Genomic DNA, 144,179 nt, shown 5'->3' with positions numbered 1-144,179 from the left:
GTGCTGCCTGCCGAGCAATCACACTTCTGAATATTTAAGTTTATTCAAAAGGGCTATTACTCGGCAACATTCTTTATCGCTATTGGAATTCAATAAACCTTCTCAATGATGCTGTCTTCCCAGCAAGGGCAACTGCAGCCACTGACTCCACACTGAGCACTGCAGATGCCTGTCACTTCGCTCTATATGGCAAGGATCTTTGAGCAGGCAGGGATAAGCCAGACAATCCTGGGTTTCCATATTCAATTTTGTGGAGGTCCTGGAGCCACATGACCCCTGAGCAAGCTTCAAAGCTGGGATGGAGGATCTCAGGAACCGGTTGCTTTCAGGCCTCCATATCTGAGGCTGTATGCACACCATACCTTATGACTTCCCCCAAAATTGTGGCTGATGTGTATGTGGGTTTCTGTGAGGCAAGACGCAGTGATAATAGCAAGGGACCTTACTGAGCCGATGGCTAACAGAACAGACAAACAGGGGCAAATCTTCTATGTATTTCTGAAGGCCTGGGCCACTCCCACTCTCAACGTGATTGGCTGTCTAAACACCGAAGCTGCGAATCGTCACCCAGAGCTTAAGAGCCAATGCCAATAGCCCAAACCCTGACCATTGAAAACATAACAGTGGCTTACCCCTCCCAGAGCTGAAGGAGCAAGCATATAGTTCAGGGATGTTCCTGGGTCCAGCTCTGTGCCTGGAGGTGCAGATATCCTCCTTGGCTAGGAGTGCCCTTTGCCAATTTCAGTTGGGAAGTCAGCTACCACCATTCCAGGGTTTCATAGCTTGACCACAGTTGGTACCCTCGAGGTTCAATTATTGCCATGCACTCTATGGAGCATTACCCTTGGAGATGGTCCAGAGGCTGCAGCTGGAGCAGAATGTAGTGGCCAGGTTCCTTGTGTGAAGAAACAGCCACCAAGCTATAACACCTTGCTTGTAGGATCTGCCATGGCTGCCAGTCTTATACTAAGCCAAGTTCAGTGTGTTGCTCTAACATATAAGGTCCTATACAGCTCAGGACCAGTTGCCTGCGAGACTACCCTCTCTCTTATATGCTCAGTAGATCGCTGAGGTCTGTGGGCCATTCTCTCCTGCAAGTTACAAGGATCTCAGAAGCCCAATCCACCGTAACTTGGAGCAGGGCTGCCCCTATTCTGTGGAAGAGTGTACCTGTCAAGATATGACAGGCATCCACTATCTGCACTTTTCAGAAGCAATCAAAGATATTTTTCTTCCAACAGGGTTTCCCAGCTGGATGAATAGGCCTTTACTGCTTGTTGGGGTTTTAGTCTTGTTTTAATTTTTTTGTGGTTTTATCTTTTGATTCAATTGCCTTGAGATGGTGGTTTAGAAGGTGATTAATAAATCAATGATGATGCTAATTCTCAGCATGCTTAACGGACAAGCGCTTACTGTGCTTTGAGAAGGCGCCTTTCTCAACGGCTTATCTAGTGCAACTGCGCCACACACACTGCCTTAAATCCTCCCTTGCATTTATTGACTTAATTTTTTAAAAAATGTGTATACTGCAATTTCATTTTTTAAAAACAGCAAAGTGGTTTACAACAATTATAATACAATAAAAAAAACCACACGCAAAATGAACACAATTCACCAGCTAACTATGATGGAAAGGGGTTTGTCAGCATAAGTCAGGCAGCAAAGAAAGTTTTCAGCAAACGTATGCAATTCGGTATAGAAGATGCCCGCTGGATCTCTGTTGGAAGAGCATTCCAGAGAAGTGGACCAATAGCTCTCAAGGCCCAGTTACACATCAATATGAAATGAGCCTCACCAACTTGGGGAACAACCCCAGGTGCTTCTACAGGTGATCTCAGTGATCCTGCTGAGATATAAGGGTTTAGGAGGTCCATCTGGGCTGCCTGATCTGGGAACATCCCTGTGCTCTGCCAGCAAATTTCTCTCTCTCTCTCTTCAGAATGCACACTAGTTGAAACTTCTGCAGCTGTTGGGCTGAGCAAATTGGGCTTTATTTGAGTCCAACTTAATTGCCTAACCTCAGTATCTTATTACAATAGCAGTATTTTTAATGGCATGGTAATAAATGTTCACAAATTACAGCACAAGCTCGTAAAGCTTTTTTCGGATATGGCAATGCAAGCAGCACCACAATGCAAGAGGTTCCCAAAGCAGACATTTTGTCATGCAGCAGGCTGTTTGTCACAGGCTGCCACCATAAAAAGAAAAAGAAAAAGTATGGAACCTCCAAAGACTTTAGCTGAAATCTGTTTTTCCTTACAGTGAGAAAATGCCTGTAAAGCAGAGATCAGGGAGACCTGCCATCTGTTACAGGTTAAATCCAAAACTGTTTTGTTTTTTTCAAAGAAACTAATGGTTGTTACATTTCTTAATCTTTCTAATCCATCAGTTACGCTTTTATTAAACAGAAATGTAATTGTTAACTCATTTAGGTTCTCATAGGCAACAACAACCACCAATGCCATGATTATCCGGGATAAAACTGTTCATTGAAGTCCCGTGGAATTTCATCTAATCTGAGGTGAATATGGCAGGTTCTGACTTGGGTAAAACACACTTGAGGGATTTGCAGAAAGCAAATGTTTTAATTAAGACCAGAGAATTTTCTCAGCAAGGTTCTGCACATCTCTCCTTGGGAAACGATAATAATAGAAAATACAAGTGAGAAGTGGAACGAAATACTCCAACTAGTCAGATATACCCACTTCCCGAACACTCCATTCCATTCCACCTTCCCCCCCAACACAGTTTTCCATTCTCCATTTTCTTGCTTAAGAGAAACACCTGAGGAGTTTCCTCAGAGGATATTGATGAAAACAGAAATGAGTTCCAGAAGATCCTGCAACCCCCTGGGACAGATTTTGGAGGCATGGAGGGTTGCAGGGGAAAGGATGGGGGTGTTATATTGCACAAACAGAAGTCTGCAGCACTAGCAGAACAGCAGCCTTGGGTATGACCCATCATCACAATTCTAATATATATTCCAGTCAGACAAAAAAAAAGCCCTCAAGTTGGATGTAGAGTAGGGCTGGGGACAAGTTAGGCCTGCAGAGGCAAGGCCTAGCAGTTCTGAGGTGTAGAGGGGTGTATTTGCCCCCAGGGCCTAAGGTTCCCCACCTCAGAATTCCATACCATTGAAGAGTATTCAAAATTTGAACAAATGGAGGAGACCCCAAAGATGCTCGCCCCCTGCATCTCCAAGCAACCTGAGATTGTACTGCTTCCTTCTCCACCACCTTTTTCAGAAACCTTTTTCAAAATTATGGACTCCCATATTCTCAGACGCATCACTCAGGGAATGCCTACCATGCGAGAAAGAAAGTGGAACAACCAACATGAAGCATTGTCGAGACGGCATATGCCGTTTTGTTCAGAAACTGCCAAGAGCTGTAAAGTGAGACTGAGAGGAATTCTCTCATTTTGGGAGCACTTCATGAAATTTGCAGTTGTTTGCTGGCAAAAGGGCCGAATGGCTTCTCTCGCTGCTCAGGCACCTGCAAAAGACCCCAATTTCACACTAGCTGGTCTGTGAAAACACAATTGCTGCTTGCTTTGAGCTGCATGTAAAGAGGAGAGCTTGCCCAGCTAAAATTAACCCTTGTTGCAAAGTTACATTTGTAGGGTGAAAAAGCTCCACTTTTCCAAATGTTCCACTCCCCTTAGATTTAATCCAATCCAGTAGGGTATAGTGCCAGGGACATGGCAATTTGAAGTATCAGCATCTTTCCACCACCACAAAGACACATCTGCACTTCATGGCATGACCTTATGACCCTCGACAGCTTCACCCTTGTCCTTTTAATTATCCCAGTGACCTGAAATGTTTTATGCTGTGATGCCAATAAAGGAATTTGATTTGATTTGATTTGACACATATGCACAATTCAGGTGGACACAGGAACAAGAGCACTTCTGGACTGGAGCGCTCCAGCATTCTGTTCCCCTAGTAGCCAGTCAGTTGTCTCTAAGAAGCTAGCAAGCCAGGCCCTCCCTTGTTTATGCATTATAATTAGTGTGTGGACATATTAACTCCCTTTCTAGAAAGTGTCGCAACATTGCTCCACTTATTGTCTTCCTCCAAAGGACCAGATGTTGTTGGACTACAGTTCATAGGAACATAGGAAGTTGCGTGGCGAGTTCCCACCTCCCCCCAGTGAAAATAAAGACACATGACACAGATATTTAAGGTTAATGGGCTAAATATGGCCACAACTTTATTGGTTACAGGTGATGAGCGGTATTGGCTCAGGCATTGGTCCTAACCGACTATCCGGCTTCAGCCCAATTGCTTGACGTCCGGGAAGGATTAACCACCAGTAGGGGGAGTCCTGCTGATGCACATCAACTAGGAACTTCCCTGGGGTCACCGCTCGGGGGCGTGCCTTAGGCCCTCACCTCCATAGGCTTCGGACAAGGCCACGCCCCTCGGAATCCTTTATCGGACTACCCTTCAATATGCGGGGGAGGTGATGGCGCTTCCTCCCCCCTTTCCATCTACATAACAATACCAATACCAATGCCTAACCGTCAATACCAAGGAAGTTGTGACAATTTGCTACGAGGTAAGCGAAAAACCAAGTGGCTGGTGCCAATTTGCCAAGTGGAAAAATTCCTACCAGGCCCCTTAACGGCGACCAACCGAGGTCCATAGCATGGTCAAAGACGAAAAAACCTTAAAGGGCAGGAGGGTGGGAAACTGGAGCAGCTGGAAGTGGCAAAGAGGGAGATCCCAGGCCGTCCTTGCGTTAAATGGAGCAGGCCACGCCCCCCAGGCCAGCTGATTGGCTGGCCAGGGGATGACACGATCAGGGATTCCCTCAATCATGCGGAGGCTGAGAGCCAGCCCCCGCACGCATAGTGGGAGGGTGAAGCCCCCAACCCCACCTCTTTTCTACGTCGGAAGTGGCTTTGCCTTATACCGAGTCAAACCATTGCTCCATCTAGCTCTGTACTGTTTACACTGACTGGCAGCAGCTCTCCGGGATTTGTGCTGGGGCTCATGGGAGCTGGAGTCCAACAGCATCTAGAAGGCCACAGGTTCTCAGTCCCTGGTCTGCTCAGACCACCAGCAGCTCTCCAAGGCTTCATAGAGAGGTTACCTGTCATGGATTGGTTGCATGCAGAAGAATGGTGGGAGGAACCAGCTGGGGAACTTCCAAGAGAAGAAGGCTGAGAGCCAGGAGATTGGTGGTGGAACAATGATGAATGGTCAGAGTGAGAAGACTGGGACAATGTGTTGGAAGCTGAAGAGGTAACAAGGCTTAGTGAGCTGGGAGAGTCTGTGGCAGAGAGAAGTCCGGAATCAGAGGGAGAAGCAGGAGAGGAGGGAGGGCAAGAGGCAGAGATGTGTCTGGCTGGTGAAGAGACACAGGTGTCTCCCAGAACCAGGAAAGGTATGAAGAGGATAGAGGAGAGCTTGACTGCATGCAGGCACAGTCTCAGATTGCTTCAGAAAAACCCTGGAGATGAGAGGACTTAGGCAGCTATGGAGAGGTGGGGATTTCATGAGGGCAAGACCTGCCGGAGATGAGTTGCTGTGCTCATGAGGTCTGACCCTCCTGTGCAGATCCTGTTTCTGCTGTTAAGAGTTAACTCCATCTTGCTCAGTGTAATTTACTGCTGGCTCGCTCCTGTCATTATCAGTGATCATTTGGGGGTACTGAGGGTGGCTCCTGGAACCTTATGCATGCAAAGTATGTTCTGCACTACTCAGCTGTAGGCTCTCTTGGTTTTGAGGATTACAGATGGTTGGTGCTGAGGCCCCTGAGCTACAGTCTGTATTGGTTCTCTGCCCATCCATGCAGCAGATTGCAACAGAGGTCCCCAGTGTTGATGTGCAAATGCTCTTGAGAAAAAGTTATTGTCTTTTCTACAGATATTTCCCATGCTTTCACCTGTGCACTGTAGCTCCACATTAAAACAGCAGGAAAGGGCCACGTCTTCTGTTCTGTGCCTAGCTAGCCAGTTGTATAGAGCTGTGGACCCTGGCCCAGAAACCAGAGTTATGAGGCGCAGCTTCCCCTCTCCCAGCCTAGCTCCACTGGAGGTTGACTCCACAGCCTATCACTATGCCACAAACTGTAGCATTGCCTCAGTGAAACGTCCTTCCTGTGTCCTAGCTCTTCGAACTGAATTTCCAATCTAATACCTCACCCCGTGCGCTGGAGTTAAACCTCTTTACTTCAACTCTGCAAACTCTGTGTCAAAGAACGGGTGACAATAATACAAATCATTCTGCTGTCTCGGTCCCAGGCATTCTGTTGCTGGGATGGAGTGGAGACAACTCTCTTAGAATCTACATTTCATTCCAAAGAACTGCATTTGATTGTCAGGGAATAAATCAAAGCAAAGGTTGAGGAGAGACCCCCCATATACCACAGCAGTGCCAGACTTCAAGGCCTTCCATTTGCAATTCTAATCCTTTATATTCCATTCTAGCCTTAAACTCTTTTGCTTTTGTCAGTGTGTTCCTGGCAATATTGTATCTCAGGGTGAAGCAAAAAAAGAATTCAGTAAAATTCAGAGATATTTGAAAGAAGACAGATAAGCATGAAGTATGAGTGAGAGATCCAATATGACTACTACTTCTTCTTCTTTTTTAGATAATTCAGTTGTTGGCTAATGAAGGCATTCACTCGCGAAAGACTTCTTAATGTTTAGGAAGGTGTGACTATTTTTAAACCTATTTCTGCCTTAGCAACTTAGCGCACTTTTTTCAAAACTTGTCAAATACAAAATCCATTTTCTTTTCTTTTTTATTAACACATTCTGTTTCGCCTCAGTAGGTAATAAGCATTTAGCATTAAGCAACGGTACAAAGAAATGACGTTTTATACTTAAAACGTAGGCATTATGTTCCTCACAAGAACAAGGACAGAAATCAAAGTTCCCATTTGTGAAAATATTTCTGTCCTCTGAAAGAAAGGCTAAAGACTTCAATTTAGAACATCCATTCTAAAATGACTGGACTGCTCGCTTGATGGACATTTCCAGAAATTATTTAGTGCCTCAGTTATTTTTAATGCTGCCCTAGACCTTGGCCTCCTTTCTTTATGTAAATGTGAAATAACCTGAAGCACTGATCCTGAAGGACAATCCACCTGCATTAATGGCTTTCATAAATACCCTCAACGGTGTGCAATTATAGACAAGCATATGTTGGTGGACTTGTTAAAAGTTGTGCTTTGTTATTTTACCATTGTGCTGTTTGCTGTTTTTCTCCCATCAACTGAAAACAGATGAAGATTGTATTTTTTTCCCCTAACCCTTCGAAAAAGTGCAAAACACATCAAGGAGTAGGCAATTTCCTTTCAGCTCAAAGTAAGCATTAATTTAGTAACCTGTCAGATAATATTCCTGAGGCCCTGAGTGATGTTATCATTTATTCATTTCCTGGTCCTTCTTGTGATTCCCCAAATTATCACTGATGGAGTTGCAAGTAGGAGTTTTGTCCTTCACTCATCCCTTTCCATCCTTATATGAGCTCTTATTACATTACTGGCACCGAAAGAAATGAATGTCACTTTCCTGGACACATTAGTAGGACTTTGAGGTGAGGTGACTTTTGAGTAACTTAGAACTTGACAGTCTGGTTCAGGAATTCTGATGCGCATGGGTTCTACACTGAGCACACAAACACATGTGGAGAGAGAAGCAGGGCATGATGGGAAAGTTCCAAAGATCTGACATCTTGTTCCGTGCTTCTTAACACTTGTTTAGTACAGCTTCTTCACAGCAAGAAGAGCTCTGAGGAACAGTGTAGGCTGGTGCCTAACTGGACTCATAGGGTGGAAGGCAGGGAAGTCAATAGTAGGTGGAGCCAGAGCAAATGACTGGTGAGGGCTGGCTGAAGCAGGAAGAGGTTAATGGGTTCAGCCTCTATGACTGATGCTGACATAGGATAAGACGACTGGGGAGAGCCACACCTTCACCCAATCTAATCCCCTCCAGTCTGTCACAAAGTTGTTTTGATAGCTCAGCCCATCTAGTTTGTGATTATTTGGACCAGAACCTGGAGGAATACATGCCTTAACATGGACCCTGCATCACACTGTCCAAGTTTGGGTTCTTCGCTGTAAAGATATATTCCTATTAAACTGAACCGAATTTCTCTCTCATCCCTACAAGTGAGTATACATACTGATAAGATAATTTAGGGAAGATATTAGGGGGTGGTACATAAAGGAACAAGAAATGGTCATGAAATTATCATCCAGATGGCCTGTTAAAAGCTCAAATGTAGGCGTAATCTTTTATGCATATTCAGAAAGGACACCAGGCTTATAATAAAACTAGGACTTTGGTAAAACTAGGACTTTAAAATGGTTTGAGATGTGACCTTTATGTGCATGTAAAGTCTCCCGAATGCCAATAATTAAATCTGCAGGAAGAGAAAATGATCAAATCCTGAGCTAGGCCTCACTGTCTTCCTGGAAATCGTTTCAAATACTGGGAATTGTAAGGCAGCAGGAGTTAAGAATTCTGCATCCAAATCCTTACTTGGCCAAGAAGCTCACTGGCTGGTCTCTTGGGGAAATGACTATATCCCCCAACCCACCTAATGGGCTAGTCGTAAGAAGAACTGAGAAGCAATTTACAAACTGAGAAGTACTCTAAAAATAACAATGAACTGCCTTTCTGTGCAAAAGTCAAGGCAGCCTTATTCAGATGTGATGTGCGGGTACACCAATGTAGGGATTGGGTGTGAAGGGGAACAGAATTACTCCCATTTCCAGATCCTTCTCCATATGAACAAATCTGGTGTGCACGTGAGCTGAGTGCTCCGATTTTATCTGCTCATGGCTGTGAGTTAATACTTGGATGAATCATAGAATTGTAGAGAGAAGTAGAGTTAGCAGGCATGATCTTGTTTCCACTCACACCTATCCATGTATAACGCAAATGTCATCTGAACAGAGCCATTATATCACTCTTTGAATCAATCAGTTTCCGTTTTAGATAAGACCATCACTAAACTTCCTGATGCCTAATAAAACATGTAAACGGCAACTGGCTTTGGTCACCCTATTCAAAATTATAGCGCATACATCCGACTCTTATTTCCTTGAAATCAGATCAGGTATCACAATAACTTCTACTACTTCTCAGGTAGGAACTAAGCTAGAGCTCACAGACAAGAGGCGTACTCTAGAGTTGCCACGATATAAAGCCTAAAGCTATATTTCATATGAACATGCAAAGCTGTCATAGTTCGAGCGAGGCTATTGATCCATCAGGTCCAGTACTGTTTATACAAGCAAGAGCTCTCCAGAGTGTTAGAGATTTCTATCCCCTTTGCCCTACAACTAAAGATCACTCAAACCAAAGATGCCAGAGGCTGAACCTGAAATGTTAGTGTATGCATACGTTCCAGCTTAGAGCTGCAGTATCTTCCTGTGAGTGAATTGGGAATTTCCTGCTCAGGAGAAACATCTGCGTAATCCTGAGGAAAGAAAGAAATAAGTTTGTAAAGACTAGCAACATTTCACAGGAGTGTACTTTACACATCTCTAGTATATTCAACCCCTTGCTGTTATTAAGGTGCCACTCTTAAATCTCTTTTCTTTAGGGGCTGATTTTGCATCTCAGTTTACCAGATAGTTTGCTTGAAGGCACTCTCTGGGATTTGAATTCTCAGAAAATATATGCATACCGAAATACAGTCAGCTTCTTCAGATTTTGCAATACTGCTCCTCAGCCAATTAATGTGTGCAAACAAGAATATACTTGGGTAAAGTGTGTACAGAAACACTTATATTACTAAAATGACATACAAAATGAATTCTATCAGTGGGACTGTTTTGCAAAAAAAAATGTACATTAGAAAAAAAATAATGTAATTTTTGCATTTGGGGGCATTAACTACGAACCCTGTTTTGGTGTATCAATTACTCCATTTGTGGGGTGCTACAAAACGTGAGGGTTTTGCTGCAAAATGATTGCAAAACCTTGGCACCAGTTTTGAGGGGATCCCAGATTTTGGGGTTCATAGTTAATTAAGCTGTAAATTTCCGCCTGCATCCTCCTCTGGACCCTTAGAATTAAATGTGCTTAGGGCCATGCTATTGCTATTGCTATTGCTATTGCTATTGCTATTGCTATTGCTATTGCTATTGCTATTGCATAGCAAGTGGGCATTAATTCATTTAGCCCTCCTGCTAAGTGGGAGAAAAGTGCCATCACTTGGCAGATCGACTTAGCAACTGAGCAAAGAAGGATATGAGCTGGTTGCTCTTCCTTCCCCTTTGTGACATGCAGCAACTTTCAGAAAGTCGGGTGGCATCAAGGTCACTTGTCATAGTGAGGTCACTCCCTAATGCATAACAGAAAAATATAGTTCAGGTAACTGGAGAGCCTCCTAATGGAACTGCTTATAGGAGGAGTGATTAAAAGCATCTGACATCCAAGCCTGCTTCCTTTTCTCTTCATAAGGTAAATTAAGTCCATTAAAAGCGAGACAAGGCAGCAAGGGTGCAATAGTTCTCTCAGATCCATTTGTTTGTTCTTAAGGAAATCAACAGGGGGGTCACTATATACTGCAGGCACACTGTTACCGAGAACCACCGTGATATCAAAACTACACAGCATTTGTGTAGCTCCTTGTGAGCAGGTCATTTCCCACCTGGCCTGGGAAGGTGGGGCCCTGACTGACTCCAGCTACAAAAGATGAGGCTGCTGAACAAACTCTTCTTTAGGGGTGTTTGTAGGGAGGGGGGGTTGTTGCTGTTATTGATATTAATTTTTGCATCTTTATTTTAGGTCTTACGTGAAAATTGCTCAGTTTGGTTGTGTACTTTTTGGTGTTTTATTTATTGTCTGTGACTACTTTTGTTAATGTTTGTAACAAAGGGGGGGGTTCATGTTGTGAGCCACCTTAAGCAAGGTTTTAGTCGTGGAAAGTTGGCATACAAATAAAATGAAGTATTTATGCTTTCATTTTTTTAAAAATAAATTTTTATTAAAGTTTTACAGAAAAGAAAAGTAGAGATTCTCAAAATAAAAAAAAAACCATAAGTTACAGAAAAAAGAAACACACAGAGATACAAGAAAAAAATCACAACTAATTAAGAAAAATTAAATTTAAACAAAGAACAAAAAATAAAAACAAATCCATTATTCCCAATGACCTCGAATTCATATGCTTATGTTCTTGACCTCCTCACACCTCCCCCCTTTTGTATTCCTGTTTAGATATTTAATTCAGCAAATTCTTACCCTTTTTCAAATATTTAAGCTTTATACCATAACACATTCTATATCAATATTTTCAGCCAATCATCAATGCCTTTTTTTGCATAATCTTATTAACTTTTATCACTAATTACCACTTATTACCAATCCAAGCACAGTTTTAGCATTCATTAATTTTATAGTATTTCTGAAGATAGTCTTTAAATTTCTTCCAGTCTTCTTCCACCAACTCTTCTCCCAGGTCTCGGATTCTGCCAGTCATTTCTGCCAATTCCATATAGTCCATCACCTTCATCTGCCACTCTTCCAGGGTGGGTAGCTCTTGTGTCTTCCAATACTTTCCGATAAGAATTCTTGCTGCTGTTGTTGCATACATAAAGAAAATTCTGTCCTTCTTTGGCACCAATTGGCCCACCAAGTATGTATGCTTTCAAGTATGTATGCTTTCAAAAGACATTATGCTTATGTATTAACATGCAAGTGTGTTAGCAAGCGATGGAGGACATCTGCCAATTGTGGTTCTTCTGAAGTTTCTCATTTTGCCAATCTTAAATTCAGTTCTTTATCTTTCTGCATTACTTTCTAATTCTCATGAAAATTCATCAGCATTCTACAGTGTGCTTCTCCTAATAGAGATCTTTTTCTTTGCAGTTTTCCCTAACATACATTTTTGTATGCTATTTTCGCACAGTAATGGATTCATTTCTGTCCACATTATTTGGAGTGTGAATCTTCAAAGATAGCTCTGCTTCAGTCTGCATAATGTTCCAGGCAGTGCCAGTTAGGTAGATTCACAATAAAATGCAAACTGAACTGAATTCCTTCCCATCCCTGGCCTTGGTGAGCCCATGTTGGAGTGCCTGTTCCTCATATGCACAAAGTGGAAATGCACAATGTGTGATGATAGTGAAGCATCCATGGAAAGGTGTCAACAACAAAAAAGGAGCCTCAAAAGATGCACTTAAAAGAGTTTTATTAAGGTACAGCTCATTTCAAGTTAGATAACTTGCTTTGGAGCAGATGAACTACTTTCATTGTTGTTGTTGTTTAGTTGTTTAGTCGTGTCCGACTCTTCATGACCCCATGGACCAGAGCACGCCAGACACTCCTGTCTTCCACTGCCTCCCACTGCTTGGTCAAACTCATGTTCGTAGCTTAGAGAACACTGTCCAGCCATATTGTCCTGTGTTGTCCCCTTCTCCTTGTGCCCTCAACCTTTCCCAACATCAGGGTCTTTTCCAGGGAGTCTTCTCTTCTCATGAGGTGGCCAAAGTATTGGAGTCTCAGCTTCAGGATCTGTCCTTCCAGTGAGCACTCAGTGAGACCATTTCCTTAAGAATGAATAGGTTTGATCTTCTTGCAGTCCACGGGACTCTCAAGAGTCTCCTCCAGCACCATAATTCAAAATCATCAATTCTTCGGTGATCAGCCTTCTTTATGGTCCAGCTCTCACTTCCATACATCACTACTGGGAAAACCATAGCTTTAACTATACAGGCTTTTGTCGGCAAGGTGATGTCTCTGCTTTTTAAGATGCTGTCTAGGTTTGTCATTGCTTTTCTCCCAAGAAGCAGGCGTCTTTTAATTTCATGACTGCTGTCACCATCTGCAGTGATCATGGAGCCCAAGAAAGTAAAATCTCTCACTGCCTCCATTTCTTCCCCTTCTATTTGCCAGGAGGTGGTGGGCCCAGTGGCCATGATCTTCGTTTTTTTGATGTTGAGCTTCAGACCATATTTTGTGCTCTCCTCTTTCACCCTCATTAAAAGGTTCTTTAATTCCTCCTCACTTTCTGCCATCAAGGTTGTGTCATCTGCATATCTGAGGTTGTTGACATTTCTTCTGGCAATCTTAATTCTGGTTTGGGATTCATCCAGCCCAGCCTTTCGCATGATTAATTCTGCATATAAGTTAAATAAGCAGGGAGACAATATACAGCCTTGCCGTACTCCTTTCCCAATTTTGAACCAATCAGTTGTTTCATATCCAGTTCTAACTGTAGCTTCTTGTCCCACATAGAGAGTTCTTGTCCCACATAGAGATTGTCTAAAATAACGATACAAAAAATAAAATCAACAGCAGCAACAACCTCCCCAACTAAACCCTCTTAAAAACACTCCAAAGAGTCTGTTCAGCAGCCTCAGCTTTTGTAGTTGGAGTCAGTCAGGATGCCACCTTCGCAGGCCAGGTGGGAAAGGCCTACAGGGTAGGGAGCAGATCTTCCAGGACTCACAGCCAAGATGGTGTTTAACTAAAGGAAGTGGATTGTGTGGCCCTCCAAATCTTGCTGAAATATTTCTCTCATCATACCTGATCACTGGCCATACTGGATGGGGCTGATGGAAGTTACAAGACAAAGAACATCTGGAAGGTCAAAGGCTCCCCATCCCCGTGTACCTTTTCAGGCTACTTGACCTCTTCTCATCGTACCTGATGGGATAGCATGCACATGCGCAGCATCAGCTGCAATGCGAAACAATACACCTTCATGACATCATATGCACACCATCTCATCCCACCAAACAGAAGATGGGAGAAATAAGCAACACATGCAGATGCCCCGGTCCTGTGCATCCAAGGAGAGAGGAGTAGCTCATTGTCAGTGCTAGCTGATGTACATTAGGTGAAAGGCAAGGAGGCCAACAGCAGGTGGCGCCAGAGCTGATGACAGACAGAATGAACCAACCAATCCCAGGCTGTGTTCACACTAGAACTTATTCCATTTTCAGGACATTTCCCTAACTGTTATTTTGTGCATTATATTGGAGCTTCCGCATGATGTGAAAACCACTAATGGTGTGGAATGGAATATAGCACAGATTTGCAGCTCATTTCTGTATTTTATGATTCCATAAATAATCCGTTTGTAGCTGCACAGAAAACCGTGGGAGTTTTGTGCTGCAGTTCTGCATGCTGTTCTCTCCAGCTCACTGTTGCTGTCAAACTTGAAATGTCCACAGAAAAGGCATCCAGCCTCACAGCGAACAAGCACCCTGACTCAGCCAGCCTTTGTTTCATCACACACACACACACACACACACACACACCCTGGTGTGTGTAAGGTGCAGAGCCTCAACTTTTCCCCACACATCCTGCTGGTGATGCTCCTATAGGAAAGCTGGTTGCAGAACCTGAGATTCCCCCCTGAGCCTTGTGGAGCCTTGGCACACCCATCCATCAGCAGGATTGCCCTCTCAACAACTGCTGAGCAGAGGGGATAATTATAATGATATTGCTTCTGTCCTGATTTCTAATGCTCATTTCACATTGCAGTACCTACTGGTATGAATGAAATTGAGTGTGACATGGTGGTATACCAGTACTGCAATGTGAAAGGAACAGAGGCACTAGCCTTGTAATCACTCCAACTGGATTCATTGTGGTAGGCAGAGGTTGGTAGAGCAGTGCCCCATTCATCTTAATGGGTCAGCCGCCACTTCTCATTGTCCCATCCCAAGCATCCGATGTACTGAAGGGAATCCCATTACAGACATGCCTAAATTTACTTATTTACAAGTTTCAGGAATCCCAGCACATTTCAAGGTGATGCTGGTCCACCAGAGGAAGCAACACAGCATGGATGCTGAAAATGTCTTGTGAATTATTCATAGGCTACAAATCAAAAAAGTAGGCTAAGAGTAAGCTGTAAATAAAAAACAAACCAAGACAATAACAATGTTAGGTTAAAGCTGGTTTATAGATTCGTGCTTACCTTGAATTGTCGCAGCCTATGAAAAATGGCAAAACGTATTTGTGATTGTCTACATTACAATGCTGTCAGTCATGGAGACTCACCAGCACATTTGTGACCAAACCCAAATCCAGTTTGCCGCCAACTCCTCTTGCAGGAGATGGGGTGAAGAAAGCCCCCTGAAGTCTGGGCCTATCACTCCACACAGGGTGCCTAAGATGGAAGAAAGCAGGGTCATTTCCTCTCCTCCATTTACCCTCTATGTGAAGAGGGTACCACAGTTGTACCTCAGAAGTTGAACAGAATCCGTTCCGGAAGTCTGTTCAACTTCCAGAACGTTCAGAAACCAAGCTGTGGCTTCCGATTGGCTGCAGGAAGCTCCTGCAGCCAATCGGAGGCTGCAGAAGCCATGTTGGACGTTCAGGTTCCAAAGAACATTCACAAACTGGAACACTCACTTTCAGGTTTGTGGCATTCGGGAGCCAAAATGTTCGAGTCGCAAGGCGTTTAACTTCCCATGTACGACTGTACATCCTCTTTCCAATCAACATTTTGCTTCTGTGGTATTAAATCATGTTTTCATCTAAAGCAGTGCCGGCAAAAAGGAGACTTCAAACTCAGCTACATGGGCAAAGAAAAAGGGCTTTAGATGCGTTGTTTATGCATTCTAACACTGTGGCACCAGATGGCGCTGTGGAGTTCTGTTTTTGCTAACCTGATTTCTCATACAACAAAGTTTGCAACGTGGTTAACTGAAATTGTGTCTAGATCCAGCCAAAGCCTGTGGAAGTACTTGTCAAGGCAAACCAGTGAAAACAACAAGGGTTAATCAATAGCTGGCCTTGCTGAGGTTCAGAGGGCTTCCAGTGATTATGTGGCATGGAGGAGGCAGGAATGGAAGGCAGGCATTGGTGCTCAGATAAGACAGAAAGGGGTGCCTGCAGACTGTCGGCATTCAAGTGCCTACTAGGAAATTTAGGTCTGTGCAATTAAAGTGGATTAAAACACCCTATTGACCTAGCACAACAAACCCACTTTCAATCCACTGTTAGGAAAGTGACAAGGAAGTACTGTACACAGAAAATGAGGAATTAACCAATGATTAACAAGAAAACATATGCACACACTGCAAGCAAATCAGGGTCATCATCACAAAACCATGCTATAAGCAAATCAAAAGGAATGTGCAATAAACACTGGCTACAATATATATATTTTTTTTTTATTAAATTTTCCAACATACATTTATAGTATCCAATCTAAATTTATCACATATTTTCTCTTTTAGACTTCCTTCAACCTCTCTGACAATCATCCGTTATTCTAATTTTTAAATACGCATTTCCTAATTTTATATTGCATTTTATAAACCTTCACACACTTGGTTTTCATCAATACAATAGTCCTCTATCATTTACAGAACTTCTTGAAATCCCACTAGCGTTATTTGCTCATCACATACACATTTCAGATAGTCTGAAATTTTTCCCCAGTCTTCAATGAACTTTTGATCTTGTATATATCTGATCTTTCCTGTTAGTTTGTCCAGTTCAGCATACTCCATCAGTTTCATTCTCCATTCTTCGAGCGTCGGCAGTTGTTCCTGTTTCCATCTTTGGGCCAATAATATTCTCGCTGCTGTTACTGCATATTGGAAAAGTTTACAGTCCATTCTATTTATTTCATTTCCTACTATTCCTAAAAGAAAAGCCTCTGGTTTCTTAACAAACGTATATTTCAACATCTTTTTCATCTCATTATATATCATTTCCCAGAAGCCCTTCACCTTCTTACAATCCCACCACATATGATAAAATGTTCCTTCTTTTTCTTTACATTTCCAACACTTATTACAAACACTGGCTACAATCTAGCCTCCCCATAAGTTGTGTGCACACAAATCAGGATGAACGCTCAACATATAGCTCATCTGGAGGAGATGTTTCAAAGTGCTGGCCCCTATGAAAGTGAGGAGGGGAGATGATCCAGAAAACCCGCTCCTTAAGTACAGTGGTACCTCTGGTTACGTACTTAATTCGTTCCAGAGGTCCGTTCTTAACCTGAAACTGTTCTTAACCTGAAGACTACTTTAGCTAATGGGGCCTCCCACTGCTGCCGCTCCACTGCTGTGTGATTTCTGTTCTCATCCTGAAGCAAAGTTCTTAACCCGGGGTACTATTTCTGGGTTAGTGGAGTCTGTAACCTGAAGTGTATGTAACCTGAAGCATATGTAACCTGAGGTACCACTGTAATTCTCTTTGTAATGCAGATTTGAGAAGACGTGTCTGTGAAGAAAATGTGTATTAGCATTGGGTCTTAGAAATCAATTCTCTGAACTTTCTTTCTTGCTTTTCCTATCTAAAGCTGCACTGCACCTGATTTCTTGAACATCCAGGAGCTCAGCATGTTGGATATCTTATTTAAATAGCAGATAAGAGGAAGACCCCATGATGGATGAAGTACTCCCAGAACTGGCTTCCCTAATAATTCACCAAACCCAAAACACAACAACTCATGATTCTTCGCATGTCACTGAGCAAATGGGGCATAATTCTAAGTTGCTTTCATTAGCACTTTGGGGACTGAACTATCAAAGGTAGCTTAGGAGGGGGGTTGAGGGAAGACACAACTTCAGCTGTGTTTTACAGTAACCCATACGATGAGCAAAAAAGTCATCCAGCCCTATTTCTGCCAGCAGATGACAGCAAGTTTATGTTTAGCAGGCGTTTCCCCTCCAACTAGTCAGATTGGATAGAGTTTGAAGGTATCAGGTTTGGCCCAGAGACCCTTTGGAGCTTCTTCTCTGGGCCTCTGCCAGCACACCTGGGCATTTGATGGTCTTTTCTTCCAAGTTATCTACACATACCTGTCTGGAGTATAGGGGAGGAAGGACACCAAACAGTAACAAGGGCATTGAATGTTGCTGTAAAATTTTAAAATCGGGAATTGGAAGGAGAGGACAAGCTGGAAGAAGGAATGACCCTCACAGCATTTCACATTAGGCTGGTTAGGCAATGAAGATGCTCATAGGCTACCTGCCCAGCTGAACCCAGATTTCCAGGAACTGCACAGCTTGGGGTGGCAACAGTTGTACAGCAGCAGCACAATGAAGCAACTTGGCCTCAGCCCAGGCTTCCAAGCCCAAGGCTGCAGTGGAGGAAGAGAAAGTCTAAGCAGCTGGTGTAGCCAGATTACTTTGAGACAGCATCCAGGGATGACAGAGAGAGATGAAAGGAGTTGTGTACAGTGCATGAGCGTGAGAGGGAATGAGAATCGGGTGAGGCTCATGGGTATCTGTGAGTGAGAGATTGAGGTGCTGCGCCTGTATGTGAAAGGGAGAGAATAAAAGAGAGGTAGAAGTGGGAGAGAAGGTGGCTGTGCATGTGCAGTGAAGAGAATGAGAAGAAATGGAGTACAGTGGTAAGTCGGGTTACATACGCTTCAGGTTACATTCGCTTCAGGTTACAGACTCCGCTAACCCAGAAAAAGTGCTTCAGGTTAAGAACTTTGCTTCAGGATGAGAACAGAAATTGGGCTCTGGCGGCACGGCAGCAGCAGGAGGCCCCATTAGCTAAAGTGGTGCTTCAGGTTAAGAACAGTTTCAAGTTAAGTACGGACCTCCGGAACGAATTAAGTACTTAACCCGAGGTACCACTGTACATGGATGTGCACCTGTGAGGAATATGACAGATGCATGCATGGCCCAGTATAATATTTGTGTAGACTGGAGGCAAGGGACATATAGCTGCATACCTGCGGTGAAGAATGCCTGCTATTGCTTTCCACCAGTTAACAGGGGATTAGACAAATTCATGGAGGATAGAGCTATCAATTGTTTTTCCATGATGCCTATATAGAGCAGTGGAGTACTGCTTGTTTACTATGCCTTTCCTAACAGAGCAGTAAATATGGGCTGGTTGGCAACTATCTATCTCTACCCTGGTCTGTAAGTATCTATCCCTTAACCATAGGAGAGAGGCTCGGGTTATTCGTCAAGCACAAATATGTTAATACTTCTGGTTGTTTTCAACATGCTGCCTAGGTAGCCTAACATTATCTTTTTGCTACTATTTGAACTGATGCTTTCTCGGAATAGCTTTCCTTACACCTACACACACGCACCGACTTTGCCTTTTATCACATTATAAAAGCTATCAGGTCTCTTAATTAGTGTCACTGAAACCATGCAAATTAGCTGAAAGCAGCTTTTCTGTCACCGATGGGCTGAGTCGATACCAGCTATTAGGCCCGACATTTTCTCCAGTTCTCTATTCCTTTGATTAATGCATCTGCTTGGTTTAAAATAAAAACAAAGACAAAAAGCCCCCTTACCCATCGCATAGTGCTCTTCCCTGACAGGAATTGATTTTTAAAAATAAATTTAAAAATTAAGACAATGACAAAGAAAGAAAGGTGTTCTCTGACAACAAAGGCGGAGCTTAATAATAAACTTCTGAAGGGGCACTTCCTCTACAGTCCTCAGACAGGGGTGCAAGCGAGGAAATCAGTGAGCCTAGCCGTTGTTGTTAATCATCACAGCCCTTTCAGAGTACGAAGGGTTTCATAAGCTGCGCATCAGCGTTTGGCTTGAAGCACCCCTGTCCCCATCTCACACTGCCTGGGAGTTAATGATTTGCTCAGGGGCACCCAGTCCTTTGACAGCTGAGCTTGGATTTAGGCCCAGATTCAAGTCAATGTCTCTCTGTCTCTCAGTGATTTCCAAACTGTGTGCCGAAGCACAATAGCGCTGAGCTGGAGCATGACTTGGCAAATTAAGGCACCAAAATGGCTGCATCCTTCCATGGCTAGACCAAATGCAGCACTGACCTCCCCTCTTCCTCCTAATAGACAGGCAATAATACCATCCAAGTAGGCAAAGATCTCGTCCCAAGATGGTATGGATGGTGGTAAAGATACAATAATTAGGGGTGGGCAGATGTGGTAATTTAAGGGGCTCTTTTTTCCAATCTTCGGTTCAGTTGTCTATGTTTCCACATCAGCTTGCATTTTTTTAAAAAATAAATCCTGAAAATTCATCAGCAATTTTTGAATTTGATTTTGCCTTCATTTTCAAAGCTATTTCCCCTGATACATTTTGTACATTATTTTCACTAATGATTCACTAACTATTTTCAATATCTTGCTCTACAAATCACTGTTAGCATTGACCCAGAGCCAAAGGTTTCTGATTCAAAGAGCCACAAAAAGAGAGAAATCACATGCAGGGCAGAGAATTCATACAGCATAACTGTCTTGTCATTTGTGCCAAGGATTGTGGAGTTTGTTACTGCAAACCCAAGAGGAGAGCAGATTGAGAAACAAGAGGAGGTTGACCCAAACAATACAACTCAGATCACCTGTTGTGCATGTTTCGACACAGCAATCAAAGCCTTACTTGACCCTCTTTGCAGGAGTTTCTGGGTACAAAATCCAGTGGTGCTGTCTCCAGACAGAAGACCCTCTAAATTGCTGAGAAAATGATAACTTGTGTGAAAGATATATGCCAAGGTAAGTATGGGCTTTTCCTAGACATTGCACATCCAAGTATCAGGAGCAAAACAAATTGTACAAAACAGTAACTACACAAAGCCTTGTCCCTGAGAAATGGAGGCAAGATGATACATTCAAAAGCCGTGGCTTAAAATTTAACCAAAATGCTTAAGGCCTTGTACACATCCCAGGAATTTTAAGACCTGTGGTGGATCTTTCAGGATTCTGTAGGGAGCACTGGTTTCTTGACTTGACTTTAGGCTTCAGATGAAAGCCTCAGAAATTTCTTTTCCTCCTCTCAGGCCCAGTTCCTTATCCCAACTTCCCCTAAAAGGTGTGTAATGTGTCGGTGGGTACTCTATATCTGTTGCAGGTTTGTATAAAGCCAGAACTTTGAAATGCACGGTCTCTTAGCAGTTTCCGTTGCAAGGCAGCCGCTAGAGTGTTTCTGTGCCATAAGCAACTACTCCCCCCTGGCTGCCTAGGAAGAACTTGCAGGAAGCAGCAGAGAGAAACCCACATTGGCATTGTAAAGGAGGGGTGGCCAATTGCTGTAGCTTTGCTTGGGGGCCACTTTTCTAGACAGTAATCTAGGAGCTCAAAGGGCATTTTGCAACATAAGCAGCTCCTTTCAGTAGCAGTCAGGCTCTCTTAATGCAGCTGGTGTTGTCTACCAAGAAGGGATTAGCTGTAAACTCATTTAAAGGCAAAACTACCCAACTTGCGCTTCCCAAAACAATACACAAACCAAACCCTTGGAAATTTGCATGTCTCTGAATTTTACAACCAAGTCATGTGTACAGAAATGTATATACTAGGGTAAGGTGTGCACAAAAAGTGAACATATTACCGAAATGGACTTTATAAGAGAAAATTCCTTTGCAATAATGTTCATATCAGGCAAAATTGCACACAAAAATGTGGATATTTGTACTAAAATGCTGGTGAAGTTATCAAGGGTTGGGATTTTCTGAACGAAATCCCTAAAGTTGCCTTAAATTGAAAACAGAGAGGGGGGTTTCGTGTGTGTTTGCTGCCATCTATCACTGCCTTTTCTCCCTTTTTCAGCTTCTCGGCTATCTTCTTTCCTCCTCGATGGCTATTTGTTTGCAACTGTTTCTCCTTGGCAGATTGGTATAAAAATAAATCAAGGCTTTGTCTAGAAAAAGGGATAAGCTCTTTCTTCATCACCGAGTTTTGCTCCTCTAAAGTACTGAAATATCATACGGCCAAATATATTCTTCAGGTAGCATCCATAATACCAAGATATGAATGAAAAGTTTGCATTTTTGTTAAAGTGATAGGATCATGAAAACAACGTAGTAAGGGGGGGGGGGTAATCTGGTGCCATGTCGGGTAGAGAGAACATAGCTTTACAGCTTAGACCTAACTTGATGCCCTCCATACATTTTGCACTACAATTCCCATCAGCCCTAGTGGCATAGCACATAGAGGAACTTGCTGTACAAGCATTGGCTCCAGTAGCAGATGGGGTGGTGGCAGTGGTGGATTTGGGTACTATGGTGCCCTGTGCAAGGCCAAAATCTGGTGCAAACCCCCACTCCACCCCAGTCCTCATGCTGCCTTTCCAAAGATGGGTGTGATGGCCTGGAACTCGGGCTCGGGCTCAGACTCGGAACCAAAAGAGTCTCAGTCTGCACCAGATCCTTTGCCTCAGGCATCATCTGAACCAAGTCGGGGGTCTGACCCTGAAGAGTTCCAGTCTGCACAGGTTCCCCTGCAACAAACACCAGCTGGGCCGAGTCAGGGGCCTGAGTCTGCCCTGGCTTCAGATGCGGGGATTACCTCGTTGCCTTCAGCTGGGCCATCACTTACAGCTGCTCCACTACTGGTTCGGTCAGGGGAGGCTGAGGCGGCCCCTGGGTCCAATAACCCACCGATGTCTCCCGAGCTGTATGCCAGAGATCCTGTACCTGTTCTTGCCTGGTTTCTTGCCTCATGTACTGCCTTGGCCCTGTCGGACTGACTCCTAGCAGAACCTTCAGACTCTGGACTGGTCCTGGACTGCGTTTCACGGGTTACCCCCGGGCCCAGCACAATGGGTAAGGAGGCACCTGGCTTTGGGAAGGAGGTGTGGGGGCTCTGTCTGGGTCCTATTGCCCTCTCAGCTCCTTCCCAAAACTGGGAAAATGCGAAGTACGCTTTGGGAAGGAGGTGGGAGGCCTCGAGGACTCTGCCAGAGGCTCACACCTCCTTCACAAAGCCCAGTGCCTCCCTTACTGGACTTTGAGATGCTGACCCCCTTGCACAGCCCTAATCTGCCACCTGCGTGGTGGGGCTGTGCCCCACACCTGGCCTCCCTCCAGCTGAGTTACTGCTGCATACTGCGATGAAGTGGGGGTGCTGATGAGTCAGCTTGGTTCAAGAGTACCAGCAGGGCCAATGCAGTTCTCCTGCTGACATGTTTACAATGCTTCCTGCCCCGGGCCTGTGCTGGCCACTTCGGGGCTCTGCCTCTACACTGCCCCACCTTCCCGGCCAGTTAATAAAACTTGCTGCTTAGATTTCACCACCATGTTTCCTCCAGAATTAGGGGGTACCACGCCTTTGAATGCCAGTTGCTTGATGATACCAGGAGAGAAAGATACTGCTCTCAGGCCCTGCTTATGGGCTTTACAAAGGCATCTGGTTGGCCACCATAGGAAACAGGATTCTATCTTATACATCTTAGCATCTTGCTAAGATGAATAAGACTGAATCTGATAAGTGCTGGAGATGCAATGAGGTCAAGGGTATGTTCTTTCATATGTGGTGGGCCTGTAAAAGGGTAAAAAAGTATTGGGAAATAAATTATAATGAATAGAAAAAAATGTTTAAAAGCACTTTTCCAAAATAAAAACCAGAGTCCTTTCTGTTGGGGATAATTCAGGTGGAAATTTCCAGGTGTCAAAAAAGGTTGTTTATGTATGCCACTACTGCAGCCCATGTTTTGCGAGCTCAAAAATGGAAAATGAGCAAGGTCCCAACCAAAGAAGAATGGCAACTTAAACTGATGGAATATGCACAGCCTGTGGACCTAACATAGAATAAGAGAACAAGAAGAACATACATTTAAAGAAGACTGGAAAATGATTATTGAGTCTATGGGGGGGAATTGTGTACATTTGAAAATGTTGGCAGCAGTAAGATGAATTCAACAGTGTAAATAAGTTTTGATGGATGTAATAATGGAATACTGAATGGTTTAGTTTATATAAAATATGCAGGGATTTATGCTATGCAAAATGAACCATGGAAAGAGAAGAAGGGAAGTCATTGATATTTTAAGGTTGTTTAAATGAATCTTTTAAATTGTAAAACAGAAAATCTAATTTTAAAAAAACAGGAGTCTGGGTAGTGTTTTGAACTCATCCAGCAGGCTTTTCTTATGTTCTCATGTTCCCACATCTCTGATGCACATGCTCAAATGCCCAGCTTTGTGAGAATTAAATTTATAATCCAAAAAGTGGTTCACAAAAAGTTCTTTCCTAGGACTTTTTTTGAATTGCCTAGTGAGAAGATTTTATAGTCCTCCTTGCTATAAGCAGCATTTGCTATTTCAAACCAGGTTCTTCCTTTTATTAAGGGGCAAAGGACGTAGGGCATTATCAGCCTTCTAAATATTTACCTGTTTGCTTTGTTAGAGTGCATGAAGGGTTAAATCATCCCCACACCACTGACTCTTACCTGCAGTATCTGCAATGGGAGAGTTTGCTGTGAAATGTCATTTAGTTAAGTAGTCCAGGCACATTTCCTACAAGAACCATAACAATTTTAATGTTCCTGGCAAACAAAGACACAATTACCCTTGCAGTCATTGAAAGTGTTGATGTGCAACAAGGGAGGGGGAATTCAGACCGAGGAAAAAGCATTGAGTTCAGCACTTCTGCTTAAGGAATTATCGTAACACCCAGACAGCCTCAGTGAGCAAACTAATCAATCCGGCAGCTTTCAGGTTTCGTATTTTTAGCTAAAGACTACATTTAACTTCTTTTAAACAAGGCGGCTGCTGTGAGCAAGTACAGGCTGTCAGATAAACCACTTCCTAGGAGAAATTTAAGATGGATGCATACGGAAGGATGCCATTTTTAAAAGTAAAGTAAATAGAAACATTAACAGAAGTCCTATTGATTCACAGGGCTTACTCCCAGGCAAGTGAGTATAGGGTTGCAACCTAAGTTTCATAGGGTCATCTGAAGTCTCCAATTCCTGTGAATCTACAACAAGGGTTTGGCATGGAGGAGTGGAAATGGATTTGGGGTCAAATAATTTTTTTAAAAAAGTAGAATTGAAGGATTAAAAAAAAACAAGATTCAGTATCAGTGGCATCTTACTCTCCATTGACTCAGAAGAATATACCCAGCAACATGGGAAATCTGTTGGAAGGTGTAGCAGGTTCCATATGTTCTGCAACTTTCCAGTAATTCACATACATTGATCTACATTACAATCTGTAATCTTATTTCAGAAATAACAGGATCCCAAATATAACATGATTTTTTTTAAATGACTACTAAATTCCCTCAAATATACTGTACTAGTAGCAGATGTGGAAGCATTGCTAAACTTATGGATCACAGCAAAAACAAATATTGCAAAATCATGGGGGTGGTAAGGTAAAGGGTAAAGGGACCCCTGACCATTAGGTCCAGTCGTGACCGACTCTGGGGTTGCGGCGCTCATCTCGCTTTATTGGCCGAGGGAGCCGGCGTACAGCTTCCGGGTCATGTGGCCAGCATGACTAAGCCGCTTCTGGCGAACCAGAGCAGTGCACAGAAATGCCATTTACCTTCCTGCTAGAGCGGTACCTATTTATCTACTTGCACTTGACGTGCTTTCGAACTGCTAGGTTGGCAGGAGCAGGGACCGAGCAATGGGAGCTCAACCCGTCGCAGGGATTCGAACCGCGACCTTCTGATTGGCAAGTCCTAGGCTCTGTGGTTTAACCCACAGCACCACCCGCGTCCCATGGGGGTGGGGAAGCCCCTAAATCTTACTCTAATGGCTCCATTGACTACAGCCATTGAGATTCAAGCTTGTTCCTAATCTGCATGGCCCCTCCTCTTCATTGGCATAGCCCAGCCCCTGGGCTTTGCTTCTGCATCATTCTAGAATGTGACAGACTCTTGAGAACAGGCTTTTATATATGTCAACATTGGATACATTTAAAATTATGCGCACACACAATCACACTGGTGTATGCCTGCAGTAGGACAAAATAAAATTCCATTTCCATTCCACTCCTTCCATTGGACTCCGTTGAAGCTTTGCCATTAATTTCAAAGGCCGCAGAGCCAGCCTCCTGATGTGCACATTGCTGGGTTTTTTCTTTGTGATGTTTCTTCAGAGAACAGGAATGTCAGTACAATTAAAACAAGAAGAATGAAAGAAGAATACTAAAGCGTTTTTGCTTGAGGTAGAGCTCAGGCTGGACTGACAAGTAATTACACAGCCTTTGCAAATAAGATATCAAAGGGAGTGGTACATCAATTACTTTGTCTCTTCATATCCCAATTTGAACCCGGTCCTGTTTCTGGAGGACACACAAATACAAATTAAGCTTGGCGGGTCTTTGATCATAGGTGAATGCCTACAGGATCCATTTGGCTGGTTTCTAATTGTTCCAGAGGTGCTTTAAACCACCTCTTAACTATGGAAATGGAATCACACCCAGGACGTAATTGAAAACCCCTTATCATGCCAATATCACTTATGTTTCTGGGGTGGAGTGGGGGTTATCGAAGGGCTCCTAAGACACACTGCTGAAGGCCCGGCAGTTATTGAATATTGTAATAGCGGCTTAGACTAATATTCTTCATTAGAGATCTACAGTTAAGCTGACAGCACAGGCCTCCAACACAGAACTGCCCTTTATGGAATGTTTCCAAGACAGCACAAAGGATAAGAGAGAAGAGCAACAAGGCAAGGCCAAGAACCTTATATGAGCACTAAAGAGATGGAGCAGCACTGGCTAGTGTTTGGCAGTGTGGCTTGCAGAATGTTGTAAACAAAAATTGACCTTTTCCCTTATGGGGTATCCAAGAGCCCATATAGAGTCCTTACATAGGTTCCCTATTGGTAGGAGAGAATAACAGAGGCCAACCAGAGAATATTGAGCAGCAAAGCAGCTAGTAAGCTTGATCTTTATTGATCTGTTGCTACAGGGTGCTCCCCTCACCTGCAGGAGAGAGGAGGAACCCAGAAAAATGGAGTGCAAAGGCCTTATAAAGACTTTTGAAATTGCCACCCTGTAGATCAAGACCACCCCCAGAAACATCATACATACATCACAGAAGGGGTGTAAGCTAATACCACCCCTCAGCTACATCACACCTACATCACAGAAAAGGCGGTCTAAACAGAAATTTGAATGTTGTTTTTCTCCTGTCGTTGTTTATTTCCTGTCTGGCAGGTTACTTGATTGGATTTCCTGGGGAGCCTGGCTAGTCTTTTGTAATGATAAATACTTAGTTCCTGGGCCAGGTCACAAGCTCACACCCTCCCTGTTCATATCTTAAATGTGCCCTTAAGACAGGATTTGTAAGGAAAGAGACAATGCGGAGGTTTCCCACTTTGACCTTGCAGAGAAAACATTTGCTCAGTTTAGGAATCAGAATGGTTCCAGGTTGGCCTTCCTGTGCTGATCTATGTACGTGCTTGGTTGGTACACTTATGAACATTACCATATATCTAAGACCATAAAATTCCTATCACAAGAATCATTGCAATAACTGAACAGGCTCTAACTTCTCGAATATGGTCCCAGAGTTCATTTGTGGGTTGTTAATTCCCCCTCTTCATGCACAGTTCACAAATGAAGTGATTTGGCAAGCTTCCTCTTACATATTCTACCCTCATAGAAACTGGACCTCAAGAATTGGGTATCATCTAGATTAACTTCCCGCTGTAAAACAGCAACAATGACAATTCATAACACAATTTTTGCACTGTCTGGATCTGGGTCTTTGGATTTTCATCTGATGTAGAAGAATAGCCAAAGAAGCTGAAAACCAGGATCAAATAAACCAAATGAAGACAACCTAAGAGATATATGAACCTTTCCCTCAATTTTGCCTTTTAGTCTGCTCTCCTTTTAATTTGCTTCTCCTGTTATTCCCCTACTTCAAATCCCTTCTTTCCTTTCTGTCAAATAAAGCATTTTTCTTTCTTCCCTGTACAGCCTATTGCCCTATTTCCTGAATTTATCCTATGCTTATTTTTATAATTGTATCCAAGTATTTTTTTATAATAATTGTATCCAAGTATTTTTTAAAAATAATTGTATCCAAGTATTTCCTTGTAATTGTATCCAGGTAATTTTAACTTGTATCTAGGTATTTTTCTTGTAATCGTGTCTTTACTACTTGTAAATGTGAATCCCTAAGGTGACCCTTATGCAATTGTTACATTGGGCGTCTTTGCAATGGAATTGGCCCCTTTGTATCCTTGTGCCTTATCAGTGTTTGTTCAACTTCTCAATGATTGTAACTACTTTCAGGAAAATAAGAATTGGAACCCATGTATTCAAATTGCATCACTTTATTGTAACCACGAATGTTATTTTTAGCCTCAACCTAATCACTTCCACTCAGCTCCTCTTCCTTCTTCCGTAAAGTGCCAGACGACTAGATCCATTTCCTTTGACCCTGAGGGAAGAGGAATTCAACTGTTAAATAAAACTCTCGTCCCTATTGTTATTCTAAAAAAACGGATTACTATCTCATTTGCCATCAGTCCCTGGATTTGTAGATATTACTTTACTCATGTAGATAGGATTTGCACCCCGAACCTCCCTTTTGCACCCTGCTCCCATGTACCTCCCCCTTACCTTGTAAACTGATGAACCTGTGACAAATAAGACCACCCGCAATTGCGACTGTATAATTTCTGGGCTTACTTTGGGTGGGTTTCCTCATACCTTTTGTCACCTTTGTGTAGGGAACCCGGTTGCAACCAAATAAATGATCTTTGCTTTTAAAGGACAACTTGCTTCTTTCTCTCCTTGGTTGGACATCACCAGTCTTCTCCGACCATAGCAGACCCCTTTGGGTCCCCGAACCAAATTCTCTGTGTATTACATCACATCCCCACACACTCCTATGCATATTTACACAGAAGTCCATTGCATGGAAGTGAGAGCTGGACCATAAAGAAGGCTGATCGCCGAAGAATTGATGCTTTTGAATTATGGTGCTGGAGGAGACTCTTGAGAGTCCCATGGACTGCAAGAAGATCAAACCTATCCATTCTTAAGGAAATAAGCCCTGAGTGCTCACTGGAAGGACAGATCGTAAAGCTGCGGCTCCAATACTTTGGCCACCTCATGAGAAGGGAAGACTCCCTGGAAAAGACCCTGATGTTGGGAAAGATGGAGGGCACAAGGAGAAGGGGATGGCAGAGGACAAGATGGTTGGACAGTGTTCTCGAAGCTACCAGCATGAGTTTGACCAAACTGCAGGAGGCAGTGGAAGACAGGAGTGCCTGGCGTGCTCTGGTCCACGGGGTCACGAAGAGGTGGAAACGACTAAACAACAACAAGTCCATTGTGTTCAGTGGAGAGTACTCCCTAGTAAGAGTGAGGCTTGTCACCTAAAGTTGGATCTGAGGCATAAAATACAGCAGGAAATGCGTCTCAGCCAAAACACTGGCCTTGAAATTATATTAACACAAGTGTTCCTCGCCACTAGTTCCCTGCACAACTGCTAAACTAGAGCATAAAAAGATAATCAAAGAGATTTTCTAGGTAACAAGCCAAGCCAAAAAGATTACAGAAATCTGGGTGGAAATGTTAATACTTGCTTCTTCCACAGTTCAATAAACGAAACTTACTTCACGCCCCATGTTAGAAGAGAAAGCTTTGTATTATCTGAACATGAGAGAGTTTCCATCCAGTGATGGTTTGAAGATTTTAAGATGGAGAATATCTGGATTCCAGTTTAATACTGTAATTTCACTAAAAGCAGCTCTTGTTTGATGCAAATATTTCTCCACTGCTGCTTCTTTTTCTGAGTGTCCACTGCAGTCTTTAAAAATTATTGCAGAACTTGCTACACGAAGTATTATCCTGAAATAAATTCTCAACACTTATTGGAAAAGAAATCTCAAACACCGCAAGCTTTGCTGATGGATACTGCAAGTAATTGGATGCATAGCATGCCATTGGATTAACGGCTACTGTCTCCACTTGGCAAAGCACTATAGCATGTGTTTAAATTAGTAAGTCCCAATCTCAGCCTGGGAGGTGCTGTAACACAACAAGGGACTTTAGCGGTGGTGGGGAGGCAGGAAAAATCCCATTGAAGCAGCTAGGGGCTGGTGCCTGTAGTAGGTACCCCAAATTAGACCCAGTGGAGGCTGGTCCACTAGGGTGAATTGAGAACTGCCCCATCAAGGTCAGACTGCCCTCAGCTGGCTTCCCCCAGCCTGCATTCTTACAATGACTGAAGAGAGCGGCAATGCCTCTCAACTTCCTCCATCTTAGTCTCAGTGTGCCCTTTGTAGATTCAGCAGGGAGAAGGAGGAGGAGGACAAAAATAGAATTAGTTTGCTCTGCATCTTGTTGACTCTGGCTTACCATGCTCCCTACCTACTTCCCTGCCAATCTCAACAGGTGTTAGCCACCACTAATTACACTTCACAAGCTTACTTGAATGGAGGAATCCTGCCCTCTTGCAAACATGTCTTGCGGGAACAGCATCTCTGCAGTTCCTGATATCTCAAAATATCATGGAGGGAGATGAGAACTGTAACAAGGGGATATGCCTGGAGAAGGCTTTAGTTTTAATAATTTTAGGTCTTTTAGTTTGCTGTGCCTTATTATACAAACGATGTTTTCATTGTACCTTATATTTAAATTGTCTCATCGAAACTAGAACTGAAGCAACTGGAGCTGGAAGGGTCTATGAGGGTCATCTAGTTCAACACCTTGCAATGCAGGAATCTTTTTCCCAGCATGGTGCTAAACCCACAACCATGAGATTAATACTCTCGTGCTCTATTGACTGAGCTACCCCAGCTTTGGTTGTTTTTCATACCAGCATTTTAAAAAATGGGTTACAGAACCTTTATTGGCTTGAATGGGAACCAAAGCCTGAATGGTTTGACTAAAACTTATTTTCCACTGCAAATAAATAAGTTTTTGACTAAAAGTTATCTTCCACTGAAAACGGAGGCTTCTCAGAAGATCTGTTTCATCCAATGTGTTGACAGCTAGCAATGGAAATTTGTCTGCATGTTGATTCTAATTTAAAACATTTTTCTCTATAACGATGGGCACCTTTTACTATATCCTTGCCAGTAGAGTAATTTATGTTAAACTCACAGTATTCATTCCCTAACAATAAGGGAGCCCCAGATTTGTACCAGAGAATTTATTAACTCAGTCCAACTGTTTAGTTGAAGTGTGAATTCCCCACAATAATATAGATCTTAATTTTGTACCCATACTCCTGTTCTCATATCAGAACTTGTTAGGTTACAATCCTAACATAGACAGGGGGTAGCTCAACCTAACCTACCTCATAGGGTTGCTTTGAGGATAAAATGGAGAGCAGGAGCAGAACCAATATGGAATTGTTTGAATGTGTCATTTACCTTTTGGTTATATTTTAAAGAAAGTTCTGCATGCAAACTTTGCATAATATTTTCATGGGTCTGGACAATGTTTTTTGCTCCATAAGGACTCTATTTTTAGCACCTACTTGCTTCAAACTGTGCAATATGAATATCTGCAGTCCAAGGCCTATGGAGGGCACCAGGTTGGAGAATCCTGGTGCTAAGCCACTGCTGCTGCTGTGTGTGTGTGTGTGTGTGTGTGTGTGTGTGTGTGTTTGAGGTGTGGGAACTCTCATCTCTCCTGATGGAGCTAGAAGACTCTGGCTGCTGTGAATACACTTATCTTTGCATTGTGTATAATTGTGTATGTTTGTCTGTATGTCTAATGCATCCATAATAACCTCAATTACCTAGGCTGTTAGCGTTATCATTGTGATTTTAGGCTAGCAGCTCAGCTCTCCCCCTGACTTTCAATGATCCAGCAACTGCAATACCGCACCAGAGATTGTAGGAATACACGCAGCAGTTACTTACAAAGCATCAAGGCCAGACATTGAGCAAAATGTCTTGGCAGCACATAATCATAGACTACAGCAAAGATGATCCTTTCCCTTTCCCTTTCCCTTTCCTGCATGAATTTATTCACTTCACAGTTTGTTTCCGAGCCACCCAGCTGAATCTTCTTTTCTGACACCTTCATGAAATCTTTACTGATTGTTCTGTTTCCATGGATCTTTGTGTTTGTTTCTGTGCATGTGAGATGAAAGGAATATAGAGTCTAGTATATTTCTAGTATCTAGCCTGAAATTGCATCTCTGCTTTTTATTATTATAAAACAATACCATGCATCCATTTCACCTGCCTTCATTTAATCTCATTAGGCAACTAATTCACCATCTGAACTACACATTTAAAGCAGAATCTTATTGCTTTAAACTGTCACTCCTTCTCCCAAAACTATCTTGGGAAACGGTAGTTTGTTAAGAATGCTCACAGTTGTCAGGAGACCCTTCTCCACCCCCCTCACAGAGCTATAAATCCCAAGAGCTCCCTGAGAAGAAGGATCGATGGATAAACTACTCTGAAAATTGTAGTTTAGTGAGGCATGGCCAAGGTGGCATTTGAACCTTGCTCAAGCATGCGTCTCACATGCAGGCCCCATTAAGCCTTATGCCATAGCCAGTCTATTTGTCACAACAACCCTGTGAGGTGACGTTCCATGACAACATGCTGCTGGAGATGTAATAAGGAAAATGCTTCTTTGAAACATAGGCTGATTCAGTGTCTGATGCTTACAACTATTTGGAGGAAAATACTAAGATGTAGATCAGGCATAGGCAAACTTAGCCCTCCAGATGTGCTGGGACTACAACTCCCATGATCCCTAGCTAACAGGACCAGTGGGTCGGGGATGATGGGAATTGTAGTTCCAAAACATCTGGTGGGCCAAGTTTGCCTATGCCTGATGCAGAAATACTACTTTGGGGGGAAATGTTAAATTGTCAGATGATAATATTATCCAAACCACAGGTGGTTTGACAGCAGGTCAACATATATGTACTCTTCAGGCTCTGACTTAAAAGACTGATATTGATTCATTGGAAAGATAACACCCTGCCCCCCTTTGAATGATGGATAGAAAATATGACTACTCTTGCACCAGAGTGAGAAGGGGGGGAGGGAGAGAAACAGCAATATTTTGTATTTTTTAAAAAGCAAAGTTAAGCGTATCTGTAGCATTATACCTAACACCTAGGTTCCTACAATTCTGAAAATAATCCCTTGGAGTTGTAATATAAAACCAATGAGTAAGCCTGAGACCTACAGTGTGCCCTTCCTAAATGGTACCCATGTCTGCTAATGAAGATGACATTTTGATCAGATGGAGGAGGATAGGGGGAGGGATTATTTTAAACTCAAGGCGCTGATGCCAGTTTGACCTTGTTCTAAATATGGCTACGTTATGAATAAGTCATCCAGATGACTTGCTTTTTATACTTTGTCCCCAAATGCTAACCCACACAGGAGTATCCTTTGTCTCATGTATCAGTTAATCCCACTTAATTGCTGCATTGCCACAGTAGATTCAATAGCATCAAAACCAGACTTCTGAAAACAAGGTTATAGGCACATTTGGGAGCTGTTATTGAGGAACAGCACCAAATAAAAGCAGACAAACCATGGTAGAAATGGATCTTGTTAGTCTGAAAACCCAACTCAGCAAGGCAGCTAGCAAAGAAAGCTGTAAGCTAGCAATGGGTAATGAATTTGTGAGGTGTTAAAGAAGCATTTGTCCTTTTAAAAAAATAATGCATTTTCTGTGTGAGTCCAGGAGTATCTGCCCCGGCGCATGAGTATTCTCATGTGTCAAGATTAAAGGATGTACTGACTTTTCGACTGAGCAGTGGTAGCAAAGAGCTAAAAGTTGTGCAGGAAGGAAGTAAATGGCTGGATTTCCTGGTCCATGCACTGCTTGAGTGTTTTCACCATCACAGAAGGCACAGAGAACGCATCAGTTAGAAAACAATAAAACTTTATTGCCTTGAAGAGCACAGAAAATGTTTGCCTCCACCTGGATACAGCTAAATCCAGTGCCACCTCATGACTAAACTACATAATGGCATTATTCGCTCCCTCAACATGCACCTTTTTGTTGTTTTCCAGTTCTGTAGTTCACCTTCTGGCCTCACTCATAAAGGAAATTCAGTACACAACAATTCAATCTGGAAGTTGCCTGAGCATGGAGTACAGAGGCCAAGTCATTTCTCTCCAAAAACAGCCAGAGCATTCCTAGTCACCAAGGCCACCAGAGCCTCCAGCGACAGTGTTGAATCCAGCAGCACCCCTAGGACTGCCACACGTCTGGGTTTTCTGGGACATTATTCGTTCAGGAAAATGGCGTCCGGGCAGATTTTTGCTGAATTGGTAAAACGTCTGGGAAAACCCGGATGTATGCTAAGTTGGGCTATTTTTATTTTTACAATTCTTTAAAAATATAAGAAAAGCCCCAAAAGGAATGCTTTTTGGGAGCTCAACAACTTTGCCCCCCCCCCAAAAAAAACTCAACAACTCTGTCTGGATTTTCTCTTTTGGGAATATGGCAACCCTAAGCACCCGTAAAGCTGTGGTCCTGCTCCTTCCAAGGTAGTGTAAGATTGTCCAGAACAGGATGTCTTGCCGCCTCCCTGGGCTTTGCTGGATTCAAATGAAACGGCAGGATAAATGTGCTGAAAGAGACTTTTATTCTACTTGGTGCTGATAAGAGCTTAGTGATTTAAGAAGTCCCCAGAAGGCCAACTGCAGAGATTTTGAATTGCTTGTTTGGAAATAATGCGGGGTAAAGCTGTGATTTATAATCTTTCTGAAATTTTGCTCTGGTTTTTATTTTATTTTTAAAGACAGAAATTCCATTTTACTCACTATGACAGCCTATTGTTTACAACTTACCCCTCCTTTCCTTTTTCTGACACCACCGGACTGCGTTCTCGCATTCTGATTTCTTCCACCATGTTTCTCTCTTACGCACAAAGTAATTACAGCCAACCTAAAACACACTGCCTGTGTCACAGTCTTAAAATTAATAGCATTGTTATCCTAACATACTTCCCTAATACCTATGGAAGTGGCTTTTTACCCTTCACTTGACAAAACTGCATACATCACACAATGGGTTAGATCCCAGAGGTCCTGTGTTGTGCCAAGAAAATTTTCCTGGGATTTCTTGTGCTTTATGGATCTCACTCTATCTCCCATCCATTGCCTGTGATGATTTGTACATTTCTTATTTTGCCATTTGAATAGGAAGGCTGCATAAAGTCAAGTCACTGGAAATTATTTATTGTTTTCTCTGGATAATTTCACTCCAATGGGGCTGAGAAAGTGACATCTGCTCCGCACACTGTTGCTAGTTGCAAAAGGAATCTCCGGCAGTTTTAAATGGAAAATCCAACTGCTTGATAGGTGCAGATGGGCAAAATTCCCAGTTTTTCCACACCTCAAATGTGGCAGCAACCTGTTATTCTGGGGCTCAGGGATCACGGGGGAAGTGGTAGCAGCCTTAAGGAAGGTCACATCAGGTCAAGTTCATATAAGGTCAGGTCCCAGTAAGCAGGTTTACATCAGGTCAAGTTTGTGGGATGGGTTTTTAATGAGTAAGAGAGGATATATTAATTGCAATTTATCCCTCCAAGTGCCCACCTGTGTGAGTTGAAAAGAGGTTCAAAATCCCATCCTTGGGAGCAAAATTAAAAGTATAGGAATTAGGCTATAAAACCTTGTTTTGAACAAGTTCAGCTATGGATTAAGCCGGCTCCCCTTTCTTATCCCACGTAACAAAGAATCAGGCAACAATCTGAAAAGTGAATTTAAAAATTAAGATTGACTTACTTATATTCTTGCGCTGGTTCACAGCAATGGCATTAGTCAAAACTATGTGGGCAAAATACTCATATTTACAGTATGTGCCTAAAGCTGGAACAAGCACAAGGCTCGGCTGCCCTCATGGCTGATCACTGGAAGAAAGAGAGGAACAGGAAGTACTATATGCTCCTTCTTCTCCAGGAAAGGAGGGGAAATGAAATCACACAGAGACCACTCTACCAGTTGTATTTCTATGTTCTGTGTACCTGCCTATCACCAATACAGTTCTGTGGACTTAGCACTTTCTCATGCTAACTAGCAGGAATCTACTTTAGTTGGGTTGGACTGCTAATCTCCCACAAAGTCAGATTTAGAAGCACTTTAAGGTGGGTGGCTACCAAAGAGAGGGTCTTTTCAGTGTTGGCACCGTGGTTATGGAATAGCCTCCCTTGTTTGGATTCTTGTTTGGGTTTTTCCACAGTGAGCTCTGCTGCTTGTAGCTTTCCCTCTACTGTAGATAACATGATAATGTTGCTTCAGCTAAGCATTGAAGCATCATAAAGCTACTGCCTGTTATGCTGCTGGCACTGTCTCCCTAGAGCTTCCTCAAACTCAGCCCTCCAGATGTTTTTGGCCTATAACTCCCATGATCCTTAGCTAGCAGGACCAGTGGTCAGGGATGATGGGAACTGTAGTTTCAAAACATCTGGACGGCCAAGTTTGAGGAAGCCTGCCCTAGAGGATCTGTCTGTTCTTTTAAAAGGGTTTATTTTTGGTTCTGCAACTGCAAAGAAGCAGGAGTTGCTACTGAGGGCTCTGAGTCTGAGGAAGGCAGAAGTTCCATGTCCTCAGGCTTGAAAAATGTGAGATGCTGAAAGTCTATCCACTGGGTGGAGCAGTGTGAATCTTTTCCTCATCTGGGCTTCCCTTGGAGGCAGTGCAAGTTATCAGGTTTGGGAGGCCATGGCAAACCCATTACAAGATCTTATATTTTTCTAGCTTTTGGAGAACACAAATGAAGAACACAAGAGCTAACTGGTATGAGCTATTTCCAGCTAAGGCTGCTTATACATTATACCTTTAAAGCACCTTCATTCTTTTACTCAAGGAATTCTGGGCTCTGTACTTTAGCCCCCACAGTTGTATTTTTTTTATTAAAAAAAAATGATATTTATTAGAATTTCAGAAAGAGTTACAAAAGTAAAAAAGAAATAGAAAAAAGAAACAGAAAATACAAAATACAGAAAAAATAAAAGCAATTAAAAGATAAATCCATCTTTCCATGTCTTGCCTTTCATTTACTTATTTCCCTGACCTCCTCACACCTCCCTTTTTTGTATTCCAGTTCAAATGGTTACTTCAGCAAATGCTTTCCCTCTTTGTTTTTATCTTAATTCTTTATCTTAATATATTATAGCTTTACATTTTCACCTGTTAACAATCCATTTTTATATACTCCTTTATAACATTGCTGCTAAAACCACTTAATTTCATTCTGACATCATTTTAACATTAATTAATTTTACAATGTTTCTGTAAATAGTCTTTAAATTTCTTCCAATCTTCTTCCACCGACTCTTCTCCCTGGTCTCAGATTCTGCCAGTCATTTCCGCCAATTCCATATAGTCTATCACCTTCATCTGCCATTCTTCCAGGGTGGGTCGATCTTGTGTCTTCCAATACTTTGCAATGAGTATTCTTGCTGCCGTTGTAGCATACATAAAGAAAGTTCTATCCTTCTTTAACACCAATTGGCCGACCATGCCCAGGAGAAAGGCCTCTGGTTTTTTCAGGAAGGTATATTTAAATACCTTTTTCATTTCATTATAAATCATGTAATTCCCAGCAAGCCTTAACAAACTGAAATGCCCATAATTCTTTGAGGGAAAGAATTAAATGTATAATGTGCACACAGCCTAACAGTCCCTGGTTGTAAATTAAAGGTAAAGGTAAAGGTACCCCTGCCCATACGGGCCAGTCGTGTCCGACTCTGGGGTTGTGCGCTCATCTCACTCTAGAGGCCGGGGGCCAGCGCTGTCCGAAGACACTTCCGGGTCACATGGCCAGCGTGACAAGCTGCATCTGGCGAGCCAGCGCAGCACACAGAAACGCCGTTTACCTTCCCGCTAGTAAGCAGTCCCTATTTATCTACTTGCACCCGGGGGTGCTTTCGAACTGCTAGGTTGGCAGGCGCTGGGACCGAGCAACGGAAGCGCACCCCGCCATGGGGATTTGAACCGCCGACCTGACGATCGGCAAGTCCTAGGCTCTGTGGTTTAACCCACAGCGCCACCCGCGTCCCTAAGGTTGTAAATTAGCTGTGTTTAAACATTTTTAATTTTTTTTTGTATACCATCCCCCTTTAGTTCCTCCCCCCCCCCCAAGTTTTATTGTCCCTTTGCAAAACTTGTGGTTCCATCAAACCTCCGGATAGCTCCCTCATGCACAAGAGTGTGTGTCCTTCTGCCTACATAGACAAACCACACACATCCTGAACACTGGAGATATTAGTATATTAGGAAACTGGCCCTGTAATGGCTTCCCTTGGAACAGCCTTCTCTTCAAGGTCGCAGAAGGAGCAAAGGACTTTCTTGCCATCATGTTTCTCTGAAATAATGCAAGGCCTATGAGAATTCTGTCAAGTACAGGCACAAGACAATAATGAAGCTGAAGACAAAGAACTTGTAAAGAGAATTTTGAAATGATAATGTTTTCAGCGCTGGATCCTAGGGAGATTTGACTTCTACTGAAGGATGCTTCCTGTGTTAAAAATTAGCCTTGTGGGAGTGTTCTGGAGAGCTAATTCCCTTCTCAAAACATAGCATGGAAAGTACGAGCCTCTTTCATTAGGCCCCCTCCTACCCCCTGAGCTGTGGGCACCTGAAGAATCCCACTCTGCCAATGTTGAAACTTAATTATTGACAAAAGTTCCCTTTTCCTTTTGCCGTGGAATGAAATGTCTAACAAACCCCAATGAATAGTGATTGTTTAGTACACAGCACAGCCCCAGATTATCATCACTCTGTCAGGTGGAAGAGAGCATCACTGTAACTTCCTTAGCCAGTGGAACGCAGTGGTTTTTAATGTGGTTCTAGCAGAATGCCAAAGGCCATTATCCCTGTCTGAAACATGATGTGCTTCAAAGAGAGATATTCACTGAGAGTTATTCACACACACACACACACACAGAGAGAGAGAGAGAGAGAGAGAGAGAGAGAGAGAGAGAGAGAGACCTAGGGATTGAGGCAGGGGGCAAAGGAGAACAAAGGGGAAACTAACTGAAACTAACTGAAATTTTGGGGGATTGTCTCATCAGAAATATATTCCAAAATGCATGGGTGCCTAGTGAACAGATGAAGGAAAGCAGGGAATTGGATGAATAAGTGCATCAAAATCAAATGTTAAAGAGCTTGGCTTGCAGCTGGTACCCAAGAAAATGCCAGTGTGATATTTCTAATGGGAAAGTCTCGGCAGATTAACAGTAATTAAAACAGAGCTAAATACTCTCTTCCTTTCTTCCACATATTTATCCAGTGAATAATGTGTGTTCAACTCTTACTAAGTCCCAGCACAATGCAGAATCGTATTCCTTTGTCTTCCTATTCCTTAATAATTGGTTACTCTTGCTCATGAATTTTACTCTGAAATGGAGCCAAAGTTAATGTATGAAGAATACCACTGTTGTCAACTTCAGTGAGAATGTTTTGCAGGAAGGGGGTTTGTTTTAGAATGTCAGCTTTCACGCAAGATCTCTCCTACTCAGAGCAGTAGCTCCCACACTTTCTGAAGGCTTTTCACCCTTCATTTAAGTCCTTTTCCTTTTCCTGTTACCAGATCCTAGGAGCCAACTCCTTGGAGCTGAGGTCCCTTTGCCCCCCCCCCATAAAATATTTGAGGGGACCAGGGGCCCCCCAAGCTAATGGATATTGCCATTCAAATGATTTGTGCGCACCATGGCTTGTGATCAAATGGGGGGGCAGATAAACCCCATATTTTATTCAGAACAGATTTGAGGGCACAGAGGGAGAGGAAGTCTCGTTGCGCAGGCAAAAATCCTTAAAGTGATGGGATGACTTCACTGGCTACAACACAATGTTGAATTGATAGTAACCAGTTAGAGAATTTTTAATGATTAAGCAGTATAGAAATCCTGTTAAATAAAACAAACAAGCAAATAAAATGTGGCAGAATCTTGTTGGTCTAGCACAGAGTGTAGCAGGATTTGATGTTTACTCACTTTTACTTGACAGAATGCAACCTTGCTGGAAAAGGCCTGTGAAATGTTGACCAGTTGACAATCCTTGCATATGCTCCAGCACTTCTCTGAAGACAATAGGGATGTCCCATTCCATATTGATAATTTGACTATTTATACCCCACATATCTTACTGGGTTATCCCAGCCACATAATAAAACATTAAACATTAAAAAGAAATTCTCTATACAGGATTGCCACTGAGGCCTAATTTGAATACAGTGGTACCTTGGTTCTCAAACTTAATCCGTTCCGGAAGTCCGTTCCAAAACCAAAGCGTTCCAAAACCAAGGCATGCTTTCCATAGAAAGCCATGCAAAACGGATTAATCCGTTCCAGACTTTTAAAAACAACCCCTAAAGCAGCAATTTAACATGAATTTTACTATCTAACGAGGGCATTGATCCATAAAATGAAAGCAATAATCAATGTACCATACTATATAAAATAAGTAAGACAGTATTGTAGATGATAAAAATTAAAATTAATTGTTTTTCCTTACCTGCACCAATGATAGTCATTGTTTGGATGGGGGCAGGGCTTTTATCCATTTCCACAGTCAAACAATCAATCAATCAGTAGCTGAACTGGGTTCAACACAGTCACAAAAACAAATTAACTGAAAAAGCCTCAAAAACAAAAACCCAAAATCAATAGCAAAAACAAAAGTAACAAACTTAATCCATTCTGGAAGTCTGTTTGACTTCCGAAATATTCAAAAACCAAGGCGCAGCTTCTGATTGGTGCAGACGCCCCAGAAACAATAGCCAACAACCGTATCAGACGTTCGGCTTCCAAAAAAACATTCAAAAACCAGAACACTTACTTCTGTGTTTTCGGCATTTGGGAACCAAGGCATTTGAGTGTCAAGGCATTTGAGAACCAAGGTCCCACTGTAGTAGAGTGCTTGGTATCTGGTGGGTGGGGCTTGTGTGCTTTGTTCCAGAATCAGCCCTCCCTTCCGTGTGTGTTCAGTTCTGTTCAGTTAAGAATGTCCGTTAAGAGGGACCAACTGTGTTTTCTTGCTTCTTGCCTCCTGTTACTGCATTTAGTTTCTCTCATTATGTTATTCTGTTACAGTTTTCATTATTATTAAAGCTTAGTTTATATTTACACGAGCCATTTATTTTTCTCAAAGAAAAATTCATGGGTGGGATGGCCTTGCCTGACATCATTATGGGCATGGACACTGGTATCTGTTTACCTGTAAGCACACACGTTTTGTGTGTGTGTGTGTGTGTGTGTGTGTGTGTGTGTGTAATACAAGTTTCTCAATCTACCAGCTTTGCACAAAACAAAAGCCATGTGTGTGTGGCCAGGACGCAGGCCTGTTATAGCTTCTGGGCTTGGCAAAAAACGGGAGCCTCACCTGAACCTTCTCCAGCTGAGGAATCACACATCTCCTCCCCAAGCTAGTGAGCCCCACCTGGGCTGTGGGTCGTTGCTTGCCTTCACTCAGAACTGACAGCTGTAAGTTCTGGAATTCTGAGATCAGGGGTGGTATGCCCCATTTTGCCACTTGAGGGAAAACAGGAAGTGCCACTCTGTTCTGCTACACCACCATACTACACCATGCTACACCACCACCTGTGGGACACTCACTGCCACTGTGCCACCTGCCAGTGTCACTGCTGCTGTACCATACCCTCCAACATTTCTCCAGTGAAAATAGGGAAGTCCCATTCCATAATGATAATTTTACTATTTATAGCCACACATCTTATTGGGTTGTCCCAGCACTCTGGGCAACTTCCAACAAATATAAAAACATAACAAAATATTAAACATTTTTAAAAATACCTTCCCTATACAAGGTTGCCTTCAGACAGCTTGGGGGTCAGATAACTCCATACCCTCCAACATTTCTCCAATGAAAATAGGGACATCCTACCACATTGTCCAGCAGTTCTCCGATGAAAATAGGGACCTCCTAAGGAAAAAGTGGAACATTTCAGGATCAGATCAGAACCCAGGATGACTTCACTAAATCAGGGACGTCCCTGGAAAATAGAGAGACTTGGAGGGTCTGTTCTAACTCAGGCCAGGCAAAGAAAACTGAAAAACATGTGACTGTCTTATAGATCCAAAGCAATGAACCACAGATAAATATTGACCAATGAAGTAGAAAAGTACACACAGAGACACACACACATGTAAGGTGGGATGGGATAGAGGTGTCCTAAAAAATGAGTTGCCTGTACTCATATATTGATCAAAGTGTTATGGGTGCCCACATAAATAGCTGTACTGGTGAGAACTCTCTCTCACACACCTTACACACAAGCCTGTTGTTCAGTGCAGACATGAAGGATACCAATCCAACCGAGAAGTATCTCTAAGATATTTTTTTCCTCGGCCAATCATTCCCAAAAGAAAGATTTGTGTTGACAGAGCTTACACTGTGCAGTGTATTTGCTCTACAATATTTCAGCAGTTAAGCTGCTACAAACGATACAAAGCCTTCAGTGATCCTTTGCAGGCTTCCACTCTCCCAGGAGATATATGACTTCTGCAACCTTTTAAGGTGCTTTTTTTATAAAAAGGAAAAGAAAAGAAAAACTGTGGGACCTGAACGAAGGGGGACAACAGTGCCCCAAATAAGTGAATTTGACATTGTGTGGTTTGATTATCAAGCTCTATGGTTCCCTCACACCCTTAGGTGAGAAACATCTGTAGTTATTAGAAACTGCTCCAAGCATGCTCTCAGCTAGATCATTATGTTATTTTGACATGCCTCATCCAGGATTTGAACTTCTGGAGGGCATAGCATGCCCCTATTTATGCAGGTGCAGTAAAAGATTTTGCAGTATTTCATCTCTGCCTGTCTCTCTTCTCCATGCAAATGGGGATGCTTTCCCATGGAGCTCCCTGGCTTCATGAATTTTGACAGCACTAGTGATGTCTCTCCCATGAAAACCCATGAAAGGGAAGAACACCTGCACAGTAAACTTATTTGCAGTAAAATATCTGACAACTGGAGATAAATGGAGGTTGCGACTGTGTCCTTCTGTGATATCGTTTTTACCCTTTCCAAATAAAACTTTGTATGATTGCTGGATTTGCTAAGCAGAGAGAGAAGCGAGGCCAGGTGCGTATTATATGCCTGTCATTATTAAGGTGTGTATTCATGGATATCTTTGTATTGGAAGAAGACTGGTGGGACGTGTTCCTACACAACTGTTGACAGACACAGGGTTAACCTGGGATAATGAAGGTGGTGATGGTGATAGAACAACAACAACAATTTCTGGTGCCCCACCCATCTGACTGGGTTGCCCCGGCCACTCTGGGTGGCTTCCCACATAATATAAAAGAATGCAACAAAACATTAAAAGCTTCTAAAGCACCATAACAGAGTACCAGTCACGTTTCAGTGTTATGTGGTGGGAATATGTGCGCCTCCCCACTCTATTACAGACCTCCCTGTGTTTATAGCAGGGAAAGTGTGTTGAAGGTTCCAAACTGTTTTCGCTTAGCTAAAGCGAAGTCTTCACTTAATTGAAGTCTTCAAGCTATGATAATACAGGGCTCCTATGTGCAGAGGTGTCTACACTCAGTCAAGTAAATCCAGGTAAAAGCCTCATTCAGACGTCTCCTGCTCAACCTGGGAAGATCTGGGGCTGACCAGCATGCATGGCTCAATACCCCAAATCCAGACTGCTATTTCTTGCTCAAGCATGATGCCTGAATGAGGATAGAGTTTGCTAATCTTATCAGAATCATTTTTGCTGCCTTTAAAATCCCTGCAGAAGATTTTACAGGTTTGACTGGAGTCTCCCAGGCAATATTTGGTGACAGCCTTCAAGTTGAACAAATTCAGTTTCCACTGACATTCTGTGTATGAGGTAACGGTGCACTTGGGTCCTGTGACAAAACTTTCAGCGTGCCAGCCTATCTCGTAGCAGATGCTCGAGTGGCAATAGAAAATGATCAAAGTTAATCCTGTTCTGAGAAATAATGAGCACAAACAGTGCATAACAAGCGTAAGCTTAATCCCTTTCATCCAAAAGGGTTATTAGAAATGGATTCTTACATTTTCCGCCAGTATTTGAACCTATGGCTATGTTATCCCATTTCGACTCTTCTCTGTGCGAATGATCATTTCTAAAAAATCATCTCACTCCTCATATATGCCAAATTGTTCACTGTGATCTATAGGGGAAGGCATCTAATTAGGAGGTCCATTGCATATGATACAGGAATCAGGCCTCTAGCATGGTGGCTCCTACCCTTTGGAACTTCCTCCCAGGTCCAGCCTACCCATGAGGCAACAAGGTGAGGCAACCGCCTCAGGCAGCAGGATTCACAGGGGCAACAGATCAGGCATCCAAGGAATGCATCACCCACTGCTGTGGCTGCCACAGTGGCAGCTGCAACGTGCTCCTTGGAGGCGGGTCTGCTGCCTCATCAGCAGTCACCCCGCTATGCCACTGCTACAGTGGCCTCTTGGTGAACAACAGATGCTTCTGGTCTCCTCCCACCCTTGTTTCTGGTGTAGAAACCAGAAACACCCCTTCTTCCTTGGTGGGGGAGAATCACCAATGTGTCCTTCACCTCAGATGCCAAAATGTCATGAGTTGGCCCTAGTCCCTCTTGTTGCATATCAGACAGGGGCTGTCTCCATTGTCCTTCAGGGCCTAAGGCAGCCCTTTCTTCTTCAACAAGCCTTTTAAATGGAGATCTTTAGCCCAGCCAGTATCTACATTGGATCTGAAATTGTTTTTGCACATGAAACTTCCTTTAGTTGGTTTCATACATGAAACGGCCCATTGGCTTTCACTGCTGATGTTTTTATTGTGAAATCTCTTTGAGATAATTGAATTCATAAACAGAACAAAAATAAGAATAAAGAAGAAGAAAAAATAAGAAAGAAGAAATAAAGAAATTGCACCGACCTCCCTTTTCCTTGCTCAAAATACACTTTCCCACTTAGGAAGGAAGTTCTAATTACAGTGACCATCTAACGTTTTAATGGTTTTTAATGGCTTTAATGGTTTTAATGGTGAAGGCTTACTTTGGGAGATGTGGTGATGCTGTAGGCAAATTTTTCAAGGTGGAGATGCTCTGGTAGAAAGGATGAATACTCCCATTGCCAGAAGACCACATGTAGAGGTAAACAATGTTCTTCATTCTGTGTTTAAAGACATGATGCTGAGATGGCTGAATCATGCTCAGGTTGAGCTAGGGATTTGGTTTTTTCTTCTTCTTGATTTAAACAATGAATCCTTTCTACCAGATGAACAGTAGAGGAAAGGATAGAGGTGGAGGAAACTCCATAGATCAAGAATAGTCAACTGACAGCCTGCAGACCAAATCCAGCCCTAGAGCAATTTTATCTGGTCTCTAGTGGTGGTACCAAAATTCAATCATGGTTATAGAACAGGTTTGCTCAAATAAAATAAAGTGCTTACAATTTGTTAGGGAGGAAATATTATAGAATTGTAGAGTTGGAAGGTACACTGATGGTCATCTAGTCCAAACCCCTGCAATGCAGGAATCTCAACTAGATCATCCATGACAGATGGCCATCCAACCTCTGCTTAAGAACCTCCAAGGACCCTTTTAAAAGGGCTAAGGAAATATTGAAAGAATTCTATGAAATAAATGAAAATCAGGATACAGATAAAAAAATGATTTGGGAAGCAAGTAAAGCCTATATGAGAGGGTATGTAATACAACAAATGGGAAGGATAAGGAGAAATAAAGATAATAATATTATGGAAATAAATAAATAAGAAAGAAAGAAAAAGATTTAGTGAAAAACTCCAAAAATGAAGATATCCTCCAACAAATAAAGAACTTACAAGCCCACCTATCGAATTTAATAAATAGAGAAGTTGAGAAAAAAAATACATGGACAAAACAAAGATATTTTGAACAGGCAAATAAACCGGGTAGGATGCTGGCATGGTTCATTAAGGAAAGACAGGTAGAAAGAGTAATAAATAGAATTATTGATGAAGAAAAAGAAATTATTGACCCAAAGCAAATCAAAGAAAGACTTGTAAAATATTACAAAAAATTATATAAAGTAGAATTGAAAGAGGAAAAGAAAATCCAAAAATACCTATTAGAAAATAGATTACCAGATATAGAAGAAGAATATGCAATTTTAAATTCAAATATTGAACTTGAAGAGATTAAAAAAGTAATTAAAAATATGAAGGATGGGAAATAGCCAGGACCAGACAGAATTTCAGTAACATATTATAAAAAATAGAGGAAATAATAACACCCAAATTACCCAAATTTTAGACAAAGGAGAAATACCCAATTCGTGGCAAGAAGTATTGATAACCCTTATCCCAATACAAGGTACAGATTTGAGACTTATATAAAACTACAGGCCAATATCTTTATTTGAATATAGACTATAAAATATTTACTGGAGTACTTGCAAATAGAATGAAAACTCTGCTAAAAAGGGTAATTAAAAAAGATCAGGCAGGATTTTTGCCAGCCATACAAATAAAGGACAACACTAGAATAATTATAGACTAAATAGAATATGCCAAAATGAATCCAAGTAAAGAAATTTCAATGCTTTTGGTAGATGCTGAAAAGGCATTTGACAGTGTCTCTTGGAAAGTTATGATCAAAACCTGTGAAAGCCTAAATTTAGGTAAAAGAATTATGAATGGAATTCAAGCAATTTACAAAAAACAAAGAGCCAAATTAATCCTAAACAACGAAATTACAGAAGAATTTGACATCGAGAGAGTGACACGACAGGGATGTCCTTTATCCCCACTCCTATTTATAACAATATTAGAAACCCTATTAATAGCTCTGAGAAAGGACAAAGAAATAAAAGGCATATGTCTTGGAACACAGAGTTACAAAGTAAGAGCATTTGCAGACGATGTGATCATTACAACCGAAACACCAAAAGAAAGTTTTAAAAAAGCATTAGAAAGAAGGAAAAAATTTGGCAAAGTAGCAGGATTGAAATTGAACAAAGATAAATCAAAATTGATAACTAAAAATATAGGCGAGAAAGGGAAAAGGGAATTAGAGGAAACAACAGGACTAAAAATAGAAAATAAAGTGAACTACTTAGGGATACGGATTACAAATAAAAATACAAATTTATTTAAGGATAATTATATCAAAAAATGGAAAGAAATTAAAGGAACTATGGATAAATGGGGGAAACTAAAATTATCATTAGGAGAAAGAATATCTATGATTAAAATGATGATACTCCCCCAAATTCTATTTTTATTTCAAACGATTCCAATTGTAATAGGAACTAAATATTTTATAAGCTGGCAAAGAGATCTTGCAAATTTTATATGGCAGGGGGGAAAGGCAAGGATAAAATTAGAAGTAATGACAGGCCCAAAGGAAAGTGGAGGATTCGCAGTGCCAGATTTAAGAAAGTATTTTGAGGCAGCGTGTTGGTGTTGGATAAAAAAATGGATATTATTAAAAGATAATGAAGTCCTAACACTAGAGGGTTGGGACAAAATATACGGCTGGCATGGCTATTTATTCTATGACAAAAAAAGAACAACATAAAAAAATTACAAATCACATAGTAAGAAAGGCTCTACTGGATGTCTGGGAAAGAACAAAATCAAAAATTATTGAGAAAACTCCCCAATGGGTTTCGCCAGTGGAGGCAACCACAACATTAAAGAGTAATGCAAAAGAGACTTGGCCAACATATAGGGAAATATTAGAGGATGCAGACGGAAATATTAAATTAAAAACTTACGAACAATTACAAACATTTGGAATAAATTGGTTACAATATTATCAATTAAAAGCAACATATGAAAAAGACATAAAAAGGGGGGGATTTGAAAATAAAACCTCAAAATTAGAAAATTAGAAAAGCAATCAAAAAACACTTGCAAAAATGTATAGATTATTAATGAAAACCACCTTAGAACTAGAGACGAAAGGGGAAAACATGTTAAAATGGGAGCATGATTTGGGATATGAGATAGATCTGGAAAGATGGAAAACTTTTTGGGAGAAAAACATAAATTTTACTGCGTGTGATTTATTAAGGGAGAATTTTAGAAAAATTTGCCACAGATGGTACCTAACCCCTGACAGATTGTCAAAAATAAATAAAAGGAACAACAACAAATGTTGGAAATGTAACAGAACAAAAGGTACATTATACCACATGTGGTGGACTTGCTCAAAGATTAAAACCTTTTGGGACATGATCCACAATGAAATAAAAAAATTGATAAGGACATCACACAAAAAAAGGCAGAGGCATATCTATTAGGAATTCTAGATAAAGATATCCCAAAAGATAAAGCTAATTTATTTCTATACGCGACAACAGCGGGAAGGATTTTGATTGCTAGCTATTGGAAAGAAGACAGCATCCCAACAAAAAGAGAATGGTTGGGGAAACTTTGCGAGTACCTGGAACTAGCAGAACTGATGGATATAATAAGGAGAAAATCCAAAACTATGGTTATGAAGCAATGGGAGTTCTTAAATGATTATTTACAAAACCAGAGCTCGACTACAAAAATATGGTTGTGTTTAGAATAATCTTGTGCGTAATATAAAAAATACAAAGTGAGACATTAAGGATATCCAAAGGGAAAATATGAAGAACAGAGGTTCTGACGAACAGATTATTAAAAACGCATGAGGTAAATGGTGGAAGTCTTTTTTAAAAAAAAAACAACACACACACACATTTTATTTAAGGTAGATAAGGACAAGATGAAATTATACAATTGAATATAAATATAGAAGGGAAACGGCTATGTATTGTGAGTACTTATCTACTTTTAAAAATTTTCACCTGTGATCTTTTTCTTTTACTTCTTTATTTTTTCTTTGTTCTTTTTTTCTTTTTTCTGATATCTTATCTTTCATTTCACTGCTTTATTGTGAATAGCATTTTATAGAGGTATAAATAACTGTAAATATGAAAAGAGACAAAATATTCTCTGTTTTTTCCCCCTTGGTTAGATGTATTTTCTTTTTCTTTTGTTGTGAATATGTATGTTTTCTAATTTGTACTTAATAAAAATATTTGATAATAATAATAATAAAAACCTCCAAGGAAGGAGAGTCCACCACATCCTGAGGGAGTCCGTTCCACTGTCAAACAACTCTTAGCATCACAAAGTTCTTCCTGATAAGGCTTGGTTTCCAGACCCTTGATCATCTTGGTTGTCCTCCTCTTCACATGTTACAGCTTGTCAATATCCTTCTAAACAAGGACTTCTACACATGATAGTATCTGATCACTCTAAGGCCTCAATTACACTATATATTTGAAATAGTATCAAACCACTTTCAACAGTCATGGCTTCCTTCAAAGAATCCTGGGAACTGTAGTTAAGGATGCCGGGAGTTGCTAGGAGACCCCTATTCCTCTTCCAGAGCTACAGTTCTCAGTGTTCCCTAGGAAGAAGGATTGGTTGTTAAACCACTCTGGGAACTGAAACTCTGTGAGGGGAATATCTGCTGTAGAAATTTTGTGCCCTATCAACTGAGATTGGTGGCATGCCTTTAAATCACCACACTTCTCAGTGGCATCGCTTCTGACACATATAGAAAGTGCAAGTGGTACAACTCTGGAGGAGAATCCCAGGCTTAGGGAAAATGGCTTCGGCCTAGCTCTCCCATGTGCTAGCTTTCTACATGCAGAAGGCATGTAAGCTGGCCCTACCATTAGGCTGCCTGAGGCAAAGGACAAGGTGGTGCCTTCCCCAGCCCCAAACCTCCATTTCACCTACAGAAGTCATCCAGGATGTCATCTCCCGAGACAACTCTTGCAACCAAGCAAATTGTCTGTTCCACATTTCCAGAGGTTATCTGTTAGGATGTCTTCACTGATGTTATTAGGGTAGTGGGTGCTGCTGTGGTCTAAACGACTGAGCCTCTTGGGCTTGCCAGTCGGAAGGCTGGCAGTTTGAATCTGCGCCACAGGGTGAGTTCCCGCTGCTCCTGCCAATCTAGCAGTTCGAAAGCATACCAAATGCAAGTAAACAGGTAACACTGCAGCAGGCAGGTAAACAGCATTTCCGTGCGCTCTGCTTTCCATCACAGTGTCCCATTGTGCCAGAAGCGGTTAAGTCATGCTGGGCACATGACCCAGAAAGCTGTCTGTGGACAAACGCCAGGTCCCTTGGCCTGAAGCGAGATGAGCACCACACCCCATAGTCGCCTTTGCCTGGAATCAACCATCCAGGGTCCTTTCCCCTTTCCCCCTTTTACTGATGTTGTTAGCATAAGCAGCATGGAGAGATGAAAATGTAATCGGCACATATATACTTGTTCAATAATGTCTCCATGCTCTGCAAATATTAATTAATAGGGAGAAAGGGGTAAAAGTCTGTCCTCACCCTGATGTCCCGCTGTAAGATGCAGGACTATAAGAAGTGGGAGGAATTAGTGAAAGATTGACTCTTAAAACAACAATAACAACAACAACACATTAAAAATACATTAAAACATCAGTCATAAAAAACTTCCCTAAAAGTGTTTCAATGCAGGGTCTTCTTCTTGCCATTTGAGACCATGCAGCTGTAATAGTTTCCCTTGCTGGGCTTGGGAACCTGTGAGAGGTTGTTATAATTTCATACCAGCTTACAAAATCTAGTGCCCTTATAGAAAGAGCAATTATATCCACCCTTTAAGCAGCAAGCGGCAAAAATAATTAAATGAGTAATTACATTCCCACTTTAAAGCTGTCACACAATTAAACTTAATTAGACATTCTCTATACTCCGCTAAACTTATACAAACAGCAGAAGGTAAGATGGGTGGGGCAAGGAAGACAGGAAAGGGGTCTTGGCAAAGGAGTCGAACTAAAAACGTATTATCTCCGTTATGGTGAAAGAGGGGAGCTGTGCGGATCTCCCTAGAACAACTGACCTGCCTCTATAGTAGCGTAATAGATGAGGAGGTTCCACATCGGAGGAGCAAAAGTCATAGTTACATGAGACAAAGCAAATCCTGGAGGAAGCTATGGGGACATAGCCTAGTAGCACAGGGCAGATTCAGCTAAACAGTTATTCTAGAGGGAGCAGTGCGGTGAGTCCCACTAGTGCAATGGAACCTCCCTACCCTCTTCCCCACAAATTGGTTCAGGGGGCACCAGGCTCTCTCTCTCTCTCTCTCTCTCTCTCTCTCTCTCTCTCTTCCCACCCCCATAATTTTTATTTAATTTTCTGTTTTACATTTTAGAATATTCATTTAAACCAACTTAAAATATCAGTGACTTCCCTTCTCTTTCCATGGTTCATTTTGCAGAACATAAATCCCTGAATATTTTATATAAACTAAATCATTCAGTATTCCATTATTACATCCATCAAAACTTATTTACACTGTTGCATTTATCTTAATGCTGCCAACATTCTTAAATATACACAATCTCCCCCCCCATATATTCAATAAACATTTTCCAATCTTCTTTAAACGTATGTTCTTCTTGTTCTCTTATTCTGTATATTAGGTCTGCAAGCTGTGCATATTCCATCAGTTTAAGCTGCCATTCTTCTTTAGTTGGAACTTCGCTCGTTTTCCATTTGGGGGCTAATAAAACACTGGCCGTGGTATTGGCATACATAAATAACCTTTTTTGACACCTGGAAATTTCCACCTGAATTATCCCCAGCAAAAGGGACTGGGTTTTGTTGTTTTTTAAAGTACCTTTAAACATTTTTTTTCTATTCGTTATGAATTATTTCCCAATACTCTTTTACCCTTTTACATGCCCACCACATATGATAAAACGTACTCAGTCTCATTGCATCTCTAACACTTACCTGATTCAGTCTTATGCATCTTAGCAAGTCTACTCGGAGTTAGATACCATCTGTAAATCATTTTGAAGTACCAGGTAGTTCTCCCAGGAGGCATCAGGCATGGGGCAGGGAGTCTAGCATAGGGCAGTCTTCCTGCTTGCCTATGCTGTCCCCAAGGCCACATGCTGGAGCAACCTTCAACGAGCTCATCCTTGCTATGTGGCATCATTCACCATTAAGCCCCTATGGCATGAACATGGACCTACAGAAAAGCACTACTGTCTAAGGGCTCGTCCAGCCTTCATGTCTGGCACAGGTCCATGTTTTAAAGCTCCGTATCTAAGCGCTTTTCTTTCTTTCTTTCTTTCTTTCTTTCTTTCTTTCTTTTGTCCCAGCAACTTCATACCCTCCAACATTTCTCCAATGAAAATAAGGATGCCCTGGGGGGCCACCAGGGGTGCATTGGAAGATGGCCAACAATACCATCTCTCCCACTCACACGAGGTAATTAAGAGGCTGATATGGGAGTATGCAGCCTCCCTTATTCCCCAAGGATATGGGGAATACTGCCTTGCCTGCTGTGGCCATAAATCACCCCCGGATTCGAAAGAAGGGGGTGAGGGCACTAGGCACAAAGCCCTTGTGTGGGTCCGGCTCTCCCGGACGCTGTCTCTGATTGCGCACTGGCTGCAGCAACTCGAAATAAACAATTGGAAAAGAAGCAAATGCACATATTTCAAGTGAAGAACGGGAGTGAAGACTGCTAATTAAAGTGACCTCTGTGAATGTAGAGCGATGGGTTGGATTTAACGGAATATATCATGAAGAAGATAAGGTTCAGTATGCCGGAACGGGACTGGATGGGGGGGACTTTTTTTCTTTTCTTCTATGGGATTAACCAATAACCCCTCCCCAAGAAAGAACCGTCGCATAATTGACCTAAGCAGGATGATTAAAAACTGTGTGGAAATGATTTACTACCAAAAGTTTGGCTTATGGAGATCGAGAAAAGAACAAGGGCTTTTGATGACGCAGCAATAAAAAGGGAGTCGCCATCTTGGCAGGTCCTGTCGAAAGACTGATGATCGGGAGGAGGAAGCTTTGTTTTCATATTGGATTCTTGGCAGAACCTCCTCAGAGGACTGAGAAAGGGAGTGACAGACCTGTGAAAATTTAACGAGTAGACGGCAAGAATGTTTTTCTTTATGGAAGTGATGAAATAACGGTAGCTGTCTGAATAAGACTCTTGGACGAATGGAAAAACTCACACAGGGTTACAAATTTGTTTCAACCCGCTTGTGGAAACTATCAGAGGTCACAAAGACAAAGAGAAAGGAAAAATATATGAAAATAACAAGAAGAGATGTGGAAAACAACAAGAAAGGATTGGATAGAATTGTGAACATTATTTGGACAGATTTGTGGACATTAAAGCAGCAGAAACAAGAGGATTGGATCCCTTTTGGAACTTGAAATATGGGTACCCCCAACAAAAATTTAAAATTCGGCTTTGTAATTTGGAATTTATGTGATTTGATTTGATTGGTCTGTTAATAAAAAATATTTTAAAAAAGAAAAAGAAAATAAGGATGCCCTGTTCCATCATAATAATAATATTTATAGCCTAACTACCTCACTGTGTTGCCCCAGCTACTCTGAGTGGCTTCCAACATGTATAAAAACATAATAAAACATTCAACTTTGAAAAACTTCCCTATACGGGGCTGCTTTAAGATGTCTTCTAAAGGGACGTCCTAAGGAAAAGTGGGACATTCCGGGATCAAATCAGAAACTGGGACAGCTTCTGTAAATCCAGGACAGTCCCTGGAAAATAGGGACATTTGGAGGGTATGCACTTACCCGGCAAAAACCTGCTCTTCACCACTGAATCAGAGACAGAGGTAGATTTAGGGGAATGTTACCAATTCAGTCACAGAGCAAGGAACCTTGGGGGTGCCATGGGGGACGCCACAACTATCATTTAGAACGGAGCGCAAGAGGCAGAGGGTGCCAAATTTTAGCATCTCACAGAGTGCCACTGAAATTTGAGACACCAAGATCTCTGCACAATCCACAGAAAACCTGAGTTGCCATTTGTTCAGATTCAGCATGAACGAGTGGCTTTTCTTGGGGAAAGCAGAGCCGGGGGAAGCCTTCAGGCATGGAGCTTTGAAGTGTGGGTCTGTGCAAGGCACGGGGCAAAAAGGAAGTTTGGATGAGCACTAATGGGAGTTCTGCTGGGAAATTTACCAGCCATTCATGCCTGCTATTTCTAGGCCCGAGACTTAACTTGCGTTGTTTTATATTCTAAGGAAAAACTTGCTAAAGAGATGCAGACTTTGATTTGTTGTTTGAGTTAGGCTCATTAACCAATTTGCTGAAACAACGGAGCGGGCCCAGTTTTCTACACAGAACATGCGTCTTTTCTTCTCTATCCTCTTCTCTCTCTCTCTCTCTCTGACTTTTATTACCATTTCATTTATGTGCTTATTAGCTCTTGAAAAACATGCTTGGGAAGGTTCCCCTTTAATTAAAATTTTATCTGAAGGCTGAAGAATCCGCACCCAGAATGTTATCCTTTTTGCTTTTCTATCTCTCTCTCGGAAATGCATGCATCCCATTATAGTCTGCAGAGCAATGCGGAAGCCCTTGTGCATTTATGACAGCTTTCCTGTTCCATTTCCACACTTTGCTGCTTTGCACGCGATAGGAGGGCCTGTTTTTCATCCACTTAATAGAGACAACCACAACAAAAGTCCACATGACGATGATTACATGGCTGTTGTATCAGTGGTTTGTCAGTAATCGTATTGCAGTCGGTCCTTAGCCTGTTAGTGGCCTCTACATATTTGGAGAACATGTAAAAGGGGGAGCATGGCTGCATCTTCAGGCCCTGTTTGCAGCATGAACATTTGCAGTGGCTCCGATCTCAGACATCCATGCATTCAGCAAATGTCTGAAGTGGTGGCCTATGTGCGCGTAGCCAGGTACATGTAGGTAGAGGCGTAGCTAGCTGCTCAGGTGCCTGATGCGGGGATGTGTCCTGCAGCCGTGGGCAGGGCGATCCACCCGTGGTGGCAGTGTGATCCACCCATGGGGGCAGGACGATCCACCCATGGGGGCGGGGCAAGCCTCTCTGACGCTTGGAGCCTCTCCGCCACCTCCCCCTCAGCTGTAGGGCGGCAGAAGGAGAGGCAGTAGGCAGGCGCAAGTCCCACGCTGCTATTTCAGACAGCAGAACCTGCAGGCGCCAAAGCCACCACGTCACTCCTAAAAAGTTTCGTGAGCCCAATTTGGTTTTTGTAACTCATTTTGTCACACACACACCCTCAGTGATGACACCCAGGGCAGACCGCACTCCCTGCACCCCCCTTCCTCTGCCACTGCATGTAGGCTTTGCCATGTGATCAAGAGCCGCTGTCATGTGTGGCTCCCAATCTTGTGCTCAGGTAGAGCTATACACACACATAGTTCTCCCTTTAGATCTTCACTGGAAACACAGAGCCAGGAACGAGGCAGATTTAGAGTAGTACAAGCAGTTCCGCCCAGTGGCATAGTGTGGGTTGCTAGCACCCAGGACTGCGTGGAGGCAAGAGTGGGTGTGAGGGAGGGAAACAGGTGGAGTATGCATGCCCATTCAACTGCCTGACGGCATTGTTCCATTGTCTGGCAAGGTCACTTCCTGGTTCACACGGCGAAGCCATTTTCAATGGAGCCCAGCCATGGAAGCATGCAGCTGTATTGAAGCAGCTCCGAGTGTTGAAATTTTGCTCCCCGGGCAACTGCCTCTGTGGCCCCTCATGCTATGCCACTGGTTCTGCCACACTGATTGATGCAGAGCCTAGAGGGCACCACAACTATGACATGGTGAACTGAGCAGAAAGGAAGGTGAGAGGCAGGGGGCGTTGCATTTTGGCCTCACACAGGGCACTGCTGAAATTTGAAAGAGTCAAGTCTGCCAGGGGTGGTAATGTTTGCACTGGAGGCGCAGCCTGTGCATATAGCCATGCTCCCCAGGGCCAGCCTTGTCATGTGGCACAGGAGGTGCATGAGGAGAGGTGTAAATAACAGGCAAATGGAAGGGTCAGAGGAAGCCAGGAGTGGAAGGAGGCAGAGACAACTGGGTCAGCCTCAGGCGGCACGATGTCTTGCACTGCCTCTGCTCTCATGGACCGCTGAATGCACAGAGGCAAAATGCCTGAATCTGGCCCATGCCATAAGCATTTCCTTCCCTTCCCTTAGTTCTGTTGCCTATGTTGATTCCTCCTCTACATTCTGATGCCTTATCTGTCTTCTCTTCTTCCCTAACCTCACACTCCTGTGCATCAGAGGAGGCAGACTGCTGCTGGAGGACGACAGGAAGAGATTGAGGCAACAGACACCAAATGAGACATGGGCTTCGCTGGCGCTGCAAATCTCTCCCACAGGCTTTAGGCTGCCTGCTCAAATTGCTGGGTTCTGGAAGAATGAAAAGGAAGTCACCTGCTTTGAAATGGTAGGAACCTGTCCTCTTGGCAGATGTTTTGGGGAAGTTGCTTGCAACCTATGAAGCTGTCGGGGAAACAGCTTAATTGACTTTCATGGGAGCCACTTGCTTCCCTTCGATGACATTGCAGGGACCTGGATAGGCTGTGACAAATTTAGACAGAAAGCGCTGGGCAGGAGCAGTTTTCTTCCATCCGTAACATTTATGATTGTGATTATGATTTAGACTAATATAATACTTGTTATTAAGAAGTATGGCATAAAATACAAAAAGCTGAAAATATATAAAATAGAATAGTTATAAAGCTAACTGTAACAGAATTAAGACAATGCAAAAATAAATGTATTAAAATACAGATAGCAAAAACAGCACAGCGCTATTAAAAGCCCTTTCCTTAAAACAGATAATTTCCAAAAGCATGACAGAATAAAATGATTTTCACTTGCCAGCAGAAGGACAGCAAAGAGGAAGTCTAGCCTCTCTAGGGAGTTCCAAAGTCTGGGAGCAGCCACTGAGAAGGCCCTCTCTCTCATCCCCACCAAGTGTGCCTGTTCATATTCATTGGTCACATTAAGTAACATAGTTAATAATGTTAAGGTAATTGTCAGTGGGCCAGTAATAATAATAATAATAATAATAATAATAATAATAATAATAATAATAATTTTACGTGGCTGGTTTCCCCAGCCACTCTGGGTGGCTCTTTATCCATAATGGAGAATTGTATGGATTTCCATGTATAATAAAATAAACATGAAACTTCTCTCTGTGAAGATATAGTCTACAGCGGATGAATATTAAGGTGTGAACCAGCCCAACCTCTCCTGCAAAAGGAGGGAGACACTCCCTGTGCAACACTTACTTGCTCTCCCATTCAAGCCGACACAAATTATGACAGAAACTCACAAAGCAGGCTATCGTTTCATCAGCACTCAACTTTTCCTCTCACCTTTTGCTCTCAGAGATTCATAATTGGAAGTGGTGCAGTTGTAACTCTTCCAACAGCAGCTCTCCAAATGTATCGATCAGAAAAGAATTAGACAATTAGACAGGCTCGCTTGGCGCCATCATTGTATAGCTTTAGGTACCAGGCAAAAACTTTCCTCTGTAACCAGGCCTTTAACTATCAGTGGCCTTTTAGACAAGCGGAAGGATGTTTTTAATGTACAGGCCTTTCATCTTCTCACCTGTGGCAGGTGAGATTTTCTTCCAGCAGCAAGGCAGAAAAGCCAGTTGACCGTTCCAGTGTTATGGGCTAGTGACTCTTGTGAACATATTTGCAAGGCTGATCTAGCCTAGGAAAAGTGATACAGTAATAATTGTGGCACTCATAATAGACTTGTCTCACAGCTTGGTTCCCATTGTTAGGCAATTACTTACCATGGAAAGGACATGATCTGTGGTCCCTCATCACATCACTTTTTTTTTAATGATCTCCTTATGAAAGCTAAATTGTGGAAAACTTTTTCATTCAACCAAGCCTACTCAGACACATAACTCAGTTACCTAAATTCATTTGCAAAGTTTTCCTGTTTTCATATGTGTTTTAATGGCGTCTATTTTAATAGTTTTGTGAACTTTAGCTGTGTTTTATCTACAGTTTTATTTTGCACAGAGCTTAAGGAGCTCTCTGATTAAGTGGTCTATAAACCTTTCTAAAGAAATAAATTAATTCGCATATAGAATGATGCCACCTACACATTCTGAACTTTTTGTGATGTGGGGACCAATAGGTGGGGGCGGGGGGGGGGAGTCAATGCAAGCCTCACTGTGATTATTCATTCTTGGAACTCTACACTATGAGCATGCCACCTTTCTGCTGAAAGGCAGCTCAAAAATAGGAGGAATCATAACTTGAATCCAAATAATTAAGCAATCCAAACAGAAGAGGATCTAGAAGAGGGGAACATGATGTCAGGAGATTGATAGCTTGAACTAGATGTTGCAGCAGTGCTTGAATGGGGTTGGCACAAAGGTCCCAATACCTTCTGCGATGCCTTAGCTACTGATTTTAGCTACTTTTTTTTAGTATAACTGGAGCAAGTCTGAGGTTGAGGCTTGTGGATTTCATTTAAGCCCCCCTCTACTTCCTCTCAACTCGAGCACTGTGAGCAGGGAGCAGATCGGTGGCTCTGATGTTCAGCCGCTGCCACATATGTCATACTATCTAAATGTGTATTAGTGAAAAGTTTTAACGTGGGTGGACTCCACTGAAGCTTTAGAAAAGCAAGCAGAGCTCTCTCTTTGCTTTTAATGTGTTGATAATTAACTAACTGCTGTTTCCTGCTAGCTAACACATTAGTGTTCGAAACTTAGATCAGGTGACAAAGGTATTTGGTGGCAAATCTCCATTTTGAAGGGAGTTGCCAGTTTAGTGTCCCGTCCCCCCCAACACTACAGCGAACAAAAGCATGTAAAAATGGCTCACCATGAGGTGCACAGTCGAAGGCCAATGGAGGCTGGAATGTAGGCTGGTGGGGAGAGACACAGTTTGGATTTTTGGAATTGCCTTTTATTTCCAAGATGCTGAGCCTGTGCTGGACAGCACAAGATACTGTGTGGATATTTTTGGATATATCATTTGATGTTTCTGTTTTGTTTTGAAGAGTTCTGCAAGATAAAGTTTGAATAATATTTTTGTGGGCCTGGACATTTCTTCCAAAAGGAGTAAGTTCTTATGCTTCCAGTTGCTTCAAACTGCACAATATCAATATATGCAATACTCCTGACCCTCCCAGAGCCAATCTTTTGGGTGTCCCACAACCCAGGGAAAGGAGGGGAGGGGAGGGGTTGAATCGAGCCCTCAGCCATTTATGACCCATCTATCGTAGCTTCCTTGGAATGTCCAAATGGGCTTTAAGTCCAGAATAGAGAGACATGATCAAGAGCTGGGGTCTCCAAACTACGGCCCACGGGCCAGATCCGGCCCACCAGGCTTGTAAATCCAGCCGCCAGCCAAAACGCCGGGCACCTGTCCTGAGCGCAGCAGCCGTGGTGGCAGCGCTTTCGCCGCCTGCCTGGCTCACCGGACTGCGGCGGCGGCAAGAGCGTGGAGAGCAGAGGAGCCTGTGCGAGCTCTGGCCTGCCCAGAGGAGCAGGGATGCCAACAGGGGAGTGGCAGCCAAAGAGCAGGCCTCACTCGGCAGCCTGGGCCCTCCACTGGCTCAACCGCTGGGGCTCTTCATTCGCCACCTCCCCCTGCAGACAAGCAGCAAGTTGTGGCAAGCGAGTGGGCAGCACCACCTCACACGTAACCCGCCACCTGTCCTTTGATGACAATGCCTCACTTTCCCTCTGCCTCTTCCGCCAGCTCGGGCAGCAGCCTCTAACGAGCCCAGGAGGCCCGCTCCAGCCTGGCTGGGGGCAGGCGCACGTCCTCTGGCCAAGCACTCCGGAGAAGCGAGGCCACCCAGGGCAGAATGGAGGGCCTTGGGAAGAGCCAGTAAGGTGGAGAGAGAATGGCTTCTCCAGGCAAGGCATGCCACCCCCCACAATGCTCAGTCCGTCCCCACACATTGAGGTAAACCCAGCGAGGTGAGGCGTTTCCTTGATGTTATGTATTGGGTTTAACACATTTTATGTTACAAGGCACGTTCTAACCAATCGTAGAAGCGTTGGTAGACGAACGTTCTAATGGCAAGTAAGTGCATGCACTTCCAACTGTCAACGGTCAGTTCATGCTTGGGATTATTATCGTGTTATCTAGTCAGTTTGGTTCTTGTGTTCCTATGAGTGAGCTGTTGTCACTGACAAATGTTGAATAAACTTAGTTGAGGAACTTATACTGTCTTGGGCTTCTGACTTTTTCTAAACATTTAACACTTGAAAAAAACGTGCACAATGGCCTCAGGAGCCCAAAATGTGAGTGGGGTCCACCAGCCCCTCAGCGTGTTTCTCTGGCTGTGTGAGCACCAGCAAGCTGCCTCCTCCCTCCCTGCCTCCCTCGCGCTGGTCACTGAGTGGAATGGAGCCTGAGCGGAACATGTTTGGTTACTGCCCCCGTTATGGTGGCTCCCAGTAGCTGCCACTTGCCTGGCAAGAGGCTATTGTTAGGGTGAGTCATGGCTAGCAGCTCTGGGGAGGCCTGTGGCACCCTGGGACTTTGTGTGTGTGGTGCCATGCCATGTGGTGCCCTGGCTGATGTGCTCTGCCCGAGGCTCAGCCCGGGGCAGCGGCGCACGCCATTGCCAGGAACAGGCAGAAGTTGTGCATGGTGAAGCTGATTGTCTGTGTGGCCAGCAACTGCCCTCTTCCTCCATGTCTCATTTCCTCCATTCCAGCATCATAATATGTCCCCCCCGTGGAACGCCCTCCCATCAGATGTCAAAGAAATAAACAACTATCAGACTTTTAGAAGACATCTGAAGGCAACCTTGTTTAGGGAAGCTTTTAATATTGGATGAATCATTGTATTTTAATATTCTGTTGGAAGCCACCCAGAGTGGCTGGGGAAACCCAGCCAGATGGGTGGGATATAAATAAATTAATAATAATGATGATGATGATGTTGGCATATCACAAGGTTTAGCTGGAGATACATTATGATGTTGGAAAGCAGGTATCACTCAGCCCTAATGTCAACAACTCCTTCATCCTCATTAAACAACAAGCTGCAAAATACCTTTTTAGATTTGGTACACCCAACCCTCCCCTTTCCTTTGCATCTTCTAAAGCTTTATAGGTTCCCCCCTTGCTATATAAACCTAGATAAATATTTTTGCCTTTGTTTGAACTGCAAGTCATTAGCTGTAACACGTAATGTGCATAGGAATTCGTTCATTTTTCCCCCAAAATGTAGTCCGGCCCCCAACAGTGTCTGAGGGACAGTGAACCGGCCCCCTGCTTAAAAAAGTCTGAGGACCCCTGATCAAGAGCATTGGGAAGGCACCTTTAAAATTTTGGTTTTCAACTGTGCATTTTCATCTCAAACACGAGACTATTATAATACATTAATGGCTCCGAGCATTGTGGTAGAAAATCACCTTGGACTGCAAACCTATTAACTGCTCCATACGCATTAGGGGAGAAAATAAAGACATGGCTATGCACTTCCTGAAATAGTCACTCTGTCACATCACGATCAATGAAAGCAGTGAAATAAAACCCCTGGCAGTTTTGCTGGCCTGGAGTGATATGCGTAAACTGTTAGCAGAAGCTTTGCTTCTGCAAATATTTTTTAAAAGGACCCTGCAAACACACACACACAGAGATGCTCTTCAGCTTACACTCTGCATCTTTCAACAGTGATCTATAATGTTATCAAAGAAGCTTGAACTCCCTAGATCCCAGTTGTTCTTCTCCACTTCTACATTAAGAATTAGACCAGGTTGTTCCATGCACAGGTAGTTCATGAAATCTAACCATCAAGAGTTCTCTTCTCGATCAAAAATGTACCTCGTTTCAATTGCAGAACGTACTTGAAACATGGCAAACGCTAAGTGGGATAGAGAACAACCAAGAGTTGCCTAAATAACTCACTGCGAAAAGTGAGGTTACAGGGAACCAGGCAGAGGGCCTTCTCAGTAGTGGCGCCCATCCTGTGGAACACCCTCCCACCAGATGTCAGGGTAATAAACTATCTGACTTTTAGAAGACATCTGAAGGCAGCCCTGTTTAGGGAAGTTTATAATGTTTGAAGTTTTATTCTGTTTTTAGTGTTCTGTTAGGAGCCACCCAGATGGGTGGGTTATTAATAATAAAATTATTATTATTATTATTATTATTATTATTATTATTATTATTATTATTATTATTTTCTGCGAGGAGATGGAAAAAAGATAAGAAATGGCTCCATTCAGATAAGGAATCTCCTTGGTGTGTGTTATACCTGCTTTATTATTATCCTACTTGGGTAATCATATAGAAAGCAAAAAGGCAGTAGATTCTCTGACTTTTCTACATTCAATGTTTCTGAGACATTTTGAGTGCTTTTACAGAAGGAAAGTGATAGAAAATGATTGACAATATTAACATTGGAAGTGCAGGCCAATTTTTAAGAACATTCCTAACCCTCAAGTATCTTCCTGTGTCTTTGGTCAACCATTTCAAATAGTAACTTTTATTCCTGGTTTGTAAAGAGTTTTGCTGCTTATTGAAGTCATAAAGAATTATAGAGAAAGAAGAAGTTGTGTTGAAAGAACCAAGTTCTTTTTAGAATAAATTTTGTGAACAATTAAAGAACCAACATCATATGTTATTATTTTCTGTTTTTAGTGTACTTTTCTATTTTGTTGGCATAACATAATCATGAAGTTACGTTGAAAGCATAGGATGTAAATAATGAAAATAAATCAAGTCTTTTCTGTGTAAAAATAAGAGAAGTTAGATTTAAAAGTGAGGGGCCTTTATATATGCTAGGAACTGATTAAGCAATTAACAAGCAGATAAAACCATTATTTGTCTACAATATTTTCAACTTAATGTTTATATGAATAAGGGAGGAAAAAAGAGACCCTGTGTGTTTCTTTAACAGAATTTGAAAAGAAAGTTGTAGACTGTAAAAAGCAAAACCCTGAAGGTGTATTATTGAAACATCTAAACTGATTACAAGCATGGTGAATTAAAAAGGAAACACTATATGAGGTTACTGCCAAAAAAAGGCACCCCTTTGTCACGTGTCATCACCCCAAAGTGACTTGCCCATAGTGTGCCATCATAACTTCATCATAACTTCCTGTCCCACTCTAAGTAACTGGTATCAGTTGTGAAGTCTGGAAAACAAAAGGGGCAGGTCAGCCTAAAAATACCTGTTCAAAGAAAGAGAGTGGGGGGAGACTCAATATAAGGCTTTCAATTTCAACAGCCCTGCATCTAGTACTGCCTTCATTCAGCCACTGGAATCCTAGGGCATTAGCAAAACAATAGGAAGGCTGGTTTGACAGAGCTAACAGTGGTTGGTAAAACTACGATTCGGTGCATTTGAAACATACCCTCATTAGAAAATCCTCACCCTGGTTCAGGTCAGCTCCAGTTCCCTTCAAATCTGCATCCAGCTCAGATTTGCTCCCACAAGTCACACCCAATCAAGCCGCTACCACTTTGCCCAAGAGGGAAAATCTTATCTGAGCAGGCCCAGGAAGAACGTTTCCTGCCACTGAGTTTCTCCCTGAGAATACTCCACTAGTATTATCTCCTGTAGAGACCAGCAAAGCCTCTCTGCCACTGCTTATAATACATTTCCTCTTCTCAAAGTATTTTTTTTTATTCTTACATTGCACAGGGAAACAAATGTGGGCCAGCATGCTTCACTCTTATTTTTTAAATTTCATTAAGAATACTGTCTTCTTTCTCAGTATCTCCAGAAAAAGTGCCCCCGCTCAGTCATTTTTGAGGCAAACCAAATAGAGTCTCCCACCATTCTAGAAACAGCTGAACGAACCTTGTTTACTTAGCAAATGTTCTGCTTAGTTTCCTCTTGACCCGGTATTATCCTTCAGTGTGAGCAACCAAAAGGGAGGAAAGAATAAAATAGGATGTAATCTTTGCTAACTGTCAGTGCTATTGATAAAAGTATAGATTTTCCATTACAGCCTGCTTTGGCAATAAGTGTTAAAATCCATCCCTGGATGCTAATCCACCAAAATAAAATATGGGTTGCCTCAGAAGCTCTGCACCTGTCTTTCTGTTGTCTGGAGCTAGAGAAATAGTAAAAAGCGTGCAATCCCCTGCTTATAGAACACCCACTGATTTTAATGGGGCAGGAAGGACTGCAGTCAAGTATAGCAGCTTATTGAAGTACATGATTAAAAAGCAACTGGCATTGTTGGGAAACCTATGTGAACACTTCACAGCTTTTATTAGAAGCAGGGTTATCATTCACATATATTGACTTGGCTATCACTGTCGTGCGATGCTATTCACAGGTTTACTCTCGGCAAAATTCACAATCTTCTGAAACCACGCACAATCGGAGCAGTATATCTTGATATCGGTAAGGCAACCGAGATGATCAAGTGTCTGGAAACTGAGCCTTGTGAGGAATGGTTGAGGGAGCTGGGTATGTTTAGCCAGGAAAAGAGGAGACTAAGAGCAGATGTGATAGCCATCTTCAAATAGCTAACGGGCTGTCACATGGCAGATGGTGCAAACATGTTTTCTCCTGTTCCAAAGGGTAGGACACACACCAAGAAAGTAAATTCCAACTAAACATCAGAAATATCTTTCTGACAGTAAAAGCTATGATCCATAGCTAGCTGTGATCCATAGCTGTTCTGCTCCATAGCTATGGAGCAGACAGTGGAACAGAATCCTTCAGAAGGTGATAGACTCTTTTTCACTGGAGGTTTTTAAGCAGAGCTTGGATGGCTATCTGTTCTGGATGCTTTAGTTGAGATTCCTGCATTCCAGGGTTTTAGTAGGTGGCCCTAAGGGTCCCTTCGAACTCTACAATTATATGATTCTGTGTTTACCCACCTCCTCCTGAACTGCTTTGCTGGCACAATCAGGAGAGGGACTATTGGCAAGTTGTGAGGGAAGGGGATATTATAGATTGTGTTTTGTGGAATCTGTGATATGCACATGAGAGAAGGACTCATCGAGATCACACCCTTCCCCCCAAGGAGCCACAAAAGACCCTCACACAACCCCCCACTATCATCTCAGATCTGATTGCTCACCAAGCAAACTGCATGCCTCACACTAAGGTAAAGAACCTTTAACAAGCCTGGAAGAAAACTGTTAAAACTTAGAATGAAGAAGTGGAACCTGCAAGCAAATGCTGCAGTGCCTCTTCACTCCCTAACAGGTATGTTTCTGTTCTGAGAGCTTTGTGGGCATGACTTCTTCTAGAATAAACTGTTTGGGGCTCAATCAGGTGTCATGGACTGGCTGCACACAGAGGAATGGTGGGAGGAACCAGCTGGGGAACCACCAGAGAAGAAGACTCAAAGCCCAGAGAGTGGTGGGACGATGATGAGTGATCAGAGGGAGAAGACAGGGAAGAGGTGTCAGAAGCTGAATAGATAACAGGGCTTAGTGAGCTGGGAGAGTCTGTGGTAGAGAGAAGTCCAGGATCAGAGGCAGAAGCTGAAGCAAAAGAGTGGGAAGAGAGAAGCCAAGAGGCAGAGATGAGTCTGAAGAGTCACGGGTGTCTCCTCCTCCTGCTGTGACAAGCTCCCCTCTCCACTTGTCTCCCAGGAACAGAAGAGGCATGAAAAGGATGGGGCAGCAACAGGCTCCCATCAGCCCCCTTCAGCATCACCAGTGGTCAGGGATGATGGGAATTGTCTTCCACATGATCTATGACAATATATTTTACTCTATTGTGATGTGAGGGTTATAAAGGAAGCCCCTTATACACAGAAAAATCAGGAAGTGAGAAGTAACCAGTATTCATATAAAGAAACTCATCCTCAAGGGCCGTAAAATCAAATTATAAGCCCGGCTAGGAAGACTCTGGATCTCTTAACATTTATCGCAAGTGCTAAATTAGTTAAAACATAATTGCATTTAAAACGGTGAAAGTCAATTGAAGATGGAGATGGAGATGCTAATTATTCTCCCTGGTTTATTTTATAATTATGGGTTCATTGAGTTAATGATAAAGAGACAGCAGCTATATTTTCTATTTGAGGACTACACTGGGGCTCAAGCTTGCCTACTTCACATGCTCTCTGTACTTAAAAAGATAGCTCCTGCATCCAAGAGTTGATTGAATGCTTGTGGCACTCTGCACATGATAATTATTATTATTTACACCCAATCCATTTGACTGGTTTGCCCCAGCAACTCTGGGTGACTTCCAGCATAACAAAAACACAGCAAATGTCAAACATCAAAAGCTTCCCGATACAGGGCTGCCTTCAGATGTCTTCAGAAAGTTGCGTAGTTCAGTGAACCCTCTGCCTTACTGTTGTTTCACATTTTAGTGCCTGAGCTCTGTATTTGTAGACACAATGGATTGTATTCACCTAATTTTTACTCAGAGCAGACCCACTGAAATTAAGGACCATGGCCAACTTAAATCCATTTCAATGGGTCTACTCTGAACAACAGTTAATTGACTACAACTCAATCTACCCTGGCCCTATGGCTCATTTGACTGAAATTTCTGAGTGGTTAGAAGTTCATGGGAGAAACTACACTGCCCTAAGCTTGTTTCATATTCCTGTGTTTCTTTTTTCTTTTAAATCTAAGGGGCTAGCACACATGCAGTTGAACTCTGCAGGGTAGCCTTACCAGATCTCCAGCTTCAGCTCAGACATTCCAGCCTCAAAGCCCAACCTTCTGAGCTCTGGGCCAACAGCAGGTTTAGGAGGCCCGGGAAAAGTTGTGCTGTGCTGTGCTCTCCAAGCACACACATGTGGCAAACTGCCAGCAGTCAGCGAAGACCCTGATGGTTATGATGTAACAATCATCAGGCTCCACCTGGCAGCCTCATAGGTTCTTCCTCTTCCATGTCACAATGCTTGATTCTTACAAGATAGCATATGTAATGTCTGGGAGGCTTAAGATGCACGGTGGTGTGGGGGTTAATGTGTCAGATGAGGCTCTGAGGGACCAGAGTTGAAATCCCCATTCAGCCATGATGACGACGACGATAATAATAATTTTATTATTATACCCCGCCCATCTGGCTGGGTTTCCCCAGCCACTCTGGGCAGCTTCCAGCACATATAAAAACATAATAGAACGTCAAACATTTAAAATTTCCTGATACAGGGCTGTCTTCAGATGTCTTCTAAAAGTTGTGTAGTTCTTTACCTCCTTGTCATCTGAAGGGAGGGCATCCCACAGGCAGGGCGCCACCACTGAGGTGGTCTTCTGCCTTATTCCCTGTAACTTCACTTCTCGCAGTGAAGGAAACGCCAGAAGGCCCTCAGAGGTGGACCTCAGTTGTCACGGTCCGGTCTACGGGCGATCGAAGTCCCAGCTGAGGACGTCGGGACCGGGGGCAAGATGGCGGGGTGGGAGCAGGAACAAGAGTCCAGAAGCCAGGGATTTGAGGGTCAGGAAGCAGAGAGTCACGAAGTCAAGGGTCCGAGGGTCGAGAAGCAAGGAGTCACGAAGTCAAGGGTCCGAGGATCAGGAAGCAAGAAGCCAAACGCAGCAAGGTGGGGGAAGGAAGCGTGTTGCTGTGGCAAAGAGCCAAAGGGAAATGCTGACATATCCCTTCCTGGCTCTTGCCACCAGGTACAGTGAGTTGCCAAGCAGCCTCACCTGTGTGGCTGCGCCTTGCCTCTCCAGAACAAACTTAGGAAGGCCCCAGTCCTGCAAAGCCCTACTGGTCACAGGGCCTGGCTCCTGCATGCACTCCTGACATCAGTGTTCGGGCTGAATGATGGGGGTGGGTGGAGACGCTCCTTCAGTGATCTTCAGCTTGTCTTTCTGTCTCAGCCTAGCCTGCTTCACAGGGTTGTTGTGAGGATAATGTGAGGAGAGGGAGCAATATATATACTACCCCGAGCTCCTTGGAAGAAAGGTGGAGGATATACCTTTAACGGATAAGTTTGGTTGAACTTACTTAAGTGCCACAACAGAAACAAATGAACAAGGTCGTTTTTTCTTGGTGCTTGACTTTGTCAAAGCAACAAGCAGAAGGAGCACTAAAATCGTTTTGTGCCTATAGTTATTATCTGTAACACTCGCCAATGCTATCAACACTGTCTCTTTAAAGAAAGGCACCACGAGTGGTCATCAAGGTAGTGGCATGAATTCGTCAACAGCAAGAGATTGTTGTCAGGGAAACTCACCAGAATGAGCTGTGCGGGGTAGGAAATCAAACTTCACCTTAAAAGGATAACTAAGGACACTTCTTACAAACTCAAGATAAGGAAACAAACTACAGGACATTCTGCAGAGACTGAAGTGCCCCTTTGTGGCGTACAGTGGAACAATCCAAGCAAAAAATTTGTGGGTGCCTGGGTCCCCAGGCCCCCCTGGAGATGGTGCCAGTGACGGAAAACCCGTGTGGCCCTCCAGGTGTTGTTGGACTTCAGTTCCCATCATCTTTGACCACTTACTTGCCATGCTGGCTGAGGCTAATGGGAACTGGAGTCAAACCACATCAGGAGGGCCACATGTTCCCCATCCTTGTGGAACTGACCTTTCCCCCCTCATCTGCCTTGGGAATTGCATACCCACAGAGACCTCCATCAGAGCTGTCTTTGCCTGCTAAAAAAAAAAAAAAAAAAGGCGCTACAGTCTGTCCAGCTACATAGGTGAAATATCTTGTCTCTCACAGAGTCAAAAATGTCAAAGTAACCCTCCCTGCTGGATCAGACCAAAGGCCCATCTAGCCCAGCATCTCGTTCTCATAGCAGCTAACCAGATGTTGGTGGGAAGTCTGCAACCTGCACATGATCACTAGGTACCACACACACAGGGAGAGCGAGATTCTCCTCCATGGTTACCAGGGAACCCACAAAGAGCATCATCTGAAACAGCCGCAGATGTCTTGGGATTAGGCATCATCCATAGTTGTTCCCCCAGAGCCTACACAAGCCATCGCTGCCTTAAAAAAATAATAACCTTATTATATGTACATAAGTTTTCACTTGGAGCCCCACTGTCTAATAGAAAGGCAGGCTATAGAATCATCCAATCAGTTAATTGTATCCACGTACAGGCTCAAATGCCCTTATTATACAAGACTGAATATAGCAATCTTGGCTTTCAAGAACATGTTTAGGGGGAAAAAAACTTCTCATGTGGGGCCAAGAGGCTGTCAAAGATGTCCCTTGCATTGTCCTAGGATCATCCTGAGAGAATGGGCATCTGATATTTCTTTGCCATGCCATTTTGAAGCTGTCAATTGAGGGATTTAGCAGCAAGACTCCCATTGCAGCCAGCAGGAGCCGAGCGGTTAAAAAGCCCTTGTGAGAAGCTTTAGAAGCAACTCACTAATGTCCCCATTTCTGTGTCCAAACAGAACGGTTATCTGTCAGTAAGGAGGCTGCGGGTGGCACATCAAAACTTGGCTCTCCTGGTTGACAGCAGCTTCCATTTGCACACAGCAGGATAATTTGGGTTCTCTCAAAGCTTGCTTGGAAGTGTTTTAATTCTTCTCTGAGCGGACATACAGATAGGCCTCCCAGAGCTGGCCAAGGCTCCTGACCCCACCGTAAAGCCTCAGTCCCCCTTTGCCTCACAGAGCTGCCTTCCAGTGACCAATTGATTTGTTCCTTTCTATTCCCACCACTTGCCCTGTACTTTTCTAGTCTTTCCCTTGAGAGACAGCCTCTTCAGCTGACCAAAGCATCAGGTCCTATTCTGGGGAGAAACAGAACAAACTACAATTATGTCTGGGAAGGAAGGATCGACGGTGAAGGAGAAATGCTGACAGATCTTATGCGATTTTTGTAGGTAACTGTGTTCACATCTGTGTGATGCTTTGAGTACAAAGTGGCTGGGGAAACCCAGCAGGATGGGCGGGGTATAAATAATAAAACAATTATTATTACAAGGCTTCTCAGCCCTTACCCAGCCCTTAAACATACGACTTACCTTTTGCAATCAATCCCTCAGGAATCCTCTCCCGTTTCTCTTCCATTTGCCGCAATCACATTATTCATATTTTCATTGTATTTTTGTTGCTGCTGCTTTGATTTGGGGCATCACATGGCAGAACAGAGTCTCAAACAAAGATGTGCTCTTCCAAGCCCACAATCTCAGCATGTCTGCACTCCTGTCTCAGTGATGTCCACGCTGGCTTGGTCATGTGCACAGAATGGAAGATGTGCTTTAAGGGGAGCTAGCTTTAGGCACCAGGCCTGTTGGCAGCTGAGAATAACTTTTTTTCTTTAATGCCTTCATTGGCATTCAGTGTTGGTGCATAAGTGCTTAAAATAGTAGCCTGGTGGTTTTTGGTAAGTTTTATTTGAAAGGTTGAAAGTTGCTCATTAATGCCGGTAGGGACTTCTGACAAGAGCTTCACAAGATCGTTTTTGATAGGAAAGCCTACTCCATGTATTCAACATTCTTGTTCAAGTAGACCTTTCCAGAAGAATGTGTAGCCTCCTCTTTCTTCCTTCAGTTGTCCCTCTCGTGCTCTTTGAGTTTCTTGAAGTGCTGCAATATTGATGTTAAAATGTCGCAACTCTCTTGCAATGATGGCAGTCTTGCGTTCAGGACACTCATTATCTTTGTTATATTGTTCTGTGTATTCCATGTCCCAAAGGTCAATTTTTACAACCGCTGGGTGGTGACCCCACTGAGTGCAGTAATGCAGTCAGGGGAAAAGTGAGGCAGCCTATGTTTAGGGCACCTTTTCTAGCCCCTCCCCCTTTTTGGGGTAAGCAGAGTGGATCCTAAATAGGGCTGCTCAGTCATGGATACAGCTGCCGAGCTACTCAACTGCCTTATTCCTTGAGTCAGAACAACTGGGTCTGTATCCACTGCCCATGTGCTCGTTCATGACTAGGAGCTTCCAGATTTCATGGTCCTTTCCCCGTTACCATGGGACTTTGTGGGGTTTGGGATGGGTTTTTGGAAAATGCCTGTGCATGAATTTATTTGTGTATTTATTTACAAATCAGTGCACCCTGACCAACACGCCTTTGCAGTAAAGGCTCTATTCTGATGGCATGAATATCACAATGACTGGTAGATTCTTATCTGCTGCAGCCTTCATCCACCTTCACAACCATTGTAACATACCACTTGCTATCTTCTGCCTATGCTGCCACTGAGAATTTCTTGGATCATTCTTTGTCTAGCTCCTCCCCCTTGACCTTACCGCCTTGGGTGACCCTACTGGGAGTACGAGACTCCCGACAGCTTCGCTCACAAGGATCATAGGAAGGTGCAAGCCCACTCACCACAACAAGGTGATGATCCAGCGAGTGATCCAGGTGCATGCAAATTTCGAAGAGAGATTTTTGCTTAACTGAGCTTCAAGTCAGTGGATAAGATTGGATTATTGCAAGGCGCAGAACAATGAGAAAAGCTCTCGGATGCTGGGGGAATTAATTGGTACACAATACAATTAAGAAAACAGGCCAAGCATAAGTGTGGATGAGCACTCAGTAGAAAATAAAGCATTATGGATATGCTCAAATCCCAACTTTACTTCTGATCTTCTAGGACTGTGTTATGGCTCAGAATTAAAGCCTCATTATACTATTCATCTACTGACTACAGTTCTACGTGACTCCTTCATCACATGCTCATACAAGGTAAGAAAAATTGCTCTCCTTAGTTATGTGTTCCCTTTCCCCTTGCCAGAAGTTCAATCAAAGCAAAAGCTCTAGCTAAAGACAGACTTGGAAGTCAGCTCCTGGAGTGACCTTGAACTTCTTGACTCTTCTCATTAAGCAGCTTGGCTCAGAAAGGGCAGACTGACTGAAGCCAGCACAGTGCCCCTTCGTACAATATCCAATTACAGCCGCTTCTCTTTCAGTCTTGCAAACTACTAGATAGCGAGGGGCGGAAGGGTGCCACTCAAAAGCTAAATTTGGCACCTAGGCAGAGACATTATGATCTCCCCGCCGTCTGATTCTTCCTTAGACACATGACATAATGAAGTGGCAAGGTCTGAAATGTCTGACTTGAGTTTCTACCAATTACAGCAGGCTTCCTCTGACATACAGACCCTCGCTGCGGGTGTGACGGTATGATAAACTTGAAACAACCATCTGCATGAAGTCTGAGCCTAGGCATGCACCCCATAATACACTCCATCTGCATCTCAACCTCAGATTAGTTGACCTGCAGAGGTCAAAGTCTGAATTGCTGTCACTGGGTTAAGATATAAAACCTGTCTGCACCAGGTATTCTGCTCATATTTGTATCTCAATGTGCTGCATGCAGCTTCTATGCTTCCGCCACATGATTTTTTTTCTTGTATGAAATTCAGCATCTCCTGAAGTATGTAGTAACCTTAATGTGATGTCCCTTAGGTTAGGATGGCATAACACTATTTCTTGCACGGTCCCCACATCCCAATCATTGCCCCAGCTCCTTCTCTGCTAACTCTCCAGTTCTTCTCTATAACTATTTCACCATGCAAGGTTGAACAGCCGCTTCCATTTCAACCTTGTAGAACATGTTGAAGTACGAAGAGTGAAATCACAGCTAAGAAGCTCAAATCATACACACGACTGACACTCTTCTTTGGAATATACAGACTCTAACATTCAAAAACTTGCATGTTACACTAGGGTAAAGTGTGTATGTAAATGTGTAGCTCAATAAAGCCATAAACAGAAAAGGTTGTGGGTGAGATGTTTTATTGACTCCTTCTTTTTCACTCTGAAGTGACAGCTAAAAAACAGTTGGTCATCCTACCTCAACAGGACGCAGCCTCAGAAAACATATTTGGAACAAATCTAGGGTGATCTATTAGCCTAATTCAGTTCAGGTTCTCTCTTTCAAATCATACAGACTCTGCACACACAGTTAAATGCACCTCAGAAATGCCCTTCTTGACAAATTCTTACAAGTAACAAGGGTAAGCTAGTTTTGAAACTCACTGGGGGAAATGGTAACAAAGAGAAGAAATCAGATATCCCTGACCGATTTTTTGGTGAATATAATATGCCACACCTTCAGCAGGAGGTTCCCAGATGGCTTACAAACACAGGAGAAAAATATAAGACCATAAAAAAAATCAATAAAAAGCAGAGGTAGATCAGCAAACTCAAGAGGCTTTTAAGCAGCTACAATATATAAAAAGATGAGAATTTTTAAGTGCTGGTAACTCACCAAACCAGGCCCTGAGTCAACAACTCCAGAGATTATAGTGATCAGAATCTAGGGGTGTGAATTTAGACCTGTATTTGGCTATACTTGTACGCCAGTATTATGAATGTGTATGTGATGAAGGCGTCTTCTTCTATTTGTCCCTGTGTCAGTTTCAGTTTATTGGTTAACTTTTCTAGTAAGGCTGTTTCCTATACTGTCTGATACCACTGGTCCATGTTTACTCCTGACAGTTCTCTCCAGTGCCTGGCTATGATGTTTCTGGATGCTGAGAGTAGGTGGGTTATGAGCTCTTTATAATGTGAACGGACATTGTTATCTTGGAAGATGTTGAGTAGGGCCAGTTCTGTGGTTACTTCTAATACCTCCTTAGTTATTTTGTGTATTTCTTATATGACTGATGTCCAGAAAAGTTGGATTTGGGGACATTCCCACATGTGGAGGTATGTGCCTGTGGAGGTGCAGCCTCTCCAGCATTTTGGTGAGGCTCCTGGGTATATCGACAATAGTTTCCTTGGTGTTAGGTACCATCTTATCCACTTCTGCCTTTCTAGCTTTCAGCTGCTCATTCACCTCTTCCCCCCTCTCTGCCGCCTTCTACCTCCTGTTTCCCCTCCCCAGCACGAAGAAGCAAGCGCCTGAACAATGTTTTCTTTGAAAGTGAGCCCTGCTCAGACGAGACCAGAGAAAGTCAGGCCTGTCCGCACACAAGTGTCATTGCCTTCTAAGCCTTCAGTTCCCATTTTGCCTACAAAGATGCTTGCACAGGTCACCCAAGTTCAGCATTAGATGGAGTGACTGAAAAGAACACCATCTGCCTACTCTCAAAATGGCTTCAAAGTTTCTGTGTATGCTAGATACGACCAAACCCTAGTCAACAGGGTTGCAATTATGTGTTTTCCACAACAGGGAAACATTGAAGTCAGTATCTCTCTCTCAAAAGAAAGCATTCTTCGGAAAGCAGCAGAGCTGCTTTTCTCACTGGTAAAAATGCTTCTGCAATTCCCTGCTGTGAAATATTTGCTAGCAGCGGTGCTCTGTCACTACAGAAGATAGGCCGTACTGTATACTGTATATTGCAAAGGAGATCTTGTTATTTTGGTATATTTTGTATTCTGTCATTCTCCTTGAATGGTGATTTAGCCTTCCTCCTAAATGTTAGGCTGGGAGATAGCGGCTTTCCCAAAGCCATGCTGTGAGCCTCTTATCGGAACACGGATTTGAAACAAGTTTTCCAGATCTGAAGCCACATCTAGGCCACTCAGCGCACTGCAGCACAAGCTGTTGATGAAATGCAGCCCTCTCAAGTGAAATCTCCACTTTGATATGAATTCCAGAAGAAAGGTGACTAGGGAACTATGACTCTAGGCACTGATCAGAGCCTTGCCATTCCTTTCTACATTCTACAGCGATTCCACTCCTTAAGCTGAAGCACATTAAAAAAATGCCTTGCTGGATCCATCCAAAAAGTTTATGGCTTTGGAAGCTCACAAGGAGAACTCAGAGGTGGCCAACTTCTCCTGTGGTTTGCCCCAGCATCTGGTACTCATAGGTAGAAGGCCTCATAACCTTATATTTCAAATTATCTGTTAATTCATTGTTGAGAACTCACTGCTTGATAAGATACTGGAAAAACCATGATCAGGAAGGACTCTGCTTCCCTCATCAGGACTGTACGTTTGTCTACAAAGGCTATTTAGTTCCTCTTGAAGCTACATGGTAGAGAGTAATTAGTTACACATGAGGGAAAGGCTAGTGTACGGCTTAGAGGCCTAGCTGGGAGGATGCTATATTCACTTGACCAGAGCAGTGAGGTGTCAAAATTCTTGCAAACTGAGGCCAACAGAAATTATTGTACTCCAAATAGGTCACTTAATTCTAAGAGTCCATTAACTCCTGCTTAACTAGTGATGAAGAGGGCCGTATAGATAGAACGGTAGAGTTTGCCCGAATACTAACTAATAGATTAATTCATTTATGACCCAAGCCATTACAGTAAAGGGAAAATGAAATCTTTTTTTAATGGAGCTGTAAAAGTATTATAGGCACAGCAGATGAAAGGAGTCTTTGTAATAAAATGGGCATTTTGCTAGCAACCAGTGACCTGATTCCTCCATTAAGTCTAACATTAGTTATTACAGAATGACAAGTGTTGGAGCCAAGTCCTGCAGGTTCCTCAAGCTCCAGCTGGCAGAGCAATTAGGTACTTGCTGACCTATCAGAACCTCCCTGCTTGCATTCTCCTCTTGTCAGTTTTACCTATAGCCATCCCAACAGCCTCTCGCACAGAAAATGAGGCACACATGATGTATTAAAATATCTCCTTTTTTTAACCTTAACCTTATTTGTTGCTTTTTGAAGTGCCTGAAAGAAAGTTGCAAGATAAAAAAGAAAATAACAGGAAACATTTAAGGTACAGTGGAACCTCGGTTGTCGAACGCTTCAGAAGTCAAACGTTTCGACTTTCAAACGGCAACAACCCGAAAGTGAATGCTTCAGTTTTCGAACATGCCTTGGAAGTTGAACGGCTTCTGAGGTGCATTTCTCCATTTTTTCAATGGATTTTGCCAAACAGCAATTGCGCCTCAGTTGTCGAATGTTTCGGAAGTCGTATAGTCTTCCAGAACCAATTACGTTCAACAACTGAGATTCCATTGTAAACACACACACACGTGCGCACACACACACGCGCGCGCGCACACACACACACACACACACACCAGAAGTGCTAATCCAAATTGTCTGTCTTTCTTTCTTTCTTTCTTTCTTTCTTTCTTTCTTTCTTTCTTTCTTTCTTTCTTTCTCTCTCTCTCTCTCTCTCTCTCTCTGTGTGTGTGTGTGTTTGTGTGTGTTTGGAGCAAATCCTCCCTATCTCACTTAAAGGATGAGCACAACAAGAGGCTGCATATGACTAGATACCCTCCAAATTAAATAAAAACGTTTTTACCTGTCACCTAAAAGCAATTGATGGCACCAGACATTCTTCCCTGGAGACAATGTTCCACAGATGGGGAGCTGAAAAGGCCAGATTTTTTTGTGATCACCTCTCACACCTCCCAGAGAGAGCACATGGAGAGGGGCCCATGCAGTCATACTAAGATTGGTGATGCTCGGATTGTCTTGCCCCAGTCAGCTACTGAAATCTGAGCTGCAGTTTCCAACCATCTTCAGAAATTCATTGAGGTAATCTAACCTGGAGATTTTCTGTCAGCCACAACTGTACTTTACACTGTTCTGTTTGTGCAAAGTCATGCTTATGTATTTACCACACATATCAGGATAGCTGAATTGTCTGTGTGGACTTTTGAGAGAGCTATTGTGTTGTATGTGTAATTCTTCAGTAAGCCAGATATCTGTATTGTCTGGAAGGAGAATTTCCCCAAATATCATGTGTGGAAAAATGTATCCACTCATGAACCAAAATGTTACATGTACACTCTGTAATGCTGCTACACTACACAAATGTCTATAACATACCCTCCAACATTTCTCTGGTGAAAACAGAGACGTCCCATTCCATAATAATAACTCTACTATTTATACCCCACACATCATACTGGGTTGCCCCAAACACTCTGGGCAGCTTCCAACATATGTAAAAACATAATAATAAAACATTAAACATTAAAATAACTTCCCTATAAAGGATTGCCTTCAGGTGGCTCAGGGTCAGATAACTCCATACCCTCCAACGAAAATAGGGATGCGCAAAGGAAAAGTGAAACATTCCAGGATCACATCAGAAATAGGGACGGCTTCTCTAAATCAGGGACATCCCTGGAAAATAGGGACACTTGGGTCAAAAGTTCCTGTTTCAATTAATTGATAGTGTAGTAGTGCATATTGAAGGGAAACAAGTGCTACTATCCATAGCAAGTACAAAAAAGTTTCCCCATATTTTTATGAAGGTGAAACTGTATGACTAAACTTAAGCCAGACAGGCCTGCCTTTAGTTTAAAAGGGAGGCGGGTGTTGAAGGGAAATCTTACTTGGTTTTCCACACATGGTTAGTGGACTCCCCCCTCCCCCAAAGGCAGATGAGACCAACTGTGAAATGTCATACACTGTGGAAAAACAACTTGGTTGGTACTCAACCAAGTTTTATCCAGAGCAGTCTTATTGAAATTAACGGAAATTAGTCATTGATTTCTTTTTGTTTGTTTGTTTTGTTTTGTTTATACTTTTCAAGTATATACATTTCATTAGTTTTATAATCAATTTAACATTTCAAAGTTTGACTTCACCCTCTTTCTGCGGTTCCTTAAATTAATTTTTTAATATCTGCAGGTTTTTTAGTAACTGCAGCTTATTATAATAAACCTGCTAATATTTTTATCTGTTTGCAATTTATCTGTAAATATTCAATAAACCATTTCCATTCTTTTATAAACAGTTTGTTATCGTGATTTCTTATTCTTCTGGTAAGTTTCACCATTTCTTCATATTCCATAAGTTTTTGTATCCATTCTTCCTTTACTGGGACTTCTGCTTCTTTCCACTTTTGGGCAAGTAGCATTCTTGGTGCTGCAGTAACATACATAAATAAATTTCTATACAATTTAGGTAGTTCTGTCCCTATAAGTCCTAAAGAAAAGCTTCTGGTTGTTGTTTTTTACAAAAGTTATTTTGAACCTTCTTTTCAATTCACTGTATAGCATTTCATTGTATATCATTAACTGAAATCAATAAACATGTATAATGAACAGGATATACAGTATTTTTCCATGTATAAGACGCCCCCATGTATAAGACGACCCCTATTTTTTAAAACCCAAAATTAAGAAAATGCACTATGCGCTATCCGTGTATAAGGCGACCCCTTATTTTAAACTTCAAAAATTTAGGAAAAAATATAGTCTTATACACGGAAAAATACGGTACATGTTCACTAATTTCAAGAGGTCTGCACTGAGTGAAACTTCACTGAATATCAGGTAGTGGGCAAACATCAAGAAAGAAGTGTTTTTTGTACCTTGTTTGTGAGTTGTTTGGAGACAACTGCTGGACCTCTGTTGGCTAGCAAACAACCCTATGCATGTTTACACAACAGTAAGTATTCAATGAGGCTTACTCCATTGTATAGGCCATAGGGGATTGCACTATGCTGCAGGAAATGTTTGGACTGTCAGCAACCACACTTTGATTTCTGGATAGTTCTGGTTGAAGTAATCAGGATCCCACGGTTAAGGGATACACAAGCTTCCTGACCTCAGAACCCAACCCAGGCCATCAACATTTTTTCCACCAGTTACCAGTAAGAATATTTTTTCCTGTAAGGGTTCAGCATCTACTGCAGCATTGCCTGGCAACCACAACAGAGAGCCCCTGTGTTCCAGCTGGGTGGAGTTAAGTCTCCAAAGGTGTTGATGAGATTATTCACATTTTATTGAAGTAGATTAAAGGCAACCCATGGAGATGAGATCCTTTTATCAAAGCTGCAGAGCTGCGGAGATGAGAAAAGTAACTGAAAATAAATTCTGACAATGTTTGTTCTGTTTGTCTAAGAAATAAACCCAAACCCCCAAAGCACAGAAAAATTAATTATTACCGTACCTTTGATGGAAAGAAGACCGATGCTGGGGGCTTCCGACGGCAAGCAAACACCTCCGAGGAGCAGGAACATTGATGAAAAACGATTTCCATGGTTTCACTGGTAAGAGGTTAATTCAATGTCAATTTATCTAATGCTGATGAAAGGCTGGTGTCAACCAGAGTTATGATGATAAAAAGCTCAGCAATACTTACAATACCCCAGGGTCACCATGCAAAGGGGTAATTTACAGGCATCCAGCAAGTCACAAGATATAATCAGACTTCTGAAATGTGAGTCTGGGGGAGGGACAATGGCACCAGCGAGAGCTAGTGAGAACAGGAGTTGGGGTATGTAACTGATCTCAAGTTAGCTTTCTAAAAATGGAGCTGAATAGGCACTCAAAAGCCATTCTGTGGCCGTCAAACAGTGATTGTGATGGTGCTTACTAGCCTGGCTCTATGATGGGTGGTATGTATGTGAAGTGCTACGTACTAGGAACACAGGAAGCTGCCTTACACCGAGTCAGACCATAGGTCTGTTTAGCTCAGGATTGCCTACACCAGCCTTCCACAGCTTGAGACCTTCCAGATGTTTTGGATTACAACTCCCATTATCCCCAGTTAGCATGGTGCATATTTAGGAATTATATAGGAGTTGCAATTGAAAAGGAGAGCAACAAGCTGAAGACTGGCAGACAGTGGTTCTCCAGGGTTTCAGAATTGGGTTTTCCCCTGCCCTTTTGGAGACAGGTGCCAGGGATTAAATCTGGGACCTACCGCATACCAAGCATGTGTACTACAACAAAGCCTACAGAGTCTGTCCAAATGGATCCTCCTTTGTGACCCCTGTTGGTGAGCTAGTGTTGACCATCAGTGGAAAAGTAACTCATGGCAGAGGAGGCTCACAAAACTCCTTTCCAGCCTTTCCAGTACTGGAAATGGTGCTCTTAAGGCATGCTTTTGTTGAACCTTCTCCAACTTGGCACCCCCACCAGATGTTTTGGACTAAAACTCCTGAACCATACATTCAACAGTATGCCACGCTGCTTGGGACTGTCCTGGGAAATAGGCTCTGATATGATTTGGAGAAAATTAAGCCTAACCCCGAAGGGACATGGGTGGCGCTGTGGTCTAAACCACAGAGCCTAGGGCTTGCCGATCAGAAGGCTGGCGGTTCGAATCCCCGCGACGGGGTGAGCTCCCATTGCTCGGTCCCTGCTCCTGCCAACCTAGCCATTCAAAAGTGTATCAAAGTACAGGTAGATAAATAGGTACCGCTCCGGCGGGAAGGTAAATGGCGTTTCCGTGCGCTGCTCTGGTTCGCCAGAAGCAGCTTAGTCATGCTGGCCACATGACCCGGAAGCCGGCTCCCTCGGCTAATAAAGCGAGATGAGCGCCGCAATCCCAGAGTCGGCCACGACTGGACCTAATGGTCAGGGGTCCCTTTACCCTTTACCTTTAAGCCTAACCCCGGCTTAATTCATTGCATGAGGGGTGGTACCTGTTGTTTTGAAAGAGGCAGTGGTGTGGTTGTTCCCAAAGAAATTAGCTCTGGACCCTTTAGACTGAAGCAACTATCAACCCCTATCAAATATACCCCTTTGAGGAAAGGAGAGGGTTGTGGTAGGGCCACTACAAGCATTCTTGGATGGCAGAGATTATTTAGATCCATTCCAATGTGGCCTCAGGCCTGATGGATGATATTTGCAGAGACTGGGACAGAAGGAGTGTGACTTTGCTCCTGTTTCTTATCTCCTGTTGACTTTTGATACCATCAGCCATGGTATCCTCCTAGACTGGCTCTGGTTAAAAAAGGCAGCCTAGTTCTTGTTGAATGGTATGCAAGTAGCACTTGCCTTATGAATCTCTTCCTCGCCGGTTCCATGTCGACATCCATTTCTCACGCCCTCCATGGAGAAATCCATCTTTCCAGGAAAAAAACACAGCTGCATTTTTCCTGCAGGTCAGCTCAGCAGGCTGATGCAGTAATCTTCAAGCTCCACAGGAAAGAGCAGAAGTTATGATGAGCGCCGGAGGCAGAAGCAAACATTTGGTCATATTCAGCCTTGCATATATCAGAAAACTGCCAGACATTCATGCAACGCTAAGAACACTGTCCTAGTTTGGGGAGAGAATAGGCTATTTGGAATGTGGAATAAAGAGGATTGATTTTTCTCTCTCAAGACTGTCAGCACTTTTCTAAAGAAGCGCAACGTCGGGTAGCTTCAGATGGAAGCACTTTAAAAGGTATTTATCAAAATGTATTATACAGGGTGGAATTATTGACTGAATTCTGTTCTGTGCAAAATGTAAACAAACAAACCAAACTAAAAGAGACTTACATAGTTTATGGCCTCAAAGACTGGTGGTGCAATTATCTCATTCAGCCCAAAGCACAATAAAACACTGCTTTCAACAGGTGAGAGCTCTTAAGATGCTTCGAGGCATCAAAATTTGGAATGATACTTGTAGCCTTTATGTTCTAGCAGAGGATAGAGTTGCTTTTCATCCTGACAACTGCAATTGTATTGATTAACATGTAGAGAGGGTTAGGCAAAAATTACTGCGCTTAAACAGCAAAAATCCTTTGGAAATTACATATATGTGAAAGTTTTCTACATTTGCTAACCAGTGAAAAAGTCCAGGTCATACAATTTATATGCTATGGAAAGCACACCTTTCCCTTTATTTAAAAATAAAAATCTGCCTGGGGGAATAGGTCCCTCTGGTCCAGAAGCCCCACCCCTGAATCAGAAAGGTAATTTGGTTCCCGATTGATACATTATGGGTTGGCTGTAGATCAGTGGTTCCCAACCTGTTTTTGGCCATGTCCCACCTAAGCATCTCTAAAATCCCAATTCCACCCCCCCCCATGACATAAAATTCTTATTATTCCAAAAGTGAACTCCTATCCACGTGGAGGAACCCTAAAAGGCCACTCACTGTTAATAACTCATTCTCAAATTGCCCCCCTGTGGGGCGTGTGCCCCACATTGGGAACCAGAGATCTAGATGTACAGAGTAATCGTATGCATATCTACCCAGAAGAACAGGGTGCAAGGACACAATCTCTGCCACCCAATTTGTTGTTGTTTTGTTTACCCATCAGTTTCTGTTGCACTCACTCCCTGTATATTTTAAGACACTGGATAGTAAGGATTCAAAAACAAACAAACAAACAAACAAGGAGCTTTGCAGAAGGTTCATTGCTTGTAAGGTCATCCTCTACAAGTTGGAGAGTGACAAAAATGAGCTACCATGTTCATCTCTAGACACCCATACCCAAATGTGGAGTTAACCTTATGTGTAACTGTAGCCATCTTCAGGCACTGCTACGAAGTCAACTTTATTCCAGTGAAAACTAAGTTGAGACATGACTATCTTTCCCCACTGGTTTAAGTAGGATCTATATGCTATGTGGGACGCGGGTGGCACTGTGGGTTAAACCACAGAGCCTAGGATTTGCCGATCAGAAGGTTGGTGGTTCGAATCCCCGCGATGGTGAGCTCCCGTTGCTCGGTCCCAGCTCCTGCCAACCTAGCAGTTCAAAAACACGTCAAAGTGCAAGTAGATAAATAGGTACTGCTCCGGCGGGAAGGTAAACGGCGTTTCCGTGCCCTGCTCTGGTTCGCCAGAAGTGGCTTAGTCATGCTGGCCACAAGACCCGGAAGCTGTACGCCGGCTCCCTCGGCCAATAAATAGTGAGATGAGCGCCCCCAGAGTCGGCCATGACTGGACCTAATGGTCAGGGGTCCCTTTACCTTTTTATATGCTATGTATTATTATTTTTTTGTATTTTACTTTTGTTGTAAGTTGCTTTCAGACTTCCTCGACTGGGGAAAGCGATGAATAAATTAAGTCTGGATTCAACTCCATAGGCTGGATCCACTAGCAGAAGCCAGTGCAAAGTCTCCTGCTAGCGCAATGGGGCTCCCCCCCCCTTCTTGTCCCACATCTGCTCTGATGGGTGGGGAAGAGAGCGGAGAGCACTCCCTTTGGCAAGCAGAAATGCTTGTGCTTATCATCTTAGAACAACTTATCCCCCCATGAGTCTACCCTTATTTATACAACACTTTCATACAAGTTCCTTACTCACCTGTAAAACAGGGAAATTGTGCAATTCAGTGGTAACGTATATGCTTTTTGCAGGAAGATAAATGTTCAATACAGATCGTGAAGCTGAGGCTCCAGTACTTTGGCCACCTCATGAGAAGAGAAGACTCCCTGGAAAAGACCCTGATGTTGGGAAAGATGGAGGGCACAAGGAGAAGGGGACGACAGAGGACGAGATGGTTGGACAGTGTTCTCGAAGCTACCAGCATGAGTTTGACCAAACTCTGGGAGGCAGTGGAAGACAGGAGTGCCTGGCGTGCTCTGGTTCATGGGGTCACGAAGAGTCGGACACGACTAAACGACAAAACAACAACATCAAATTTGTTCAATCTGCAGCTTCTCTGGGGACTGAGAAAGAGCAACTTGGTTGTAGAACATACAGTGGGGTGGGGTAGAAGAAGCTGGCCCCGAAGTTTGCAATTTACAGCAGTCTTATATTGGACTGCAGAAGGATTTATGAAGATTTTACTGGATTGGCATCTATTCAAAGTGAGGAGAAACCCTCCCAGCCCCGCAGTATTCAGCCCTCTCCCCATGTCTTTTCTTCCCATAGCTATGAATTATAAATGCAACCAGCTGGAAATATGAGGCCTATGAACGATATACATTAATAAACATTCTGTTTCTAATTACAAACATACTTTACCTGGGTTATCAATCACTCTCTGTTTCCCTCCTCCCACCAGAGTAATGACAGTTTCTTTCAGCTGAAGAGTTGTGGCTGAGCTAATTTGCTGCTGCTCACTGTCAAATAGATTGTGAGTGGGGGGGGGGGAGAAAAATCAGAATACAGTTACGTGTTTAATTTGTGATCCTCCCAACAGTGAGAACAGGAGACGTGAGGGGTAGACTGCAGCAACCACATTTGTCAAGGACCCAGTCATTGCACAAAGAAACTGTTTTTAACGCAGGCAGGAGTTTCACACACCTTTTTAGAATTCACTTTTCCCCCATTAGCTTGCATCACAGTGCCCTCTGCTGCACAACAGCCAAAGCAAAGCATTTCTCTTTTTCCCATAACCTTTGATTTAAAACAATAAGTGGGGAAGACAGAAAGAACAGGCCTGCCCACTGGCACTACGAAAGCAGTTATACAATTTCTGGGAGGTGCCGAAACTCATGTGGCAATTTTACTCTGCTCCTTGTCATGCCCAGGTTCTCTGTGTGTGAAATAGAAGCTAGATTGTGCTTCCTATGGTAACTGTTCAGATTTTCCTCTCAGGGGCTATTCCACACAAATTGCAAAAACTGAGTACAGTGGTACCTCAGGTTACATACGGTACAGGTAACAGACTCCGCTAACCCAGAAATAGTGCTTCAGGTTAAGAACTTTGCTTCAGGATGAGAACAGAAATCGTGCTCCGGCAGCGCGGCGGCAGCAGGAGGCCCCATTAGCTAAAGTGGTGCTTCAGGTTAAGAACGGACCTCCGGAACGAATTACTGGTAAGTACTTAACCTGAGGTACCACTGTAGTAAGATCACCTTGTGAGGACTACCTAGTCAAAAAATGTATGCTATTCAGAAGCACCGGCACTGGAGACCATCGCAGTGCTGTGAAAAAGAAAGGCCACATTAACAAAAACAGCATGGTGAAACATCATCCCCTTCTAAATCATCTATTACCTTCTCTTGCCTCACACTCCCTTTTCCACTCTTGATTTGGAGAAAAGCAGGTGCTTCCTGGCTTGAGGCACATCTGACAACAGCACAGCCTGCTCTTTCCAGTTTAAATAGTAGTAGTAATTGGAACTTAATTGAACTAAGTTACTTGGCTTGGCCAGAGGGACTAAATACTAGGAGCTTTGATTAAAGACTGGGTGAAGGAGGAACAGGTTCCTCTTGAACTGAGATGGATTGAGTGCCAGGGGGTGATGCCTGGTTTGATTATTTAGTTGGACTCAGGCTGCCATAGTAGATCTTTCTCTTTCTCTTTCTTCCTCTCCTGCAATCAATTTGTAACATTTGAATAAGGGTAACTAATGTGGTGCCTTTCCAGATGTTGTTGTACTACAGTTCCCATTAGCCCCTGCCATTATGGTCAATGGTCATGCATCATGGGAGTTGTACCACGTGGGCTATGGCTGCATTAGAGCTCAGACTTCTTAGGGCTAGCTCAGAAACGGGCATGGGCCCACTTGCTTTGTGAAGACACAAGCAGGAAACAGGAAGCAAGCAGCCATCTTCCTCAGAGTTCTACTATTTGTGGAAAGAGAGTTGGTACTTTGCCTCTTGTTTGTTGCACAAATCTCAGCCTTGACTTCAATCCTTACCTCTAGGCGATTTAGTATACAGTAAGCCCATAACTTACATGCACTTAACTTGTGTGTATTTAGCTTTATGTCCCTGACCTGTTTCTTTTTCTTTTACAATTAAAAAGTAGACGGGTGTCGAGGAAATAGACTTTGGCAATCCCAACTGCCATTGCACCCCATTTGTTTTGACTATATGGGATTTTGGCTTAAGGAGCAATCCATGGAATGTAACCCCCACATAAACTGAGGGCTTACTGCAATCCATTATGGGCTGGGGTAGACCAGTTCCTCTCAAGCTGCCTCTTCCATTGGGTGCAGTGGTTTGATTGCTGGGCCTGGACATGGGAAATTCTGCTTTAAATCCTTTATGTGTTCAATGGGTGTCCTTGCCCAAGTGACTATCTGCCTAATGTACCTTAAAGACGAAGAGACGTTAAAATGCTATTTGGAAGAGGACATCCCATGTAGTACAGTAGACAGGATGTTGGGAGTAAGGACTAGAGAGAGCTGGGTACAAATTCATACAAGGCCTTTGAGCTCACTCACATTGGCCAGTCATTTTATGAAGGTGCTAAGAGGATTCAGCGGAGAAAACACCAGATCCTTGGAAAATGTATGGCCTACAAATGTGGTAAGGGTAAATACAAAAATAAGTGTTTACACAGAGCTAGGTGCTAAAGGAACACACGCTAAAATCACAGTAGGCCTGACATCGTTTTTTATGAAAGACAAGGAGTGAGTGGCGTGCATACTACATTTCAAGAACCCGTAAGTCAAGTCCCATCAAATGACTGTGTTGGCTTCAAAAAGCGTATCTGGATTGCAGTGTTTTATATCCAATGAAATCCAAGTTCCCAGATGAAATCCTTACTTTCAGAGCAGCAATCTGCAGAAGCATTTAGCGACTGCACAAACTGATGCAATATTAAAAAGCAGGAAAGTACATCAACTAGAATATTTGTCCCCTCCAACTATTAATATTTTACATGTTCAACTATTATATAGACATTTTCTTCTTGAGGAGGACAGCAAGATAGCACCAAATAACAATAAGGATTAATACCAAATGAGTGAAAAGATTGTTTTAAAAGATTGTTGCACAGTGGTGTACTAGTAAATTTAGAAATAAGAGAGCACATCATTGCAGCCCCAAAGCCATTACCCCCAAGGAGTCTTAAAATGTAAGCAGCTATGCAGTCTTACACACCAAATCCAAAAAGCAACAGGACACATAGTCATACTCAGTTTATTAAAATTAGCATGACTGAATTCCTATGCATAGCTTGGGAGTAAATTCGACTGAATGTAGTTGCATTAACTTTTGACTGGACGTGTTCAAAACATTTTTGTAGGACCCATTGTTGTCCCTACCCCATTATTTCCATTATTCTGTTCATCTAAAATTACATTCGATTTCAGATGAGCCAACGGATTGTGATTTGTTCAGATTTCTGTTGATAACACTAGGCGGCAGAATGCTCATTTTAAAATTAAGATCCAGAACACTCTGCATCACCCAGAATCTACCCAAGCAAACCACAAAAATGCAGACAAATGACTGCTAACACACAAAGACATTCAGAATTATGAATTTTATTCACTAAAGCAACACTGAGGAAAGTCTTTACATACAAGTTTTTAAATCATCTTTACAAGCAAGTTCCAATATACAGTATTTACTTTAATATTTTTTTTAACGAAATACTATGTATTAAGGGTACTTTTGCAGCTAGTACCAAATTTAATACTAACACTGCAGTTAATATTAATTTATTGTGGTGCTTTTGACATTTATGTAGGCAGTGAGCAGCTTTACCACAGCAGTGATCAAAATATTTTGGAGTTTTCCGAGAGCGTGGTTGTAGAAGAGACTGAAACCCGGATCTACGACCATGATTGCATTTCAGCAGGACAAATTTCACCAGCATTAAGCACACAGGTCCCACTGATTTCAATGAGGGAGAGCCAAGCACAAACCAAACTCACCTATGGAAATCAACAGGCCTTAAATGTGCTTAGCTTTGCCTGAATTGTGCCCATGGTGGTCAGAGAATCATTGCAACCAGGTGAAAACAAAGACAAAATGGAAACCCCATTCCAAAACCAATATCCATTTTAATGGTATAAGAAGGCGTGCCTAGCAAAAATGCAGATAGTTATGCAAAAAAAAAAAAGTAATTATGTTTCATCCGCAGACGTATTACTCTACCAGTATATGAAAGGGTTCATGAATGCACATGTATTGACATGCAAGGAACAAAAGAAATCACAAATGCCATTCTATGTACGTATGCTGCATTAGAACAGCAACAAAAAAAACCCAGCATTTGAGACCGAGGATTGATTTCTGTGCTGTCAACTTGAACTTCACTATAGCTGGAGTGGGAGTTCATGTTATATATTTGTCTGAGAACCACTTGAAAGAATTGATGCTCATTGATTACACAAATGATTCACTCAACTTTGGGGGGGAGGGTGCTTAGTATTGCACATGGTTTCATTAATAGATCAAAAATCGTATCGAACCGTATAAAAATTGAAGAACAAAGTGGAGTATTTAAGCCTCTGTTCTGGTGTCTCCAGGGGCCTCTCCTTCAAAAGAAATTGCTCCCAATTTTTTAGCAATAGTATGCAAATGCTAGGTATTAAATAAGTGGATGCTTAGTGAGACAAGCGTTTGGGGGACAATACCTTGTAGTAACGCACAATGATACAGTGAACATTTGGAGATAATAGTGAACAGGTGGCAGGGAATGGAAGAGGCTGGCGGCATTTGTAAGCTGCATCATCCATGGAAAGCTGCCATTGTTTTAAAAGCCCAAACTCTAATTCCAATGCATAATGAAAAACTATTTCACTAACTCAACCACAGGCATTTAGATTAAATTTAGGCACAACTCCAAGCAACGGAGCTCATAGTTTTATAAAGTGCAAAATTAGTTTTGTTTCGCTTTTACAGCTACTGTTAAAAGATAGACTTCTTCAGTATATATACGTTTTGAGGAGCTGTTTAACACTTTAGGAATTATTGCATAACGTAGGAGGATCCAGAAAGGTAGAATGCACACGTTTAAAAACCTAAACAAAATCCAAGTTTTTAAATATCTGCATTTGGAATAATCATCTCTATTGGTACTAATGGCATTTCTTCCCTTTAAGTAAGTATTAATATTTATTGAAATATATAACCATTAGAGTCCCACTACAGGTCTGGCACTCCAAACAGCACTTTCTCCAAACCACCGTGAGCCTTCAGTTTTCCCTCTCATCACCTAAAAGAGCTTTGTCTCACACTCTGAACTTTCTCAACATACTTTGTAACTTTCTTTGATACAGTCAAACTTGGGGAAAGATTACATATCCAGTTTAGAGACTGAAAAATGGATGATGGTGAAAGCTCGTAGCTAAGCTTCCGCTGTCAGATAATTGCCTTTGGCAGGGTGGCAACTCATTCAATTTTTCTAGTGACAGTGGCAAACTCAGCCCACCCCAAAGTTTGCATGTGCTGGCAGCACAATCAATTTAGATTATCCATCTAAACCTTACATGTAATCGATCCGCTATCCTCAGCATTGTTTCTAAATTGCCAGACATTTTTTTTTTTTTAAATGGGGCATGCAATCTTAAAATTATGTTTGGAAAATACTTCATTTTCATTAGGTACTTATATTTTAGTAATTTAAGAAATAGAACTAAGACCATCTCCAGCGCTAACTTTTCATTAAGTGCTCTGAGGAATACAGTTATTTTAGTAATATTAATTTTAAAAAAATAAATAATTTAATTATTTCTAATTTATATCCAAGGAAATCTGTAAAAGTCCAAGCTTTAAAATGTGGTGCAAATGTGGTGTAAAACAGCTTTTAGAGTAGTTGCCCTGGGCAAGTGACAATTCCTTTCCAGAAGAGCAAATTGTCAGACTGCTCATTATACATGTTGGTGGGTTGGCAAATTATTTTTTTGTAGCTGGACTGAAATTGACTTAATAAGGGTAGATGTAGAATGATAAGATACAATCAAATTATTCCTAAAACTTCATTTACCAATGACAGCTGGTCTCTTTTCTTCAACAAGATGTCTGAATTTATCTAAAGGGGCAAGTTGATGTATCAATAACTTCTGCTCCAGTAATGTCTGAATATTGCAAAACCATTGAGTACCAGCTGTATATGTCAATATGGGATCATGATATATTTTTTCAAAGAGTATGCTGTAATTGCACCTTGACTCCAACCAGAAAGGAACACTTTTGTAACACAAACTGCTGTGCCACTGTAAATGCTAAAATATCTACTTGTGAGCATCACATCTAGCAAGTAACCATTTAATCAAACTATTTGGACAGATGGAATATAAAAGGAAGTGTTTAGTCTGCCTTAATTAAACAGAATAATGTGAGAATTTGAGTTATAATCCATTTCAAGGTTTGAGAAAACCATTGTACAATTTAAATTGTAGGACCTCGTATTACCCTATCCCTGGTCACAAAAAGGCAACTGATGTTTAAAGAAGTTGTGTTGCTTTAGGAAGTTAGTTGTACTTTAGCCCTTTTAATGCATTACTCATGCAAAAGGGTAATACAGGGGCTGTCGGCCTCATTCTGACCCTTCACATATTGAAGGATAACTTCTTGGGAATCATGTAGACCCATGTGCCGCCTTCAAGCAAGTTAGAGGGTTCTGAATTGCATTGGGAGCCTACAATGATAGGGCTTCCCCATCAGTTATCACCAAAATGTAAGGTGCTAGGAGGCAAAATTCACAACCCTGCAGTTCCTATCGACCAGCTTTGCATCTTGAAAATGTTTCCTGCTGTTGACAATTCTTGGGCGGATGAGAGTATTCCCTAGTTGAGGACAGCAATCACAAACATATGCTCTTACAGGTTTAAGGTGCATAGATATAGTTAACCTAAGAGGATATTCTTGGTCAGTCTTATGACTAATGAACCATGTTTGATTTATGAAAACGTCTTCAACATCCCTTCGGAGGGAGGCATATATTCTTGGATTAAAGGAAGCCCAAGCTGCAAATGCTCTGGTTTCATTTATGAAGTATCAATGTTTGAGATAGCATTCAACAAAGGATTCAAACCTACTACTGTAATGTACTCACACCTGCTTCATTTAACAATACAAAGGGCAGCATTTGAAAAGGCTACCTTCTAACCGTTGTTCTCTGGTTGGCATTCGAGTAAGACTTAGATAACCTACTACATATTTGGTTTTGGGGTGTGTGCAGTGTTTCTCATAAGAGCATTTTATTGCATATTTGCTAATGCAAGTTACAGGTATATCTTTACACTTCATTGCGCCATAAATATTTAAACTACAACCATCTTCATACAGAGTATCTAAGAGTTTTTTCTCCTTTACCAGTCATTTTCCATCCCTCATTCAATACCTAGGAACTAGCCACAAATGCAATATTATTAATCTCTGAAAGAGTACCAGTTCTGTTTTTATGACTCCACAAGCTTTCCCAAAGTGTGTCTGTGTATTTTAAAAATATTTCTTTAAAAAGCAAGCTTTTATTATGAAAAATAATTTTCAAAACCCTACATTTATGGCAAAGGTTTGTGCAAACATTTCAAGTTGGGTTCATAAGACTTGCAACAGCAACATAAATTAATAAATAATGTTACAATTAAGTTAAATCTTAACATGAAAGTTATGTTGCGAAAATCCACAACACAGGTGTCACGGAGTCATTATTCCCAGGGTCACAGCACATAACCATTTTACAACTATCTGCATGAAAAGGTTTTGGGTGGATTAATGTTTAAAATTTAACTAATATCCATTTCACCCTGTGAAATTTTGTTTGCCGCTTGTGAACAGTGAAATATAAATTCAAAAAGTAACTACAGCAATTTGGGATCCTCCTGGCATAAAATAAAAACCCCAATTCAACACCAAATATACATCATTTAGACAGTCTTGGGTTCACTGTTGTAATAAATAGGAGCATTTTGCATAGGTCTCTGAGATACAGAGTCAGAATTATGGCTGAGATTGAAGATAAAAAACTAATTTATCACTTATAGTTGATGTCAGAGCCAAACGTGTATCCATAACCACCTAACATTCAGTGGTCCAAACTACTAAGGGTTGGATTTCCAGCAAGCAGCCTGTCCTCCTCAAACAAATGGTGCATTACTCTTAGCAACCAGTAGCCATTTCAAACTTTAGTATTAAGCCAAACAATCTTAAAAGGGGACAAATGGGCAATGCAATCAATGGATAGCACAGACTTCTAAATGGCACAAAATCAAGGGAGATTAGACTATAATAGTTAAGTACCAAAAGAACTGAAGCATTCAGTGCATGCATGCTTTTGATGAAGATTCTTGACTGAGACAAGAAAGGGTGAGAGTAAGCAGCTTTACAATACAGGACATTGAGATGTTCATATGCAAGTCATGATTTCAATTATGTCTTTGGTTTAGGGAGGCGGGAATGCCGATTAGGAGCCACACAGTCACCAGAATGAATGTTTGAATCTTGATTCTGCATATTTTCTTTTGCTTGTATTAGTTGCCTTGAGTGGTTTGTCTTGGACCAGGTATTCTGAGATTCAGGAGGCATCGTGATTTTTGGATTTGTCATTTGCTTGGGCCTAAAGGAAATCGTTGGAGGACGAAGCTTTGAGATTTTCTGGCTCTTATGACTCAGGTCAGACTGACTGGATGCCAGCTGCAGTTGTGTTGGGTAGCTTGGCGGCAGCTGTTCAGGCTCCTTTGAAGCAGAAGAGCCATCTGCAGATGCTGCTGCAACCGTTACTGGAGGAGGCACTGAAGCATTCTGCTTCGGAGTCTTGGTGGCTTTTGAACTCTTTGGCGCTGAAGCCTGGTTTGTCCGTGAGCAATTGTTTTTGAGAACTAATTTGGTCTGCACTTCTTGAGGATTTACTTGGGAAGATGAGTGAGAAGAGGGATGCGAATGTAGTGTATTAAATTTTCTACCAGACAGTTCTTTAGGCTTCTCTCTAACTTTTACATTCTTGGTGGAATGTGCATTCTCCTCTGACTTTCTTACATTTAACTGTGTATTTAAAGTGCTCAGTTCATTTAGGCTATTGGTGAAGGAGCCATCTGCAGCATTTTGAGATTCATGGCCAGCACTTTTCTTTTGGTCTTCTGTTGGTTCATTGTGGGCCCCGATGCGTGACGTTTTTATTAATTTTCCCTGGGCGAGGTCTGTGAAACTGGGAAGGTGGCTGGAAGGCTGTAGTACTTGAGGCTATAGGAGAGAGAGTTACATGCCAACAATTAGATAAAAATCAGTTAATATAAATGAAAGACACACTGATCTGTTAGGGTAATTTGAAATCCAGCTTTTCCCTCAAAAGTTTACATTTGAAAAACAGGTGAAGCACATTCCAGACATCTGAAACAACAAAAGAATAAAATCCAGCAATCTCAAATAAATTGTGCAACACAGGGGAAAAATTATTAACTCAATTGTAGCAGGAAAAATAGCCAGATCAAACAATAAAAACCCACACACACATACTATTGTAGCAAAAAGAACGTTAATGCCCAAGAAATGGTAAGCAAATTTAATGGCACACACATGTAAATGAGAAGTTACACCTATAATTTCCTATTAAGTGCTCATACACTACAGCTATGAATAAAATTCTTAAGGTTTTATTATATAAGGTGGGGAGGGGAAACCTTTTCTTCTGTTGATGGCTGCTTTACCTTTGAGGTAACCTAAAGGGGCCACAAGTCAACTGTAGGTAAGGCCAAGCTTCTCTCCCGGCTCCCTGACAACTCAATGGGCTGCAGCAGATGGTCTGATTGTTGTTGTCAAAGGTCTGAACTGAGAGCTTGCAGAATGCTTTTGCAACTAGGCCGTTGACATAAGGAATTTGCTGCCCCCCCCTTTTTTTGAAATAACACTTTGCAATGGACTGAAAATACTTTTTTCAAGAAACAGATGAATTGGTTTGATTATAAAGCTAGAGATTAAAAAGAGAGATTTTTAATGAAGTCACTGCATAATACAATCATACAGAATGAACCCTGAGTTTAGGAACATTATATTGCAATTGCCACACCTGAGAAAAGGATGTAAATATACAACAAAGAACTTATATCTAAGTGAAAGAGCATGAGCTTTGTGTACAATAGCCACATTCATACTGCCTCAATTTAAAAGAACACAGGTAGCAAGGTTGGAGAAGATCTTTGCCTGAGACCTCAAAAAACTACCACCTGTCTGAGCAGACAGAACTGGGTGAGATAAAGCAGCCTATTATGTTCACTGCATGTTATGTATAAGTTCATCTCATTTTACCAATGGAATTTTGGGCACTTAAAAAAACCCTACCCTACACAAAGGCTTACATTTAGTTCTCTAAGAAAACTCAATGTGCTCCTCCCTCTCCCATAACTTTAGAAAGTGAAAGACCTGGAGACTATAGTTTGGAGTACCCTTGCCCCCCACAAGATCAACACGCTGCAAATTAGTGGAACATACTGACTATCCAGTCCCAAGTTTTCTACATACATACCTAAGTTGGAATGTATCAAGAGCTAGTCAAAGACCAGGACCACACACAACTGTAAGCCATTGGCTTATTGCAAATGTGGAAGTTCCTGGAAAAGATATTTCTGCTGCTTTACTGCTCCTGCTGTGCTGCTCTGAGCTTTTTTATGGCTTGGCTTAGTGTGTAATCTGAACCAGGGTTCATAGTTTGTCTCACTCCAGACAAACCATTGAGTCTAGGTTCAGATGGGGAACTAGAGCTAGTCAGTGGGTCAGATGCTTACCTCCCTCACCCTCCATGTGGCATTTTCCTTTGCCCACATGGTCTGACATCAAACCATGTGAACAAAGGCTCAGTGCAAGCTCCACTGATCAGTTGAGTGTCAGTGGTTTCAAAGGCATAGGGCTTTGCAAGTGGTGCCTACAAACCCAATTTCAGCAAAGAGCTGTACCTTTACCTGCCACACACTTCATGCTACAGATAGCATCAGGGGTAGGACATGTGAGCATGGCTTAACCAAAACAGCCTAGTGGGCCAAATGTGGAAGCTCAGTGGGTCTGATTAGGCCTGTGGGGCAGAGATGTCCCCACTGTGGCTTATTTCACAGGAGAGCAGTAGAACTGGGGGAGTAAAGTGAACCTGATCTCCTATCCAAGGCCTTACTCATTCATGCTAAGCTGTGTTTTAGCTTAGTGTCAACTGCAAACTGAGCCAATGTGACACGTTAAACCGCAAATGTAAAAATGGCATTACAATGATCATTATGTCAACACTGTGGGCAGATACAGCTCTGTATATGTTAGGACTGGGTTGCTAGCCTATTTTTGTTCTCAATGAATTTCTGTATAGCAATCCTAGCTTTGTAAATGTGATGTTAGATGACATACCACTGTTGCATGAGTGTAGTCACTTTGCGCAGGGCTGAAGGGAAGACTACAATGTTTTGTGGGAGTGGGAGGGAGAAAGAAGACTACACAGCTTCCCAGAAAAGCTAGTTTTAAAAGCAGTTACAAAGTGACCCAAAATAAAGTAATATAATTAGTAACAAGGGGAAAGGGTGTGACTGCAAGATATATGCATGGATAACAGCTTATACCAGAATCAAGCTAGAAGGATTCCCATACACTACAGAAAGAGGGAGGAAAGCAAAACTCAAACAGGTAATCAGAATGCAATGTACAAATGATGCACTTTTTTCAGGTCAGTAATCATCCATTGATCAGGTTGCAGAAGCACTTTTAGAACAGTCTGCTTCTGTCCTAACCCCCTCTGGATATATTTATTCACTTCTTGTATTTCCCAGCAGTCCATCATTTCTGACCATATGCCCCAGTAAAAATACTGGCAACTCAAGGAAATGAAAATATATTACTACTAGAAGAAGGCATACAAGTGCCAGGTACCGTAATGTGGTGTGAAGAAAATCCACCTGTAAATCCTACCCCTTGCCTAAAATTCTTTCATTTTCTGTCATTTGTCCAGTGCCTATCTTTTTGACGTTCTACTTCTTCATATTTATAAATTGTATGCCCACTTTGCTCTTCTACATTTCCTCCAGCACCTAGAGGTGCTGTCAACATAAGGAATTGCTAAGAAAGCAATTTGAAGATTTGAATATTAAATATGATGTATTAATTTCCTAGTCTCAGGGCAGGTACACACAACAAATACAGTATGTAAACTAGGTGTTTTCCACAACAATGTTGACAACCTAAGTGTGTCTAAGCAATCTTGACAGAACCCCAACTTCCGTGTGTGCATGTCACTTAACTGCTGCAAGAGACTCCAAAGTAACAGGGAGGTACATGCAACACTGTGTGTAGGAGGACTTAACATTCCACAGTTTACTATTTTAGGAGATGGAAAGGGAGAAAAGAAATGGTTAACAGAAAAGGACATGCAGAAGAGCCAGAAAGGTTGTCCTGGCTTGTATCTGCCATGACATCTCCAGACTGTCAAAGTGGAGAAGCATGGCAGTGGATGATGAAAACAAAAAGGGATAATTCAGAGCTTTACTGTGCAGATCCTTTCTCCATTTCTACCATTACCGAAGGTTACCATCCAATTATGCATTTTTAAAAATCACTAGTTAGTAGTCGTAGCAGTGCATCTTTGCACTAATGCATTAATGTAGCGGGCTGTGCCCTGTGACTTAACAGAAGAGCACTCCAGACCCTAAGGACTCCCCTCATTTGCACAAGCAAAGTATCAAGCCTTTCTATGGCCTACTCAAATTAATAGGCTGCATCCTATATTTTCCTTATTTCTTGTTTCTAATACTGTAATCCAGCATTCCCCAGCTTATGATGTTAGGCCTCAATTTCCACCAATTCCATCCAACATAGCCAAAAATAAGGGATAATGCAAGCTGAGAATCTAACTACATCTGAAAGGCACCACACTGGAGAAGACTACAATAACCCAATCCCCACTACACTGCATTGATGCATTTCTCCTTATGCTCACAGTTCTTTGAATCAGTTTGCTTTAACAATTGAGGTCACTCTCATAGTAAAAGGTTGCTAAACCTGCCATCTGGCCAAATTTAATTCCCCTGCAGGTAGGGCACACAGAAATCTTTTCCCAATTTGTCATATGGAGCCAAGATTAGAGGAACAATGCAGACGGAACAGCTAGAAATTCCACAAAATAGATTTCAAAGACTTCTATGCCAGAAGTTTGAATTAGGACAGAATTGAAATTTATAGCTAAAAGGTTCTGAATCCTTATGTAGTATTAAAAGCCTCTTAAAATGGATTAATACCTTATTAGCAAAGCAGAATCAAATCCAGAAACTGGATTTCAATGCCAAATTTAGGATCATTCCACAGTATCTAAAAAATCAATGTCAGGCAAAAAAAACTACACACACCTTATCATAGCTAAATTAAGAAAACATTTCTCTAAAAGATGGAAAGAGTTTGCTCCTAATCTTCATTTAAAAAATGGTCCACATTCTTTTCAGGTATTAACATGGTTTGCCCTGCATAAAACATTTCTCATATTGGCCACTATGGATAATCTTACATTAACAATAAGCAGAGATATCATAAGCCTTTTACCTATCCATGCAGTAAAGCCAGGAAGTCTTTAATTAGCATTAAGGGTTTTCAGTTTCTGCCCCCAGATTATTTCGCCTCTGAGCAAGCCTCCTTCATGGCCTATCCTAATGGAAGGGCCAATGGAGAACATGTCATCATAAAGAGGAATGAAGGAGCTGCCTATGTGGGTACAAGTCTTGTTCATATCTTGGCTCAATCATCCAGGATATGATAATCTGAATATGGCTACTGATATTCCAAATCGTGTCTACTTGATATGAGGAATGGAATCAGAAAATTCCTTGTTTTTGATTTGTTGAGCTCAGGTGATCAAAAACATTTGTTTTTATGTACTTTTATTACTGACATTTATACTGAATCCAGAAAGAAATTTGCTAAGTTATTATTGAATGGTTTGGCCACTTTTAATAAGCTTAGTTTAAAGATGTGCCTTCTGTCTAAGCAAGAGAAATATGTTTACATATTCAAAATTACAGTCTTTTCTATAATCACAATGAATAGGCCATTTATTGAAACAAATGCTATCAACTGTAGAAATCTGCATAGGCATTAATATGTGCTTTCCAGTGTATGGAATGCCTATGTACTACAAGTTTGTTTTAATTTAGGTCTAGTTTAATTTAAGCCTGAGTTTTCATTTACTTTCAGTTACAGAAGTATTTCAATCAGCTAGCTGGTTAAATAAGTTGACTGGCTGGCTATACATGTATAGTCTGAAGTATATTGAAACTGCATGGCTGAGATGAAATTGGAGAGGGACTTTCACAAACACTTTCACCCACTACAAAAAGCAGCCTGCTTTGTAGCACTCATGTAAAAAAATTGCTGCAGGGGAAGGGGTCAAACACGTCAATTTGTTTTATGGAGCAAATGTCAGAGAAACAGAAGACGTATCTCCATTGCCAGGTTCCCGTCTAAAGCTCTACTTTCACCCTTAAGTTGTTCACCAGCAAACACTTGGTACAGACCTAACTGAAATGTATATGATAGCTACTTGTTTAAACTGTTTTGTGGAGCTTTCCATTAATGTGAAACTAATGTTGCTTGACAGGAGTAGTTGTGAGTCAGGTCCCAATTTAAATTTCATTTCTACCATGAACTCATTGGGAAGCATTAAGTAATCACTCTTCCAACCATATCCCCATCTCACTTTGTAATATGGATGTAATAACAGCCTCTTACAAGGATGTTATAAGGATTAATGAAAACTCATATGCAATGCTGTGTGCACTAAGAAAAGCACTATATGTTCATTGTGCTGTAGAATACTTCCAATGCTGTCTAACCAAGGAAGAAGATTATGACAAAGTATTCAACACCAATTGTGCCTTTGGATATTGTCAACATGTATTTTTACAATAAAGATAGGTTCTAGAAATTATCCATTTCCAGATTTCTCTAGATGTTCTAGTATAAAGGATCCACACATACCCTGCCACAATATAGCAGCATCCTGTGAAGGCTGGTTCTACATGAGTTGTCGCAGGGTGCTCAATAGCAGAAAATCAATGAAGAGAATTGCCACATAAGACACACACAGTAAACTGGAAATTACTTCAAATGTTTTGCAATTTTGCATACAACTTAATGCCACTCAGTAAGGTGTAGAAAAATACAGGCATGAAAATGTGATTCTCTTGCTTATAACACAGGTGAGATGAAACATTTACTTTGATTTCATTAAGAACTACCAAACAGCCTTTTCCTATTAATGTTATGAGGTATGGAGAAAACAAGACAACTCTGCATGCACAACTTTGACATGCATGCACCATGCAGGCAGCATACACAATAGTGAAGAAGTGGAAGGAGGAAGAAATCTGAAGTTGTACTGTACCACGCTTTATCATAGAAGTAATGGACTAATTCCTCAACTCCTTGCCAATAGCAAAATGGAAAGCAGAGACAAGAAAAAGACAAGGACAGTGGTGTCAGAGGACCAAGACACAACAATGAGCAATTCCATGACCAAAGAGTACCCTCTCTTTCATTACATGGTTGTGTATATGAACCTATCGAGGAAAGCTTTTATTCCAATGTACTAACGCAGGTCTTTTACATAAAGCATGTATATCCCTGAATCTTAAGAACAAATCTATGCCAACTTTTCAAAGGACAAAACTGACTTGGCACCTAATTTCTACTCACCTTTATCAGGAACTCAGCATTGACTCTAATTATGATAATTTGAAGGATTACACAGAAATTCTAATAGCCTCTGGACTTCCTGCTCATCACATTGTTTTGAAGGCTATGTCTATATCAGATGTAGGAAACCTGTGCACCTCCAGATGTTGTTATATTCCAGCTCCCATCATCCTCACCATCGGTCATGTTGGCTGGGGCTGATAGGGGCTGCCATCCAACAACATCCAGAGGGCCACACATTGCCTGCCCCTGGTCTGCAGTCTATCATGAATGCTCAAAAAGTATGTGATACACTATAAGCTCATATTCCTTTTGGCTTTCCCTCACCCAAAAATGAGTCAGGGTATTTCCACAGCTCACAATCTCCTAAATCCACAACTACTCTGCCCAACCCCTAGCTGGTTTTGCACAAGTTTCTATCCTGAAATTATGCCAAATTTGTTCCACTTACTTCCACCATCCTGACTCAATATAGGTATGACTGGTCCTTTGATCATCAAACTAATCAGCACTTCTGTGACTGTTCACATACCAAAGACTTTACAGAGAAGCTGCCAGGCAACTGGGTATGAGGGATTGAAGTTTACCAGTCTAAATGGGGGATGGGGGAGCCTCCAGTCCCTTCATGTGTTGTTGGATTCCAATCCCATCAGCCATGGATGTTTGGAGTTGGAGTCCAACAACATGTGGAAGGTCACAGGTTTACCACACCTAGTCTAGACACATAAGCAGCTTCCTATGCTGCTGTTCCACACTTCTGCTGCTTCCGCACCACAGACAAATCAAGCCAGAATTAGGCTTGTCATTTCATCTGAACCCAGGTTTGGACCTGTTTCCCTCAAGCAAATGTCAAGCAGTGAGCAAAGAACAAGCCTTGGTTACTACTTGTAATTTGTTGGAAGGAAACAAACTATGAGCCCAGATTTGGACAACACAAAAAGCAAACAGGTTTGTTTTAAATTAGGAATTGGAAAACATTTTCAGCCTGAAAACTATACTGCCATCTGGACAACCTTCTGGGAGTGGGGACCACATGCTAGTGCTGGGAAGGCAAAAGTGGGTAGCCCCTTTCTACAGTACATTAGTTTCTGCACATGCTCACACACCTCTCTTTGTCCATCCAGATAAAAAAAGGGTCATTATCAGCGTCCAAGGACACATTCCAGCCAAGCAAAAACTCTAAAGGAGAATGTGAAGGAAGGCCAGTTAGGGGTGTAGTTCGGGGAAACAGTGTTGTTGGGGAGGGGGCTTTACTCGGAGAGAGTTCCAAGGTCTGGGAAGAGGCCAGTAGGGCTGCATTTGGCCCCTGGGCCGTAGGTGCTCCATCCTGTTTCAAACTGTGGCTTAATGTGATGTGTGAACTAGGCCAGTAAGTGCATTCCACTGAACTCTTTCATATTACTTATTTCACTGATTTTCTAGCCCTAAGCAACTTTCACTTCACAGCTTATAGCATTGACAATTAATGAACCACCAAATATGGAAGACATGCTAAGATCATAAGGAGCATCCTGTTGGACCACAACAGAGGTCTATCTAACCCAAACTCTATGAGAAGATGGGCCTAGGCAAATTCAGCTAAGCAGCCAAAGTAGTTCCTCGTCCAAGTGTAGCCCAGTATAATGGAAACTAGGCATTCATTTGGGAATGAGACCCCCCTGAATATCAGGGGTCATGGATTTGAACCACATGTTGGGAATGTAGCACATCCGTGTGTTGCTATTTAGAACAGGGGCATGTCCACAGCAGGAACTGCATATAGCAAAGTCCAAATCCCAGGGAAAGGGTCAAATAATGCCAGTTCTCAGTTCCAATTCTGCGCACAATATAAAATAGGAGCAGGTTTTTGCTCTGTTCAAAAGAGAGCATATATATATATATACACACGCTTACCAGTTAGTATTCAGTCTTTGTTTAGTTCCCAAATAGCATTCTCACAACATACATAGCCCTTTAGTTATCATCCTTTTATATTCTTAAGAACATTGCCAAAGATCTTAATTTCTGCCCATACTTAATTTATTTAGCAGCATCTAACTGAAGCTGAGAATGCAAATTCTCAAACTACTAAAAAAAGTATGTCACCACTCAACTTTTAATAAAATTGATTGGAATACATCCTTACTTTGCAAATCAGCTTTCTAGGGTATGGATAATTTAAAATGCAAAAAAATCTACCATAAGGAAATGAAAATGTTTACACAAACAAGGTAGCCACTTTATATTTCCCCTGAAATAATTTAAGCTAGTGCTTCACAATATATCAGTTTTACTAGTTTCCTACTCTATTTTAGTACAGTACAAATCAACAAATTTGTCTTTTCTATTGTGCATAAAGAACAATATCCCATTTTAGACCAAGCTGTTGCTAGTTAATGAGTAATATTAATAAATCATGCATTACTAGAAAAGCCACTTCTTCCTTAATTTGTTACTCTGGCACATTGCTGATTGAGAGATCTCTTAGAAAAGCTTCACAGCTGAAAGAAAAGTTTAATTTTCCAAATATAGCAATGTGTCACATACTGTTATCAAAGTATGACTTGTATGAACACATCTCCACAAATATCAAACAAATATATTTGGATGAGCATACATGCTGATAACATGAACAAACGGGACAAACACGCACTTTAAAAGCCATGAAAGGGTGGAGAACAAGCAAACTTTCAGGATAGATGAAATAAAGGTTTCAGGTAGCTTTTAAGATCTATTATTAAACCATTTGATAAAGCTGTTAAGTTGCAGTTATATCGTTAAGTGAAAGAGGTGCTGAGGTTAGACCACAGACTCGCATGTGTCTGATGTTTTTGCTTGAAAGAACAGAATGCTACACAATGAACAGTGCGTGCAAAGGGAAAACTGCTACTGGAGCACAGTGAGGGATATGAGTGAGAAGTACAGACTCACTCTGTCTGCGTTGCGGTGGAACAGTCCGAGGGATGCCCTGGAATGAGCCCTGCCAGGGAGAGAAGGAAGGAGCAGAATACCCACCCTGTGCAGAGAAAGATGGGGGAGAAAGAATAATAAAAAAGAGAACGGAGAGGGGGCAAACAGCACCAAAAGCCACATTGTTCCTCTTACTAAGAACAAGTACTTTTAAATCTGAAATAATTCAAAAGATCAGCAAAGTTTGTAAAAGCTCGATTCTGGAAAATATTTGAAGGAAAAATTGGCTTTAGGTATTCGAAATGTATTTATTAAATGCAACACCAAGTCAATCAAGACAAGAATAGCCTTTTTATATACATTTTAAAATTGTTTCAGAGTACCTGGTGGAAGTAAGTGGTTTGTTTATCAAATTCTAATTTATTATAAAGATCAGTGAAGACGTCCAAAGAACAGGGAAGGCTTTAAAAGTGTATGCCTTTCAAACCTGAAAAGATTATAGCAAGGAACTTGGGGTAGATTCTCTACTGCCTGCATACCTCAAGATCTTTGAAAGATGTTTTAATGGGACCCACACTTTACACCTGGGATGAGATTTTAAGCCTGACGTACACAAATAATTACAACTCACAAAATCCAATCAGCATAAACACAAGACAATACACTAATTAAAATGGCTTACTGAAATTGTAAAATTCTTAGAAGTCCTGGGTAAATAGAAATAGCTAGACTGGCACCCAAAGGGCAGAATAGGTCCTAGGTGCACTCCCTCTCTCAGTCATCACATTTGTCCAACATCAGAACACCTGAAGAGGAGTGTTGGTAGATAGCTGAATTTGTGGGCAGGGTGATGTTGAGAAAGGACTTTAGCGTCAACATGAGCAACTCAAACTGGGTTTGAAAAATCAAATGGTGGTCAGTGAAGCTCTTTTGATACTGAAGGGAGATGTTTCTAATGAGATGCCCTGGTTAACAGTCTCATGGTGCAGTGTCTATCTGTAGTTTCCAAACCATCTTTTAAGGATAGCCCCATATATAATACATTCAGACTAACAAAAATGTTATCTGATCATGGATAATTGCAATCGAGTGCATGCCTGCGTTTTAGGTTTGTTTCAGACTGTAAAAAGACGTAGCTCCAAAAAAGCTTATATAGTTTAAGAAGCAGTTAAAAATTATCCATGGCAATTGCCTTTCATTCCAGCCACTGCATAGAACTGTTGCCACGCGAGGGCCAGTTCATGCATCCCCTAAGCAGTAATCAACATGTGAATATCAATCTCCATTTTAATGTAGAAAAAGGGGTGCCTGGTTTGTTTGTCTCCATGCTAATAAATAGAGAAATGCCCTTTTGAGGATAGTGAAACCACGTCCTCTCAATTTGTTCTGCAGCAGGTGCACACATGCATGAAACCTGAGTAACTCGGTCTTTTAAAAATGCATTTGGCAGCCACAATAGGACTTGCTCTCAAATAATGTGCACAGGACTGCTACTTTAGAAAGAGTGGACAGATTTTGCTAAGTTGAAACATAGGGAATTGTAGTCATATTGTGGTGGGGGTTACACACACACTACATTTAAATCTGACTTACATAGTTAGCTAGATAGAGGGGAAATTTCAGATGAGACTAAATTCTTAAAACAGCTCTATAACCTGCATGTGTGGATTCTATATATTATGCTGAGCTCCAGAAAACAAAAGCTTGCAATACAAGCAGAACATTCAGCAACTTTGCTTGATGTTACAAGAAATATTGGTGATACTTTTGATAACATACAATGAACGGTACAATGGTATGAAGAATAGACAATATAGTATTGCAAAACAGTTATGTAAATATCCATTGCTTTGGTTGCCTATGTGAAGAATCAACTCTGAGCAACCTTTAAATAAGATTTCTTCCTTTTCTACAAGGCTGCAATAAATCTATAGTGGTTTGGTTGCACATCAGTAAACCACAGTTAAACATATGAAATAATAAAAGTTGGTTTTTTTCCACTGGTGGACTGCAAAGTTGCTACGATCACTTCTTCCTTTGGCTGAACCCCTAGCACATAACTTGCACTCTTCTAAATCAGCTATTAACAATGAAGGTTTTTCTTTAATAAATTACAGCAAAGAAGTACACAAATGGTGGCATTATAAAGCTGCTAGCATGCCTGCCCTCCCATCTCTCTCTCTCTCTCTCGTGTAATATTTATGTGAGTGATGAATTAACAGCTGTAATTCCTAAGGTAATGCTGTAACCTTATTGCAGAGGGGGTGTAAAAGGGAAGTTTAAAAATGGGCTTAAATGTTTCCCTCTGTCGTAAGCTGTGGAGCTGGCCTACCTATTTGTGGAAACAAAGCTGCTGCATTCTTTTTTCTCCCCCCTTGACAACTAATGGGGGAGGAGAACTGAAAATTAACCATGGGCAGAGCCAGGAGTAGCACAACTCAGGGATAGGTTGCAGATTTTGATACATCACCATCGTGCCTGCCCTGAAAACTGCAGCAACAGAAGCTCTGTAGCCGATTTGGTAAAACACAAGCCCTTCCTTTTGAAGCAAGTGTCCAGTCTACCCCTATTAAAATGAAAGGGAAAGTGACACTACCACACATTTTGGGCTAATTAGGGTCCATTTCATCCCTAGTGTGATGGGATGGTGAGCTGCTTGTGCGTAAAATCCTGATCCCTCAGAGTTTGGCTAAGTTCCCAAACCTCTGTCTGTGATGGAGCTCCTTAAGCATGGCTCCATCAATCGCTCGTAGAATCGGACAGTGGGCGTTTACGGAACTTCTTCCAGCATAAAAGCTCCTTAACGGAAACGCGTCTTCTGGACTCTCGGCTCCCTACTGGACTCTCTACTGGACTCTCTACTGGACTCTCGGCTCCCTACGGGAGGTCCTGAAACCTCCCCACTGTTCTCGCTTGAAGTGTCTCTGAGCCCTCCTTCCGACTCACTTTCCCTTGGAACTCCACTTCTCCCCCTGCTGGTCCCCTCCTCCGCTGAGTGGTCTCTCTCACCCTCCATGAGCCCTTTCACCTCCTTCGTCTCAGATGACAGTTCCCTGACATCCACCTCCCCTCCAGGGCCCCCTTCACCCCCTTCCCTCCCCTCCTCTGCGGGAGGCGAGGGAGCAAAACCCCTGAAGGAACCTCCCTCATCTTCCGAAGTTTCGAACACTTCCCTCCACCTTTTGCTGTTTCCGGTTTCCAAGTACTCCTCCTCCTCAGAGTCTGTACCTCCTTCCAACTCCGATTCCCTGAATCCCTCCAGTTCCTCCTCATCGTCGGTGGTGCCAAAGTACTCCCTCCGGAACCTCGCTACTGGCTGAGGTTTCCTGGGGAACCTTTGGTGGAACGTTTCGATCAAGATCTCGTCATGGACCTCCTCTGCCTTCACCCAGGTGTTTTCCGACTCCGGTTCCCCTTCCCACGCGACCAAATACTCCACCTGATTACCCTTCCACCTGGAGTCGATGATTTCCGCCACATAGTTGCGTCTTTCCCTTTCTTCTATGGCTGGCCCCCGTGTGGATACCCCTTCACCTTCCCCCCTGTATGGTGACAGTAATGACCTGTGGAATACCGGGTGCAGTTTCATGTGGTTCGGTAACCGGAGTCTGAAAGCCACTGGGCTGACCTGTTGGATGACCTCAAATGGTCCCAATCTTTTGTGTCTCAATTTCTTGCAACCCCCCTTGAACGGCAATCCTTGGGTTGATAGCCAGACCCGACTCCCCACCCTAATTGTTTCGCCTTCCCTTCTGCTCTTGTCTGCCTGCCTCTTATATTCTTCTTTGGCCCTTTCTAAGTTGTGTTGGAGTTGACGATGGATCGCTTCCATTTCTTCTACAAAAAGTTCCGCGGCCGGAACACTCCATCTCTCTCCTCCTTCCCCTGGAAACGCCCTGGGGTGGCACCCATAATTAGCCAAAAAGGGGCTCATCCCGGTGGACACATTCTCCGCATTATTGTAAGCAAATTCCGCTAGTGCCAACTTTTCGACCCAATCGTTTTCTCTGTCATTGACATAACACCTCAGGTATTGTTGAAGGATACCGTTTGCCCTCTCCGCCTGCCCATTGGTCTCAGGGTGCCTGGCAGTCGAAAAGTTGACCTCTACGTGCAACAAGCTCATAAGCTTCCTCCAGAATCTGGACGTGAACTGTTTCCCTGTCGGAAACCACCCTCAAGGGGGCGCCATGCAGCCTAAAAATATGTTCTACAAACAATTTCGCTGTCTCTTCCGCCGTGACTGCATGTGAGCAAGCTACAAAGTGACCCATCTTAGTTAACAGGTCTACTACGACTAGTATGGCGGTTTTCCCCTGGGATTTGGGCAGATCAGTCATAAAATCTATCGACACCGCCTCCCACGGTCGTTCTGGTGTGGGTAACGGTTCTAATAACCCCGCTGGTGCCCGCCTTTCTCCTTTGGCTCTCTGGCATTGGTCACACCTTCTCACATACTCCCGTACATCCTCCCTCACCTTGGGCCACCAAAACTCCCTGGTCACCAACCACATGGTATTGTGTTGCCCAAAATGCCCCGCTGTGGGATTGTCGTGCAGCTGTTTGAGTACTCTCCCCCTCAATTCCCCTTCGGGTATATATAGCGCCCCTTTGTAATACAATGCCCCGTTTCTTTCTTCAAAACCTCCGGGGTCTTCTCCCTCTCTCCTTAAACCTCTGAGCTTATCCTGGGCGTACTCATCATTTACCGTTCCCTCTACCAGTTCTCTTTGCCCCACCCAGGCCGCACCACACACCCAGTGGTCCTCTGGGATAATATGTCTCTCTTCTGGCGCTCCCTCCCCCTCCAAATATTCTGGTTTGCGAGAGAGAGCGTCCGCTCTGATGTTTTCTGGACCTGGCACATAGCAGATTTCAAAATGGAATTTGGAGAACTCCTGGGCCCATCTCACTTGTCGTTGGTTGAGCACTCGTGCCGTTCTCCAATACTCCAAATTCTTGTGGTCCGTACACACTTGCACCTTATGCTGTGCGCCAATTAGTAAGTGTCTCCATCTCCGGAACGCTTCGTGAATGGCGAGTAGTTCTCGGTCATATACCGTGTAGTTCCTCTCAGATTTGTTCAGCTTACGCGAAAAGAAGGCACACGGTCTCCATTCCGACTTATTGCTCCCTGGCTGAAGCAGCACCGCCCCCACCGCCCGGTCTGAGGCATCAGTTTCCACTCTCATGGGTTTTTGTAAATCCACATGCAGGAGCTGTTCTTCCGAAGCGAATGCCTTTTTCAATTCCTCAAAAGCGTGCTCCGCCTCCGCCGTCCAAACGAATTTCTTCTTGCTGCTTAGACAGTCCGTGATGGGAGCTGTTAAGTGGGCAAAGTTCTTGATGAATTTACGGTAAAAGTTCCCAAACCCTAAGAACCTTTGCACATCTTTTTTCGTTTTCGGTGTCTTCCATTCCAGCACCGCCTGGACCTTGCCTGGATCCATGGCTAATCCCTTGTCTGATAAGCGGTACCCCAGGAATTCCACCTCCTTGGTGTGGAACTGACACTTCTCCAATTTCACCCACAACTGGTTTGCTTGCAGCTGGCTCAGCACTTCCCTGACATCCTTTACATGCTGCTCCTCATTCTCTGAATATATCAGCACGTCATCGAGGAAGGCCACGCAATTCTTGTAGAGCAAAGGTCCCAGTACATGGTTCATGAGCGATTGAAAACAGGCGGAGCCTGCTTGTAATCCAAAGGGCATAACGAGATATTCGAAAGCCCCTAGGGGGGTGAACATCGTTGTCTTCCATTCATCCCCCTTCTTTATTCGTATCAGGTTGTAAGCTCCTCTCAGGTCCAGTTTCGTGAATATCTTTCCGTTCCTCACCCTGGTCAAAATGTCATCAATCCTGGGCATGGGGAAAGTCACTGGTTCTGACACGGCATTTAACCGCCGGTAGTCCACGACCAATCTCGGTTTATCCGTGTTTTTTTTGTCCACAAAAAACACTGGGCTGCCCCCCACCGCTCTGGACTCTCTGATGAAACCTCTCTTCAGATTTTTGTCAATAAACTCCCTCAACTCCTGCATTTCCCTGTCTGACATGGCGTACAGCTTGCCCACGGGGAGCTGGGCCCCAGGGACCAGGTTAATTTGGCAGTCAAAGTCTCTATGCGGTGGTAGTTTATCTGCTTCCCTTTCGCTGAAGACCTTGCTCAGGTCAGCGTATTGTTTGGGCACCTTCCCTTTGTCCGCCACTTCCGTCCCTGCTAGGGAGGCTTTTGCCCCTTCTGGCACCTTCCCCTCTTTGCAGTGTTCCAGGCAATGTGCTGACCCAAAGGAGACCACTCTCTGATGCCAGCCCACCAGCGGGTCATGCAACGCTAGCCAGCTCATTCCCAAAATGACTGGCGCCCCTCCCAGGGTGGCTACATTGAACGCTATCCTTTCGGTGTGCCTTGCCACCCTCATAACCATTGGGACGGTCTGTAGGCTAACTTCTCCCCCCAACAGCTCCCTCCCATCGATCGTGGTGACCTGCAGGGGGTTGCTTAAAGGGAGTGTCTGTATCTGGTGTTCAGCTGCAAACTCCTTGCTCATAAAATTACAGGAGCTGCCTGAGTCCAACAGCGCCTTGGTCTTCAGTGGGTATCCGTTTGCCAGCTCTAGCCACACCTCTATTACTAGGGCTGGTCTTGGAGGTTCCGGAGTGGGCACTTTTACTGCTCCTTGGCCTGTCTGCAGTGCCCTGACAGTGGCAGACAGGCGTTGGCTTTTACTGGCTCCTGGACTTCCTCCTCCTTCCCCCCAACAGCTCCCGCCATCCCTTGCCATTCCTTTCTTTGCGGGCAGACTCTGGCAAAGTGACCTGGCTGCTGGCAGAGATAACATTTCTTGGCGCTCTTTCCCTCCTTCTTCCTCCCTTCACTGGGATTTGAAACTGCGCGCGCGCGCGCTGTTCCAACCTCCATCGGCTCTCCGGGCGGGAAACTTGGTTCTGGAATCTCTGGAATGCGGAAATCCCTCCAACGCTCTCCTTTCCCCTCCCGCTTCTCCAAGGCTCTTGCCTCCTGGCGCGCTCCAATGGTCAGCGCTGATTTGGTCAGCTGGTCCATAGACTCCGCCCTGGGCACCCGGGAAAGTTCGTCTTTCACCGCCGAAGAAAGCCCCTCTTCAAAGAGCATTTGAATGGGTTCCGCCGATAGGTCCCACCCCAATTTATGTATCAACATTGTAAACTCAGTCCAGTACTCACGAACCGATCGGCTCCCCTGTTTGCAAGCCATCAATTGTCTGCGCACCAGTCCCTGTTCAATCTCGCTGGAAAACATCAAATCCATGGCGCGAAAAAACTTCCTCGCGTCCTTCAGCATGTCACTATTCCCTGCCATCAGGGGCCTGACCCAGTCTCTCGCCCCTCCTTCGAGATGGCCAATCACAAACGCCACTCGCGATGCCTCATCGGGAAAGTCGTTAAACTGCAGTTCGAGAGCATACTGCATCTCTGTCCTAAAGGCTTGGTAGTTCCTGGGGTCCCCCCCAAACTTCTGCACCATTCCTGGCATCTTTCTTGCTAGTGTAGCGCCTTTTGCCTTTTCTGCATCCTGCGCCCTCCTTTCTTCTAGCCTCGCCGTTTGCATTGCTAGCTGGAGTTCCAACACTCTGTACCTTTCTTCCAGACTTGGACTTTCTCCAGCTCCTGCTGCTCCTCCGGCTCCGGCTGGGTTGCTCATGATGCCTCTCTGCACAAGCTGCTTTCAGGGACTGTCCGATTGCAGTGATGGGATGGTGAGCTGCTTGTGCGTAAAATCCTGATCCCTCAGAGTTTGGCTAAGTTCCCAAACCTCTGTCTGTGATGGAGCTCCTTAAGCATGGCTCCATCAATCGCTCGTAGAATCGGACAGTGGGCGTTTACGGAACTTCTTCCAGCATAAAAGCTCCTTAACGGAAACTCGTCTTCTGGACTCTCGGCGTGACAGTTTCCGCCGAGGAGTGGGTGTCCCTACGGGAGGTCCTGAAACCTCCCCACTGTTCTCGCTTGAAGTGTCTCTGAGCCCTCCTTCCGACTCACTTTCCCTTGGAACTCCACTTCTCCGCCTGCTGGTCCCCTCCTCCGCTGAGTGGTCTCTCTCACCCTCCATGAGCCCTTTCACCTCCTTCGTCTCAGATGACAGTTCCCTGACACCTAGCAACTTCTCAAAATTGGGTAGGAAAAATAACTTCACATTTTGCCTATCATCATAAATTAACGCCCCCCCACACTGTGTGTGTGTGTGTGTGTGTGTGTGTGTGTGGAGGAGGTTATACACCACTTCAAGAATGGTTCTCCTGTATTTAAAACAAATTATTACAGCACACTGCAGAATTCCATCAGACCACAAAAATCGATTTTACCGCAGGAGGTTAATTCTGTTCCAAGCTGATTTTTATCTTGAAAGAAACGTTACTTAGTGCAAACTTACAACACTGAAATTTTATATTGGGGGGGGGGGAGTAACTTCTGGATTCAGCTAGTGTTAAAATCTAAGCAAGGATTCAAATTCCTGGAATAGTCAGGTAGGCTTTCTGGGGATAGCTCTAAGTATGGGTCATTAAGGTAGCAAAGGAAGTGGCTCTGTGTAGCAGATGTGTGTAGTTAGTAAGATAAAGACTTGTGAGCTGAGTTTTGTGTGTGTAAGTTAGAAGCTGGAGGAAGAAGTATGCCTGATTTCTGCTCGTACCCAAGGCTGTGGCTATGGGTGAAGGAAGACTCTTCTGGGATGTTAATGCAGTGAACCCCTCCATCATAGGCTCAGGTTGTAAATAAACCATATATCATAAAGACACCACAGTCTCTACTGTTCCTCATTCTGAAGGAAACACAGACTTGGGTTCCTGGAAACCCTGGAATCTCACACTGCTCTGGGATTGAGGTGGCATGCAACAATATCTTGTTCTGGGTGGATGGGGGGAATATTAGGAGAAGCATTCAACCCCTTTCATTATTTACTATGGGCCCAGTATTTCAGCTAGTCATTTTTTGTTATTGTTTCTGTTCTGCTATAGGAAAATGACAGTGGTTTCTAATAATACTTCTTGTTTTTGTTTTTATTATGCATTTTGTGTTTTGATGCTGTGAACCACCCTGAGATCTTTGGATGAAGGGCGTTAGACGAATTTAAAAAATAAATAAACAAAAAAAATTATTCAATATGGGGGTCTCAACAGGTCAACTGAAACATGCCTATATCTATCTGTATACTGAATTAGTTTCAAATGAAAATAGTAAGAATAAAAATATAGAATATTATAGAATTTGTTGATGAATCAGTGAGGTTCATTTAAATTGTCCTTCAAAAATTATTCAAAGTAGATTAGAGTCAGAATGTCAAGAAGAGTCAAATCAGGAATTCTGAGTTTATAGTTTTGCTTTAATCTAATCAAGTATGAATTCCAGTACATATTGCACTGTGCTAGTTTTATTTACCTACAACAGGGGTCAGCAAAGTTTACCTCGCCTGGGCCGGTTCACTCCAGCAGGGATCCCTCCAGGGGCCGGATCATGAACACACTCGCGATTTCAGGCATCTGCATCGACATGATTTCTGGCGCCACGGAAGCAAGTCCCCGCACCGCGCTGGTTTAGCGCAGCACGTGGGGACTCGCTGAGTGGGCGGCTCGGGGGCTGGTTAAACGACCCCTGTGGGCCGCTTGTGGCCCTTGGGCCTTAGGTTGCCAACCCCTGGCCTACAAATATACAAAACACGTCCAATCACTATGATCTGAGTATGGTTTCCAAATCATGTACTGAAAAATGTGAAAGATGTTTTTTCAGCACAAAACCCTAAAACTCACTTCTAGTCCACAACAAAGTGTCCACTAACAACTCTTAGAAATAGTATAGGAGAGGCTTCTGGGGCAGTTTCATAGAATAATTTACAACTAAAGACCATATAGTACTTCTCAAATCATGCCCTGGTTTGCGTAGCATGTTAAACTACTATTTTCCCTACTACTGCCATTGCCACGAAACAAGTCAGAGTTTGGATTGTGATGACACCTGAACCCAGGCTTTTCATTTGTTTCACTGCCTACAAACTGTAAACAATAAGCAAAGAACAACCTTGGGATACTGCTTCTCTGTTTAGAGAGAAACAAGCCAAGGTTCAGGCATCACAATCCAGATGCTGGCTTGTTTCCTGGCAACATACCCACACTTAGCAACAGGAACTTTTCAGTAGTGTTCACTAGTACACTGCATGTTCACATTAAAATATGGGCTTGTTTTTAACCATAGTTTAATGTGCCATGAGAACTACAGCAGTATAATGCCGTTTCAGGGCAATTCTTTTAGTGCTATTTTGCCTCTAGTTTACTAATAGTTGAGCAGGACAGAACTACAGGCCTAATTATGCCACAGCCGGGTCCACTGTTCCATTTGCTCGTGTCTAGCCATATTATGAAGTCCACACAGGTGCCTGTACCATTTGTGGCACACATTCTGCATACTAGCAACCCATAAACTACATACTGCACTGCTAGGAAACTCCATTAAAAATCAGTGATGTGTAGAGCATGTGACATCACAGAGCACTTCATTGCCATTTCAACAGTCAAAATATATTGCTACAGTTTGCATATAAATTTTTTCTTTACCCTAGAAAAGATGCTCAACCATCAATGTTGAGTAAGATGCATAGAATTAGGAAATCCTCTCTTTCCTCCTCAGAAATATGAAAACACTAACCTCAAATTAGCTAAAAGGGGTAAGGACAAGTGAACCCCAATTTTTCTCATTCAAATCTAGAACTAGTGCAATTTCTGCTGGTGTCCAGCGTTATTCTGAAATCCAAAAGGATCACAATTTTCTTACGAGAGCTATTTCATATTTTTGGTAAATGTGTGCTCCACTGCTGATGTACATTATGAACGCTAATGGAGAAAATTTTCTACTACAATACATCAAACTTGTAAAGAATTATATTGTCATCTACACCAATACTTCAGATTCCAAAATTGGGAACAGAAATAAACCCAGGACTAAAATTTGACAGTTATTAAAAATACAAAGAGGTAACCTTGCCAGGAAAATATGTATTGGTAATAGATTCTCATGAGATTTGAAAATAGTGGGTTATAGCCAACTAAGTTATACTCACAGCAGACCCACTGAAACTAATTGACCTAAGTCACTAATGTCCATTCATTTCAATGGAACAATCCTGAGTAGGACAAATAAAGTTTAATATGAATTACATTAGCACTATATTGCATTTTGATGGCATTCCTTAGGAATCAGGAAGGACTGGAATCTGAAATCCTGCTTATCTGAAATCCTAAATTGCATTTTTAAGACTCAAATGAGAGTCAACACACACACAAAAATACACAAAGAACTGTATGTCTCCGTCACCCGATAAATAACTATGTATATACAATGTAGCAGATTGCAAAACATCTTTAAAATTATATACAACTAAAAAGAAAAAATTGAAAGAACCTGGGTAACATGGCAAGATGATGAAACCTAATGGATCTAAACCAGGAGCTATCTTACATAAACAACTGTAACTTTTGATCAACTACTCACAGCACTTTTCCTCCAGGAGGTCTGTGTGTATTTGTCAGCATATGTGCACGCAGGCTGTTCAGATATCTTGCTGTCTCTGTCGCAGACACACCTAACAGACTTTATGCATACACAAATAACAAACGATTTAATGATTATTTATTACGCTTTTTAGTTACTTTACACAACATCTCAAAATGTCTTACAGATAGTATAATACACAATATAACATTTAGCAAATGAATTAAACAAAATATGAGGTAGTAAGGCCATAAAACAATCCCTCCATACTCCCATGGGTTTTACCACCGCAAAACAGGCGCCACCAACTGCTGCTAAGAAAGAAGAAAAGGATGGATACAGAGGTCCAAAGGCTGATCCACATAATAGTGCAGAATATAAAGAGTTGTAACCCATCAAGTTATTCCATTAGTTCAAGGGCTTCCACCTGCAGAACAGGACTTCCTCTCCCCATGCACTCTCGCAAACCCCCCAGATCTCCTCCAGAAAGTTGGGAAGAAACCCATAAATGATGCGGGGGGGGGGGAGTAGTAGCAAGGACAGGAAATGAAAGTCCCATCCCATTGTGCAGGTGGAAGTCTTGCACTAAACAGAACAAGGTCATGGGTTACAACCCAGTGTCTCCCAGAAAGGAACCTAGACTCATATATATCCTGATACTTTTAAACACTTAAATTTATCACAGTTATCTGTAATTAACATGAAATATTTCCAAATCATTCACAGCAACTTCAATTGTTTGGAGAGTTTTTCATTTTTATATTTAAATATCTCCTTCCATAATAGTTCCCCTGAATGTGTTAATATTGTAATTTAGGCTTTACATTGTAAGAAACATCATCTGCTGCTCTTTAAAGTATAGTTAGATTACTCATGACAAATCTTATCACTTGATACAAATTGGTAAAAGCAGCTGCATTAAGAGTAAAATAAATTGACATTGTGATATGTTAAAATGAATAATGGTGCGGTTTGAACTCCTGTTATTTCAGAATCCTGTGCTCTAAAGTTAACATACACAGCACATGGCCATAATATGTAAGAACACTAAGGAATCATACTCCGGATCCAGGAATTCCTGTGACTGCTCCAATTTACATAAGCAGCTCCTATAAAAGGATTTCCCACTGACTTAAATATTGAAGTTAGTCCCACGCAAGTGAACAAGAAGTGCTGTCACATTGATTTATAGAAATTATGGTAGATATCACATTCTCTGCAGAGTATACTGTATAATATACTCACAAGCCGATGCTCTAGTTGTTTGATTGTTTCATCCTTTTTCTTTAAATCTTCTTTAAGCTGTGTGATCTCATTCAGCAAATCATCAGTCTGGCAAACAAAAAGTGGAGATCTTAATGTTTTCCATGAAGTAGATAAATATAATTCTTATCTGTCCAGGAGGTCGGGGAAGAGCGAAAGTAAAATCTTTGTCTAGGAGCAAATTGCTTTTTAAAGTTTAGGCTCTGCATTATTTTCATTACCAAATGTTGAGAACGAAAACAAAAAACAAAACAAAACTGCAAATATTGGCCACATTCTGGTATCATGGTTAACAGTGGCATAGAATGGGGGGCTGAGGGGGGCATCACCCCAGGCAGTTTTTTGGGGGGAGTGCATCACGGCGCTCTGCCGCATGGTGAGCTGTTGTGTCCTCAGATGCCCTCCAGCTGTAGGGTGCAGTGAGAAGGATTCAACAGCATATGACACCCTCCCTGTGAGCCCACTGCCACTCGCAAAACCAGCACTGGGCTTGCAGGGGCCAGGGTGATGCCTGTTGCTTTGCAACAGCTTGTGGTGCCCCATAAGTGTGCCCTGCTTTACAGCAGTGGGCAGGGGTCGCTCTGGCAACATACCCCACCCCACAGCATGTCCTGAACGTACCCTGGTGTATGCATGCCCTGGACACAGGCGGTGAATGCTCCACCACTGGTAGTTAAGCTATGGTTTGAAAGTTCTGGACAATTAAATGGACAACTAACTATAGCTTACTTGGGGGCAACAGACCACTGGGTGATATCAAACTACATCAAACCTACTGAAATAGATAGACTTAATCTGATTTCCCTGAATCTACTCCAACATTATGTCTGAAGTTAAGATCCTCCCTTAAGTTTGGTTTGTTTGCAATCCTGCCCAAGCCTCTTACCAAATACATGTGGCAGCAGCAGCTGGAAAACAAAACCTGCTCCCTAGGCCAAGTGTTTCTTAGTGGTGCTTTTCCTGAAACTGTCTTCTCTCCTCATTCTGCCTAGCAACATGGTTCTTTGCTTGCCCAGTTTTCCCACCACAATTCTTATCTCTCAAAACAGTCTGCAGAGTTTGCAGCTGCTTTGCAAAGAAAGAAAAAATTAAAGGAACTCCTCTCCTTGTCATACCTACTAAGGGTAAACAAGATAATTCAATAAATAAATAAATAAATAAATAAATAAATAAATAAATAGTGCTGACCTACACACTTGATGCTTTTTCATTAGCTCCTTCATTCAAAAGGGTCAACTCTGAAATAAGCACAGTTGGTTTACCTTATAAACTGGTTCAGGCTCCTGCAGTTCTGGGCTTGAAGGAAGTGAAAATGTGATGTTGTGGAGTGACACATTTTCATCATTCTGCAAGAAGAGAAAGGTTTCCATTTATTTGAGCACCTAAATCCTATAGTATTTGAATGATAAATACTACTAATTCCTGGATTATTCCTGACATTTTGAACTGACCTTGGGAGATCTGGTAGTTTCCAAACGGTTCCATCTTATCAGAGTTTTATTTCAAACACAGATTTCCAAAACTAGATAGTGAGATCTGCTAATAAATTGTATGCACTGATTTTACTTTTCATTTTAGTTTCTCAGCACTAAGAATCTATCAGGTTCCTGAAATTGTCAAACGATTTCTGGTAGCCATCTTCAAAGAAACTTTCCCCCCTAGCAGTATTCAACATGTTAAATACTAGCTTTATTATGAAACTGCTTAGAGAGAGAGAGAGAGAGAGAGAGAGAGAGAGAGAGATGAAAGAAAGTGTTTCTTAATGCCTAGACCACACAATGATTTATTCAAGAATTATAAGGGCTGGAACTTGATTTGTTACTTCTAGTTTGTTTGCTGAATAATTATAAAAAGGTCACATAGCTATGGGGTGTTATACCATTCCACTTCACCAAAACTTTTTTGGTTCAGGGATTTACAGGAATCTTGAATCCTAGAAGGCTACTGAACTACAGAAAAGTGAAGCTTGCCTTTAAACTATTTCCTATGTGTAACCAGGCACTTTGGTTATATTAGTGCAACAGATTCGGTAAGATTGAGATTGTAAATTTGTGTTTTGGCTGCACTACTAAAGGTTCCTCCATTCAATGGGTTCCTCCATTCAAAACATTTGAATGGGTTTCTCCATTCAAAACATTTCCACCACAAGTGATGTTCACTTCATGAAGTATTCTACTGTACACTATTTACAGTGCACCAATAGGTATAAAAAAACAATTAAAATGAATGTTTAAAAAAGGTGTTTGGGGATATCTGCACCTTCTACTCGGCTTGCTAGTTTTCTATATACAAGAAGACATTCAATCATGTGAGCATCCCCCACCTGCAGTTTGAAGTGGTATAGTCCAGAGGTAGGATTAGGGCCTAGTTCTCACTGGAGTGCAACAGCAAACTGAATATCACTATTTCCAGCCAGGATCCACACATAATAGGTTGTTACACTATATCCCTAGCTTGATAGGATACATACAGTGTAGCACCTTTGTGCATGCAAAAAAGACCAGGTTACATATGGTTACTTTTTTAAAAAAGCCCCCCTTGAAATATTCCGAGTATTTGAAAACAACCTTTTTTTCCAATTTTACTTTCCGTCTACATGGCATATATTGAATTCTTCTTATACTTCCCAGACTAGCTGAAAGATACATAATCACCATAGACTACTTAGTTGTTTTTAAGAACTAAGAATGTTGGGCTTCTTCTGTTCAAAGGGACCTCATCATTAGTGACATCATAACTGTAATAAGCAAACTTCCTCTACAAAGCCAGCACTGTACTGATATGTTAGAAAATGGAAGATTTCAATTAATCATACATTTTACCAATGTACCATAATTTGTACTAGCAGCACACATTACACTTGCGGGCACAATGATGTGATGTTTTATTTCACTTTCCCCAAGAAAAAGCAGTTTGAGGAGCAGGTACTGAAAACTGTTCCTTCACTACATAGTGCTCTTAGACACAGCTGTAATTGAGAGGGAAAGATGCGCAGGAGGAAGCCTTCAAAATGCTGTGCTTTATATTTTTGTTCTGGCAGGCTTTCCCAGCTGGGTAAATGGGTCTTTCCCATGAGTGTCCATTTGTTGGGGTTTCAGTATTGTTTTAAATGTATCTGTTGTTTTTGCGTTTTTAATTATCTTACATGTAAATGGCCTTGAGACAGTGGTTTACCAGGTGAGTAACAGATCAACTGTAATAATAATAAATAATAATAATAATATAGCAGACTGGCAGTTAAGAGCAGGGCTTTACATACACAAGCACCCTGGAAGCACAGTTCCTAAAGGAAGGAGCGTTTTGCCTTTCCATCCAGGCTGCTCTGTAGCTAACAGCAGTACTCTACTTGCCAGAGGACCTGACTAGAGGGAGGGCAGCTAGAGTGTCCATTACTGAGTAGGGTTTCTTGAAGCTGAAGTCCTTTCGTACTTAGAAAAGTCAGGTATGTTATTCACAGGTACAAAAATAGAAAGGCTGAGCCAAGATAGTTATGGGCAGGAAAAACGGATGACGTTTACGGTTATTGTTTTCGCAAAGTAACTTCAGAAGCAGGCCTCCCTCTCTCTAACGAGGCTTAGACTAGATATTTGCAAATCCAGTCCAGAACAATTAGGTTAACACTCAATTTAACTTACATATTTTCAGTTCTGTGACTAAAGCTTTGTATGATCCTATCAATAAAGCTATGTATGCAAGTCTCTCTAACAATCACACCTTTTTCTTTTTCAAATTATTATGCAGAAGAAAAACAATCCATGTGCATGTGAACTAACACCATAGAAATATGAGCACTACACTGGCCTTTGGCTTGGAGCCAATTTGATTCCCTCCCTCTCTTTCTTTTTTCTTTTCCTTCTCCTGCGATGAGGCTACATTTTAATATTTTAATGTCTCAATATTTTAATGTTGTATTTTAATTTTGTTTTTAAGTTGTAATCATTCAACTTGTTTTTATTATTGCTTGTAAGCCGCTCTGAGCCCGGCCTTGGCTGGGGAGGGTGGGGTATAAATAAAAATTATTATTATTATTATTGTTGAGAAGTGTTAGAACATTCACAACCATTATTTCATCTAAAGCAGGTGTAGAGAACCCTTGACCCTCCAGATGTTGAACTATAACTCCCATCAGCTCCAGAAAACATAGGCAATAGCCAGGGATGATGAGGGTCACAGTTCAGCAGCATCTGGAAGCCCAAAGGTTCCTCACACCTAATCTAACCCCCTGTACACAGGTTTATTTCCTCCCCATGACAGAACCACATCACACATTCGGCAAAACATGTACTTCTGCTCCCCCTTGCATGAAGGAGAACTTATGAAGTGACATAGGACATTCTAAAAGATTTTGCTTCACTTCCATGGATTTGAGTACAATTATATCACAAACAGTGTTCGAAACTCCTATTGTTCTAGGCTCATCGGCAACAGGGAATTTCATTAGCACAAGCAGTTTCTGAGCACTGGGCACAGTACTGCGCTTAAGATTTCAGGTTAAAACTGCAGAGTAGAAGAAAAGGAGGACCTTTTCTGCCTCCCCACTTCCAGCTACTCTCTGAAGACTGGAAATGAGACCCTCTTAAGAATATTAGGGGGGTGGGCAGGGGAAGGACTAGACCATGTGAAAAATGAACGTATTATTTTAGCTGCATTTTCAGCTATGTATTCTTGTTAAAAAAAGAGTGTGCCTAGACATTCCGTTGTTGCGCCCATAACCTAGGTTTAAAGTGCCATTTAGCTTCTAGCTTTCATATTTCAGTTTCTAACACTGATGACAAATGAAGCAATTTAATTCAAATGAAATACGATTGCTCGCTATTTTTTTTTTAAAAAAAAACAACAACATCAAGCCACCCTAGTGTTTTACTTGATAATAAAGACTAGAATCAAAGGAGGGTTAGGTCGGTTGGTATGGTGGCATGTATGTACACACACACTTATTAGCATCAAGTACCGTAACACAAACTAGTGACAAGTGTCCCTTCAATTCCCATGTTAAAAACTTGCTAACCTGATTAAATATTCTTTTCAATTTTAATAACTGAGTTTTCACAGATGTGCAGTCTTGAACCATATGCCGAAGGGTCATTTCATCCAGCATCACAGTGTTTGCCGGCAAACTTCTCAGAGGTGGGTACAAGCTTGGTGCTCCATATCCTTCAAGGTGACCGACAGGAGGAGAGTCAAAATAGTTGCAGCTCCTGAAAAGTGTTTTAGAAATGTTTTAATAGACAATCTTCTGATGTACTTCAGTAAGAGAAACATTCTGAAATCTTTAATACCAATCAAATATTACTACAGCTATCACTCCATCCTTAAATCAATCAATTATGCATAGGGCTCAAATAGTCTTGAAGAAAAAAGGATACCTTTGTTTTTCGACAGCATATGTACAGTATATGCAAGAAAAAGTAGCCTTTTCTACAATATAAACTGTAGACTACAAGCGCTAAGTACTTTCAGTCAGCTTTAACCAAATGATTTCTGTTATCTCCTTAAACACCCTTTGCCAAAGAAGTTGTACATATTTACACCCCCACCACATGTGAACATAATTCTGTTTCCTCGCATCCCCTCCAACATAACACCAAATAATCCTTGTTTATTTGATTTAATCTGACTGGTGTTAAAAACCATCTCCAAACTAATTTATAATAATTTTCTTTTATTATATATAGTTTTAACAACAACAAAAAAAGAGTGAAAAGTAAGGGCCTTACCTGTTCAGATCATTTCTACTATGGGAACAATGGTCAGTATGACCAAGATGATAATGGTCTTGGGCATTCCATCGTTGTGGTGTCCTCTTCCACAACCCCTCCTTCTGCTGTCGAATATTTCTTTCTGGCCGCTCATAACGATTCATATTTTCACAATCCACTACATAGATAATAGAAACTATTTCAATATTCATCTAAATGGAAATATGATCACCCAGAAATGCAAAGTGGCTGCCAGATATAACTCATTACTGATTTACAATGATGTACGGAAATAAGTACAGGAACTGATGTACAACAAATTTGTGTTATCAACTGCTACTGCTGCTCACTTGGTGCTTTTAATTATTTGTATAAAACTGTGATGAGACTTTAATTACTGTTGTTCATCAGTTCAACAGCAAAAGGCAGGATACATATGTTTTAAATAACTGCATCCACAAGGTCACATTACTACTTCAGTTAAGAAACTTATTGCTTCAATCACAAAGGACAAGAAGTAATCAAAACTTAAAACTGATGCTGACAGAATTCAGCAGTATTTTTTGTTGTAATGAGTAATTCCCTTGCCATCAGAATCCTAAGATTTAAGAGCAACCTTTAAAAGCAACAGAAACAGCATTTCATTTTATGGCAAGATAGATATATGAATGTTTAAACAGAAAGCTTTTTTAAATACAAAAAAGTTTTAACATATACATTCTATCACATAATGAAAATGAGATTTCAGAGATCTCTCAGTTTGCACGAGCAACAACAACAACAGATTAGTCAGTGAAAGCTGTGACTGGCAGCTACTTACAAGCTATTAAAAGCCAAGTAAAAAATAATAATGAAAAATACTGCCAGGAAGGAAAAGTTTCAAGAAACCCTTTAGGCTTTTTACTTACCCAGACACTTTCTCTTCACATTGTCAGGCCTCGGCTACGAGAAGCTTTTCATAAAACTGAGCAGTCTTATTCTACTGCCTACTCAGACATAGTTTTGCATAAGACCGTGGTAAACAGGCCTTCCTTCCTGCTCATTCCCTGCTTGCGTATTGTTGGGAAATGAGCCCAATTTGACCCTGTGATTTAGAACTACCGCCTTGCTCACTGAGAACATACTTGCTGCACTAGAACGGTTGCTATAAATAGAGTGCAAGTTCCCTCACAGACTCCAAAATGTAACAAGTAAAATACAGCCCTATGAACTATTCTAACAAACTTATTTAATAAACTTTTTATGAGGAATCTAACAAGTATAAAGTAAGGTGCATTAAAACATTCAACACAATCGTATATTAAAAGCTATTCTTCAACAGATATTAGAACTCCGTCTACAAGTAACAGCTTTCACGACTTAATCCTAAGACAGCCAAAAGTATTTGTATAAAATACTTTAACACTCTGGCTGAGCTTTTACACAAAAAAAGTATGTGATTATTTAAAAATCTCTTATATAGAATGCAATACAAAACACATCAAGAATTCTCCTTAAAAGTACTTTGAAAGCTGAAAGCCATGACAATAAGTAAAATTAGTGCTCATAAACTGTTTGAAAAAGGTTTTAAGGAAATGCTGTTTTCAGAACAGGATGCTTTAGAAGCTGTATTACAGTAGTAGGAGCAGCAATTTCCCCTGAATGAAGCCATGAAGCTGAACACAGGGCTCAGTGTTGCTGATGGTACCTCTGTGGATGTTTCCCAAGTTCAGGAAATGACAGTCATAGCTGGCAAGGAAAGAGAGATGGGCAACCAAAGTAGCCAGGGTAAGGGAATTTGCAATAAAGCATTTAAACATATTCAAATTATTTCACTAACCATTATCACAGGGTGCGTCTTCAGGTAAGTCAACATCGAGCATAAGATCATCATCTTCAAGATCGCATGAATCAAGATTATTCAAAATATCCTACAAGAAAATAAAAAATACCTGCTACAAGATGTGCACATTTGTGTCTGTCTCTCCAGTTTAAACTATGTGCCTTTTGAAATAAACATTTCATTGACTCTCCAACTGTCTCAAACATCAGAACACCAAAGTGAAATTACCATGCTCCAAGCCAAGGTGTGTCATCTTTTCAAGCTCCTGGAAGTACCAGGAGAACTAGCTTCCCTTCCCTTTCTTATAATACACTAGTTTTATGGTGCTGAATCTTCCACATAAAAAATAGACAAGTTTAGAAACCAAGGCTAGAAAGGAACCAGAGCAGGTATTAGACCTGCCTGCCTGAACAGCTGCAATGCTAGTCATGCAGAGGGACAGAAGAATCATTCCAATGGCTACAGCAGATCCATCTACAGATGTAAATTGCCAGATGCAGAGGGTAGGGGAAACTTCAGGGATAGCTAGGCCAGCTAGAACTGAGCAATCCCGCAGGCCACTTTAATAGGTGGGTGCAGCTCTCCACCTGTCAGTCATCTGCCATCACCAGGCTGCGAAGGAAGATCCATACCGAAAGTGGGGCTTGCAAGGATCAGTTGCCCTCAGGAGCTCCTGGTCAGAAACTGCCTACTGCAGTTGATCCTAGTGAGGGGGGGATTGCTGTCAGTGCCAATCTGTACTTTAAGGCATCCAACTGTTCCTTTGTAGCCAAGTCTTTACCTGCCTCACATTTGACATGATAGCAGATGTGGGGCAGGTGGGCATCACTTAGGGAAGAGAACCTTGTGGACAAAATTAGGATCCCTACAAGGTGGAGGTTTCCCCTGCCTACTCTACATAATTTAGTTTTGAGAGTGATTTTTAAATATAGATAGTTACTGAGTAAACTTATAATTTTATCAATCTTAATAAGTCTATCACGTTAGAAAAATATTAGCTGAAAATTACTCTGTCGTTAAAAACAGCACAAATATATCTGTCAAAAGAAACCGAGAGTCCCTGTATCTCAGTAAATACCTTGCAGTAAAAAAACAACCCTAACTTAATTCTGATATTTAGCTGCCTCATCTCATTAAAATTAAGAAATTGAAACAACATGGGAAACAAAATGATAGAGAACAATATAAACTTAGAAACATCTGGGCAAAGCTCACTGGCCATGCCATAGTGTCAAGCTTAGTGATATCCTGCACTCAAATAAATGAAGGATTGGCAGACAAGGTTTTGTTCTCCCCATTGCCTTACAACCATTACCTGAAACAAGTCAGAAAGTTACAGAAAAGTAAGGCTTCACTAGCAATCCCAACAGTGATATTCTCTCTTTCTCAAAAAGGAGGGGGGCAACTAGATTGATTTTGATATATAGAATTTTATGTTGTTATGTTTTGAGCTATCAGACTTAGAACATCACACAATTTAACTCCTACCCAGGTAGCACAATTAGCACAATGTAATAGCATTCATACCTTTAAGAATGAAAAAAGGAAGATGATTAAGTGTAAAAATGCTCCACAACTTAGGCTTACTATTGCAGCTACCATAGAAACCATGTGGCAAGTCAGGGAGTCCTTCTAACCTTAATCAACTAGCTGTCCAATCAGGAAGCAGCAACCACTGACATTGCCTTAACATCTCCAGTCTCCCTGAAGCTAACTAAACAATCACATAGGTCAGTATGCCTGTTGTCATGGTGACAAAGAAGTGCTACTATTAGCATTTGAAGCCACCACCCCTCCATCATCTTATTGATTCAGGCAAGCAAGCAAGCAAAAAATAAAAATCAAATAAAATAAAATCAAAACAAAAACATCCATGAAGTATTTGCTGAAGTAAATATTAGAGAACAATTTATTTGGACAAAAAAATGTCTCTTCCAATTTAACAAATTTTATTCATATAGACGCAAACACCAAAAAATAGGGAGATTTAGCACACATTTGCGCTCCATGGTAGCTACGCATGTGCCAGATATTAGGTGTAAGATAGCTAGCCTATACAAATGTGAAGGCAATAACTAAGCACAATAATAATTCATCTGTAATAACGAGCATTCATATTGCTTGTAATGCTGTTATATTAGTACATGCTCCTTTTTAAAACAAATTAAAAGAACTCATTAGATGTCTATCCTCTGCACTAGAATGTGATTCCATTTCTTCAAGAAACTTTTTACTCTCCCCACCCATCCTACAAGAATGAGTGCATGAAGTTCAAAAAAAAATCTACATGTTTAGAACATACGGATAAAATGGTATGTCTCTAGCACTCATGGAATTAAAATTAAAGGCATGCTTTTGCAAAGCTTCCCTGGTTCTTTTCAAAAACACTTATGAAGGAGAACTTTCCACTGGCTTCTGCCCACAGAATGTGTACTGAAACCTCAACCTCCATCTCTACATGTTTATACTAGTTCTGCATGGAGTGTGTGAACTGGGATGGTTTCTATCAATATGGTTACTTTTCACTAGCTTGTAAGATTTAAACATATAGGTCAGTGCCAACTGCAGCAGTATTACTCATTCCTAGGGTTCTCATCTACTTTGATTCCTCCCACATTTCTCTTTATAGGCTCATATTTGCTCAGCGTGGCAGGGCGTGCCTTCTACAACTCTCTATTTTATTTTGTTGCCAAAGGCAATCACAAAGCTTTGGTAAGTTTGGAAACAAAATGCAGACAAGTGTCTTACTGGTAAAGAAGTTTCGGTTTTGAACAGCAACAAACCAACACCATTACTCTGAAAGAATCTGGGAAGCAGTCCCACATTCAAAATGAAAATATAGATAATCTAGAAGATTAAACAACGTTCGTTAGCATCTCTCATGGTTTCGGAGTAATATAATCAAGCTCCTTAAAACCAAATCCGAGAATGAATGCATACATACCATATACTAGAGGAGATTTGAAAAAAAGAAAAATGAGGACAGCCATCCTGTGTATAACGTCTATGAGAAGAATGGAAAACAACACTTACAATGCTGTCTTTGTTTTACGTATTATAATATCTAAGGCCCAGGTTTAATGAACAGACTGAGATGACAAACATGCTCATAGATTATCTTTAAAAAAAAAAAGCATTAGCATTACTGACTTAAAATGCACATTTACTACCACTAATAAGGGATATACTTAGTTCACAGCACACCCATTTCCTGAAATGCACAAAAATATACCAGGAATACAACTATAGTTTGATAACATCCTGTAAGGCAGAGACAGGCAGACTTTAGATCTTGCTTGGTATTTTCTTTAAAAACAACAATAGACTAGAATTACTATGGTTCAAAGATACATCTTATATTATGAAACAAAAGACCACAAGTATGCCCTCCTAACAGTTAAGGCATAACTAATCTGTGTTATGTGGTACTGAGTGTGTACCATTTCCTTGCTGGTGGGTAAAATCAATACCTACATAGTACAGCATTCTTTGGAAAATCCCAGCTGCTAGTAGGTGTTAGGACCTGTTAGGTGGTCAACCAGAAATTGCCCAACAGTCTACCAGCGACACAAAATCTACTCTTTGCTCCCCCAGCAGCAACCCTAACACCCAAATACTTAATTTAATACTTGTCTCTTCAAACAACATTCAGGAAACCTATAGCATATACGTATATACACACACACTAGATACATAAGGTGGAGTTCAATATAGTGGACTCAGCTAGACTGGTAAAGAAAAAGCAATTTATATGTGTTGCATATGTGATATAACATGGTGCCGCCAGATGGCAATGTAGTGTCCCATTTTTCTCTACCTGTTTTCCCTGTTCAAATTTACAACGCTTTAAACTAAAATACTTCTTTGATGTGTCTAGATCCAGACAGTGTTAAGGGGGGTATGTAAGAGCAAAATGAAGTCTGCTTGTACAACAGGACTTCCTTTCCACCCCTTGTGTAACCCCACACCACCTAAATGGGGGGGGGGAGGGCAGAAGAGTTTTAGGGAGTGTAAGGAGCACACAGGGAGAGGGGAGAAAGTCCCATTGCATTAGCAAACCTTGCTCCACCTATTCAAAACCTTAGCTGAATTGAACCCAGAAAGCTGGGAACAGAAACATGAACATGATCTAGGTTAGGACATCAGCAAAACCAAAACTTGCTTCACAGCAAGATCACAGAAAGGCAATATTAAATTTTAAGTTCCTTTGAGCAGCATTTTAAAAAATATTAATACTACCAATACATTTGCTTATGCAAAATCTAGCAGCTTATTACAAAACGCTTAATAATCTGCTAATATAGAAGTATTAAAATTTGCATTATGGGAAGTATTCTCTACTTCTAAAATTAAATGGAAAACAAAGGTACTGAAAATGCAATTTGTTATATACAATGAGAGCAAAATATGCAGAGCAAATATTTAAATATGTAAATTCACAAAGTCATTCAAAGAACACATAGTAAATTTACATGATTAAATTTCATGGTATGAAAAGCAAAACTAAATTAGTGAAGTCCTTTCAGTGGGCTGGCAGGGTATAATGGTTTTAAATAAATAAATAAATAAATAAAATAATGACACCTTTAAAATAGTGCAATAGCTGCAAATAGTTACTATCACCAGATATAAAATATAGGCAGGGTCATTTAAGTGGAACTAACACCATACTAATGATACTACTTTGTACCTGGTAAGTTTTTCAGTATTTTACTCATTGGAAAGTTATGGCAAACATGCTAACTTCTGTGCAAATAATTAGATACGTATAGCATAGACACTTTCACTATGGCAAATGAAAGTAGATACATTTACAGCTGCAGATATTTGCATTTAATACTGTATTTTTATATTCAATTACATAAAGAATAAAGGAGGCACCATGAAAGCTGTCCACCTGATATGATTCGAAGGATGTTTAAACCATCAGCTTATGCTCTTATACTGCCATCTAGCCTCTATTCATGAAGTTACCAAGAAGTGCACTAGATATTCAGCACCAACCGACTTTACAGAGAATTAGATTATATGTTTATTTTTAAGGGATTCTTCAAATGGAGAGAGCTACTATTTCATAAAATGACCAATGTACTCTAAAACAGCTACCACGATTACAAAATTTGCACAATATCCTTGTTGACAAGCTGGTAAAATATGGGTTAGATGATACAAGTCTTGGGTAGATCCACAGCTGGTTGAACAACTGTACCCAGTGGGTGCTCATTAATGACTTTGTCAAGCTCAAGGAAGGCTTTCATTGGAATGGCATAGGGCTCTGCCTTAGGCCCTATGCTGTTCAACATTTTTACAAATGACTTGGTCAAAGTAGAAGGGAAGCCTATCAAATATGCAGCTTGCATTTATCTTGGTTGAAACAATGGACCCAAACCAACATGATAAAAATTCAGCAGAGATAAAAATAAAATCCTGCATAAAATAAAATCCTAGGTACCAAGAATCAAATACACAAATATAAGGAGGGAATAAACCTAGCTTTGCAGCAACAGTACTTTGAAAAGATTTGTCTAAATTAGTCAAGATAAAGATAAAGCTGAACTAGCAGTTGAAAGAGGTTGGTAAAATACTAAATGCAATCTCCAGCAGCATTGAAAGAAACACACACTATTCGCTGCTAAGCAGACCAGATCTGAAGTACTATGCTCAGCTCTGGACACTGCCTTTTAAGGAGGAGACAGACAACCGGCAGCATGTCCAGAGGAAGGTGACCAGGATGGTGAAGAATCTAGAAACTAACTGTTTAGCTGGCGAGAAACAGGATGGTGATATTGTCATGCAGAAGGTAGAGCAGGCTAGCTCTCTGTTATTCTCTAGGACAAGACTAGAACTAAGATGTGGAAATGGAAACCAGGTTTCAGTTAAATAATGTAAAAAGAGCCTTGCTTGATCAGGCCGAAGGCCCACCTAGTCCAGCATCTTGTTCTCGTAGTAGCCAACCTGTTGCCTTTGGGGAGGTGGCAAGCAGAACCAGAGTGTAAACAGGACCACCAGAGAAACTTCCTAACAGTAAGAGCTGTTTGACAATGTAAGAGCTACCTCAGGAGGGGGTGGGCTCTACTTTAATGAAGATATTTAAGCAAAGGCTTAAATAGCTGCATTGAAGATCCTGCACGAGGCAAGAGGTTGAACTAAATGAACTCCATGATCCGTTCCAAATCTATGATTAAATGCCTGTATTTCTTCATACAGCTTAACACATTTTGATTACAGATATCTACAAGCATCAGACAACTAAGCACAGCTTCAGGTAACATTACATAGGCTACTGCTTCTTACATGAAACTTCCAACTCAAACTGTAACCCCTTCCAAACCCATTTATATTTCATACTATGAACAAGAGTCAGTGATTGTGGTTTTACTACAAAAATCTACAGGTTTCACAAAAAGAAAAAGATACACTCTCGAAGGAGATAAATACTTAAGCAATAGATTTATTCTCTTTGATCTCTACAAGAGGGAGTATCAGCTGAACAAGAGCTCTAGGAATTTTACTCAGCCTTACAGAAATGCAGTTGTGGTTAGCCAAATAAAGACCTCCAGTTGCCTGGGAAACCAAACTAATCTTGCTAGACTCGAGAATTTCAATATATACTTTCAAAGTGAAATATATTTTAGGCATAATGACTATCAAACAAATCTTGAAGGTACATTTATCTGAATTTCTCTCCTGCCTGATCTTCAGAGTTCAGAGCAGGTTACACATATATTTATAGTGCTAAAAATATAAAGATGATTTCAGATTTCTTTAAGTAAAGCAGCAGCAGCAGCAAGACAGACTGGGAAACAGCCTCTTAGAAAAGAAAAAGTGAAAGCACTGCTAAAAGAAGGACAGGGGGATTTATAGAAAAAATTAATTTCTTTTTCTCTGTCTTCAAGTACAGAATATTATTCCCCTACATCATTATATTTGAAAGATCTTTATCCAGAATTTGTCCCTCTGAAAAAATCAAAAGAATTTATACAGGCAACACATCTAGCAGTCTTTATAAGTAATCTAAATCAGAGTTTAACAATGTAGCTTAGTGAAATGAATTATATTAAAGTTGCAAGATATTTTTCACTTTTCACCAGGTATCATCATTGCCAGTTTAAATATTTTCTTTGATGATTAGCCAAAGGCAGCTACAACACAGCCCATCTGCAACTTCAAGCAGATCATTCAATTGCAGCTAGAAGCTCTCCTGTGGTAAGAGGAAACAAGCACAGTGCCTTATGCAGCAGCTGTAACCACAGAATGCAAGGAGATAACCACAAAAAAGCAAATGCAGGAAGCAATTGGAAGTTGTGAAATTTTTCACAGCAGGATCTCAGAACCCTGCTTTAGAAGAGCTATTCAGAGTTGCATTTACTTTTTCACTAAATTACAATTCTCAACCTAGGCAATCCAAATTCAGCACCCTATGTAAGTTATCCAAACTGAACAAAAACACATTTTCTGGATTATGTAAAGCCATTCTGCTCTCTAGACTATGAAGCCCACCTCCAGGAATGGGAAATTTTAGCATTTCTTCAGCTTCTGAAATATCAGCTGGCATTGTCCACACATATTTCAACATATCCTTGCAGCAATAAGGGCTATTTAAAAAGTTTATTCTTCCTCAGTTCTAAACCCAATACCACATTCTACCCATCCCAACAACAGAAGCAACTGCTACTGTGGCAAGTGTTTCTTAATGGAAATAATTCTACAATACCTGTTCTGACCAAAAGCTTTTATTTCTGTTTCATGTTCACGTAAGTGAGGACACTAGTTGAAGAGTTTGTTAAATGCAGACAACCATTCATGAAGATACAAAATATCCTCTGCATCATATATTACTTTGCTACATTTATGAGTACATACTTCAGGTGACTAAACTACCTTGAGGCCTACCAGGGAAAAAGATGGGGTATAAATATATAGTAATAATAATGAAAACCTGCAGCTCTGATTCCAACTACCGTATTTTTCGCCCTATAGGACGCACTTTTTCCCCTCCAAACATGAAGGGGAAATGTGTGTGCGTCCTATGGGGCGAATGCAGGCTTTTGCTGAAGCCTGGAGAGCGAGGGGGGTCGATGCGCACCGACCCCTCTCGCTCTCCAGGCTTCAGGAAGCTATCCGCTAGCCGTGGGAGACCCAGCTCTCCCAGGGCTAGTGGAGAGCTTGCCTGCACCCAGAAGTTTGGGGCGCGCTGAGCTCAGCATGCCCTAAGCTTCGGGCTTAGCGCAGCGCACCTGGGGGGGAAATAAAAAAAATTTCCTTTATTTCCCCCCCCCCCAAAAAAAAACTAGGTGCGTCCTATGGGCCGGTGCGTCCTATGGGGCGAAAAATACGTTATTTCCAAACTGCAATTCCAGATTTTAAATTAACATGCGAGTGTTCTATTGGTTATGACTTTAAAAACTGAATTTCAGCAAAATTGCATGTAGTTAAAACATTGGGTTCAATGGAGGGTGGGATTACCAAAGTCATTTTTCCAGGAACCCCAACCATCTTTTTTTAAAAAAAATGTCACACCCATAAAGCTGAATGCACATTTGTTAAAAGCACACAAGTCGCAGGCTTACTGTATCAAATTGCAAGCAAGAACTTGGTTCTACATCATTTCACGATTTAAAGCAGATAGTCAGAAGAAGAAGAAAAAAAGTTACTGTCCTCAAAATATAATTGTGATATTGGAATTGTGATAAATGTGATATTGGAAGACTTGGCGTTTGAGCAGAATACAAAATATTGCAATGGTCTCATTTCACCTGCCTCAGAAGTCTGTTGCCTATTTACAAAGGATGCCATATTCCCTTTAAGTTAAACTCTAATTAAATATACACAAGCATTTTACCCCTTGTGTCACTGGGAGACTAAACAAGCCAAAGCTTGGTTCGTCATGTGCAAACCCAAATAAGAGCAGAAACCAAGGTCTGTCAAATCAGCACAAGCTCAGGTTGCACATAATGTCAAACTAGGAACAGGGGAGAAGCAAAGCTTTCATCTTTGTTAAAGTAGTTTTGTTTTAAGACTATAATTTAAGGTTGCAGGTGAACTAGGCAATTGTGAGCCTTGCAGAAAGTTAACTGCTTTTGAATACTATCCCAATAATAATAAACAAGTTATACTTACTATACTATTCATTTCTGAAGAATCATAACTTCCACATGGATGGACACTTCCAATGGGCTCCAACCCTTCTTCATCCCACATATAGGTTCCATCGGAGCTATCAGATGGAGAAAGCTCAAAGGAAGAGCCAGCTCTGTAGTCCATGTCAGAGGAAATCACATTGCTCCCGGCAGGATGTTTTGCACTTTCACTCTTGTCATCTACTATTTAAATAAAAGCAAAAGCAAGAAGTTAACACTATACACAAACTCTCAAAATTTGCAATTTACATGCTGCATTACCTACAGTTTCTCTCTCTGTAAAGGTAAAGGTAAAGGTAAAGGTACCCCTTACCATTAGGTCCAGTCATAGACGACTCTGGGGTTGCGGTGCTCATCTTGCTTTACTGGCCGAGGGAGCCGGTGTACAGCTTCCGGGTCATGTGGCCAGCATAACTAAGCTGCTTCTGGCGAAGCAGAGCAGCACACGGAAACGTCGTTTACCTTCCCGCCGGAGCGGAACGTATTTATCTACTTGCACTTTGACATGCTTTCAAACTGCTAGGTTGGCAGGAGCAGGGACCGAACAACGGGAGCTCACGCCATTGCGGGGATTCGAACCGCCGACCTTCTGATTGGCAAGCCCTAGGCTCTGTGGTTTAGACCACAGCGCCACCCACGTCCCATCTCTCTCTGTACTATTTCTAAAAAGTAAATATTCTAATGCAAATAGTTTAAGAGTTTTGTAAAGCAGGTCGGCCAACAATGTTACAAACATATTCAAGAATAGCAAGCTCACAATACTTTGTAACTTAACTAAGCTACATAGTTCTTTCCTGTTGATATTATTAATAATTACTATTTTTATTTTCATTAACCTTCACCCCAATATTTCAGGATGGATTACAACAATTAAAACACAATATTAACATTGGATGCTGAGAAAGTGGACCTAGTCATGAGTTCCAGTAAGAATTGGCAGATTAGCAAATGCTGTTCTGTTGTTCAGAACCTCCTCCCAAACTAGATGGAACCTCATGTTGCAAACATTGTATATGTTCTACTGGAGTAAGCAGAAGTCAACTGTCTCCCCTTTTCAAATTTCAGACGCAACCAAGGAGAAGAAACAGGACTCCGTCCTTGAATCTTGACCCTTGCTGTTGTTGGAATAATAAAGATACAGATTACCTCTTATATTCTGATCACAACTACAAGCATTCCATCTGTCAACACTTTCTAAGAAATTGTTTAATTTATAAAGCAAACCAACCAAAACCTACTGATATTAATTTACTTCTAGGATCACAGCTCAACTCATAGTTTGACAGTGTTTTATACTATAAACTATTTTTCTTTTGGTGCAAAACATGGCTAAGAGAACATGAGGCAAGACTTTAACTTTCTAAAAATAGCCCTTCCAAAACAGACATAACTGATACAGGGTGGTATATAAATCAAATAAATAATAACAATGATAGCTTGCCATAGTTTCTTCTGCCACAAATGTTAGACTGTTGCACCTAAACTGCTTCTTATAAAATACTAAGTACTATGTCACAGTTTAAAGCACTAATAAACTCCATAGACTTCAGTAGGTACAAGCTAGGTATTTGCTTTTTACTCTTCCATCAAATTAAAGAGGACTTAAACTATGGTCAAATTTGGTTAGATCAGGCACATTATTTTAACACAGAATTTGCATCTGCACACTGTCCACTAGCATGATGGCACTAAGAATCCAGGAAGATGAACAGCAATCAACAGTAGAACAGCTTCATAGTTACCTTGTTTGAGGAGACGTACAAATTAGCTGCTTGGTGGTAGCATTAGGACAATTAAAAATAGTTTTGTAATAGAGCCAAGTTTCTTAGTGCCACTGTATATAGAACTAGTTAATAATGTGTTTGTGGACAAAACACATTGGGGAAAACTTCCTCCAGAGCACCTAAGTCCAAGAAATAACTTGTTTTTTCCTCTAAAACTGGCTGTGCATGTATCCTACTCTTTAAACATACATAGAAAAACTAATAAAATTTTGAACAATCAATAAAACCTATTGGTAGACTTCTTCACATATTTGTTATTTATAATCTAACCGAAAAATTTAATGCACACTATTAGGTGACAAAATAGTAGTGGCAATACTGTAAGAGCTTAGGTTCCTATTTTCAAAGAAAAAACATAACATATATTTACCAGACACACGTATATTCAGCCATTCATCAGAATTACAGTTGGATCTTTCACTTTTCTTTAGAGACAAAATCTGATCTAGCGGTATTCCATTGCCATGCTCCAGCTCTTGAACAGAAACCACTTCTTCTTGAATTGTTATTGGTCGGTTGGGATCTTCTAGATCTATGAAGTCATCACTAAAGTCTTCGCTCAGATCATTTTTCTCAGAAGAGGACAAGGAAGATATAGATATTTCATCAACATCACCATCCATGCTAATAATTTTATCTACATTATTATGTACAGTTTCTCCATCTTCAGTTCTTTCACTGTTTTGCATTCCTTTTGCATCAACTCCTCCACTGCTATTTGTTGAAATCAAGTCCTCCTCTGTGCAGTTTTCGGTATCTTTACTTGTGCTGCCATCCACAGGGATCTTTCTCCCCAAATGTTGGTTGCTAGGCTTCAATAAAGATGGACGGGCTGTTCTAAATCTGAGAGAAGGTGCATCCCCAGAGCCATTGGATAGTGGTTGTTTTTTCAAACCTTGGGGAGCTAAAGCAGCATATGATCTAGAAAACCCATATCTTAATGGTTCATTGCCATTGGGCATATCCAACTGCCGTGCACTTCTTGACAATAGATTTGACCTCTGAGATGCTCTAATAGTTAAGTGTTGGTTTTGATAAGGCCTTGTAAGATCCACAGCTCTGTTAAAAGAGTGTGACCTAGTTAGGGTTGCAGGGGGCAAGATAGAACTTTGAATGGAATGTGAAAAGCTTTGTGACCTAACCATTTTTTCACAAGATTTATCATTGTCAGTCAATTTTGCCAAACTCTCCCCTGAGCTGCTCCTGGTGGCAGTAGAATTACCTCTATTCCTCTGCAAGCCTATAGTTGAACGGTTCCCACAAATTCCATTCAAGTGTGATTTTGGAGCATGAAGTCCAGAAAATGAAGTTCTGCCTAACAAGGAACTTTTACTGTACTTAGCAGAACTAGACAGCCCAGGCAAAGCCTTTTGGTTTAATTCTTCGGTAGGTGACACAAACATGCTGTTTTGCTTAGCTAGTTTTGACAAGGTGTTGCTTGAACCCACCCTGAGCACTTCTTTACCAACTGCTCCTTCAGACTGAGGGCACTTTTCAGAATCTGTCAGCCTTTCATTGGAATTATGACTAGAGTCAGATTCACTGCTGACCTGATCACCCAGTTGGTATTTATTTGATTTTCGCCAGTTAAAAGAGAAGGAAGACATACGAATAGTGCCATTGTGCTTGCCAAAACTTTTGTCAACGCTCCGAGTATTCCCTGATAAATTAACAGCTGTCCCATTTGGGATGGTCTGTAGCATATTTCCAGCAGGTTTTGTTCCATACTTTGGTAACCTGGAAACCAATGATGTCCTGATATGACTTTTCTCTTCCATTAGCTATAGTCCTTCCATGAGATATTGTCCTTTAACATTACTTGACTCTAGAAAGAGAAGGAAAGAGAAAAAGATGAAAATGTTAACTGTACAACCGTGATTACAGAGTGTATACACAGTGTATTATATAAATCTGACCTGACATCCTTAAAGGAGCAACTATCTGTTTACTGAAACAACTCAAATACATTCACAATGAATAGAATCTTCTTACACAGGAACAAGTATTTCAGAAAGAGACCCATGTAAATCTGCCAAATGCAATTTTACCACAGTTGCGCTAGAAAAGCGGAGAAGACAGATGTAGGAACTAGGTTCATGGATATAATAAAGTTGGCAAAGGGTGATGATCTGGGGATAAATCTGAAGTAAACATGGGAGGTTTCATCAAAATGCATCATATATCCAACTTCAGAAGCCATCCTGTGGGCTGCTGCCAATACAAATCATTGACCACAGAATCTTTCCAAATGTCACCTCAATACACTTTTAATATCAAGTGTTGTCACCAAGTAAGCACTGCTACCTGCTCAAGAGTCCACACTGATGCATGTAGCTCAAGATTATATTTTGTATTTCCAAGAACTCCACAGCAACAGTTACAATTTATCCACACAATATCTAAGCTGTTGAGAGCACAGGCGGAAAGATAGAAACACTTTCATTAAACGGAAGCCAAACACTGCACAGGATCAGCTGTTCCATTTGAAAGAGAATAAAGGCATTCCTGTGAATACAAGCCCAGAACATGATGTATGAGGTGGCAACACTGATCTAATCTACCAATATTCTTGTAAAGTATTAATTCCATATATTGAAAATTGCTTGAAACTGTGGAGGGCCTTATCGGTAGTGGCACCCACCCTGTTGAATGGCCTCCCATCAATTGTCAATGAGATGGGTAATAACCTTCAGGAGACATCTGAAGGCAGCCCTGGTTAAGGAATCTTTTTAAGGTTTAATGTTTTTACTGTGTACGCAAATGGGTAAAATACTATAGGCTTTCAGTGAGCATGTCATGAGATGCTTGGGTACCATACTTGATAAGTTTTTAACTACTGTTTGTAACTGCAAAACTAAGGAGACAACAAAATGGAAGCATTTTACTCTTAAGCATTCCAATCATGTTAACATGCATGCATAAAATTTCATTTTTGGACCTTGAATTCTACACTTTTTATTTTTGTACACAAGAGCTCAGGGCTTACGATGAATGGTAACATAATTACTGCTGTGTGTACCAAAACTACACATACATCAAGTATAATAAAATAAAACTGCCCTAGCAAGTAGCTTGGGCTGCTCCATGCTTGAGGCACTGCCAGCATTTTTTGCATCTGAAACAGCTGAATGCTATCCTTCATATCTAATAAGTAGAAACTCCTTATACTGGTAACTTGCTACCTTTGACTTCATTTCACTTAGATTAGTAAGTAATTTTTGAACTAGAAATGGGTCACCCAAAGCTCTATAAATCCTTATCAGCTTTGATCATAAGCTCTTATAGCAAGTCAAGTGCCACAGGAAAACATTTATAACCAAAGCAGATAATAGGTATCCAATAACCTTGAAGCACTGCTTTATGCATTCCATTATACTTTAAAAATCTAAATATTAAAGAAGGCTATGGTTTACAAATAGCTTACAGTAACAACTGAACAGTCAAATCAATCACCATCCAATGTATGTACTCTAGTTTCCAGCTAGTTATGACCTACATTCCTTCATGAGAAATGTAGGTCACATGAAAAAGCCATATTTTCAATGTAGCACTGTAAAAACTGATATAGGCAAGGTTCATTCATCTCCTCTTCCAATCAGAAAGACAGTAAGTCTTTCTCCATCCTGCCACAGTCAGTTACCTATGCTGGGTGCATCTCAAATATAGTTTGGGAAGGAAAGATGCAGTCACCATACCAGAGCCAGCACTTGGAGATCTTTCAAACTTATCAGAATGGAATGTTTACTCACCCTTAGCCACCAGGTGTGTAAATACAGTATTTTTCGCTCTATAACACGCACCCGACCATAACACGCACATAGTTTTTAGAGGAGGAAAATCCATAGGCATGCCACCCGTAGGCATTCCCTCCATAACACGCACAGACATTTCCTCTTACTTTTTAGGAGGAAAAAAGTGAGTGTTATGGTGCAAAAAATACGGTAATTCCAAATATGCTGTTGACCAAAATTAACCATCTAAATTAAAAAGCACTATTATGATTGCCTGGGAAGTTGGTCCCATACAAATATAATCTGGCTAAGTTTTATGTCTGTTTGTTTTTATTTTGATTGATACAAAGAAACAAACAATAATTAAGTGAAGCTTTAACACCCCTATCCTTCACTAATGTACTCTCTCTTGTGCTTATTCGAGTAGTAGTGTTTCCATTGTTAAAGCACTCTGATAACATACTTGAACATAGGGGGGGAATAGATTGTTTTTAAAAAGTGAATCATTATTTTTGTGCTATGAGACATATGTAGTTCTGAGATCAATATATTACAGTGTGTAATGTGTTACTGATACATATTTTACAATGGAACATAGGAAACAAGTCTACTGGCTATTCCACAATCCTTTGCTAAGGAGAAACACAAAGAAAAACTAAAGAATGTTTGCAGCATTCTGTAATCAAGTCGGGTACAATAACTACAATATTGTTTGCTGCTGACGCCTGCACGGTAAGTTTAATTATGAGATGGGGAAAAGTGTTCCAGCATTAGCTAAACCCAATTAGTCTTTGCTAGAATGCAACCCAGAGACAGAACACTTCCTTTTTTTTAATGGACTACTGAATCCTAGCACTTATAATCTGACACATGTAAACATCCACTTGCCTGGTGATCTCCGATGATCATCAACAAAAACAGTCAACATCTGTGATGAAGAACAACAGTTGACCAGGCAGGGAATCTTTATAAATTTATACTGAATCTAGCAGTGTAAGATTGGAATTATTAAAAAATATGAATTAACCAGCACCTTCACTGACCAAATCCAATAGGTTAGGTTTATTAAATACAACTGAACCATGTCTGCTAAACATTTTGGATAAAACAATCTGGCCAATATTTAGCATCTTTAGATACTATTAATTTGAATGGAAGAGTCTGGCAACTGCTGAAATCCTCCAGCAGCAGGCATAAATCCATTTAACTTTAGTTGGATCATGCTCTATGTTTATAGACGTTGGGAGTTGTCCCCCACCAATATACAGGAACTACCAATAAGCCTGTGAGAAAGTGATTTTACAACTTTCACTGGCATTCACAAGAGCAGAGTAGCCCTTAACTTTTGTACATTGCTTGTTTGCCTAAGTTTATAGACTGAATGCTGATAAGATGGTGGTAGTGTGGCCAGGCAGCTCAATTCCAGGAATTGGTGAAACAGCTTGTTCTAGATGAGGTAGTACTCCTCCTGCAGTGGCATGTATGTAGCTTTGGGGCACACCTTAAGCCCATGTTGTCAATGGAGGCTCAGGGGGCCTTGGAGTACCTATTTCCAGATGTGGCTCACTCACCAGCTAAAGCTGTTCCTGAACGGATGGTTTGGCATGAGTGCCATATACTCTGGTGACCTCATATTTGGATTACTGCAACTCTAAGTGGGGTTGACCATGAAAATGGTCCAGAAACTGTAGCAAGTGTAGAATGCTGCTGCTTGGTTATTAACTGGGAAAGTAAGATGGGAGCATAGAACAATGCTCTTAAAACCATTGTAATAGCTGCCTGTGGGCTGCTAGGCCTTAACGACTTGGAGTCTAAATATCTGCTGGAGCACCTCCTAGATACAAGACAACTCAATCAACAAAAAGCAGGGGGTTCTGCTTGTGGCCCCCACTAAAAATCATAGCTCAGGACATACAACAGGGTATTTTTCACGGTAGCACCCTGACTTGAAACACCCTCTTCCCAGAATTGTTTCTCCTATGTCCTTTGAAGACAGTCTTGTATTTTAATATTTCAAATTTGGGAGATACATAAGCACTTACCGTATTTTTCGCTCGATAACACGCACCTGACCATAACATGCACATAGTTTTTAGAGGAGGAAAACAAGAAAAAAAAATTCTGAATGAAACAGTGGATGTATCATTTTTGTGCTTCATGCTGCGGCCACAGACATGTGATTTGACGGTGAGTTTGGGGTAGCCCAATGCAAAGATCCTGAGGATCCATGTGGATCCATGCTTTGTAACCACGTTTTTGCACCATTGCAGCCCCAGGCAACAGTGGGTGCGTGATTTTTTTGGTGCAGGCTGTAGCCATGGACATGCTATGTGATCTGATGGTGAATTTGGGGTGACCCAATGCAAAGATCCTGAGGATCCATGTGGATCCGTGCTTTGTAACCACGTTTTTGCACCATTGCAGCCCCAGGCAACAGTGGGTGCGTGATTTTTTTGGTGCAGGCTGTAGCCATGGACATGCTATGTGATCTGATGGTGAATTTGGGGTGACCCAATGCAAAGATCCTGAGGATCCATGTGGATCCATGCTTTGTAACCACGTTTTTGCACCATTGCAGCCCCAGGCAACAGTGGGTGCGTGATTTTTTTGGTGCAGGCTGTAGCCATGGACATGCTATGTGATCTGATGGTGAATTTGGGGTGACCCAATGCAAAGATCCTGAGGATCCATGTGGATCCGTGCTTTGTAACCATGTTTTTGCACCATTGCAGCCCTGTTTTTGCATCAGATCATTGCTATGTGATCTGATGGTGAATTTGGGGTGACTCAATGCAAAGATCCTGAGGATCCATGTGGATCCGTGATTGGAACCACGTTTTAAGTAGGGAGGGAAGGAAAAACATAGAAGCGACAAGGAGAGGGGTGTGCAGAGAAGCAGCTGGCTAAGAATGCAGGAGAGGGGTTTTACCGGAGGGAGGAAAGGAAGGCAAAAGTCCCCCCCCCACAAGCCAGCCAGCTCTCTCTCTCTCCCCCCCCCCCAACCTGCATGTTGCCTTCGAGTCCCAGACGCACGGAGAGGAGCTTTCCACTCTGCTTGCCTGGAGGGGAGGGGTTTTCTCTGCTCTTTGTTCCGTTTGAGCAAACACAGTAAGGAAACAGAAGCGGGTGGGCAGTAAGACCCTGAGGCAGAATGCAGGAAAGCAGCAACTTCCTCCTTTCCTCCACTCGCGCTTGTCAGCTCCAGGGACCACACATTCGCTCGATAACACGCACAGACATTTCCCCTTACTTTTTAGGAGAAAAAATATGCGTGTAATAGAGGGAAAAATACGGTAAATATATATGAAGGGTTCATCAGGACAACAGCCAAGAACCCAATGGTTTGTAATGTTTTATATTAGCATTTTTCCAAATGTAACCCTGAACTGAACAGGTTTATCATATTATGTTCAGAAAATTGAGACACTCAGTCACTAACCATCAAGCAGGTAAGCTTCCAGACAGAATCAGTTACTTCTCATTCACTTTTGTTACAAATGTATTATGTCAACAGGATTTTTTTAAAAAGCTTTTAAGGTGTTATAGGACAGCTTTTAAAATCATCACACATTGTCTCCATCTTCTCATTTATGTTGCTCATTGACACACCTGGGCAATATTGTAAGATCTGGTTGCAAGGACTGTCTTGTGCTACATTTGACACTGCTTTGGACCAAATGGGCCTTAATTCCTGCCCGATTAGGAATCATTTGAAGCAATGCAGAACTCATTACCATTGACAAAATTATTTCTTATAGCACCTGGTATTTCTTGATTTGCATTCATTTTCTCTTCAATATCAGTTCAACAGCACCCTTTGCTAGTGGTACTCAGATAAAATATATACTGATACATTTCTGAAGTAGATATCAACCATATGGATTATCTACTGTGGCCAGCTAGCAAAGGAGAGTAGGATCTCACCATCTGTAGAGATTCCTTACACTTATAGTGAGGAATCTTTTGCCCATATCCCAAAAATACCCTGTCAAGAGTTGTAAACACATGGCTTTCCTCATGCTGCCTGAACATATTCACAGAAGCAGAACTGAGCACAAAGAAACTAAATCTGGATTGTGGGCAATAGGGAACATATTGCATTGGCACAGCTAACATCCACACCATAAGGAATGCTCAAAGACAACAAACAGTTGCTGTCTTGTCCTGAAAAAGGTGATGAGAGAAAGGGAATGGTGTTCCTCATGAATGTTTGGGTTGCATATTATGTTCTCTTTTACTAGATTCCAAGTGCTAGACTGAATCCTAGCACTAGCCTTTAAGGCAACCTTTCTCAACCTTGGGTCTCCAGATGTTGTTGGACTACAATTCCCATCATCCATAGCTAGCAAGACCAGTGGTCCAACAACATCTGGGGAGCCAAGGCTGAGAAAGGCTGCTTTGTGACACAACCCTTTTTTCTTTTTAAATTTAATTTCTTTGGTTCATTTTTTGGTTACTATTGCTATTACAATTTTACAGCCTAGAATTACAAATGTTATTAATGTACTACATCCTGAAAAATGTGAATGCTCATCTCATGATGGAACTTGCCAAGAACTGGTAGGCACCAGATGACACTGCAAATCATTAGAAAGATAGTAATGATGCTAGCCTTCAAAGAGGCTAACGGACAGCCCAGATTCCACCTGTAACTTCTTCTGTTTGATCCTCTAAAGAAAAGACACAACAATCTGAACTACAACATTTACTTCTAGGGACCAAATAAAGACTTCCATATCCCTAATACAAGAGGTATGCATTCTTATGCTAAGAGACATAATGATTTCTGCAGGGATCAGAACACTTCTAAAATAATTCTTAACTTTCCTAGAAATATTAAAGATGAACATTGTTTTGAAGATTACTACTTCAAAACCTATACTCAGCAACATTAACAGCATTTCTTATGGGCAACAATGAAGAAACTACCCTTCTTGCCACTAAGACAAAGTGGATGGAATTCAACACAATGTTAAGGACATTGTTCTGTCAGCACAAGTATTTCTATTTGCCCAACTGAACAACTTCCCCTCTCCTCCCACTGCATGCTATTTTGGGGGCTTTCCCAGACCTCCAGTGTAAATTGGGGGAGTCCTGCTATGTTAGTGGGAGTCATTGCACTGACCTGCTAACAGATCAGGGGTTACCTGAATCCAGCTCAGTATTATTAATAATGTAACTTAAGGAAACTACTGTTTGTGAGTAGTAGAAATCTATCCATGCTGTTACCTTCTGAACATGACATTAAATAAATTAAATTTAGGATTTTTAATTGCTTTTAACAGTTGTGCAATGATTATCATTACTGCTTTCTGACACAGTGCTCAAGTACCAACCTGGCTGCACAGACCACACCCAGGGAGACTCTCATCTCAGGAACCAGAACCCCTTTAAAGAACTATAACCCAATCTATGCTGAGTCAGCAACCCATCCAACCAATTTCAATAGACTTTGGTGTACTTTGCAGAGGACCAGGCTGTTAGTCCTGTATAATTTCTAATCATTTACTTATCCAACAATTTTTAAAATACATACATCAGACAAACGAGGAGATCCAATTACACACAGAGAGATCCAATTACACACAGAGAGACACTCTCTATATATGGACAAAATCTGCCCTCTCTAGTTTCAGTAAGTTGAAATCAACTCCAACTGTGTACTAGCGCCAAATGGGAGTGCAGGAAGCTTTTGTATGGATGAGCCCTTAGAGGTTACAGCTGAATGTCAATCCACTGTGAGAAACCTGAGAGATTGCTCACCAGATTACCAGAGAGGTTCTTCCCCTTTTAAGACCAGCAATAGAGATAAAATCATACTGCCTTCTACAACCCTATCATACATCCAAGCATAACATTTTTGCTTATAATTAATAACCCACACCATAGTTTGTGCTTCCAAATGTAAAACTGGCAAACCATGGTTTAGAATTGCTTATTTGTTTTCATTTACAGTTTAGCACTTATCTTCATAAATTCACTTCCAGCTCCACAAATCATCAACAAACTACATTTATGGCTGCTGCTCAGTCTCAAGAGGCTGTTGCACTATGAACTCATACTTAGTGGCAACCACAGCTGGGGCAAGCTTGTCAGTGCAAACCAGTTTAAAACAATGTTCCTATATCCCAAAACACAAAGTCAGTGAGCAAACATGGGTTCAGATGTAAAAACAACCCATGAATTGCCATGTCAGCTGAATTCAGCTTCAGTCTCTCCCAAACAGATTGAATTGTTTGACGCCTGCCTGACCCCTCTCCTTATACCAGCTGTCAGGAAGCAGAAGGGACAAGACAGCAGAGAAGGACAAGGGAAAAGTCATACAAAACCATTGAAAAGAAGACTGTGGCAAGAATTTGAGTGTGTGAAAAAGTAACCATGAATGTTGTTATCCTCAAGTTTCAGAAATTCTCTCAAATGGACTGAATGGTGAACTTATGTTCCAACTATTTGGAAAATAACTTAAATACTGTTCATTATTAGTTCAACATCACTTTCCATTTGCAAAGTGCTTTACAAACATTCTGCCTTTTATCCTCACAATAGCAGTAGGAGAGAATGGGCTGAGAAGTGATGACTTGCCCAAGGTCAGAGAGCTTCAAAGTCTGAAACATAAGAAAACAAAGAAAGACACTCAATATTACCTTCCCTGACAGGACAAGCTTATAATGAGTCATTGTATGTTTGAAATGAGGATAAACACAGTAGCACTCCTTCAGTCACCAGCCCAGGTACAGAAGCAGCAGCCTTTGTCTGTTTTTAAGCAATATGGAGATGTCATCCAGCCTTTAAAGCCGGAAGAAGTGTTACCTGGCCACACTCACATATACATGCCCCCACCCTAGCATAAAAAGGACACCCCTACAGGAACACTAGTAGGCAGGAAACACTGCCGCAAGGCCACCTCCTGGCTCACACCAGCAAAGGTGGATTGAGAAAGGCCTGCAGTTAGGACCAGTGCTCGACTCCTGTCAGGTCTCCCCAGCATCTCTTTTCAAGGCCTGGGCTAAATCCAGGAACACATGCTGTAGGCAACCATGAGCAAGCACAAACTGAATTCCCCTCACCCTGCATAAACTAGGGGACAAGGCTTCCCGGGCAGAGCTAGGGCGTTTCTCCCAGCAGATTTGAGCCCAGGCATCTCCCTCCCTCCCTCCATCAACCGGAGGGTTAGCAAATCTGCTCCCCGACGCAGCAGTTAAGTCCGCCCTCCCCGCTCTCTCTCCAAGACACGACACGAGCATCTCCTAAGCCTGGTTTTTCTTTAAGGGGGGGGGAGAGGGAGAGAGAAAGAGCAGGCTAGTGGTCACGACGGTGATGCAGCATCTTCGTCTCCAGCACAGTCAGTCACACGGCCGTGCAGCCAATCGCGCCCACCGAAGAACCACGAGATTCGCAGATGGGGGGGGGGGACGAGAGAGAAGAGAGGTCAGAAGCCCCCGCCCCCGGGGGAAGAGGGAGAGAGAGAGATGGGGCTAAGGTACCAGCTGTCCGCTGACTCAACCCACGAGCAGAGAGGCCCCTCGCTGCCCCCCCCCTGCCCCGCCAACCTTACAATGCGGGAGAAGATGTTGGAAAGGGCATGGGGAGGGGGGCAACAACCAGAGACCCGGCCCCTTCCTTCTCATCCCCCCCCCCCGGTCCTTTCAGCCGGCTCCTTACTCTCCATCTCAACACACCCGCGGCTGACACTCACCCAAGGGCGAGGCGGGGAGGGAGGAGCAGCGCCTTGCAGGTGGCGGGTGGGCCTCGCCCGGCGTCCCTCAGCGTACCGGCAGTGTTGGGAGAGGGGGATTAGCAGTCGCAGCCTCGGTCGCTCTCTCTCTCTTCCTCACTCGCTCGCTCGCAGCCGGCCAGCGTCCTCCGAGGAACCCGCCTCCCTTCATGCACACGCCCCGGAACTCGCAGCCGGCCTCCTGCCCCATCCGCTGAGGCGGCGGCGGCTGACAGCTGACGCTGACGTAATGCGGCAGGCAGTGCGCACGCGTGTTGTTGCCGCCGCGTCGCTTTGTAGGCCTGCGCCCTTCCTCCTCCCCCTCCGCCCCCCCCCGCCCATTCTTCTATCACTTGTCTCGTGCTGCACAGTTACTGGGTAGGGAGTGCGCGCGCCGCTCGTGCTTCGGCCCAATCCCGACGTTCTGAAGGTGGAAACACCGCCCCCCCCTTCCCCGCGACAACGACTTTTCCCGCCCAAATTCAAACCGGCGGTCGTAGCGTTTGTCCGGTGGCTTGATCCAAAAGTCCATAGAATCATACGAATTGAAAGGGACCCCCAGGGTCATCTAGTCCAACCCCCTGCAAGGCAGGAATCTCAACTAGCT

General features: G+C 41.9%; 1 protein-coding gene and 3 long non-coding RNA genes across 15 annotated transcripts; 1 reads left to right on the top strand and 3 right to left on the bottom strand.

The window, feature by feature from the left end:
* Window positions 1-27,092: 27,092 nt before the first annotated feature.
* Window positions 27,093-41,095, bottom strand: LOC310763014. Of its 4 annotated transcripts, none has more exons than XR_014548368.1 (4): window positions 35,312-36,417; window positions 33,572-34,469; window positions 31,336-31,672; window positions 27,093-28,017 (listed from the first exon to the last, which is right to left on the bottom strand). It is a non-coding gene; the product is annotated as an uncharacterized lncRNA (long non-coding RNA). The 4 variants fall into 4 exon arrangements; XR_014548367.1 differs by lacking the exon at window positions 27,093-28,017 and adding an exon at window positions 40,910-41,095 and having other exon boundaries at window positions 30,944-31,672; window positions 35,312-35,436; XR_014548369.1 differs by lacking the exon at window positions 27,093-28,017 and having other exon boundaries at window positions 30,944-31,672.
* A 9,826-nt stretch (window positions 41,096-50,921) lies between these two features.
* LOC310763028 lies at window positions 50,922-66,075 on the bottom strand. Its single transcript, XR_014548395.1, has 5 exons — window positions 65,944-66,075; window positions 62,392-62,513; window positions 58,196-58,377; window positions 56,717-57,062; window positions 50,922-51,122 (listed from the first exon to the last, which is right to left on the bottom strand). It is a non-coding gene; the product is annotated as an uncharacterized lncRNA (long non-coding RNA).
* Window positions 66,076-70,283: 4,208 nt separating this feature from the next.
* On the top strand, window positions 70,284-80,446 carry LOC310763033. Its single transcript, XR_014548402.1, has 3 exons — window positions 70,284-70,880; window positions 77,911-78,058; window positions 79,901-80,446. It is a non-coding gene; the product is annotated as an uncharacterized lncRNA (long non-coding RNA).
* Window positions 80,447-85,879: 5,433 nt separating this feature from the next.
* On the bottom strand, window positions 85,880-143,828 carry CCSER2 (coiled-coil serine rich protein 2). 9 transcript variants are annotated; one of them, XM_083614637.1, is made up of 13 exons: window positions 143,555-143,828; window positions 132,498-133,952; window positions 130,324-130,526; window positions 121,201-121,291; window positions 119,400-119,559; window positions 118,691-118,880; window positions 114,945-115,028; window positions 113,665-113,751; window positions 112,420-112,518; window positions 100,918-101,002; window positions 97,697-97,736; window positions 97,291-97,349; window positions 85,880-91,542 (listed from the first exon to the last, which is right to left on the bottom strand). In XM_083614637.1, the coding sequence occupies exons 2-12, from the start codon at window positions 133,903-133,905 to the stop codon at window positions 97,328-97,330; spliced, it is 2,469 nt and encodes an 822-aa protein (XP_083470763.1). In that variant the 5' UTR covers window positions 133,906-133,952; window positions 143,555-143,828; the 3' UTR covers window positions 85,880-91,542; window positions 97,291-97,327. The 9 variants fall into 9 exon arrangements, 8 of the variants coding, with proteins under 8 accessions (XP_083470763.1, XP_083470759.1, XP_083470762.1 ...); XM_083614633.1 differs by lacking the exons at window positions 97,291-97,349; window positions 97,697-97,736; window positions 100,918-101,002 and adding exons at window positions 134,432-134,531; window positions 142,400-142,463 and having other exon boundaries at window positions 143,555-143,813; XM_083614635.1 differs by lacking the exon at window positions 97,291-97,349 and having other exon boundaries at window positions 91,251-91,542.
* Between the last annotated feature and the right edge of the window lie 351 nt (window positions 143,829-144,179).

This window comes from Podarcis filfolensis, assembly GCF_964270895.1.
Source record: "Podarcis filfolensis genome assembly, chromosome: 5".
NCBI classification, from domain to species: Eukaryota; Metazoa; Chordata; class Lepidosauria; order Squamata; family Lacertidae; genus Podarcis; species Podarcis filfolensis.
Note: the sequence above shows the minus strand (reverse complement) of the source record. Positions and strands in the feature narration are given on the sequence as shown.

Bases quoted from the DNA above. Each gene is read 5' to 3' on its own strand.
- CCSER2 (XM_083614638.1), bottom strand. From the start codon at position 133,905: ATGGAAGAGAAAAGTCATATCAGGACATCATTGGTTTCCAGGTTACCA. The intron at 121,292-130,323 runs GTAAGTATAACT...ATTTTCTTGTAG, and splicing joins CTTCAGAAATGAATAGTATA to GATATTTTGAATAATCTTGA. The intron at 91,543-112,419 runs GTGAGTAGTTGA...TCTCTCCTATAG, and splicing joins CCTCCTGGAGGAAAAGTGCT to CCTCAAGTACTACAGCCTTC.